This window comes from Oncorhynchus mykiss, chromosome Y, assembly GCF_013265735.2.
Source record: "Oncorhynchus mykiss isolate Arlee chromosome Y, USDA_OmykA_1.1, whole genome shotgun sequence".
Taxonomy (NCBI): domain Eukaryota; kingdom Metazoa; phylum Chordata; class Actinopteri; order Salmoniformes; family Salmonidae; genus Oncorhynchus; species Oncorhynchus mykiss.
In genome coordinates this window covers 9,886,111-10,030,289 of record NC_048593.1, presented here as the reverse complement: position 1 = coordinate 10,030,289, position 144,179 = coordinate 9,886,111, and positions in this window count along the sequence as shown.

Genomic DNA, 144,179 nt, shown 5'->3' with positions numbered 1-144,179 from the left:
TACTACACTACTCACTGTTTAGCACAGGACCTCACATGTGAATCCTTAAATAGGTGGGTGGGGCTGGCTTAAGAGGGTGTGAACAATGCTGAATGGGTGCAGGCAAAGGAGAGCTCTCCAGTAGGTACCAAAACATTAAAAGGCCCTTTTCTCAAAAGTGAGTTTCCAAGTTGATGAACTTTCAAAGTAGACTTACTTTCCATTGTTCCTCAATTGCAATGTATGATATACCATTTTGTAGCTCTGAGTCTACATTTTGTAGCTCTTTTAAAAAATTTGCTTCATAAGACTGATTTGAGCTGGTCAGTCATATTTTCTGATATCATTAAAAAGGTTATGAAGGAAATACTGTAACTTGAAAAGTATATACATGTATGAAGTCTCCATCCTTAACATTGTATTTAAAATATGAAAAATGATGTTTGCTAAATACGTATGTGACAAATACAATTTGATTTCAATTTGAAAGTATATGATTACTGTGAGAATAGTTTCTAAAGTGTATCAATGATAAGTGTCTCTTTCTCTCTCTCCATGTCATTGTGTAAAAACCACCATATTGTGTCAGTCCTTTGGGGACCTTATTCTAATGTATTAAGTGTATGTTAATTCTGAGTTATCATTTAGTTAGCTAGTAAATAAATAATTAAACAAATTTGTGTAGTACAAATATCATTAGAGTTTAGTTCGGGACATATTAACTCTTTAAACAACCACTCTCGTGGTGCCCCAAATTCCTAATGAGTTAAATGTTATATTATTAATTTAATTGGGTAACAATTAGAAATAGATAGTTGATTTGATAAATAACAGTCATCAGATTAATAAAGTAAAGTCACAAAATGAATTTTTTTACAAAAAGGCTAGGTAGCGCTATACTTGCAATGCGAGGGTGCCGGAGTATTGAAAACAGGGGTGCCAATCATTTTGACATATCTTTTTGAAAAAATAAATATTACTTGTTAACCAAAATATATTCCTCTGAGAAATTGAATTAGTATAAATTAATATAATTGTTCATTTTATTTGAGAATATGATATTGCTCAGTATTTGCATTATTTATTTTATACAGTCTTTTTGCTCATCTTTATCAAGGGCGCCAATAATTTTGGACCTGACTTTAGATGTATTACAGCAGCCACATATGAACGGTGTTTGGATTTTTGCCTGTCAAAACAGATACACGTCAAATAACACTATTTGATGCGTCAAATAAGACTGGATTACACTATCACTCGTATTTCATATGTGACAGGGATTCACCAATATGCACGCTATGGTGCCGGTAAAGTTTTCTCTCATGCAACTGCCGTTGCCGCACGTGTGTGGTGGTTCATTTCTTTACTATCAAATGAGAAGAGACAAACTTATCACGCAAGTCAGAGTTATACTTAAACTAAATCTTGAATCACTTACTAATAATAGAGCAGGTCAATACAACGCACACATATAAAGTGAATCGACTGAGTGCTCTACGATAATGATGGCTGGTCATGGCTGGTCGCCAATTCACGATCAAATGATTCGTTGAGAGCCCTGAGACAAAGTACAAAGGTATTTTATAGCCAAGATGCACCCCTTTCAAACTACATGACAAAAAACAGATATATAGAATGGGTCACAAGGTTAAGAGTTATATGAAAGACACCTATAATACATAGCAGACAGTATTTGCTGTGTCAACAGTTTTCATTGTATAGTGACCAGTGTCTGTCCCTCTGACTCCAAATTGGAACCATCTCTCCCTGGTATGGTATAGAACAGAAACATTAACTCATGCTCTGGAATGCTCTTTAGGTTTTATCATCCAAAAGACATCATACATCTCCTGTCAGTGTTATCTCCCAGAGACCCATCCTTTGTAGAACACACACACAATAGTTAACAGAGTACTCAATTCAGTTGCATAAAACAACCATTTGATAGTATTATAACATAATCTTACAATTTTATCTCACACGTGGCAGTCACACACTCTTCCCAAAGCTCTGGGAAAAGTTAGCTAGCTGATTGATGCAAACAATGTTCTCCCTCAAAAACGTAGCAAAATGCTCATGTGTTTCAGTATCTATAGTTAGCTAGTAAACTATCTAGCTAGATCTCATCATCTAAAATATCCATAATTTATAAGACAGTTTTTGGTTGACGATCAAGCCATCAAGCCACACTAGCCAGATGAAGCTAGCTAGCTGCTTACAAAGTTAGCTTGTGGCCACAGGGCAATGTATCTGGCTAGCTGGTTTAGTTTGTTAACTAGCTAGTTAGCTATATATGTTTATGAACTGAAGTTCTATTTCAATAGAACAACACAGTGGCTGCCTGGCTAATACTTAGACAGAAGGAGTACTAAATAATTGCTAAGAATATTGAAAATGATTGCAGTTTCTGGTCAGGTTGGTTATATTGGTTCTAGTTAGCTACCAAGCTAAAGCTATCTAGCTAGTTACCCCAGAATATACTAATCATTTCAAACATATTTGTGAGTGACTTTATCATACAGCAAACCGTAGTCAATGTAGTAGGGACACAGCCTACCTACAGTTTCCAAACTGACATCAATGTCTGACAAAATGCTTGACATTTATTCTGTATTTTGACTAGCTAGCTAGGATGAATCAGGTGCAAATGCTTGGGATGTGGCTGGCTGGCAAGCAGAAGCAGCAGGGACTCTCGAAGCAACAGGCTCACCATCCTTTGTCTCCTGTCTCTGGGATGGTTTCATGTCAGGGAAAATGTTGGATTACCTAGCTAACATTTTTCATCCTGATAGTTTGATCCTGACCTTATTAAAAATTCTCACACAAACCTTTTCCCATTATTCAGTCAAATAAATAATGGCATATTACTGTTGTAATGAGAGCCCACGAGCAGACAGAGTCCCACATTCCAGGCAAAGATCTACAGTTCTGCAATTGACAGTGCCCCCCTTTCAACCCATCACAAGACAAATAAACTGCTCTCCCCTTCTCCCTTTACAACCCTGAATGGCCCTGAGCAGGTCAGGAGCCATAAACCAGACCTTTCTACAAGTCAGCAGACTGCCTGCATGTCTATCCCAAGAGGAGAGTCAGGAATTGTTACTCTTTATAACACAGGGAAAATGGTGCCAAAAGCGCAAAGGACATTTACACGCGTTTTCTTCACTATTGAAACTGAAGGAATTATGACATGTTGATACTGTATCAAATGAAAACATTTTTTTCTGATTTGTCAGTCATTAAAAGAGGATATAAGAGTGTGTAAAGGAACCATGGTCATGTTTATACTTTACAGGCTACGTTTTCATCATGGGTAATGTGAAACTGTCTTCCGGACAAGAAAAACATGCTGTGAACACTAATAATTAAGTCTCAAGTTTATATCATATGAACATTGCTATGCGGAATCCTTACAATAAACGGGGCAGTCCTAATGACAATGTCCGGCCATTAGATCCTGCCTTCTGTGAGTCTCCCTATAAATTAGAGCGCTTACTAAACAGAAATCAGATCAAGTTAAACAAGGCGAGTCCATGCCCGTGTCATGAATGATCCCATCTCCTTGGAAATCCAAAACAGAGATCAAGGAAGCCTTATCCAACTCGACGGAAGAATCACCTGAGAGGAACTTTGCAGAACAACACACTCTGCTCACTCTTGACGAACCACTGAGTTGTATCTGTCCCAAAAGGGGAACCAAACATAATTATTGCACTATTGTGCTTTAACAAACTTTATCTCTTCGGACTGAACGGAATTGAGGACTGAGACAGAGAGAGAGCTGCCCCTGCTAACTCTTAACAACCTATGGGCCGATATCATCACGTCTTAGAAAGAACAACAGGCTCATATGTGTGTGGGCTCCGACTGGGGAAGAAGCTTCTTTGGTTGCAAGCTCCAACGCCAGGACCACTGACCATTTCCCTGTTTCATCTCCGTAAGAACGGAAATACAACTGATCCAGACGACACATAAATACATCATCATTGCGGGGACGGGGGCCTGGTATTTAAAACAAATACAATATAAATATAGGACAAAACACACATCACAACAAGAGAGCCAGAACACTACATAAAGAGAGACCTAAGACAACAACATAACAAGGCAGAAACACATGACAACACAGCACAGTGGCAACACAACATGACAACAACATGGTAGCAACACAACCAGGTAGCAGCACAAAAACATGCTACAAATGTTATTGGGCAAAGTCAACAGCACAAAGGTCAAGAAGGCAGAGACAACAATACATCATACATTCGGAAAAGGAAAATGCAAGAAATATATTTACTCTGTGCTGTGCTTCGATAGATTGGTCGAAGATGGAAGGCTGTGTTGCCCAGTAGAGATCTCCCTTGTCCTTTGAAGAATATGGTAGAACCGATACGTTGTAGTGCCCTGTTGTCTGGTGGTAGAATGGATACGATGTAGTACCCTGTTGTTCTGAAGAGATTTTCTGTCTTTTCCTAGGCCAAGCACGTTTACAGCTGCTGCTGACAACTCAACGTACTATAAGCTCATGCCATATTCTGGCTGATGTAGTCACACTCATCCTTCCAGCGGGACGATCCCCACACCACTTTGAAATTCGCCCTTCTAAATGTATGGACATCAGCATTAGTCCTCACTTCATCGTGAACACAATGTTAATTTTGTGGGGTTGTAGTAGTTCAACCATTCGCAACCAGAGCTCACGCTGATGTTGGCTTAGTTCTGTAGGTGATATTAGCCATTTTAAAAGTATGTACAGCAGTCCTCACGTCATCGGGAACATAAGAGGTTGACTTTCGTCAATGGACTTTTGTAGTGGGGGAGAGAAGGGCATGTTTCATAATTCTCAACCAATGCCTGTTCACTTGGGCGGGGACGCAGAGTGAGCATAGTTCCCCTATGAAAATAATTATCTCATTTAGAAGCTACAATTAAATTTAATCTTATTTAAACATTTAAACATTTAAAATGTAATCATGTTTAAACATTTCAATTGAAGAACAACTCCATGTTAATCTGATAACTAGAATGTGTAAACTTTCCAAGATACAGTTCATGTCATCCTATCATCAGTAATAATGTCTCAGATGACAACTGATCTGACATTATATTTTTTCAAGTACCAACGGATACTTTCAGCTGGTTGGATTATTTTAAGATTGTTCTTTTCCCCAACCCTTTGATGTTGCAATACTCCATATTTGTTATTAACAAAAGGGCTTTCCAAGAGTCAATTCTGTAGAGTGGAGAGCAAAAGGGGGGAAGTTATTTATGGGGGGGTCATAAACCTCCCCCAACAGGGCAACGTCATGACAGGGAAGTGAGGCCTAAGAGGGTTTTATAAATAAGCATCAACCAGTCGGTCTTGCGACTGGTGTACAGAGATGACCAGTTTACAGAGGAGCATAGAGTGCAGTGATGTGTCTTATAAGGAGCATTGGTGGAAAATCTGATGGCCAAATGGTAAAGAACATTCGAAAGCACCCTTACCTGCCGATCTATAAATTATATATCCGTAATCTAGCATGGGTAGGATGGTCATCTGAACCAGGGTTAGTTTGGCAGCTGGGTTGAAAGAGGAGTGATTACAATAGAGGAAACCAAGTCTAGATTTAACCTTAGCCTGCAGCTTTGATATGTGCTGAGATAAGGACAGTGCACCCTCAAGCCATACTCCCAAGTAATTGTATGCGGGGACTACCTCAAGCTCTAAACCCTCAGAGGTAGTAATAACACCTGTGAGAAGAGGGGCATTCTTCTTACCAAACCACATGACCTTCATTTTGGAGGTGTTCAGAACAAAGTCAAGGGTAGAGAAAGCTTGTTGGACACTAATAAAACTTTGTTGTAGAGCATTTAACACAAAATCCAAGGAGGGGCCAGCTGAGTATAAGACTGTATCATCTGCATATAAATGAATGAGAGAGCTTCCTACTGCCAGAGCTATGTTGTTGATGTAAATTGAGAAGCGTAGGGCCTAGGATTGAGCATTGGGGTACTCCCTTGGTGACAGGCAGTGGCAGAGACAGCAGATTTTCTGACTTTATACACTGCACTCTTTGAGAAAGGTAGTGTTTAAACCAGGTCAAAGACACCAATACTCCGGCCCACAAGAATGGAATGGTCTACCAAGGACAACGGTGACATCATTGAGGACCTTTAAGGTTGCAGTGACACATCCATATCCTGAGCGGAAACCAGATTGAATACCCGAGAGAATACTATAGACATCAAGAAAGCCAGTCAGTTGATTATTGACAAGTTTTTTCCAACACTTTTGATAAACAGGGCAAAATAGAAATAGGCCTATAACAGATAGAATCAACTTGATCTCCCCCTTAAATTAAGGACGAACTGTGGCTGCCTTACAAGCAATGGGAACCCCCACAGAAAGGAGAGACAGGTTTAAAAAGGTTGGACATAGGCTCTGCAATGATAGGGGCAGCAACCTTAAAGAAAAAAGGGTCTAAACCATCTGACCCAGATGGGTCAAATTTAAGGAGCTCCTTTAGCACCTCGGACTCAGTGACTGTCTGCAGGGTGGGTCAGGGGAAAAAGAGGGAGAAGCATTGGGGATAGTCGCATTAGAAGGGGTGGGAGATGAGGAAATGTTGGACGGGCAAGGAGGCATGGCTGAGTCAAATAGGAATCCTGGCTTAATGAAGTGGTGATTGAAGAGCTCAGCCATGTGCTTCTTGTCAGGAACAACCACATCATCAACATTAAGGGACATGGGAGGCTGTGAGGAGGAGGGTTTATTCTCCAGGTATTTAACCGTTTCCCAGAACTTCTTGGTGTTAGACCCACAGAGAGAGAACTGCTCCTTAAAGTAACTAACTTTGGCCTTCCGGATAGCCTGAGTGCACTTATTTCCCATTTGCCTGAACGATAGCCAGTCAGCCTGAGTATGCGTGTGCCGAGCCTTTCACCAAATGCAATTCTTGAGGTGGAGTAACTCTGCAAGATCAGGGGCTGAACCTGTTTTTAATTCTAATTTTCTTTATGTGGGCGTGTTTGTTAAAAATACCACTGAAAATATCAAAAAAGAAGGTCCAAGCATCTTCGACAGAGGGGATCAAACTGATTATTTTCCATTTTACAGAGGCCAGTACATGAAGGAAGGCTTGCTCATTCAAGTTTTTTAGCAAGCATTTATGACAATTCAGGACAGGTCGTTTCGCTGAGCAGCCATTACGAACACAAGCTGTAAAACATTGATCACTAAGGTCATTACAGAAAACACCAAACTGATATCAGGATTATTTGTGAAGATAACATCGAGGAAAGTAGCCTTTTCTGGGTGTTTGGAGTCATACCTTGTGGGATTGGTGATAATCTGATAAAGATTTAGGGAGTCCCATTGCTTTAGGACTTGGTCAGGTGGTTTAAGAATGTCCCAGTTTAGGTCACCTAGCAGGACATATTCAGACTTACTGTAAGGGGCCAGGAGAGAATTTAGGGCAGGTAGGGTACAGGCTGGTGCTGATGGAGGACAATAGCACCCAGCAACATTCAACAAAGAGCTATTTGAAAGTTTAATGCTTAATTACAACCAGCAAATCCAATTGTTTGGGGACAGACTTGGTAGAGACAACCGAGCACTGAAGGTGATCCTTAGTAAAGATTGCCACTCCCCCACCTTTGGAAGATCTGTCTTGCCGAAAAGGTTATAACCAGAAAGGTTAACATCAGTATTCAAAATTGTATAAAATTATATAAAAATCTAACTTTCATTAAATCACACGTGTAAGATACTAAATTAAAGCTACACTCATTGTGAAATAGCCTATTTGAGGCTGTGAGGGGAGGGCAGGCCCACAACAATGGCCAAAGTGAAATGGAGACAGTAGATACAGCTGGTCTGTTGTAATATAATAGAGACAGTAGATCTAGCTGAAATGTCATAATATAAACGAGACAGTAGATCTAGCAGGTCTATAATAATATATTCAACCTTATGTTCCCTGTACTCTATATATATCTGTTTATTATACCTGTTGATACAGGGCTCATATGTGAAACTATTCTAACTGAACATTTTCTTTCACAGTGACACTTACAGTACTCCGAATGGGAGCCCCCAGTGCCAAGGTGTCCATCCCCCACTGAAGCTGGTTCATCCAGCTCCTGCCACAAGTGGGGTTCATTTGCCCAAATGTATTTCTGCAGGCATGGATGTGCTATGGCACCTGGCATCAGCAACATAATATTGTGTAGAGGACTGAGGGTCTTCCAAATATTGAAAGTCGTATTTTGTAAATGTATATTTTTGTTTTCATGTTTTTTCTCAAATTTTTTTTTTTTGGGGGGGGGGTGTGTTAGAATACCATTTTGGTATTTTGTATATAGCTATTCCATTCAAAATGTATAACTTCATCAATTTGGTCACTTGGGTACATTTGGGCTACTTGTGTGGGACACCTGGTTGACTTCATGATAAATGTCATGTAGCACACTCATTTTATAAGTTATCATTCTGAAACTTTGCACAAGTACTGTTGCCCTCTTATGTTTTTCATTGAAATTAGCCCCATCATCCTATCTGAATGTTTGTTTCATCTTGTTCATTTTAAAGATGATGATCCAACAATAAAAAGAAAAAACGCATGTTTTTTTTCATTGTTTTATCTAAACCAGATCTATTGTTTTATATTCTCCTACATTCAATTCACATTTACACAAAGAATATGCATATCCTTGGTTCTGGGCCTGAATTACAGGCAGTTTGTGTCAGGTGCGTGAATGAGGACCCAAAAGCGAATTAACAAACAGAGTTTCTTTAATGATGAACACACGTGGGCTCAGATGGACAGGTAGATTCCGACAGGACAGGACAAGGTTGCAGCAAACACGATGATAGTCTGGTTCAGGCATGAGACACACAAACAAGAATCCGACAAAGACAGGAGCAGAAACAGAGAGAGATATAGGGACCTAATCAGAGGGAAAAAGGGAACAGGTGGGCAAAGGGGTGAATGAGGTAGTCAGAGAAGACAAGGAACAGCTGGGGGAAAGAGGGACAGAAACGGTAACCTAGTACGACCAGCAGAGGGAGACAGGGTGAAAGGAAAGGACAGAAACAAGACACAACATGACAATACATGACAGTACCCCCCCACTCACCGAGCGCCTCCTGGCGCACTCGAGGAGGAAACCTGGCGGCAACGGAGGAAATCCTCGATCAGCGCACGGTCCAGCACGTCCCGAGAGGGAACCCAACTCCTCTCCTCAGGACCGTACCCCTCCCAATCTACGAGGTACTGGTGACCACGGCCCCGAGGACGCATGTCCAAAATCCTACGGACCCTGTAGATGGGTGCGCCCTCGACAAGGATGGGGGGGGGGGGGGAAGACGAGCGGGGGCGCGAAGAACGGGCTTGATACAGGAGACATGGAAGACCGGGTGGACGCGGCGAAGGTATCGCGGAAGAAGAAGTCGAACTGCGACAGGATTAATGACCCGAGAAATACGGAACGGACCAATGAACCGCGGGGTCAACTTGCGAGAAGCCGTCTTAAGGGGAAGGTTCTGAGTGGAGAGCCAAACTCTCTGACCGCGACAATATCTAGGACTCTTAGTTCTACGCTTATTAGCAGCCCTCACAGTCTGCGTCCTATAACGGCAAAGTGCAGACCTGACCCTCTTCCAGGTGCGCTCGCAACGTTGGACAAAAGCCTGAGCGGAGGGGACGCTGGACTCGGCGAACTGAGATGAGAACAGCGGAGGCTGGTACCCGAGGCTACTCTGAAAAGGAGATAGCCCGGTCGCAGACGAAGGAAGCGAGTTGTGGGCGTATTCTGCCCAGGGGAGCTGTTCTGACCAAGACGCAGGGTTTCGAAAAGAAAGACTGCGTAAGATGCGACCAATAGTCTGATTGGCCCGTTCTGCTTGACCGTTAGACTGGGGGTGAAAGCCGGAAGAGAGACTGACGGAAGCCCCAATCAAACGGCAAAACTCCCTCCAAAATTGAGACGTGAATTGCGGACCTCTGTCCGAAACGACGTCTGACGGAAGGCCATGAATTCTGAAAACATTCTCGATGATGATTTGTGCCGTCTCTTTAGCAGAAGGAAGCTTAGCAAGGGGAATGAAATGAGCCGCCTTAGAGAACCTATCGACAACCGTAAGAATAACAGTCTTCCCCGCTGACGAAGGCAGTCCGGTGACAAAATCTAAGGCGATGTGAGACCACGGTCGAGAGGGAATGGGAAGCGGCCTGAGACGGCCGGCAGGAGGGGAGTTACCGGACTTAGTCTGCGCGCAGACCGAACAAGCAGCCACGAAACGACGCGTGTCATGCTCCCGGGTGGGCCACCAAAAACGCTGGCGAATGGAAGCAAGCGTACCCCGAACGCCAGGGTGGCCGGCTAACTTGGCAGGGTGAGCCCACTGAAGAACGGCCAGACGAGTAGGAACGGGAACGAAAAGAAGGTTCCTAGGACAAGCGCGCGGCGACGGAGTGTGAGTGAGCGCTTGCTTTACCTGCCTCTCAATTCCCCAGACAGTCAACCCGACAACACGCCCCTCAGGGAGAATCCCCTCGGGGTCAGTGGAGGCTACTGAAGAACTGAAGAGACGAGATAAAGCATCAGGCTTGGTGTTCTTAGAGCCCGGACGATAAGAAATCACGAACTCGAAACGAGCGAAAAACAGCGCCCAACGCGCCTGACGCGCATTAAGTCGTTTGGCAGAACGGATGTACTCAAGGTTCCTATGGTCAGTCCAAACGACAAAAGGAACGGTCGCCCCCTCCAACCACTGTCGCCATTCGCCTAGGGCTAACCGGATGGCAAGCAGTTCGCGGTTTCCCACATCATAGTTACGTTCCGACGGCGACAGGCGATGAGAAAAATACGCGCATGGGTGGACCTTGTCGTCAGAGAGGGAGCGCTGAGAAAGAATGGCTCCCACGCCCACCTCTGACGCGTCAACCTCGACAACGAACTGTCTAGAGACGTCAGGTGTAACAAGGATAGGAGCGGATGTAAAACGATTCTTGAGGAGATCAAAAGCTCCCTGGGCGGAAACGGACCACTTAAAGCACGTCTTGACAGAAGTAAGGGCTGTGAGAGGAGCTGCCACCTGACCGAAATTACGGATGAAACGACGATAGAAGTTCGCGAAGCCGAGAAAGCGCTGCAGCTCGACGCGTGACTTAGGGACGGGCCAATCAATGACAGCTTGGACCTTAGCGGGATCCATCTTAATGCCTTCAGCGGAAATAACAGAACCGAGAAATGTGATGGAGGAGGCATGAAAAGTGCACTTCTCAGCCTTCACAAAAAGACAATTCTCTAAAAGGCGCTGGAGGACACGTCGAACGTGCTGAACATGAATCTGGAGTGACGGTGAAAAAATCAGGATATCGTCAAGGTAAACGAAAACAAAGATGTTCAGCATGTCTCTCAGGACATCATTGACTAATGCCTGAAAGACAGCTGGAGCGTTAGCGAGGCCGAAAGGAAGAACCCGGTATTCAAAGTGCCCTAACGGAGTGTTAAACGCCGTCTTCCACTCGTCCCCCTCCCTGATGCGCACGAGATGGTAAGCGTTACGAAGGTCCAACTTAGTGAAAAACCTGGCTCCCTGCAGGATCTCGAAGGCTGAAGACATAAGAGGAAGCGGATAACGATTCTTCACTGTTATGTCATTCAGCCCTCGATAATCTATGCAGGGGCGCAGGGACCCGTCCTTCTTCTTAACAAAAAAAACCCCCGCTCCGGCGGGAGAGGAGGAGGGGACTATGGTACCGGCGGCAAGAGCTACAGACAAATAATCTTCGAGAGCCTTACGTTCGGGAGCCGACAGAGAGTATAGTCTACCCCGGGGGGGAGTGGTTCCCGGAAGGAGATCAATACTACAATCATACGACCGGTGTGGAGGAAGAGAGGTGGCCCTGGACCGACTGAACACCGTGCGCAGATCGTGATATTCCTCCGGCACCCCTGTCAAATCACCAGGCTCCTCCTGTGAAGAAGAGACAGAGGAAACAGGAGGGATAGCAGACATTAAACATTTCACATGACAAGAGACGTTCCAGGAGAGGATAGAATTACTAGACCAATTAATGGAAGGATTATGACAAACTAGCCAGGGATGGCCCAAAACAACAGGTGTAAAAGGTGAACGAAAAATTAAAAAAGAAATGGTTTCGCTATGATTACCAGAAACAGTGAGGGTTAAAGGTAGCGTCTCACGCTGAATCCTGGGGAGAGGACTACCATCCAGGGCGAACAAGGCCGTGGACTCCCTTAACTGTCTGAGAGGAATGTCATGTTCCCGAGCCCAGGTCTCGTCCATAAAACAGCCCTCCGCCCCAGAGTCTATTAAGGCACTGCAGGAAGCTGACGAACCGGTCCAGCGTAGATGGACCGACAAGGTAGTGCAGGATCTTGAAGGAGAGACAGGAGTAGTAGCGCTCACCAGTAGCCCTCCGCTTACTGATGAGCTCTGGCTTTTACTGGACATGAAGTGACAAAATGACCAGCAGAACCGCAATAGAGACAGAGGCGGTTGGTGATTCTCCGTTCCCTCTCCTTAGTCGAGATGCGGATACCTCCCAGCTGCATAGGCTCAGCACCCGAGCCGGCAGAGGAAGATGGTAGTGATGCGGAGAGGGGGGCAATGGAGAACGCGAGCTCCTTTCCACGAGCTCGGTGACGAAGATCAACCCGTCGCTCAATGCGAATAGCGAGTTCAATCAAGGAATCCACGCTGGAAGGAACCTCCCGGGAGAGAATCTCATCCTTTACCTCTGCGCGGAGACCCTCCAGAAAACGAGCGAGCAAAGCCGGCTCGTTCCAGCCACTGGAGGCAGCAAGAGTGCGAAACTCAATAGAGTAGTCTGTTATGGATCGATTACCTTGACATAGGGAAGACAGGGCCCTGGAAGCCTCCTCCCCAAAAACAGATCGATCAAAAACCCGTATCATCTCCTCCTTAAAGTCCTGATGCTGGTTAGTACACTCAGCCCTTGCCTCCCAGATTGCCGTGCCCCACTCACGAGCCCGTCCAGTAAGGAGAGATATGACGTAGGCGACACGAGCAGTGCTCCTGGAGTAAGTGTTGGGCTGGAGAGAAAACACAATATCACACTGGGTGAGGAACGAGCGGCATTCAGTGGGCTCCCCAGAGTAACACGGCGGGTTATTGATTCTGGGCTCCGGAGATTCGAAAGCCCTGGAAGTGGCCGGTGGATCGAGGCGAATGGCGAACCTGTTCTGTGAGGTTGGAGACTTGGGTGGCCAGGGTCTCAACGGCATGTCGAGCAGCAGACAATTCCTGCTCGTGTCTGCCTAGCATCGCTCCCTGGATCTCGACGGCTGAGTGGAGAGGATCCGAAGTCGCTGGGTCCATTCTTGGTCGGATTCTTCTGTCAGGTGCGTGAATGAGGACCCAAAAGCGAATTAACAAACAGAGTTTCTTTAATGATGAACACACGTGGGCTCAGATGGACAGGTAGATTCCGACAGGACAGGACAAGGTTGCAGCAAACACGATGATAGTCTGGTTCAGGCATGAGACACACAAACAAGAATCCGACAAAGACAGGAGCAGAAACAGAGAGAGATATAGGGACCTAATCAGAGGGAAAAAGGGAACAGGTGGGAAAAGGGGTGAATGAGGTAGTCAGAGAAGACAAGGAACAGCTGGGGGAAAGAGGGACAGAAACGGTAACCTAGTACGACCAGCAGAGGGAGACAGGGTGAAAGGAAAGGACAGAAACAAGACACAACATGACAATACATGACAGTTTGATTTGTTGTCTTCCTGTATTGAACACAGATAGACCCGTTTTCAATTTGATTGATTGTAAATGTTTTAAAAAATACCTAAAGTTGTAATACAAAAGTAGTTTGAAATGTTTTGGCAAAATTTACAGGCAACTTTTGAAATATTTTGTAGTGATGTGGTGCAAATTGGAAGCTGTTTTTTTCTGGATCAAACACGCCAAATAAATGGACATTTTGGATATATATGGACAGAATTAATCTAGCAAAAGGACCAATTGTGATGTTTAAGGGACATATTGGAGTGCCAACAAAAGAAGCTCGTCAAAGGTAAGGCATGTTTTATATTTTATTTCTGTGTTTTGTGTAGCGCCTGCAGGGTTGAAATATGCTACCCTCTTTGTTTACTGTTGTTCCATCATCAGATAATAGCTTCTTATGCTTTCGCCGAAAAGCCTTATAAAGAAGGACAGATAAGCCTCTTAAAGAAGAAGTTACAGGTCTGTGAGAGCCAGAAATCTTGCTTTTTTGTAGGTGACCATATACTTATTTTCCACCATAATTTGCAAATAAATTTATAAAAAATCCTACAATGTGATTTTCTGGATTTTTTTTCTCATTTTGTCTGTCATAGTTGAAGTGTACCTATGATGAAAATTACAGGCCTCTCTCATCTTTTAAGTGGGAGAACTTGCACAATTGGTGGCTGATTAAATACTTTTTTACCCCACTGTAATAACTTGAGGATAGCGATTGTAAGTTCAGAGTCCCTCGCCCCAACAGCGTGTGTGCTAGAGGCTAGCGAAAGCTCGGGAGAGAGAGAGGAGTGAGTGTAGTGGAGGTACCTTTACCAGACCGGAGATGACAGGCCAGGGCAGACCGTGAACAGATCGCCAGTGAATGGTCTTTGAACAGCAGGAGGGGTCTTCAGAGAACGCTTCAAAGACTCCTGACACTTGTTGGGCCAACAGCCCTTTTACTTCACACCTTAGTGCTTATTGAATTTGTATCTGGTCTGTTTTTTCAAGCCGGGGAGCTCAGTTCCAGGTTGGAATGGTGTCCTCAGGTCTCTACTGTTTGTTTGTTAGAGCACCCTCTGTATAGCTTGGAAAAAGAAAAACCTTGGAAGCAGTAATCCCTCCGGTTAATTTTGGTCAAAATTAGGTTGTAGGTTTGGAGTTTTGATCTAATGTGAAGGCCATGCTGTGGAGAGTAGAATCCTGCATATATACCAACCGAAAATCCAAGTTGATCTAACTCCAAATCTATCCTTTTGTAAAAAAAACATGTTGAAAGATGTGAGAGCTCCCATTTAGCTGTGTCTCTCTCTCTGAGGGGGGCATGCTGGGAAGTACTTTGAGATCACTGGTGAAGAATGGACAAATTAGATTTCTTTCCTAGGAGACAGGGCATGTTGTCCATCTTGTTCAGCTGGTGAATGGCTGTATGATGTTATTTTTCTGTAGTCCCTCTGACAGCCAACTGTTTCATTTTGAGTAAATATTTAGATTTTAGATTATTTTTTTTGCTGACTTTTTCTGCTGACATTTCCTCGGTGTGTCTGAGACTGAGGAGCCATGACAGGTTATCTAGCCAGAGTGGGGTCAGTGGTACAGATAACCTATTCAGAAATTGGATTGGGCATGAGGGTGTGTGACACAAACCAGCAGAGCACAGGATGAACTCCCATAAACACCTCTCTCACCGCTCTCTCTACTTGGGCCGGAAGGGTAATGGCACCTCCAATTTTTATATAAAGCAAAGTGGGATATCACCAGCCTGGATTCACACGATAAGGTTGATCAAAGCAGAATGAAGGCGGGATCTGCCATGGAGTGTGGGCATTCATATCCTGATTCCACTTTGTTTAAGTTTATTTGCTGCTAGTCTGCGAATCTGGTGTATGAAAGCCAGTAGACTGTTGAAGTTTGAGAGTTGGCAAATTGAGAAATCCTATTGTGTTTTCGACATAACAGCCATGACCAGAATTAGGCCTACCCTTCGATGAGTGTCTGTGTGTATGCTCTGCATCATCTGCATGTGTGCCAGTGTGAGTAGGCCATTGCCCGAGGATGCAGTGCGAAGTGTTGTGTGATGTGTGTTAGGCTTCATGTGGTGTGTGTTGTGTGTTCATTCATGTTGTTGCAACTGCACATGGCATATTTCTAAAGAGATGTTTCAATTATGCAAAAGGGTCTTGTGAGCACCGTTTGTATTTATAAAAGACTGAACTCATAACTGCAGTTAACTTATGTGTTTGTAGCTCAGAGGTACATCATCTGTTACTTTTAAGGTGCTCTCTCATTTTGGTTCACACTGTGTCGAGGCAAGTCACACATTGACATTTTTAGAATTAAATGCAGATGATTAATGCAGGGCCTGGGCCTTGATCATATCTGCAAACAATGAACATGTTTATTAATGTGGCTTGTGAAGCAAGAGTCCCCACTTTAAATCTTCAACATACTTAATATCATTTGGAACACTATTCCTTTTGCACCGTTTAAGATAGAAACGAGGTTCAAACTTTAAAAAGGGTAGACCAGTCTGAGTTGTACAGATGCCCTGAAGCCCAAGGCGGAAAAAAAACACAACTTAGCATCTAATTTGAATGACTTAGTATCTCATTCAAACCATTTAGTATCTATTTGTAGTTTGAACCATGTAATGGTTGCTGCAGTTACTTGACAGTTCTTTGATAGCCTTAAGCAGGGCTGCTTTTGAATGCCAGAACATGTATGTGGGCAAGTGTGGATAGTAGGAGCAGAGCGTAATTCGGGCATGCTCGAGGCTATCACTCCAATTTCCCTCTGGTACTACTCAGCCACAAGTTCTGGGCATGCTCTGCCTAGCATTTTTTATTTCCTTTATCACTCATATTTTTATTATTCTATTGAAATTATTTAGCCTACCCACCCACAGCCTATATGTAGCTTATATTCTACTTTCTAACATTAGGATATGTAGTTTGTATTTTGAAGGACTTCAAATGTATTAACAAATGTTTTAGGTAGGCAATGCCATAGGCTACTGTAAAATGTACTTACATTTTTCTTGGAATAGAAACACCTTAATATAAATCATAATATGCATCTGTGTGGTTTTGCCTCTTATAGAAGTCTGATCATTCAGTAGTCTGCGGAAGACTACCGAAGTGTCATTTAGTGGCTTGTTTTTCAGAGAGGGTATAGATTTTCCTACATAGGGAATAGAGAGCTCTAGCTTGGATTTGTCTTTATGCACAAGTCTGTCATATGTATCCAGAGTTGGGTCAATAGGCCCAGGTGGAATGAACTCAAATGGAGCCTTAAAACACACTTTTTTTGGGAGTCACAGGGGTTGCAATGTGTGTATGAATTAGCAGTCAAAACGTGTTGCAGTTATGCGTCCTGATATTCAGACGGATTTGTATTCTGTTGCATGTATTTTCTGTAAATAGTCCACAATGTTTATTGTACCTTACTGGCCACCTACTTGTTTCCTTTCTCCAAAGAAATGTTAATAAAAATGTGCACAATAACCACTGTAAAATACGATTTAATAAAAAATGAAATACCATTCACACACGGAGGCAGCATCATCTCAATACAGTTTTTATGTTAGGCTTTTCAAATATATCCCACTCTCCTTCCTCTTGTTTAGATTATGGCTATATTCCCACCAATGTTCCTTTATCTAATACAGTTTTTATATATGTATTCTTCTGCCTTTATAATGATAATTATAATATTTAATTTGCGGAGCGCATTTCCCTTAACTTAATGCACAGATGTGCGCAAATCATTTGACCGCTGCAGTTTGAGATACTTATTCCTTCTTTTCTTTTTTTAAAGACGCTGATACTGGCCTTTGTTATTTACGATATATTTCTGATATTGTACCTTAATTAAATTGATTGATATTATGGTATTTCTATTCGAAGAAAATGTACATTTTACAGTTGCCCACTTACACTTGCCCAATTACATGCTCTGGCATTCAGAAATAAGCCCTGCTTTAGGCTATCAAAGAATGGTCAATGAATAATCATATCAACAACGTACCTAGGTCTCTTTTCCAGATGAGCCCTATATTGCACCACAATACACATCAAAATACAATAAACACATTAAAATATAGATTCATATACACAATAAAAAACACATTATAAACAACAATACATGAAAAGCAAAACACAATCATAAAAACCGGACACATTCTTCAGTAAAAAAGGCCCCCTAACAACCATTTGAAATGCCCAAGAGGCACCAATTTTAAGGTGTATTGTAGATCATTCCACACGTAAAGTGTAAGGACGGTAAAGGCTGATTTACCTAACTCTCCAGACACCTAAGGAGTCTCCGGAGTTAACCAACCCTTTGAACAGTAACGTTAGGTAAGTCGGAAGTTTGTGGAAAACAAAAAGAGCATAATGTGATCTACGTGATGTCAAAGGGGTGGCAGTGTCACGACCTCAGCCGAAGTTGGTGCCCCTCCTTGTTTGGGCGGCGTTCTGCGCCTGACTCAGCATTACCCACGTCACTTAGACTCTGACAGGCAGGTAGCCTAGTGGTTAGAGCGTTGTGCCAGTAACTGAAAGGTTGCTAGCTCGAATCCCCGAGCTGACAAGGTACAAATCTGTTGTTCTACCCCTGAACAAGGCAGTTAACCCACTGTTCCTAGGCTGTCATTTAAAATAAGAATTTGTTCTTAACTGACTTGCCTAGTTGAATAAAGGACACATTAAAAAAAGGTGTCCAGCTGACCTTTTGGTAAAGAATACAGTGATGAGTAATAAAACTGTCTCCTAAGATAAAACGAAGGGCACTATAAAAAATGGAATCCACAGGTTTAAGATTAGAGGCAGATGCAGTTTGATAAATAGTATCATCGTAACCAAGAACAGGTAGAAAGGTTGAATGCACAATCTGCTTCCTGCTGACTAGTGAGCGACAAGATCTGTTTCTGTAAAAAAAAAAAGCCCACTTTAAATCTTAGTTTCTTAACAAGCTCAATCATATGTTTTTTAAACTGTAAGTAAGGGACTCATTCGACTATGGAACCATCTGATGAGTAAAGATGTAATCCATCTGAGACAATCTTACGAGAACTGGAAAGCAACATGTATTTAGTTTTGCCTGTATTAAGTGCTAGTTTTAATTCAGTAAGAGCTTCCTGCACAACTGCAAAATCGGACCATAGCCTTATCACTGCCAGTCTAAGGCAGTCTGTCTAAGGCACTGCATTTCAGTACTAGAGGTGTCACTACAGACCCTGGTTTGATTCAAGGGTGTATCACAACCGTCGGAGATTGGGAGTCCTATAGGGCGGTGCACAATTGGCCCAGCATTGTCCAGGTTAGGGTTCGGCCTGGGGTAGGCTGTCATTGTAAATAAGAATTTGTTCTCAACTGACTTGCCTAGTTAAATAAAAAATATATTTTTAAATGCTATGCCCAGGACTAAACCCTGATTGGTTTACATTCAAAATAGATTTCTCAGATAAGAAAAATCTAAGTTGTACATTTATCATGGATTCAAGAATCTTAGCTAAAAAAGAAAGCCTTGAAATGGGGTGGTAATTTCTAAGATCTCTACTACCTCTGCCCTTATGGAGTGACAGCACAAGAGCTGATTTCCAAACTTTTAAATATTTCCTAATAGCGATGTTAAATATAAAATGTGGGAAATTGAGCCAACAATGATGGGCGCTGCACACTTAAGCAGACCGGGATCCAATGTTTCAGCCCCCTGTGGATTTCTTGTCGTCTGGCAAAGCATCCAGTACTTATTTTTCTGTAAATATCCTTAAAGAAAAGCTTTGACTATCATTTCTCTGATCATTTTGCAAGTTTCCCCTATTAGCATCCACCCCAATATCATTGTGAATAGGCTTAGAAATTAGGCCTGTGTCTGAATTAATTTGTTGTGGCAGACGAGGAAGACAAGGAAGTAGAACCCTTCATGGATTAGAAAGTTTTCCAGAATTTAGCCAGTTTCCCATTACAATCCAAAAGAGTGGTAATATAATAATCAGATTTAGCCTTTCTGAATTGTGTTACACAATGATTCCTCAGTTGCTTAATAGCTTAAAAGCTTGCCAGTCCGAGCCTAAGCCTGCGTTCCTGGCCTTGACGCAAGCATCATCTCTTTTATGAATGACTTCTGATAATTCCAGAGTGTACCAGGCATTTGATATACCTTTAACCATTCATTTTTTCGAAGGGAGAATGAAGGGAGTATGATTATCCATCCTTTGAAGAATCTTTACGGTTGCTTAGTTTAGATCATTACATATGTCTTACAGATTGTCCGAAGCCTGCATTTCCAAATCATAAATAAAGGCAACCAGGATAATAACTTCTGATTTAGTTAAAGAAGACAATAACTCCTCGAGTGCACAAAGGTTAGCCGAGGGAGGACGGTAAAACCCCTAAGACAGTTATGGATAAATGTTTCCCCAAACACAAGCTTAAATGTAGTAGCTCACATTTTTTTTGTCAAGGGAAATGGATTTCAGTAAAGAGACAGAGGAAGTATATTTTTAATAAACATTTACTCTCCACCACATCCACCCTGTCTATCAGCTCTGAACACATTATAACCCTCAAAACTATTATCAGAGTCCACAAGTATTTCGCTACACTCGCATTAACATCTGCTAACCATGTGTATGTGACCAATACAATTTGATTTGATTTGATTTTAATGTCCCCAGAGATCAAGTTTCAGTCAATACCCGAATTTCCGGATTCGTCTGCATAGCCCAGCTCTTGATGTAATCCACTTAAGACAGTAAGCTCCGAAAGTTAAAGTCACATGGAGTCTCCAACTCAAACAAGCTATGTTCGATAGGCAGTTGCAGGCCCTGTCTGATGGTTGACATTGACATAGTTGGTATGGCTATTTCATAACCCTATTATTAATAGTGGAAAGAGTTGAAATTGGAATTACTTTTCCAAGGTTATATAAAGTGCTAAAAGCCTGCTGAACCTTTCACAGCCGTGACCCAAAGGCAGCACGGGGACAGAGATAATTGGCTGCTTTTCAGAGTGTTTCAGGGTGTTGATCAGCTCAATAACATCCTGTTTCATTACCTCTGAGTTACCCTTTTTGTTATCATTTGACCCCACATGCGCTACGACAGCAGCAGCCCTTGGCTGTTGATATAGGACAGACCGAAGATATCCAGTGATATCCTTCACTGTAGTTGCCGGGTAGCACAGGGTTTTGCTCCAGGAGCTGAGATGTGCCTCACCATGAAGCTACCAATGATGATGACTGGAGGATGGTGATTGGCCGTGGATATCCAGGCTTTTCTGTGCCTCCTTGAAGACCGATTGGAGCATGGCAGCAACACATGACAACACAGCATAGTAGCAGCTATAAAATACATAAACAGTAGGATCTGTATGTACTGACATGCATGCAGCCTATTATATGCTTTTGTTGAAATCGCTGACAGCAATTCAAAGACGTATGACCTTAGTTGTAAAACATAGTAATTTTCCTTGCAGAGAGAGCTGGCCTCTTTTGTTCCCCTTAGAATCATCAGGCCTTTCCTACGTGACCTTGGGATTTTCCGTGGGCGTGGCCAATTATCTTTGAATTTCTATTCTATGGTAGGACTTTAAATTGAAACTTTTTTCGTTAGTGTTCCATAAATATACATGCCATGCCATATGACAGCTTGACTCTGCTGGCTTGCCTTTAAACACTCAAAAAGTGTCTAATGTTCATTGACGCCAATGAATCCATTATTTACATTTGTGCAGTGTCATGACACAACCTCTGCATTTAGCATTTCCTTTTTTAGTCCCTTGTTTTTTCCTTCTTCGGCTTATTCTTTTATTCATCTCACTGTCAGTGGGTGACGAGCTGTCTGAGCTTGAAAAAAATTGGCGCTATTGTCCGACTCGCACACCCTGAAACATAAAGGGAGAGATATGTTACAGAAAAACACTTTTCCAGTTACACATAATCTAATCATTGCTGAGCCTGACTGTGAGGCGCATGCAGCCCGACGATGACTCGCCACAACCTGTTAAACAAGTCATTTTTCCCCATGATCTGTGTTAAGGTAATAAGGGTATCAAAGCATAGAATTGAATCCCTCCATTTCCCACTCACTGGCACTCACACACATGCTACTGTTTGGTATTGATAAGATTTAATCAATTCCTATACCTAACGATCCAATATCCTCAACGATTATGTTAATAGATCCTAATTATTTGTATTATTTTATTTATTTTAAAGACACTTAAAAGCTCTGGAAAGATTAATGGAGTCTCTTGCTTAAACAATGAGCATGTGCCGAATTAAAAGCATATCTCCCATAGAATTCCGTTCATTAGTAGTTGGGGTATTTAGAGTATTTGGGGCAGTCAGAGTATTTAGGGTAGTTAAAGAAAGAAAGAAAACAATTGGTATCAAAGTGGGAGTTAAGCGGCCCTTAAAGTACTCAGGAGCTGTTTTACTTTGAAATTAGAAGAGATAAAACTCCATGGGAGCTTTTGGGGTATATAAAGGTCTGTAGCATAAAAAGTAGTATCAGGAAGAAAAGTTATAGCTGGAAGTAGCATGTAACCCTGGACTGAATAATTGAACTTGTGATAATAGTTTAATCGGTTTTTAAAGTAGATAAGGAGCGCAGGAAGTGGGTGGAAGAGGAATACACATATTAAGTATGCAGAATAACAAGAGGGTTCTTGCTTTCAGCGATATATGGAGACAGATTACTGACATACAACTGGTTAAACGTTTTGTGGAGGAAGTCCCACTCTTCTTACAAAGCCTCCATCTTGATCTTCATCTTCAGCATCTCAATTTTCATCTTTTCAGTTGTATGACCAGAGGAACACTAAAAATCAAACAAAGGGCATCCGTCACAAAGTTATAAGGTAATCTACAGAACAATTGTTTAAAGATGTTATTAAACAATGCAAACACACTGACCAACATATGAGGCAGGACTTGGTTGTCCTAAGGAGAGAGTCTGACCCCCTTGTCCTAAAGGGAGAAACAAAGTGAACTATCAGGCTAATGTCAGCCAACAGATCATTGGTTACAGCAGTGATCCCCAACCACTAGGCCGTGAACCGGCCTGCCCTTTTTATAGTTTATGCACAAATCAGGTCGGATAACCATTCGTTCCTCCACAATATTCAAAACACAAACAATCAAGATGGATTTAGGGCCTGCCTAATAACACGTGTACAACATGGGTGAGCCGTTAGTCTGCATGGGTCGATTTGTGTTCACTGACCCGTAGTCAGTAATGTCCAAGTGCAACAGCACTACTTGTGTGAAGAACAGATATTTTCCATGAACGGCCATGCATGCTTATTACCTGTGTCATAGGTTTAGTATGAATGGGTCTGACACGGGTTAAACCAACTTCAAATATAAAGGGTAAAACCCTAGTTCTTGGTGTGAAATGGGTACAAGTATTTGCATGGGGCGAGGCTCCCACTATTCTGCCTTCTATTTTTTGGGCCAAATGCCTTTTGATTTGGCTGTTTGGTGTAGCCGCAGCTAACATGTACTATGCTGTGCTACTTCTTTGTTGGTGGTAAAAACAGGAAATAGAAAATGATGTAGTTCAAGCCTCATTGTTGTAAAATAGCGACGTAATACTGCGGTTTAACTTCTGCCATCCATCTTGTTAAGCCCCCGTAAAGCATTGCCTGTAAGTACAAATAGTTTCTATGACGTTCATCTTTTAGTATTTTCTGTCGGTTATGTTTTAATTCAGAGTTTTTAACCAACTCAATGACATGTATTCCCTCGCTTGCCTAGCCTGCCTGTTAAGAGCTGCTTTTCAGCTAGCTTCTCTCTACATGTGATTTCTCTTGAAACTTATTTTAGCTGACATGTTATATAGATAGTAATCCAGTTTAGAACATTATTTAAGCAGAATACATGCGTTCTCTATGTACAGTGTTGGTCAAGTACTGTATTGTTCACTATGTGTCACGTCCTGACCCTAGTTCCTTTTTTATGTCTCCATTTTGGTTTGGTCAGGGCGTGAGTTGGGGTGGGCTTCCTATGTTTTGTTCTATGTTTTCTATTTCTGTGTTTGGCCTGGTGTGGTTCCCAATCAGAGGCAGCAGACTATCGTTGTCTCTGATTGAGAAACAAACTTAGGTAGCCTGTTCCCACCAGTGTTTGTGGGTAGTTGTTTTCTGCTTTGTGTGAGTAACAGACAGAACTGTTGCGTTTTGTTCCACTTTTGTTTTTGTTTCAGTGTTCAGGTTATAATAAACATCATGAATACAGCCTCTTTCCATCAGGGGTAGCCCTTCTCTTGCAGATTCAAATCATGCTTAACCATATACACTTGTAAGACAACTTCATTATTCATTATTCTTGTCTAAATTAATATAATTATTGCTAATATTAAACTAATATTTCATGACTAGGGTGCCAATTGCATTTTTTTGCACGTCATTACTGCGAGCCAGCTGCAGTTCACTTGTGAGGCTAATGTTAGCGCAGCCCTAAATCCCTCTTCAAATTCAACGTGATGAGATATTACATAAACTCTTTATGTTTTATTTACATTTTAAAGTTGATTAGTTGGACTAATCAGGTGAAAAAACCTGTTTCTTCACACAACATATTTCCCCCTTTCAAGATCACTTCGTAGCCTTCGCTCCCCACCCGACATTTAAAAAAAGACCCGACGGAGCTCCTTGCCTTCTTGAATTATGCAGAGATGGGCATCATGAAGGTCTCGTCATTAATTTCGTTGGAAAGGGGAGAAATAGTGCTTTACATTGATATTGATATTACTGTTGATCTGGAAGTATTACGTTTTTTGGGCTCAAAAATAAGGTAAATTGTACGGACCAAGGCGATGTACAAAAGTGAGTGAGTTTGCGTTACTAGCTAGCACTTTGCAGTATGTGTATTGCAGACTCGTCACATAATCAATATCAAACAGCCAACAGAGTCTGGTGCTTTGGTCGGGTCAGATATTTAATTTTCTCCCCGAAATAATTGTTTTGTTGTTTCTACTGAAACCAAAAATGATGATGAATCAAGCAATACTTACTATCTATGGGGGGTATATCATCATCTATAGTAACCACAGTTGGTTCCTGTACCTCTTGCTTAGGGATCTCGACATCTACCACTTCGGTTATGGCATCATCCTCATCCTAATTAGCTAGCCATCAAGAAGTTAGCTGACAGTTGGGTAACCAATGTAAGCTGGCTAGCCTAACATTAACAACCACTGTCAGACAACTGGCTTATCCTGCTATGGAAACGATTAGCACGACTTTTGCGTCTGTTACATTGTTAGCTAAATAATAAATCAATTGAAAATAATAACTCGCAAAATACAACTAGCTAGCTACTGCTTGTGTAAACCAGCTAAATTCCAGCTGTGTCACTTAACTTAGTCCCTAGCTAACGTTAGCTAGCTATGTTGCTAAAGACAGGCTGGGACCAAGAAGGAGATGGTCCCACATGGCGCCTCATTTGCACTGAGTTGTCACATGAAATCCACCGATTATCAAAACAAATTAAATTCGAAAATATGGACTACATTAATATCTAACTATTTATTTACCTTGGTTGTCCTTGGTCAACGTTGGCTTTCACTGCGCTTCTGTTCTCGATGTCGTTTTGCTGAATAACGTTACTACAATTTCCTGCACGTGGGTATTTCACAACACTTTCTACAATTTCCAGCTGGATATACAATTTCACTCTGAAAGTGCACGCCCAAATCCAATACTGTTTATACCTGACCAAGGGATTTTTAATTGAACATGGATCATGTGCTAAGTGATATTGTCTGCAAAAAAAACAGCAGAAAAAGAAAAAAGAAGGTTACCACAAGGCTTCTTAACAACTTCTACCCCCAAACCTTGAGACTGCTATTAACATGCATTGAAGAAAATAATTGAAGCTTTCCAGTGGCCAATGTCCTTCATAATTGTGTATGTGCTGTTCTCTCCTCTGTGGCCAGGCTGCATTCAGACTCTGGACACTCTGGACTGCAAGCCCATGTAGAGCAAGTGAAGGGCTTAGGAGACGCACACCCTTCTGGTCTACCTTTGGCCTGCAGCCTCAACATATTTAATGTCTGTCTGGAAAGCTTTTGTTCTCCTATGTCCAACAATGTGGATGTATTCCTACTGCTACTGAAAAAGTTCATTACTAATCGTAGTAGAATGGAACGGAATGTAATAGTATTACTTAGACTATGTTTGCATTCCAATTATCACTTACTGTCGGTCTCTAAATCTGCATGTTTCCTTCTAGGATTTGTCAAAACAAGAGGAGGCGTCCTCAGACTCCCTCCTGCACCATTCGGAAGGTTTTCAATGTTTAGCCATTCTCGGGTTCCGCTTACAGTTCTTCATCGGTAGGTTAATGAATTTGACATACTTAGAAAGTTTGGGATGAAGACATTTTTAGAAAGTTGTTCACAATCAGGGGCTGCATCACCCAAAAGGGCTTCCAAAAATCACTTTTTTGTTGTTTTTACACTAGGATGGCATGCTTATATGATGATTTAATAGTTGGACTGGTGGTAGACCTGCCAAGGTTAAAGAAAAATACATACATTTGAATTCCTTTGTTAATAGCTGTCCCCCACAGAAAGTCCATGATCTTTCAAAAATTTGTGTGGGGCTCTCTGCTAAGTAGTTACATGGCATAGGTTGTTACAAAGTTGTAGCAAGGTATGGCGAGCAGGTCTTTCCAGGCTGAAGAGAATGTGGTTTAAGGGCAAGTTAATGTTTTGTTACCAAAATCTGGGTCTCAGTGGGTTGAGTCTGGGGCCTATCGTGGGTTTAATTTAATTTCTGAAAAAAAGATTTGGGTTTCTATTGTCATATTCTATTGATCTCATTTGTTAATTTCTTTGTTACAATATTGCAGACTTGCACAGGGGCTACACTTTATTATGATTGAGGATGGCATTGCACAGAGGTTAAGGACCTTGACAAGAATGATGAAAAGCTTGAGAATGGTGAGAGGTGCATTGTGATTGCTACAGTTGTTGATAAACACAGAATTCTGGGCAATTTTGTCACTGAAAAAGCCACCAGCTTTGTTTACCCATTCACTCTGAGGACATTTTTAGCTCTTTTTAGCTTTTTAGCTTTTTTAACTGTATTTAAAGGGGTGCTTTTAATAATCAAGCTTTTGGGATATTTAATACATTATTTACTAGATAGCTTAAAGGGGCTCTTCAACATTTAGTTTGCTTTGCAACCCATCCTGACCACTGTTTCCCACAGGGATTTAGGTTATGTTTCATTATGGAAGGGCATCATGGCGTGACTGGGGAGTCTTGCACCACTGTTTCAGTAACGTAATAAAAGCTGTTACAAATGTGTTTTGAGTACTGTTTTTAGACCTGCAACTATTTTGATAATCAATCTGTCAGTTCTTACTTTGATTACTAAATTTGTTGGAATTTTAAAAGCCTATTTTGCTGACTGAATATAGGCTGTGCTTTTTCAAATCTGAAAATGTTTACAGTGCAGATAGCAGCAACAGACAAACTCAAACTCAGTTATTTTGTGACAACTTCCATTAAAGTGTATTTCCACATGAGACTGGAGCAGTGTCCGCTCAAGACGATTTGGGACCCTAAGTGAGATTTGATTTCGGTGCCCCTCCTATTGAAGTTGATGGTCATACTTCCTGGGACACTGAAGTCTTCTCATAAAACTAACATTTGTCTCACTTCTCTTTATTGAAGGTCTGCAACAAAGCCCTGAGGAGGTTCAAGAGGAGGAAGGGTTTCCAAACTGGGTCAAGAGGTTGGTGGTGATGAATGAATCCAAGTTCTCGCACAACCAAAAGGAATAGCCAGTGGTGTCAAGTACTTAAATTAAAATACTTTAAAGAAGTACTTAATTCGTTTTTTGGAGTATCTTTACTTTACTTTACTATTTATATTTTTGCCAATTGGTACTTTTACTTCAATACATTCCTAAAGAAAAGAATGTACTTTTTACACCATACATTTTCCCTGACACCCAAAAGTACTCGTTTTGACAGGAAAAAGGTCCAATTCACACACCTATCAAGAGAACATCCCTGCTCATCCCTACTGCCTCTGATCTGGCGGACTCACTAAACACATATGCTTTGTTTGTAAATGATTGAAGTGTGCCCCTGGCTATCCATCAATAAAAATATCAAAACAATTGTGCCGTCTGGTTGACTTAATATAAGGAATTTGAAATGGTTTATACTTTTACTTGATACTTAAGTACATTTTAGCTCATCCTCCATGTATAACACCTGTTCTGACAGTCACATTATGTTAAAGGTCCCCAAAGCACACACATCCCTGGGTCGCTCGGCTTTCAGCTCGCTGCAGCTAGGGACTGGAACGAGCTGCAACAAACACTCAAACTGGACAGTTTTATCTCAATCTCTTCATTCAAAGAGTCAATCATGGACACTCTTACTGACAAATGTGGCTGCTTTGCGGGATGTGTTGTTGTCTCTACTTTCTTTGACCTTTGTGTTGTTGTCTTTGCCCAATAATATTTGTTGCCTGTTTTGTGCTGCTACCATGTTGTGCTGCTGATATGTTGTGTTGCTACCATGTTGTGCTGCTGATATGTTGTGTTGCTACCATGTTGTTGTCATGTTGTGTTGCTACTACGCTGTGTTGTCATGTGTTTCTGCCATGCTATGTTGTTGTCTTAGGTCTCTCTTTATGTTGTGTTGTGTTGTCTCTCTTGTCATGATGTGTGTTTGTCATATATTTATTTTTTCATCCCAGCCCCCCCCGCAAGTGGCCTTTTGCTTTTTGGTAGACCGTCATTGTAAATAAGAATTTGTTCTTAATTAACTGACTTGCCTAGTTAAATAAAGGTAAAAAATATATATATATTTTTTGTTCCATTTACTTTTGATACTTAAGTATATTTTTAACCAAATACGTTTAGACTTTTACTCAAGTAATATTTTACTGGGTGAATTTCACTTTTACTTTAGTCATTTTCTATTAAGGAATCTTTACTTTTACTCAAGTATGACAATTGAGTACTTTTTCCACCACTGGGTACAGCATTATCCATTTTGATAGTAACATTCATTATCTGGGCTTGGGAACTGATAGATCATTTGTTGATATATTTCACTTATGGTAATCAGTTGCCTTTTTAAAGTACTCCTCTTCTTTTTCTTAAAAAAAAAAACCTTTTTAAAGTACTCCTCAGTACTGATATGGATAAAATATAAAGGGTTTACCCATTTCATATAGTGAATTATTTGATAAATACACATCATCAGTGGTTTCCTAGGATCATGTTTCAACATTATACAACTTCACCCATCAGACCTGAGCTTGTGTCATGTGACATTACGCTAGTTCCCATGGATTTACTGATCCCCTGCCATTTCAAGGTGTGACTAACCACTGGCCAAGTCTCTGTCACAAAATAACAATATGGACTTGTTCCTATATTTCAGTACAATCCTGGAAGGATGGGGCCAACATGGAGAAGACAGGGTTGGGCGTTTGGGATGATGGAGGACAAACACAACAGACGGCACCCAGTTCTTAAAATAGTGGAAAACCGTTCACAGGAAACCTTAATCCCTATCATCAGACGAAGCGGTTCCTATACTCTGAATGACTGCTGGTGAGCATATTTCAGGTCTCTGAATAGGCTGGGTTAGAATCACCAGACAAGTCAACCACACAAAGAACTGTGTGGATCCCCACACAGGATGTCACACACGACACATTGAAAGAGATTGGCAAAAAATTAAAGACAGGTTCAAAAAGAGCCAACTGTGATGAACTATCCGAGTTATAACTGAAACCTTTCCATTTTCATTTAATGTGAGTAGAATACTTACAGATGAGTTGTTTGTTGCACAGAGCCTAAAAACGGACATTGAATTCTAAATATGTTTAGATTTTTATATAAAGTGTGGTTGCATTTATGAAAACTTGCCAAACACTTGCCAGCTACTTTGCTGAGTCAATTTAAATAGCGGTCAATACCGGCCGTTTAAATAAACGCAACCCCTGCAAGCTCTATTTTGCCAAAGACAACAGAATCTAAACTTGTCATTTATATCAACCAATATGATGTCTTTGGAACTATGATCCTACAGCAAATGAATGAAACACATTCTTTTGACAGGGTTATAAGCATGTTTTGTTGCTAACAGTGTTTTTTGGGTCACTCCACATAAAGTGGAAGTGTATTTTCCCATTTTTCTACATTGAAGTGTATTTTCCCATTTTCCTACTGTATTTCCTTTACTTGAAGCTGCTTGCTTATGAGTACATGAACATTGTACATTATAATTATTTTGAACAACATTTCACATACATTACACCTTTGAAGCCAGGGAAATAAACCCCAAATCCCCTTTCAAAGGCAGGTACATAGTATTTACAAAGGTTATGCCCTTATGTGTTTCGCTTTACATTAAGTTGCTTGCTCCTGGGTATGTACATTATAGTTACTTGCATTTCCAATGTAAGTACATTGCTCTTAAATTTTTTTCAGTACATTCTTTACGCCAAATAATATGGAAATAAGATAACTGAAGCTGTAGTCAATGATATGGTTTGCATTGTTACAAGAGCTGACGAAGTCCTAGACTAGCCCATTTTGGTGGTAGTGACTTATGTAGTTACATGTGACAAGGTTACATTATATAATGGTGCTACACAGGAGACTGCAAAAGTGGAATTAGAGAACATGTTAGTTACATTTGGAACAATACATCTTGAAATTACATATAGATAAATCATGAGTAATTACACACGTGGAATAACCTCAGACAAGCTGAATTGTAATTGTATCCTTATTCCACTTGTGTAACAACCTACATTGCTAAACCCTTAAAGCAGTGTAATTACATAGTATTTATATAGTAATTACATGTAACTACTATGATATAAATACATGTATTTCTATTTAGATACATATTAATAAATGTACACTTAATGCAAAGTGTTACCTTGTTTTCTTTACAGAGTCGTTCAAACGAGTTACTAAGTCGTTCAAACAAAATAAGTCCACGAGTCTAATTTGCTTGGGCTTCAGCACTTAGAGTTTCTGGTATAAAACTGTTTGAAATATTTTATAATTTTTTAACTAATACAATTTTATTTACTTATTTTTGTCCTCCATCCACTTTCGTGGGATTTCCTCTGCATTCTAAAGGTCAACTTGTGACATCATCAATGTAATGATAGCTAGCTAGCTAGCTTGACTTGCGGGTTTAGTTAGCTAACTAGCTAATGAAATTTGAGTAACGTTAGCTAGCTTGCTTGTTCATGCTGTCTGCAACTAGCTAGCTAAATTGATTTGAATTGTAGATTGAACAGACGTGGCTATCATTCTTTCTACTTTTTAATACATATTTAGATTAGTTAGATTATCTTGAGCAATATCATCATCACAGTCTTTCTGCATGTGTTTGTGAACATTGACAACAGATCAGAACACAAGCAGAACACACATCATTTATATGATGATGATTCTGTGATAATAACACATTTATATACAAAACCTCTCTTTTTTTCCTTAGCTGTTATCCATTCCAGACTGTTTCTTGGAGTAGTCAACGACTGTCAAGGACCTTATCTACCCTTGCAATTCTGCTCTAGGCCTATATCCTCAGTGAGTAATCACAACATATCACCTCACACTTCACACTGTAGTAATGAACAGTAATTTACCCCAATAATCAACAAACAACATAACTTCCCTTATAACAAAGCATACAGTAGCCTACACGCACATACACGAACACACACACAGCCAACCCTTAAATCTGAACATCTTTCGATGGCTATAAACATTTAGTGTCCCTTCCCTCAAACTATTATACTAATCAGAATATTCACAATAATTGTAGTATTATCATTGACTGCTCAACTGCTCTTAAACGCTAGTAAAACCAAATGCATGCTTTTCAACCGTTCGCTGCCTACACCCGCACGCCCGACTAGCATCACCACCCTGGATGGTTCCGACCTAGAATATGTGGACATCTATAAGTACCTAGGTGTCTGGCTAGACTGTAAACTCTCCTTCCAGACTCATATCAAACATCTCTAATCTAAAATCAAATCTAGAGTCGGCTTTCTATTCCGCAACAAAGCCTCCTTCACTCACGCCGCCAAACTTACCCTAGTAAAACTGACTATCCTACCGATCCTCGACTTCGGCGATGTCATCTACAAAATAGCTTCCAATACTCTACTCAGCAAACTGGATGCAGTTTATCACAGTGCCATCCGTTTTGTTACTAAAGCACCTAATACCACCCACCACTGCGACCTGTATGCTCTAGTCGGCTGGCCCTCGCTACATATTTGTCTCCAGGTCATCTACAAGTCCATGCTAGGTAAAGCTCCGCCTTATCTCAGTTCACTGGTCACGATGGCAAAACCCACCTGTAGCACGCGCTCCAGCAGGTGTATCTCACTGATCATCCCTAAATCCAACACCTCATTTGACCGCCTTTCGTTCCAGTTCTCTGCTGCCTGTGACTGGAACGAATTGCAAAAATCGCTGAAGTTGGAGACTTTTATCTCCCTCACCAACTTCAAACATCTGCTATCTGAGCAGCTAACCGATCGCTGCAGCTGTACATAGTCTATCAGTAAATAGCCCACCCAATTTACCTACCTCATCCCCATACTGTTTATATTTATTTACTTTTAAATTGTAATTATTTGCCTACCTCCTCATGCCTTTCTACTGTGTTATTGACTTGTTAATTGTTTACTCCATGTGTAACTTTATGTTGTCTGTTCACACTGCTATGCTTTATCTTGGCCAGGTCACAGTTGTAAATGAGAACTTGTTCTCAACTAGCCTACCTGGTTAAATAAAGGTGAAAAAAAAGAAAAAAAAAGACAACAGATAAGAGCACAGGCAGACCACACACATAATTGATTTTATTGTGGAATGACAACGTTTTCAAATACCATCTATAGTCAAGTTTACAGTGCATTCGGAAAGTATTCAGACCCTGAATATTTCCACATTTTGTAACGTTACAGCCTTATTCTAAAATGGATTAAATAACACAAATTCTTCATCAATCTACACACAATACCGCATAATGACAAAGCAAAACCAGATGTTTAGAAAATTTAGAAAATGTATTACAAACAAAAAATCTAAATAACTTATTTGCATGAGTATTCAGACCCTTCGATGTGAAACTCGAAATTGAGCTCACGTGCATCCTGTTCCCATTGGTCATCCTTGAGATGTTTCAACAAGTAGATCATGACAGTCATGATCGAGGGAAATACAAAGGGAGTAAGAGAGATCCTTGTTGAAAACCTGCTCCAGACTGGGGCGAAGGTTCTACTTCCAACAGGACAATGACCCTAAGCACACAGCCAAGACAATGCAGGAGTGGCATTAGGACAAGTCTCTGAATGTCCTTGAGTGGCCCAGACAGAGCCCAGACTTGAACCCGATCGAACACCTCTAGAGAGACCTGAAAATAGCTGTGCAGCAATGCTCCCCATCCAACCTGATAGATCTTCAGAGGACCTGTAGTGGAGAATGGGAAACTCCCTAAATACACGTATGCCAAGCTTGTAGCGTCATACCCAAGAAGACTCAAGGCTGTATTTGCTGCCAAAGGTGCTTCAAACAAAGTACTGAGCAAATGGTCTGAATACTTAGATAAATCTGAAATTTCAGTTATTATTATTTTTTAATTAGTAAAGATTTCTAAAAAACAGGTTTCACTTTGTCATTATGGGGTATTGTGTGTAAATTGATGATTATGGAAAAACAATTTAATCCATTTTAGAATAAGGCTGTAATGTAACAAAATGTGGAAAAAGTCAAGGGGACGGAATACTTTCCGAACACACCGTATTTACACTTCTCTCTCTCTCCACTACCACACACTTTTAAAGAGCTAAATAAAGCCCGCAACTTTACTTAATGTAAAACTACCATCTAGTTATGTTATAATAACACACAGCAAGAGGGAAGAGAATGTGTCATAATGCATGAACATATGACCAGATTGCATGACTCTAAACCACATAATTCTGCTAATGAAATGTGGTGGGGGAAAAAATCTGCCTTGTCTCCATTCCCTCCCCTTACTCTGCCACCCCCACCTCGACAGCCCACAACCCCTGCTGGCCATTTATTAACATAGTCTTCTGTGTTGGGCGTGAAAGAGCTCAGCAACACTTTGTCACAAATGTATATGTCAAGGGGTGTGTGTGTATGTGTGTTGTCAAGGGGCGTGTTTTTTTTGTGTTTGTGTTTGAGTGTGTGTGATAGGGGGGTGGGTGTCCTCACTATGTTCAGTCAATTACAGAACTAACTGTTCTCTCATATCATATTCATTCCAGGAGGATAAGCCAATTATCCCATCTAAAGGACGGGTGTGCCTCCTCCAACCCCAAATAAGCAATATTCTCTGAATGTCAAGAAAGAGAAGTAGCTTTTAACATGAGACAAATAATTGCTCCAGGGGCCAAACTCAAAAAATAGAATTGCCAAGTAGAGAAAAAAAACGCTTGAGAGAGAAAGCTGATTAACAAATTACTTTCACTGGATTGTTTTGAGAATGGGGTTTTGATGTAAATGGGAAGTAAATGAAAATTTGGGAAGCAAGAGAGGGAGCGAGAAAGAGTAAAAGAGTGTGTGTGCGCTCGTGCATGCATGCGTGTTTGTGCGTGTGCATTCGTGTGTGTGTTTTCACACTCTTGTCTGAGTGTTAGACTGAAATCGGTGTGTCCCCAAAAGTCATGTGTGTGAGACTATAGTTACATGTCTTTGATCTTCCCCAATTATACAGTTATTAGTGAGACTTCCACCAACCTTCACAGTCCACAACACTGTCTAGTTTCAGTCAGTCTCAGGAAACCACCAGACTACCGCCACGCAACTGTCGTCTCACAGACCATTTCTGCTGCTTAAGCCTCCTCCAATGCCCTGTATCGGGAAATCAAATCAAACCTAAATAAGACCAACAAGCAAACTAATATTCCAATAAATTAAGTAAGGCTGACATAGCACCAAAATGAGTGATCTGCAGCTGCTGGTCAGGGAACATCAATTAAGAGCAGTCCTGTGGTTGCTTGTGTTTTTGTGTGTATGTCTGCCTGTGCATGCATGCATGCATGTTTACGTGGGTTTTTGTGTGTGTGTGTGTGTGTGTGTGTGTGTGTGTGTGTGTGTGTGTGTGTGTGTGTGTGTGTGTGTGTGTGTGTGTGTGTGTGTGTGTGTGTGTGTGTGGCAGATCAGTGGGTGTTTTGGGGAATCGTCTGCTGTTCCCTTCTGATAAGAACATTTGTGCTGTTTTTATTCAGTTGTGGTAAGAGAAGATTATGGTTTGGCTGAGGCCAGCGATAGGGCCCAACTCATTAAGCGGTGGGTTGGTGCCAGTCCTTTGTGCCCTGTGCCAGAGTCTCAGTACATTCTAATAGAGGGCTGGTAATAACAGCAGCTTAACACTGTGACTGTGTGAAACCTGACCCTGTTTTAGTCACGGCAACAGAACAATTAACATTTGGCCTCCAGTGGACAAAAAGTGTGTTTGTTTCCTTGTTTGAACCTGTTGTGTTGTGGTGTTGTATTGTAGTGGGTGAATGTGTGTGATGTTACTGCTGTTGACAGTAGTGGGATGTTGGGGGAGTGATGGAAGGATGCATTTGCGGTTTTATTTTTACAAGAGGACATTGCATAGGTCATAGCATGGGTCCCATGTACGCTGCAGTTAAAGGAAAGATTCACCCATATTGAATGCTTTATTGTTTTTGGGCATCTATGGGTGATGCTTTATCGATTCCCGGGGAAATGTAATGGTTTCATGTGCATCTGAGATATTGCCTTTCAAGCAGGCAGACATTCTGTCGGTATGACATAGCATTGCGATAAAGCCGCTCTCACTACACTGGAAGGTAATAGGAATACAACTTTTTGACCACGTAAACATCTATCTTACTCTATACTACCGTTCAAAAGTTTGGGGTCAGTTAGAAATGTCCTTGTTTTTTGAAAGAAAAGCACATTTTTTTGTCCATTGAAACGGCAGATATTTTATGGAATATCTACAATGGCGTACAGAGGCCCATTACTAATGTGTTCCAATGTCATATTGTGTTAGCTAATCCAAGTTTATCATTTTAAAAGGATAATTGATCATTAGAAAACCCTTTTGCAGTTATGAAAACTGATTAACCCTTGTGTAGTCTGTCTTAACATTCTATATACTCCCCTTGTTCAAAGGGTCAAAAATGACCCGCCTTCACTAAACACCTCAAATGAAGCAGCTTAATTGAATTTTAAACCCAAAATATATTTTGCATGAAGAAGCAAATTGTCATTCATCACAAACTTTGTGAATATCTGGGTTTTCCATTTTCACAATGCAGAAAGACAGCATTTAATCAGTGGACACCACTCGTTTTTATTACAATACAATTGTTTTCTTTATTAAAGTAGAGGTTCATTATTATTATTATTTATTCATTATTATTATTATTATTATTGCTACAGGTACTGCATAGGTGTAAACATACATTTTTAGCGAAAGAAAGCACTTGAACTTTTTTGGCAACATAGTGACATATTCTTATATACAGTACAATGAGGAATTCAAATACAAAATTCTTGTCTTCTCCCATTTATTAAAAACTTTTCCCCCACCCACAAGGTGTATAAACATCAACAATAAATAAGAATAAAATAAGGTAATGGATACAAAACAAAAACGTGAAGAACATAAATCGATCAACTCTAATCAGCACATGTAGGACAGCATGCACGTGTGTGTGCATGGACTTTGCAGACATATTTCTCACATGTGCAGCAGAACAACAGTTTTCAGCTGTCCTATTATAATTGCAAAAAATAGTTTTATAATCATCATTTAGCCTTTTAAAATGATACATTTGCATTAGCTAAGACAACGTGAAATTGAAACACAGGAGTGATGGTTGCTGATAATGGGTCTCTGTAGGCCTATGTAGATATTCCATAAAAGATCTGCCGTTTCCAGCTACAATAGTCATTTACAACATTAACAATGACTACACCGTTTTTCTGATCAATTTGATGTAATTTTAATGGACAACAAATGTGCTTTTCTTTAAAAAAAAAAGGACATTTCTAAGTGACCCAGACTTTTGAACGGTAGTGTATATATATAATGTCTTACAGATTCATAAGTCCACTGCAGTTTCTTCAACTCTCTTCTGACTGTGATTAGAGTGATGGTGATGCCAGCAGATTCCAGATTACCTTTGCCGATCGATAATCTTCAACCATCAGTGAGTCGATGGCTTGAATGGTCTCGCTTGAAATGGAATACCACGGTAGATGCTGTGTTTTGCTTGAGGGCCAATATTAAAAACAATCAAATGCATTTGTGAATTCAATCGCTTTATTGTTTAATTATTTAAGGCTCCTTTCTCGTCTCTGTGTTGGAGTTATTTTAAGAATAAAGTGAGCTAATGAAGGCAACACATGGTCGCTTACTGGAACACCCAAGTCATCTAATTGTTATAATAGGATTTGAAGCAATGGTCCACCCATGTGTGGTCAACTATTTCATCACCATTTCATACTGAGACAAGCATGGGGACTGGTCTTGTTAAAATCAATGAGATTTTTATTTTCACGGAATCTCTGTTTGGGTATTGGTTAGTCTACATTTACGGTGTGGAAATGTTAGGATTATTTTTCCCTTCACTCGCAGTCACTTAGTAGCTGACTCCCGACCGGTCACGTTGTACAGCGCCAATTTTTTGAAATCCAGTCACTGCTCCCCTGTGACTAGGATGGGCATTCTATGTTCATTGTCTATGTTATGGATTTCTTTGTTGTTTGGCCGGGTGTGGTACTCAATCAGAGGCAACTGTCTATTGTTGTCTCTGATTGAGAACCATTCCTAAGTAGCTTTTTCCCACTGGGTTTTTGTGGGTAGTTGTTTTGTGTTGAGTGTTTGTATCACCTGTCAGAACTGTTTCGGTTATTCCTTTTGTTATTTTGTATTTAGTGTTCAGTTTCGAATGAATAATATGAACACATACCACGCTGCACCTTGGTCCTCACCTTCTTCCACCAACGGCCGTTACATCCCCCCCAACCCCCCATGTTAACAAAACTTTTTCTCTGTTTCTAATTCTCAAAAAAAAATTCTCGCTAAATAAAAGGTGCTGTAGTTACCCAGATACTTCCCACCTTTCCCTTACCTATACTCCCATGGCTCTTCCTATAACATCTGCCTCCATCTTATCCTTGTTTATTGTTACTGAATCAGGCTCTGTCTGTCAGATATATGATGTACCGTTTTCCTGGAAAAGAAACACCATGACATTAATCAAATTAATTAAGCAACATTCTTAAAATCAATCCCATGGACTATATTCTTACAAAAATAGGTGTTCTCTACTACAGACAATTTTAAATACAGTCAAATGCTTCTTAAAAATGCCCTCTGGTGGTGAAACTAGCACTAACTAGCATTAATGGCAGCAATGGCTGATACTTAAAAAACGTGCCATAGAATTCTGCGGCACCCCACAAGCTGTGCTGCAGTATGACACAACTTTTAAAGGAAGAACCACCTGAGTCGCATCAACCCGGTTACCTATCGCCTCCAACTTCCAAGGTCCATGAGGGTCAGTCCATCCATTCATGTCTCCCGTCTCAAGCTGGTATGGACCAGTCCATTCAATCCCCCCACACCTGCTCCTCCGCCCCCTCAACTTGTGGATGGCCGCCCAGCCTACATGGGCTCGTCGGGTTCGAGGGACCCTGCAGTACCTGGTGGACTGGGATGGCTATGGTCCCGAGGAGCGGGCGTGGGCGCCTGCCCAGGACATCCTGGTGCGGGTCTTGTTAGAGACTTCAAACAATTACGTGGTGGTCTTCGTGGCTCCGGGGCGAAGCCGCTCCTAGAGGGAGGCAGAGGGCGGCTGAATCCACCCTAGAGACTTTAACTGTACAGATGTGTTTTATTATTTCATGATTGTGTCCTTTTTAAGTACGTGTGTTTTCTGTGGTCCTTTGCAGAAGCTTGAATTGCTTAACCTCTCTAGGGTACGTGGGACACTAGCGTCCCATCTGGCCAACATCCAGTGAGGTTGCAGAGCACCAAATTAAATTACAGAAATGCTCATTATAAAAATTCAGAAAACAAAACATATTTTACATGGGTTTAAAGATTAACTTCTTGTTAAACCAACCACAGTGTCATATTTATAAAATGCTTTTTGGCGAAAGCATACCTAGCCCAGAACATACCTAGCCCAGAACATAGCCCAGTTGACAAATTATTACAAACAGTAACCAGCCAAGCAGAAGCGTTTCAGTACTCAGAAATAGAGATAAAATGAATCCCTTACCTTTGATGATCTTCATATGGTGTTAATCAGAAGACATTCATTTACTCAATAAATGTTCCTTTTGTTCAATGAAGTCTCTTTATATCCAAAAAAACTCAGTTTTCTTAGCGCCGTTTTCTTCAGTTATCCACAGGCTCAAACTCAGTCAAAACAATTAGACAAAAAAAAATCTAAATTGTAGCCGTAAAGTTCATAGAAACATGTCAAATGATGTTTATATTCAACCCTCAGGTTGTTTTTTAGTCTAAATGATCTATAATATTTCAACCGGACAATAACGTCGTCAATATAAAAGGTAAACAAGAAATGCAAATTCGCCTGAAAAACTCTGCTAGGGTCCTCTCGTTCAGACTGGTCTTACTCCCTCATTTATAAGAATACAAGCCTGGAACTATTTCTAAAGACTGTTGACATCTAGTGGAAGGCATAGAAACTGCAAATTGAGTCCTAAGTCAATGGATACTGTAATGGCATTGAATAGAAAACTACAAAACCCCCCAAAAAACTACTTCCTGAATGGATTTTTCTCATGTTTTCGCCTGATAAATCAGTTATGTTATACTCACAGACACTATTTTAACAGTTTTGGAAACTTTAGAGTGTTTTCTATCCAGATATGCATATCACATCTCCTGGGCCCTAATAGCAGGCCGTTAAATTTGGGCATGCTATTCAAAATTCTAATGCTGCCCCCTACCCTACAGAGGTTAACGAGTGTGTTCATTTCCTTAGTGGTTGTTGTTTTTCTCGTGTACTGTGATCCTTGACTACTAAGTATTTATACTCAGTGAAGTATTTATGTTTATCCCTAACCACTGTTTCCTCGCCTGGTCTCTTCTCTGCACCAGGGTCCAACCTCACCACGTCACAGGACTAGAGAGTTTTCAGGATGGAACAGAAACGGAAAGGAACAAAGGACAGGCAAAATTTGAGAGGAAAGTTCACCTTTCAGCAGGACAATAACCTAAGACACAAAGCCAAATATACACTGCAGTTACGTACTAAGGTGATAGTGAATGTTCCTGAGTGGCTGAGTTACTTTTTTGACTTAAATCTACTTGAAAATCTATGGCAAGACCTGAAAATGGTTGTCTAGTTATGACAATCAAGATGGCGCTGACAGACAGAGCAGCTCTGCATCTAATTCCTAAGCAACTTTGCAGTATTTTGTTTTTTTGTGTGTGTAATTTCTTACTTTACTAGCCCAGGAAATGTAAAGTGTAATTACATACAGCCGGAAACAACTTTTGAATATCAGAGCAGCGGTAATTCACCAGCATTACAACCAGGAATACGACTTTCCCGTATTGGATCCTTTGTTCGCACCCCCCAGGACAACTGAACTCTTTCCAGAGGCTGATCCAAAACACCGCCGACAGGGAAGAGGTATTCGGAGTGGACTTCTAGTCTGACTCAGGAGGCATGCACACCATCCACCGCTTCCGAGTATATTACCTGCTTCTGGACAATAAAGTCAACGAGCTCAGGGTGAGAATCTCCTTCCAGAGAGACATCAGGGAATGTAGCATACTCTGTTTCACAGAAACATGGCTCTCTTGGGATATACTGTCTTTGTCCATACAGCCAGCTGGGTTCTCAGTACATTGCGCAGACATGATTAAAATACTCTCTGGGAAGAAGAAATGTGGGGGTGTATGTTTCAAGATGAACTACTCATGGTGTGATTCTGATATCATACAGAAACTCAAGTCCTTTTGTTCACCCGACCTAGAATATCTCACAATCAAATACCGACCACGTTATCTCCCAAGAGAATTCTCTTCAGTTATAGTCACAGCCATGTATATTCCCCCTCAAGCCAATACCACGAAGGCCCTCAAAGAATTACAGTACACTGGACTTTATGCAAACTAGAAACCACATATGCTGAAGCCACATTTATTGTAGCTGGGTAATTTAACAAAGCAAATTTGAGGAAAACGCTACTGAAGATCTACCAACACATTGACTGCTCCTCCCTTCCTATAGGCAGGAACTCAAACAGGAAGTTCCCATGCTGAAGACTATTCAACGCTGGTCATACCAATCGGAATCCACGCTTCAAGATTATTTTATCACGCGGACTGGGATATGTTCCAGGTAGCCTCTGAGAATAACATTGCTGAATACACGGATACGGTGACTGAGTTCATCAGGAAGTGTGTAGGAGATGTTGTACCCACTGTGACTATTAAAACCTACCCTAACCAGAAACCATGGATAGATGGCAGCATTCGGTAAAAACTGAAAGCACGAACCACCGCATTTAACCATGGCACGGTAACTGGGAATATCGCTGAATACAAACAGTGTATTAGTTCCCTCCGTTAGGCAATCAAACAGGCAAAACATCAGTACAGAGATAAAGTGGAGTCACAATTCAACGGCTCAGACACGAGACGTATGTGGCAGGGTCCACAGACAATCACGGACCACAAAGGGAAAATCAGCCACGTCGCGGACACCAACGTCTTGTTTTCAGACGAACTAAACACCTTCTTCACCTGCTTTGAGGATAACACAGTGCCACTGGCGCGGCCCGCTACCAAGGACAGTGGGCTCTCCTTCTCCATGGCCGACGTGAGTAAGACATTTAAGCGTGTTAACCCTCGCAATGCTGCTGGCCTAGGCGGCATTCTCAGCCGCGTTCTCAGAGCATGTGCAGACCAGCTGGCTGGAGTTTTGACGGACATATTCAATCTCTCTCTATTCCAGTTTTCTGTCCCCTCATGCTTCAAGATGTCCACCATTGTTCCTGTACCCAAGAAAGCAAAGGTAACTGAACTAAATGACTACCGCCCCGCCCCGTAGCACTAACTTCTGTCATCATGAAGTGCTTTGAGATGCTAGTTAAGGATCCTATCACCTCTACCTTACCTGGCACCGTAGACCCACTTCAATTTGCTTACCGCCCCAATAGCTCCACAGACTATGCAATCGCCATCGCACTGCTCTATCCTGTATAAACAAGAGGAATACATATGTAAGAATGCTGTTCATCGACTATAGCTCAGTATTCAAAACAATAGTAACCTCCAAGCTCATCATTAAGCTGGGGCCCGGGGTCTGAACCCTGCCCTGTGCAACTGTGTTATGAAATTCCTGACGGATCACCATCAGGTAGTGAAGGTAGGAAACAAGACCTCTTGAAAAATAAAGGAGAGCCGCACACCCTAGAAGCTCAGATGCAAAAAATGTAATGTCCAACGTTTCGACAGACAAGCTGTCTTCATCAGGGTATAACGACAAACACTGCGGGGTGACTCGTTTATATAGTGTCAAAAGACACACACAGGTGTGGCCTGATATCATTGGTTAATTCTCATATATTAAAATAGCATACAAAATACATAAATGGATAGCTTACTATCATAGATACAATTTGGCTACATAAACCTACAAATATTTACAAAAGCAAAATCACAAGAATGTCTTCAGAAAAACAAGGAAACAAGACCTCCACTTTGCTGATCCTCAACACATGGGCCCCACAAGGGTGTGTGCTCAGCCCTGTCCTATACTCCCACGCACGCCAACTCAATCATTAAGTTTGCAGACGACACAACAGTAGTAGGCCTGATTACGAACAATGACGAGACAGCCTACAGGGAGAAGGAGATGGCACTGGGAGTGTTGTGTCAGGAAAATAACCACTCACTCAACGCATCACAGGGGGCAAACTACCTGCCCTCCAGGACACCTACAGCACCCAATGTCACAGGAAGGCCAAAAAGATCATCAAAGACAACAACCACCCAAACCACTGCCTGTTCACCCTGCTATCATCCAGAAGGCGATGTCAGTACAGGTGCATCAAAGCTGGGACCGAGAGACTGAAAAACAGCTTCTATCTCAAGGCCATCAGACTTGCCTAGTTAAATAAAGGTTAAATAAAAAAGAAATGAAGACTGTTTAATAGCTATCACTAGGCGGCTTCCACCAGGTTACATAAACCTGCACCTTAGAGTCTGCTGCTCAATATACTTAGACTTTAAATCACTGACCACTTTAATAATGGAACACTAGCCACTTCAATAATGTTTACATATTTTTTCTTTACTCATCTTATACAGTGCCTTGCAAAAGTATTCACGCCCCTTAGAATTTTTCCTATTTTGTTGCATTACAATCTGTAATTTAAATAGATTTTTATATGGATTTCATGTAATGGACATACACAAAATAGTCCAAATTGGTGAAGTGAAATTTAATGAAATTAAAACGGAAAAGTGGTGCTTGCATATGTATTCACTCCCTTTGCTACGAAGCACCTAAATAAGATATGGTGTAACCAATTACCTTCAGAAGTCACATAATTAGTTAAATAAAGTCCACCTGTGTGCAATCTAAGTTTTACATGATCTGTCACATGATCTCAGTATATATACACCTGTTCTGAAAGGCCCCTGAGTCTGCAACACCACTAAGCAAGGGGCACCACCAAGCAAGTGGCACTATGAAGACCAAGAAGCTCTCCAAACAAGTCAGGGACAAAGTTGTGGAGAAGTACAGATCAGGTTAGGGTTATAAAAGATATCCCAAACTTTGAAAATCCCATGGAGCTCCATTAAAATCATTATTAAAAATGGGAAGAATATGGCACCACAACAAACCTGTCAAGAGATGGCCGCCTACCAAAATTCACAGACCAGGCAAGGAGGGCATTAATCAGAGAGGCAACAAAGAGACCAAAGACAACCCCGAAGGAGGTACAAAGCTCCACAGCGGAGATTGGAGTATCTGTACATAGGACCACTTTAAGCTGTGCACTCCACAGAGCTGAGCTCAACGGAAGAGCCATTACTTGAAGAAAAAAATAAGCTAACATGTTTGGCGTTCACCAAAAGGCATGTGGGAGACTCCCAAATATATGAAAGAAGGTACTCTGGTTAAATTAGACTAAAATGTAGCTTTTTGGCCATCAAGGAAAATGCTATGTCTGGCGCAAACCCAAAACCTCGCATCACCCGAGAACACCAACCCACAGTGAAGCATGGTGGTGGCAGCATCATGCTGTGGGGATGTTTTTCATCTGCAGGGACTGGGAAACTGGTCCGAATTGAAGGAATGATAGATGACGCTAAATACAGGGAAATTCTTGAAGGGAAACCTGTTTCTGTCTTCCAGAGATTTGAGACTGGCAGGGAGGTTCACCTTCCAGCAGGACAATGACCATATGCATACTGCTAAAGCAACACTCAAGTGGTTGAAGGGGAAACATTTAAGGGTCTTGGAATGGCCTAGTCAAAGCCCAGACCTCGATACAATTAAGACTCTGTGGTATGACTTAAAGATTGCTGTACACCAGCGGAACCCATTTGAGATAGTGCAGTTTTGCCTCGAAGAAAGGGAGTGAGAGGGGGGGGGGGGGGGGGGGTGAATAGTTATGCACACTCAAGTTTTTAGTTAACACCATTAACACGTTTGTTTCACAATAAAACATATTTACATAGTGGTAGGCATGTTGTGTAAATCAAATGACACATCTCCCCCAAACATCAATTTTAATTCCAGGTTGTAAGGCAACAAAATAGGGAAAATGCCAAGGGGTTTGAATACTTTTGCAAGCCACTCTATCTCATCTCTGTACCCCACACATACAATTATCTGTAAGGTCCCTCAGTCGAGCAGTGGATTTCAAATACAGGTTCAACTACAAAGACCGGTGAGTTTTCCCAATGCCTCACAAAGTAGGGCACCTATTAGTAGATCGGTCAAAAATTTAAAAAGCAGACATTGAATATGCCTTTGAGCATGGTGAAGTTATTCATTACAATTTGGATGGTGTATCAATACACCCAGTCACTACAACGATACAGGCGTCCTTCCTAACTCAGTTGCCAGAGAGGAAGGAAACAGCTCAGGATTTTACCATAAGGTCAATGGGGATTTTAAAACAGTTACAGAGTTTATTTGCTGTGATAGGAGAAAACTGAGGATGGATCAACGACATTGTAGTTATTCCATAACACTAACCTAATTGATAGAGTGAAAAGAAGAGTGCATGTACAGAATAAAAACCCATTCCAAAATATTCATCCTGTTTATAACAAGGCACTAAAGTAATACTACAAAACATGTGGCAAAGCAATTAACTTTTTGTCCTGAGTACAAAGTGCTATGTTTGGGGTAAATCCAATACAATACAGCACAACACATACTGAGTACCACTCTGCATATTGTTAAGCATAGTGGTTGCTGCATCATGTTATAGGTATTCTTGTCATCTTTAAGGACTGGGGAGTTTTTCAGGATAAAAAATAAACGGAGTGGAGTTAAGCACAGGCAAGGTCCTGGAGGAAAATGTGGTTCTGCTTTCCAAAGTACTGACTTTGGGGGGGTGAATAGTTATGCACACTCAAGTTTTCAGGTTTTTTTTGTCTTATTTCTTGTTTGTTTCACAATAAAAAAAAAATATATTGCATCTTCAAAGTGGTAGGCATGTTATGTAAATCGATTGATACACCCCCCCCCCTCCCAATCTATTTTAATTCCAGGTTGTAAGGCAACAAAATTGGAAAAATGCCAAGGGGGTGAATACTTTCGCAAGCCACTGTATGTATATACTGTCGTCTATTCGACTGTGCTTGAGTCTATGCCACTCTGACATTGCTCGTCCTAATATTTATATATTCTTTAATGCCATTTCTTTTACTTTTAGGTTTGTGTGTACTCTGTGTATTGTTGTGAGTTCTTAAATGCTACTGCAATGTTGCAGTTAGAGAAACAAGCATTCCGTTACACCCGCAATAACATCTGCTAAACAGGTGTATGTGACCAATAACATTTGATTTGCTCAACAACCAACTTGACAGAGCTTGAAGAATTTTTTAAAGAATAATGGAAAAATGTTGCACAATCCAGTTGTGGAACGCTCTTAGATACCTATCCAGACAGACTCACAGCTGTAATCACTGCCAAAGGTGTTTCTTCAAAATGTGGAATAAGTCACTGAAACTAGCTACTTCAAATGCTGATACCCAGAGCTACACAATAATGCCCACAATGAAGTGCTCTTCCTATGGGATAGCTGGATAGCTATCTAGTTAGCCGGCCAGCCAGCCCACAGAGAGAGCAGTCAGCCCTGAATTGAATTGTGAGTTTTGTAGTTGACTTTAGCTGCAACAGATTGCAATAACAATTTTCACATGTTGCTACCAACCTTATTATAATACCAACTGAAACATTTGTTGACAAAAAAAATTGTTCTAACAAATGAGTGTAACATTACACTGTAACTTAAATCATTTACAGTGGTTTGGGGTGGATATTTCCATTAACACCTTTTTAAGAAGTGATAATGGACTGCCATCTTACTGTCTGGGTTTTCACTTAAAAAACAACTATTTTTGGAACTGTGAAGAAGGGACCTGAGAAGCTTTTAATCCCACAGTGCTGATGGACAAATATACTTTTAAGCGAAGTTCCAAGACTGCCTTTTACAGCTGAGAGGCTTCCGTCTGGCTACTACCATAAACGTCTGATTGGTGGAGTGCTGCAGAGATGATTGTCCTTCTGGAAGGTTCTCCCGTCACCACAGAGGAAGTATGGAGTTCTGTCAGAGTGATCTTGGTCACCTACTTGACAAAGGCCCTTCTCCCACGATTTCTCAGTTTGGCCGGGTATCCAAACATCTTCCAATTGAATCCATTTTATAATAAGGCTATAAAGGTCAAGGGGTCTGAATACTTTCAGAAGGCACTGTATATACAAAAGTAACTAGCTAGCTAGGGACACCATGTGCTAGCTAGTGATGGGTAACCGAGGCTTTCTGAAAGCTTCAGATCTTTAATTGATGTGAACGTGTAATTTCTTAAAGGTCTTGAGTAGTCATTCTGACAATAAATGTATTTCCCGTGGACAGGGTGAGTAGGTGGGGAGCTTATATTCATGAGCTTTCCTTGACTGACCCGGGCCGACTGTTGCGAATATGCAAAAACAAACCATATGTTACAAGTTTGCAAAACATATGATATGTTACAAATTATAGCTAGCTGGCTAACTTTAGTCAGCTAGCTAACGTTAGTTAGGCTAGGCATTAGGGTTAAGGTTGAGGTTCGGACTCGCATCCTTTGGGTTATACATGTTATACACCTTTGGGTTCATGTTACACACCTACCCATCCACCCAGACCAACCGCCCTACTTTCATTTTTGGCTTAACTTAAGTAACCATCTGTCTTATGTAACCATACCAAACGCAATATATCATACTAATTGTATTATGTTATGTCTAGTCTATGAGACCAGGCTATGCCACTAGACAGAGCGAGGGAGAGGGAAAGAAAGAAAGAATGAAAGAAAGAAAGAAAGAAAGAAATGGAAAAAAGAGAAATAACAGAGTGATGATGCACAAAGAGAATCATTACAAACAACATTTCCTCATGGAGAGGGAAAGGAGGAGGAGGAGGATAGGAGGAATAGGATAGTTAGAGTGCCTTGTGAAAGTATTCGGCCCCCTTGAACTTTGCGAACTTTTGCCACATTTCAGGCTTCAAACATAAAGATATAAAACTGTATTTTTTTGTGAAGAATCAACAACAAGTGGGACACAATCATGAAGTGGAACGACATTTGTTGGATATTTCAAACTTTTTTAACAAATCAAAAACTGAAAAATTGGGCGTGCAAAATTATTCAGCCCCTTTACTTTCAGTGCAGCAAACTCTCTCCAGAAGTTCAGTGAGGATCTCTGAATGATCCAATGTTGACCTAAATGACTAATGATGATATATACAATCCACCTGTGTGTAATCAAGTCTCCGTATAAATGCACCTGCACTGTGATAGTCTCAGAGGTCTGTTAAAAGCGCAGAGAGCATCATGAAGAACAAGGAACACACCAGGCAGGTCCGAGATACTGTTGTGAAGAAGTTTAAAGCCGGATTTGGATACAAAAAGATTTCCCAAGCTTTAAACATCCCAAGGAGCACTGTGCAAGCGATAATATTGAAATGGAAGGAGTATCAGACCACTGTAAATCTACCAAGACCTGGCCGTCCCTCTAAACTTTCAGCTCATACAAGGAGAAGACTGATCAGAGATGCAGCCAAGAGGCCCATGATCACTCTGGATGAACTGCAGAGATCTACAGCTGAGGTGGGAGACTCTGTCCATAGGACAACAATCAGTCGTATATTGCACAAATCTGGCCTTTATGGAAGAGTAGCAAGAAGAAAGCCATTTCTTAAAGATATCCATAAAAAGTGTTGTTTAAAGTTTGCCACAAGCCACCTGGGAGACACACCAAACATGTGGAAGAAGGTGCTCTGGTCAGATGAAACCAAAATTGAACTTTTTGGCAACAATGCAAAACGTTATGTTTGGCGTAAAAGCAACACAGCTCATCACCCTGAACACACTATCCCCACTGTCAAACATGGTGGTGGCAGCATCATGGTTTGGGCCTGCTTTTCTTCAGCAGGGACAGGGAAGATGGTTAAAATTGATGGGAAGATGGATGGAGCCAAATACAGGACCATTCTGGAAGAAAACCTGATGGAGTCTGCAAAAGACCTGAGACTGGGACGGAGATTTGTCTTCCAACAAGACAATGATCCAAAACATAAAGCAAAATCTACAATGGAATGGTTCAAAAATAAACATATCCAGGTGTTAGAATGGCCAAGTCAAAGTCCAGACCTGAATCCAATCGAGAATCTGTGGAAAGAACTGAAAACTGCTGTTCACAAATGCTCTCCATCCAACCTCACTGAGCTCGAGCTGTTTTGCAAGAAGGAATGGGAAAACATTTCAGTCTCTCGATGTGCAAAACTGATTGAGACATACCCCAAGCGACTTACAGCTGTAATCGCAGCAAAAGGTGGCGCTACAAAGTATTAACTTAAGGGGGCTGAATAATTTTGCACGCCCAATTTTTCAGTTTTTGATTTGTTAAAAAAGTTTGAAATATCCAATAAATGTCGTTCCACTTCATGATTGTGGCCCACTTGTTGTTGATTCTTCACAAAAAAATACAGTTTTATATCTTTATGTTTGAAGCCTGAAATGTGGCAAAAGGTCGCAAAGTTCAAGGGGGCCGAATACTTTCGCAAGGCACTGTATGTGTAAAATCAACCATGCCTGTCTTATGGACTATTGATGTAGCAGCCAGACATTGTGTACAGCAGGCATAAGTATTCACCCCCCCCCCCCCCCCCCCCCCTTGGATTTCTTCACATTTTATTGTGTTAGAAATTAGGATTAAAATGGATTTAATTGTCATTTTTTTATGTCAAGGTGAAAAAGAAAATCGTACATTTCTTGAAGATTTATGAGAAATGAAACACTAAATCACCTTGATTAGATTACGTATTCTACCCCCGAGTCAATACATGTTAGAAACACCTTTGTCAGCGATTACAGCTGTGAGTCTTCTAAGGTTAGTCTTTAAGAGTTTTGCACACCTGGATTGTCCTGTCAAGGTGTTGGGGATCATGACTAGACAGCAATTTTCAAGTCTTGTCATAGACTTTCAAGAAGAAGTCAAAACTGTATCTTGGCCATTCAGGAACATTCACTGTCTTCTTGGTAAGCAGCTCTGGTGTAGATTTGGCCTTGTATTGTAGGTTATTGTACTACAGAACGGTGAATTTCTCACCCAGTGTCTGGTGTAAAAAATAACGAAGCAGGTTTTCCTCTAGGATTTTGCCTGTGCTTAGCTCCATCCCATTTATTTGGGATATATATATATAGTTATAGATATATATATAGTTTTTTTTTAAATCTTTGCTGATGTCAAGAATACCCATACTATGATGGAGCCACCACCATGCTTAAAAATAAGGAGGCAGTTACTCAGTGATGTGCTGTGTTGGATTTGCCCCAAACATAAGGCTTTGCATTTAGGCCAAAAAGTGTATTACTTTACCATGTTTTCTTGAAGTATATCTTTAGTGTCTTGTTGCATGTTTTGGAATATTTTGATTCTAATATATTTGTATTCTTTTTTCACATTGTCATTTAGGTCATTATTGTGGAGTAACTACAATGTTGTTGATCCATTAGTCTTCTCCCATCATAACCATTAAACTCTGAAGCTGTTTCCTACCTGTCTTGCAGTTAATTTCAGATGGACGACTGTATCGTTATTGTATCTGGGAGGTCAATAATACATCATCCACAGCATACTTATTAATGTGACTATGTTCAGCTATTCAGTGTCTGATTTACCGGACAATCCAAATTATTTGTAAATGTAAAATGTTATTTCACAAGAAATGTGAGACCATGTCATTTTGGAACACTTCACATGTGATGATAATTCACATGAAGTTTCACTTGTGGATTTTTCATAAGGGTCGTTACCCATCTACCAATCCCTGCCCTTCTTCATGAGGCTTCATGGTCTTTGTAGTTGAATCTGTGCTTGAAATTCAACACTTGACTGAGGGACCTTGCAGATATTGTATGTATGGGGGATACATTTTTCTCGTGGACTAATTTAGGCTTGCCTAAACAAAGGGGTGAGAATACTTATAAAATTACCATATTTTAGTTATTAAACTTTAATTAATTTGTAAACATTTGTAGAATTTTCTTTTCACATTATGGAGTATTTTGTGTAGATCAATTACAACAACAAAACAAATCACAATTGAATGCATTTCCCATTTTGTAAACCAACCTTATTTGAAAAAAAAATCCAAGGTTGGTGAATGCTTATGATGCCCACTGTTGCTATGAGCAGTTGATAGTAGTGCCAGTCGTTTTTCTCTCTTCTGACTCCAGCCATATGAAAATGAATTGTTAGCCTGCGCTGCTGTGTTTGAGGATCTGTTTTCCGTCTTCTTGTTATTTAATAGTCTGGGATGTGGTGGAGCGTTTATTGTGCAATCAGTCTCCTCTCTAAATGAAATTGAGGGGAGGACGTGTATCTATGGATTGAGGTGGAGACAGGAAGAGAGAAAGTTAGTCATAAACAGTGTGAGACAGAGAAAATAACATAAGAGTGGGGGGGGGGTGTTAACAGTGAGATAAACGACAGAGTGCAAGAGAATGAAAGAGCGGGAGAGAAAATGAAAGCGAGCGAGATAGAAGAGAAAGAGACGGCTGTTCATTCAAGTGTAATTCCATTACAGCTAGAAGGTATTGTGAAGGGGAACCATTAGAAGTGCAATCAGGATGGATGTGTCAAGATGAGGACGAAGATGGAGGATGGAGAGAGAGTACGAGGGAGGCTGAGGAAAGATCTACAGCTGACTGGCCAAGATAGAGCCCCGAAATCTGACCCCCACCCCCTCATCAGCATCAGGAAGGGGAGGCAGGAGGCACTGATGGAAGAAGTGCAGACACCTGTCATCGATAAGATAATGGTGTCAACACATGAGCTCTTTGTCAGCACATGAGCCCCCGCCCTCTCGCTCTCTTTCGCTTTCTTTCTCTCTCAGTACAGGACCATCTCAGTCACATAATATAGCTCCAACAAGCCCCAACCCTGACGATCCTGCATTGTCTTTATTATTTTGTTCCTGTATCAACAAGTCCATTAACTAATCAGAAATATAATTGTCTAGTCTTGGATCGTCTTGTGCACTGTATCGTTGAGATCGTGATGTCTGCTACAACAGACCTACAAGCCCTCAGTCCAACCTCTCTCAGACTATTGCGGACAGTCTGAGCACTGATGAAGGGATTGTGCATTCCTGGTGTAACTCGTGCAGTTGTTGTTGCCATCCTGTACCTGTCCCGCAGGTGTGATGTTCGGATGTGCCGATCCTGTGCAGGTGTGGCTACATGTGGTCTGCCATTGCGAGGACGATCAGCTGTTCGTCCTGTCTCCCTGTAGCGCTGTCTTAGGGGTCTCACAGTATGGACATTGCAATTTATCAATCAAATGTATTTATTAAGCCCTTCTTACCTCAGCTGATGTCACAAAGTGTTAAACAGAAATCCAGCCTAAAACCCCAAACAGCAAGCAATGCAGGTGTAGAAGCACGGTGGCTAGGAAAAACTCCCTAGAAAGGCCAGAACCTACGAAGAAACCAAGAGAGGAACCAGGCTATGAGGGGTGGCCTGTCCTCTTCTGGCTGTGCTGGGTAGAGAGTATAACAGAACATGGCCAAGATGTTCAAATGTTAATAGATGACCAGCAGGGTCAAATAATAATAATCAAAGTGGTTGTCAAGGTTGCAACTGGTCAGCACCTCGGGAGTAAATGTCTGTTGGCTTTTCATAGCCGATCATTAATAGTCGACCACTCCTGCTGATTCTAGAGAGTTGAAAACAGCAGGTCTGGGACAGGTAGCACGTCCGGTGAACAGTTCAGGGTTCCATTGCCGCAGGCAGAACAGTTGAAACTAGAGCAGCAGCACGGCCAGGTGGACTGGGGACAGCAAGGAGTCATCAGGCCAAGTCGTTCTGAGGCATGGTCCTAAGACTCAGATCCTCCGAGAGAGAGAGAATTAGAGAGAGCATAATTAAATTCACACAGGACACCGGATAAGAAAGGAGAAATACTCCAGATATAACAGACTGACCCTCAGAGTCAGTAGGAAGGCCTCTGTAGTCTCCTAACCGTTCCACAGCTGCATGTTCATTCATTGTTTATGGTGCATTGAACAAGCATGGGAAACAGTGTTTAAACCCTTTACAATAAAGATCTGTGTAGTTATTTGAATTTTTACGAATTATCTTTGAAAGACAGGGTCCTGATAAAGGGACGTTTCTTTTTTTGCAGAGTTTATATTCTGTATTGACTGAGCTTTCTTGTATCTCCGGACAGACATTTCAAAACCTTATTCCTTATGATTTATTATTTTACTGTCTTTTTTGCCAATCACAATTGTGTAATTCAATGTGTTTCTATGGGCTATAGTAGTAAAGGCCAAATTCAATATATTATCAAATAGTTAAAAAAAATATCATACATAAAGGAGTCCTATTTGTGGCTGTGTGCAGCTGCTCGGCCATGGAAACCCATTTCATGAAGCTCCTGACGAACAGTTATTGTGCTGAAGTTGCTTTCAGAGGCAATTTGGAACTCGGTCGTGAGTGTTGCAACCGAGGACAGACGGTTTTTACGCGGTACTTGCTTCAGCACTCTGTGGTCCTGTTCTGGGAGCTTGTTTGGCCTACCACTTTGCAGCTATGTACAGCTGCAGCTGTTCAGATAGCTGTTGTTTAACTTTTTATGGCTGCAGGGGCAGTATTGAGTAGCTTGGATGAAAAGGTGCCCATTGTAAACGGCCAGCTCCTCAGTCTCAGTTGCTAATATATGCACATTATTATTAGTATTTCATAGAGAACACTCTAAAGTTTCCAAAACTGTCAAAATATTGTCTGTGAGTATAACAGAACTGATATTGCAGGCGAAACCCTGAGGAAAATCAAAAAAGGAAGTGGCTTCTATTTTGAAAACTCCATGTTCCATAGCCTCCCTTTGCTGGATTTAAAAGGATATGAACCAGATTCCTTTTCCTATTGCTTCCGCAAGGTGTCAACAGTCTTCAGACATAGTTTCAGGCTTTTCTTTTGAAAAATGAGCCAGAACGATAACATCACGTCAAGTGGTCACATGAGTTTTGCTCGCGCAACAGAGTTCGGATAGGTATTGCTTTTCCCTCTCCTACTGTGAAAGACATTTGCGGTTGATATATTATCGATTATATATTTTAAAAACAACCTGAGGATTAATTATAAAAAACATTTGACATGTTTCTGTGGACATTATGGAAACTATTTGGAATTTTTGTCTGCGTTGTCGTGACCGCTATTTCCTGTGGATTTCTGAACATAACGCGGCAAACAAACGGAGGTATTTTGGATATAAAAATCATGTTCATGGACCAAAAGGAACATTTGTTGTGTAACTGGGAGTCTCGTGAGTGTAAACATCTGAAGATCATCAAAGGTAAACAATTCATTTGATTGCTTTTCTGATTTTCGTGACCAAGCTTCCTGATGCTAAGTGTACTTAATGTTTTGTTGTGCGATCGATAAACTTACACAAACGCCAGGACTGCTTTTGCTGAAAAGCATCATTTCAAAATCTGACACAACCGATGGATTAACAAAAGGCTAAACTGTGTTTTCCTATACTGCTCTTGTGATTTCATGAATATAAATATTTGTATTAATATTTATTGAATGTAGCGCTATGCTATTCAGCGGTTGTTGATGACACTAGTCTCCAACTTCAGCCATTTTTGCAATTTGTTCCAGTCATTGGCAGTAGAGAACTGGAAGCAATGGCGGCCAAACGAGGTGTTGGCTTTGGGGATGGCCAGTGAGATATACCTTCTGGAGCGCATGCTACGGGTGGGTGTTGTTATCATGACCAGTGAGCTGAGATAAGGCGGACCATTACCTAGCAAAGACCTGGAGCCAGTGGGTCTGGCGACAAACATGTAGCGAGTGCAAGCCGACGAAAGCATACAGGTCACAGTGTTGGGTGGTATATGGGGCTTTGGTGACAAAACGGATGGCATTGTGATAGACTGCATCCAGTTTGGTGAGTAGAGTGTTGGAGGCTATTTTGTAAATGACATCGCTGAAGTCGAGGACGGTAGGATAGTCAGTTTTACGAGGGTATTTTTGGCGGCGTGAGTGAAGGATGCTTTGTTTTGCGAAATAGGAAGCCAATTCTAGATTTAATTTTGGATTGGAGATGCTTAATGTGAGTCTGGAAGGAGAGTTTACAGTCTAGCCAGACACCTAGGTATTTCTAGTTGTCCACATATTCTAAGTCAGAACCGTCCAGAGTAGTGATGCTGGACGGGAGGGCAGGTGCGGGCAGCGATCGGTTGAAGAGCAATCGGAGGCCATGGAAGGAAAGTTGCATGGCATTGAAGCTCGTCTGGAGGTTAGTTAACACAGTGTCCAAAGAAGTGAAATCAGTTGCTGACACGAACTTAGTCGCTTAAAAGAAATGTGAATGCTTTGATCCAGGAGGTTGTGAGTTCAAATTCCAGGTAAGGACGTGTTGACTAATATTTACTGTATAAATAAACTTACACCATGTAGTAAAATATGTAAATTGAAGACACTATGTATGGAAATTTCATGTTGAAATCACATGATTTTCCTCATGTCTAATCATGTGGCTTTCCCGTAAGGGAATTGTCTGTAGTGCTATATTGGCATCTAGGTATAGCTTGAGAGTTCATCATTATTTAAGCCAGACAGGCAAACAAACACCAAATTACACAAATGGGCAGAACCTAAAGGGGTCAAGCGAGGGTTACTCTCATTTGTCTTACATATTGATTAGAAGGGGCTTGTGGGTAACCGGAGGTCAGAAGGTGTTGGAGTAAATCAAAGTTAAATACTAATGCTGAGAAAAGGGTGGGGGAGATCCAGCTTCCTCTCTCTCTGGCTGTTTCCCAAGTGGAACCATTTCCTTATATAGTGGACTCCTTTTGGCCAGAGCCTTCTGGGTGCACTACATAGGGAAAAGGGTGCAATTTGGGACGCATACTCTGCCTCCCCTGCTGCCATGCTGACTGGCTGTTAGTTAGGTGGATTGAATTATAATAAGGAATGTGTCCCAAAAAGCACCCTATCCTCTATAGTGTGCACTAGTTTCCCACAGGACGGAAGGACCAATTAGGCCCACAGCCTCTGGGTACAAATGGGAGTGAATAAACACATCAACAAGACCCTCTCAGGAGCACACATCAGCATTGCAAATAAAAGCTACTTTTGAGCCCTTACATATGATTTGATTATACTGCTTCTAATGATGCTTATGATTAATTTAGCATGACTTGTAATGAGTTTGAGGTGAATCAATTATGAATATGTGTACGCTGGAGCCGAAATATGAGGAGGATTTTTTTAACACGTTTCCCATGGTCCACAGCTTCTGATATATATCATATTAAATGAATTTGCATGCATAGTAATCTTAAATCAGATGCACGGTTGACAATCCATCTGTAATTTTCAAACATTAAATTAATAATTTGCCTGTTCAGAACTATTTGTTTAAACATTCTATTTTCAACAGTTTTTCACTTAGGCTGTGTTATCTATGTTCGATGGGGCTCATGCAGTGTGTGAACGTGAGAGCCATGCCTGATATATCAATTCCAAATCTAAGCCTTGAGTTAGAATTTTGTCCGCTTGTGATTGTCATGCTGGTGTCACAGTAATTGAATGTTATTTAACATAAACACTTTTAGCATCTCCTGGCTTCTACACATAGCATACAAGCCACCTTTGGAACATCTACATTTTATAAGTCAAATAAATCCATTTAATATAACCTACACCTTCACAATACATCTATAATTTATTTAAGGCAGATTTGAAGAAACATGACATGAAGAAAATTTAGCTATTTCAGAAGCACAGAATAGCATATTGTGAGTCCTCCTTTACAGCCCTGATCTGGCTATGCCATAATGGCTGTGGGCTACACTCATTAATTTATCAGACAAGATTTGCTTATAATTCCCGTGGCATTCTTTTATATTATTTTGTAGTAAGAATAATACAATTGAACATAGCTGAATAGAATAGAAAAGGACCTATGCGGCTATTCTGTGTGAAGCAGCTATTAAAGAAACAGGTCATTCTATATGCTTCATTTAGAGTTGTTTACGCATCTTTAGCTGTGATACAGGCTTTATCTTTAGAATTGTTATACATTCTAAGGCTGCATGATGTGACTCTAAGGATGATTTGAAGAATGTTTATAAGGCAGGAAAGGCATTAGCTCTGTTGTTTCTTGTGCAGGCTGCACATACAGTATCATCCGTCTCTCACTCACAATTTGACAAGCATTTGATAATATTCTCACCCATCAGACTCTTCTCAATTTAATCTGGTCTTTACATACTGTATAGTCTACTAATATACACTACCGGTCAAAGGTTTTAGAACACCTACTCATTCAAGTGTTTTTCTTCATTTTTGACCCTTTTCTATATCGTAGAATAATAGTGAAGACATCAAAACAATGAAATAACACACGGAATCATGTAGTAACCAAAAAAGCCATCACTCTGTTTTCTCACGCATTTGCGTAGCCGTTAGAAATGTTGCGCAACATGGGCTTATGGGCTCTCATGAAGTGTTTGATTTGATTTCAATTGCATTTTGTGGTGGTAATGTGGTTACCGTAACAGCCCTAGAGGTGACAGGTTTGCATGTGGGCTAATGGGGAAGTAAAATATTGTGTCAGAGTGTTACACCCTGACCCGTTTCACCTGTCTTTATGATTGTCTCCACCTCACAACCAGGTGTCGCCCATCTTCCCCATTATCCCCTATGTATTTATACCTGTGTTCTCTGTTCGCCTATTGCCAGTTCCTCTTGTTTGTCAAGTCAACCAACATTTTTGCCTCAGCCCGTCTGGTTTTGACCCTTGCCTGTCCTGCCTGACCATTCTGCCTGCCCCTGAGCCTGCCTGCCGACCTGTACCTTCGCCCACCTCTGGATTATTGACCTCTGCCTACCCTGACCCTGAGCCTGTCTGCCGTCCGGTACCGTTGCCCTACCTCTGGTTTACTGACCCCTGCCTGCCTTGACCTGTCTATTGCCTGCCCCTGTTGGATTATTAAACCATTGTTAAATCGACGTTGTCTGCATCTGGGTCTTACCTTCGTACCTGCTACTGAGAGAGAGGGAGATAGGGATATCCTACAATGCAGGATCAAATAGTAATCATAGCAATGTGAGAGGTATTATGTGCATATGTACTCATTGGAAATGTACTTTAAAGATAATGGCAAAGATGATCGTCTATATCCCTGCAATATCATGTAGCAATGGCAATATAGGGCACCTAAGCACTCTAGTTGGAGCCAATTCATGTATTGCATCCACTTCAGAATAAAGTGAACACAAACCGTTTGTAGCAGCCAGATACTGAATATCAACTCCAGCAGCACGCTACGAAGGTCCTGGGTAACTGCCAAATTTGCAGCCTATTTCCTATGTAGTGCACTACTTTTGACCAGGGACCATAGAGCTCTCGTCAAAAGTAGGGTGCCATTTGGGATGCCCTGGTTGTGCTCATAAATCTTCATTATGGACTCCGCAGCACTATGACTAACAGATACTCAGAAGTAGTCTCCTCCATCAATTAGCCAGAAAACACGTTTTGGCCGGGGAGCTATTTGGATGAATTTGGGGCTAATTTCCTCTCTTGGCTTCGAGTCCAATGAGGGATATGCCATTAGAGAGAACCTCCTAACCAGAGTACATCCTAAATGGCACACTATTCCCTTTATAGTGCACTACTTTTGACCAGAGCCCTAGTCAAAAGTAGTGCCCTATATTGGAAACAGGGTGCCATTTGGGACACATCTGATGGAGAGAATGGCATTCAGCTAGTTTGGTTTGAGGAGAGACATTTTTTATATTATCCACAGATGAAGAGGTACATTAGCATATCATTAGGACTGTTGGTAAGCGACTGTGTTTGTTGGTTAAAGGGGTTCTTCTCACCATATTCAGAAACATGTAATGTAGCCACTATCAATCTCCATTAAAGATGAAGCCACTGAATAAGCTGCATGAATAGCTGGATGATAGGTTTGTGTGTGTGTGTGTGTCCTTTTGTGAGTTTTTAGCAAGTGAGATGTTAACTGCAGTATTAAGTAGCACTTATCTACACTCGTCAATCCTAAATAAATGGAAAATACTTCCACCTTGACAAACTTTGGTTTGAAGCAGATCAGTGTTTCTGAGCAGTGTGTGTCAGCCAGTAAGGTAAAATTTGCAATATGGATCTAGCTTTTCTCTCCAATGTGTTACCAATGGGAAATGCGTAATCCAGTTGCAGTACCCAAGTTGAAAACTTGTGGATATCTAAAATTGAAATAGCCACAGTAAAAACAGTCTAAATGAAATCCCAGTGTCGCCCTCGGTCTCTCTTTATCAACTGTTTGGTAATAATAACCAATAATGGTGTTTGCAACAAAAAGTTTCCACAATCTTCAATCGGAACAGTGTATGGTGATGTCTACCTCATTCATAGACGCTATCTATCTTAAGCGGCTATTGATAAAGGTATCTTCTTCTCGAGGAACTGTTGTTAAGAGCCCCGATGCTCGCTTGCGTTACGGTTTTGGAAACATACAGTAAGGCCGATTTTCATATCAGCGAGAAATAATTTGCAGAAAACAAAAGGTTAAATTACTACACACCTTTACACGGTTGGGTTAGTGTTCCCACATGGCCATATCTCCATGTTACTGTGCGTGTTTATAGAAGACAGATGGAAGACAGAGGTGACCACCTGTGCTAATTAGCTATCTAGCATGCTCCGGACACCTGTGTGTAAAGAAAGAAGGCCCCCAGAAACTTGTTGTTATTGAAAAATAATGACAACTGCAACTGTGTTAAAGATATTCTCTGGTACTTTTGTACACTTTTTAGCCAGTAGTTCTGAAAGTAGAACTCACAAGCCAAAATTGCGTACTACATCAAAAATGTGCCGATGCAGTGCCTTCAGAAACTATTCAGACCCCTTGACTTTTTCCACATTTTGTTACATTACAACCTTATTATAAAGTGGATTAAACACACAATACCACACAATGACAAAGCATTTGCAAATGTTTGTATTTTTTTTTTTTACAGAAATACCTTATTTACATAAGTTTGCTATGAGACTCAAAATTGATCTCAGGTGCATCCTGTTTCTATTGAAATCCTTGAGATATTTCTACAACTCGATTGGAGACCACCTGTGGTAAATGAAATTGATTGGACATGATTTTGAAAGGCACAGACCTGTCTATATAAGGTCACACAGTTTGTAGTGCACGTCAGAGCAAAAACCAAGCCATGGGTGGAAGGAATTGTCCGTAGAGCTCAGAGACAGGATTGTGTCAAGGCACAGATCTGGGGAAGGGCACCAACACATTTCCGCAGCATTGAAGGTCCCCAAGAACACAATGGCCTCCATCATGCTCAAATGGAAGAAGTTTGGAACAACAAAGACTCTTCCTAGAGCTGGCTGCCCAGCCAAACTGAGAAATCTGGGGAGAAGAGCTTTGGTCAGGGAGGTGCCCAAGAACCCGATTGTTACTCTGACAGAGCTCCAGACTGAAGCCACTCCTCAGTAAAAGGCACATGACAGCCCTCTTGAAGTTTGCCAAAAGGCACCTAAAGACTCTCAGACCATGAGAAACAAGATTCTCTGGTCTGATGAAACCAACATTGAACTCTTTGGCCTGAATGACAAGAGTCACGTCTGGAGAAAACATGGCACCATCCCTACGGTGACGCATTCTGGTGGCAGCATCATGTTGTGGGGATGTTTTTCATTGGCAGGGACTGGGAGACTAGTCAGGATCGAGGGAAAGATGAATGGAGTAAAGTACAGAGAGGTCCTTGATGAAAACCTGCTCAGACTTGGGCGAAGATTCCAACAGGACAACGACCCTAAGCACACAGCCAAGACAACGCAGGAGCTGCTTCAGGACAAGTCCTTGAGTGGCCCAGCCAGAGCCCGGACTTGAACCCAATCAAACATCTCTGGAGAGACTGAAAATGGCTGTGCAGCGACGCTCCCCATCTAACCTGACAGAGCTTGAGAGAGTCTGCAGAGAAGAATGGGAAAAACTCCCCAAATACAGGTGTGCCGAGCTTGTAGCGTCATACTCAAAGAAGACTCGAGGCGGTAATCACCGCCAAAGGTGCTTCAACAAAGTACTGAGTAAAGTGACTGAATACTTATGTAAATGAAATATTTCAGTTTTTCTAACATTTCTAAAAACCTGTTTTTGCTTTGTAATTATGGGGTATTGTGTGTAGATTAATGAGGGGAAAAAACAATTTCATCCATTTTAGAATGGATGAAAGTATTTTTTTTAAAGTCTTTAAAGTAACAAAACGTGGAAAACGTCTAAGGGTTTGATTTCTTTCCGAATGCACTGTATGTGCAGCACGTCATTGCTCTCTCTTTCACTCTACTGTGTGTGCGTCTTACTAGCTGTCACTCGAATGGTGAGGGGCTGAAGCTCACTGGCTGAAACTCAAATTGCTAGGGTGCTGGACCACATTGGTGTACATGTAGGGAAAATAGGGGCACACAGCTTCCAGAAATTAGCCGCTTTCAAACAGGAGATTTTCATGGATAATTGAGGTAAAACAGTAAATATGCTCAAAGATTATGCATGTATGAGCTACACATTGACACCTCCAGCCTAAAGTAGGATGTTTAAAAAACACTTGTCACCACATCGTTTTCACATTTAGATGGTGGCTTTTTTGGCTGTCAGAGCCAATCTACATCTGAAAATTAGAGGACATTCTTGGGCTAGGTGAAATCATGCACATTTCCACTTATCATGCACCTGCACTTTTTTTCACCGGTAATGGAAAAACAAAACAAGGAAAAAGGGAAAAAAAGAAAGGCCTGCATACACACTTAAACAGGAGGGTTCCTCAGGAGTTCTTTGGGAAGGGTGAAGGTTCTATGTGGAACCATGACTAAAATACCCCTTTGAGCCCTTCAATGTTTCTTTGCATTTCAGAAAAGGGTTCTTTCCTCTTTAAGTAACAGCTGCAAAATGTCAGTCTGATTATATCATTCCATTCGTTGGACAGAAGACGCAGAGGAATACTTTTTTTTATCACTTTCCTTCAAGTTCGATAGAAAAGGTGAGTTTTCATGAAATCTTTTGGCAAATTATTTTGTTAAAGGTAAAATATGCAGAAATTGCTCTGCCATTTCCTGGTTGCAAAAAAAATGTAGTAGTTTGCCTAATTTCAGTTTATGTGGCAAAACAAGCATTGTACTGTATAGTGTGGAAAATCAGTGTACAGTCTAAACCGCTATTAGATACATTTTCTATAATCAAAACTATAATATTTTCAGCTGTTTGAAGCTGGTGCACAAAACCAAAAGTAAAAGATGCAAAAACGGGAACAGGAAGCATAGATTTAGCGCACAGTTAAGAGATCTACTGCTTCTTAGACTTGCTTTCAATGAGAATGACAGATTTATAATTCACATTTCTACGTGAATTTGGCCTGTCACCCAAAAAGTTACATATTGCAGCTTTAAGCAATTGAAAAAGTAACTTACCAAGCTTAGTTTTGTTGCTTTGTCAATGACGTGTGCCGACACACCTGAGCAAATCATACACAATTATTGCCTGGTGATCTTCGGGTTTCTACGCAACACATACAGTATCTTTCAAATATGCTGTAATGTTTAACGTACAATTTCAATCTATCTAATCGAATAGAATCCAGATTGAGTGATGAAGATTAATACTTTTACTAAGAGTATTCGTTTATTAGTAATTGAATGACCCAGTCTCTCTAGATCTCCTAAAAGTACTATTTCTAGGGTCAATTTTAAATCAATGCCATGAATTTTCAGCCATTCCTGAAACTGAGACCAGAAACAGGCTACCTGAGGGCAATACCAAAACAAATGGTGTTTTGACTCTGTATCCCCACAGCAAAAATCTGCAGAGCTTTGATGATTTTATGCCCCAAATATTCAACATTTTGTTGGAGGCAAGAATTCTATATAATAATTTTTGCTGAAAAGCACAAAGTTTTGAATCTTACGTTGTTTTATATATCAACTCATGGAATCGGTACATCAAAAATCTCTTCCAAACTCTTTTGCGATCTGTATGGCACAGTTGTCAACATCCTGGTCCTCAAAGGAAACTGGTATACTTTTCTATTTATGATATTTGCATTCATCCTCAAGTTTTGATCCTTTATATTGGACAGACAGACCAGTTTCCTACCTCCTCCCGCTGCCACCTGCCTCCTCCATTTTGGGGGTAATGCTGTAATCAATTGATTGTACTCTTGGATTGAGCAGACCTTCCCGTACAATTCTGATAACACCATTAAGGACGCAACTCTAACATTCCAATTTACAATATAATTTAAGAACAAAATACCCTTTTCAAACATCTTCCCCATAAATCCAGGTATTTTATCAACCAGCACATTTGAGTTCAGCCGTAATATTTGTTCTATATTTTCAGGGAGATTACATTGAAATTGTAGCCAGCTCTGCAATGCTTGTTTGAAATAGAGAGATACTTTGAAAAAAAGTATCATTTTCAATTAATCAAAAATGAGACATGGCAATCTGCACAAAGGCAAAAAGGCCATTTTTAAACAATGGGTGCGCTTTTCTTAGTAATGTACTTGAGAACCATTTAGGGTTCAAGTAAAACTTTTGAATAAGTGAAGCTTTTAGAGATAGATTTAATGCTTTTATATTTCATAATCTCAACCCACCCAAATCATATTCATTATATAGAAAGGCACGCTTTATTTTGTCTGGTTTACCGCCACAGATAAAGCAAAAATATTTTTTGCTCAATATAATTTGAAAATGAATCATCAGGTGTAGGCAGCACCATAAGTAAGTGAGTAAACTGAGATATGACTAAAGAGTTAATCAGGGCAAATTTTCCATAAATAGACAGGTATTTACATCTCCATGGTTGCAGGATCTTGTCTATTTTTGTGGAGAGGTTATTTATATATTTTGTGATATGAATACCAAGTATGTCTACTTCACCATCAGACCATTTTATAGGTAAATTGCAGGGTAATGTAAAAGTTTTATTTTTTAAAGATCCAATACCTAATATTGCACAGTTATCATAATTAGGTTTTAGTCCAGAGAGTACAGAAAATGTATCTAGATCTTCAATGAGACATTGCAGGGATCTAGCTTTCGGACTTACTATAAAACTTGAGTCATAGGCATACATGGACACCTTTGTTTTTAGATCTTGGATTTCTAATCCTCTAATGTTGTTATTGGATCTGATTTTAATAGATAGAATTTCGATAGCCATAATGAATAGATATGGTGAAAGCTGACACCCTTGTTCAACTCCTCTTGACAATTCAAAACTCTGAGAAGTAGCCGTTATTTACTATTTTAAACCTGAGGTTGCTATACATAATTGTTTACTCATTTTATAAGAGAATCACCAAAATATAATTATTTATAAATAAAATCCAGTCTAACTTTATCAACTGCCTTTTCAAAGTCTGCTATAAATACCAGGTCTGGCTTCTTAAATGTTTCATGATGTTCTATTTTTTCTAGTAGTTGTCGTATATCGCCTCCAATGTATCGTCCATGTAAAAAACCTGTTTGAACAGGATAAAAAATATCTGGTTAAATCCTTTTAATTCTGAGTGCTATGCATTTTGCTAGTACTTTTGCATCACAACATTGAAGTGTAAGGGGGCAGCAGTTTTTTAGATTATATTTGACATCTGGGTTTTGTTTTAATAAAAGAGAAATCAGACCATCCTCCTGAGTACCTGACAGACTACCATTTCTATTAAAACAATCTGACAATGGAGTTTTTAAACTCAGCAAAAAAAACTTTTTCACGACCCTGTCTTTCCCCCCCAAAATCCTAAAAATCCAAATAACTTCACAGATCTCCATTGTAAAGGGTTTAAACACTGTTTCCCATGCTTGTTCAATTAACCTTTAAACAATTAATGAACATGCACCTGTGGAACGGTCGTTAAGACACTAACAGCTTACAGACGGTAGGCGATTAAGGTCACAGTTATGAAAACTTAGGACACTAAAGAGGCCTTTCTACTGACTCTGAAAAACACTAAAAGAAAGATGCCTGGGTCCCTGCTCATCTGCGTGACTGTGCCTTAGGCATACTGCAAGGAGGCATGAGGACTGCAGACATGGCCAGGGCAATAAATTGCAATGTTCATACTGTGAGACGCCTAAGACAGCGCTACAGGGAGACAGCTGATTGTCCTCGCAGTGGCAGACCACGTGTAACAACACCTGCACAGGATCAGTACATGCGAACATCACACCTGCGGGACAGGTACAGGATGGCAACAACAACTGCCGAGTTACACCAGGAACACACAATCCCTCCATCAGTGCTCAGACTGTCCGCAATAGGCCGAGAGAGGCTGGACTGAGGGCTTGTAGGCCTGTTGTAAGGCAGGTCCTCACCAGACATCACCGGCAACAACGTTGCCTATGGGCACAAACCCACCTTCGCTGGACAACATAGGACTGGCAAAAAGTGCTCTCCACTGACGAGTCACGGTTTTGTCTCACCAGGGGTAATGGTCGAATTTGCGTTTATCGTTGCGAGGCCTCTACTCTGGAGCGGGATCGATTTGGAGGTGGAGGGCCCATCATGGTCTGGGGCAGTGTGTCACAGCCTCATCGGACTGAGCTTGTTGTCGTTGCAGGCAATCTCAACGCTGTGCGTTACAGGGAAGACATCCTCCTCCCTCATGTGGTACCATACCTGCAGGCTCATCCTGACATGACCCTCCAGTATGCCAATGCCACCAGCCATTCTGCTCGTTCTGTGCATGATTTCCTGCAAGACAGGAATGTCAGTGTTCTGCCATGGCCATCAAAGAGCCCGGATCTCAATCCCATGGAGCACATCTGGGACCTGTTGGATCGGCGGGTAAGGGCTAGGGCCATTCCACCCAGAAATGTCCATGAACTTGCAAGTGCCTTGGTGGAAGTGTGGGGTAACATCTCACAGCAAGAACTGGCACAACTGGTACAGTCCACGAGGAGGAGATGCACTGATGTACTTAATGCATGTACTTAATGCAGCTAGTGTTCACACCAGACACTAACTGTTACTTTTGATTTTGCCACCTTTGGAACTTGTTCAGTTTATGTCTCAGTTGTTGAATCTTGTTATGTTCAAACAAATATTTAAAGTTTGTTGAAAATGTTATGTTTTTGAAAATAAACGCAGTTGACAGTGCGAGGAGTTTTGTATATCAAAAAAACATATACCTCTACCGGTATGCCATCAAGATCTGAGGTTTTTCCAGACTGAAATGATTTAATATCCTTAAAGTTCCTCCTCTGTAATTTGGCATTTGCGCTGATCTTACTGTACATGTGTTAATTTTCCTATTTTTTTTTATTATTTAGCAAAAATTCCTTACCATAATCTTCATTCAGTGGGAGAGGATGAGACGGAAAAGAGAACATCTGCCTAAAATAATTAGCTTCCTCTTTTAAAATATCATTCGGAGAATTATAGATGACTCTGTCGTCACTAACAAGTTTCTGCAAATTATTTTTGTTAACGTTCCTGTATTGGAGATTCAGGAAGAATTTTGTGTATTTTTCTCCACATTCCATCCAGTTTTTTTAAATGTTTGTAATAGATTACATTAGATTGTTCTTGAATAAGTTCCTCAAGTTCGTTTTGTTTTTCCTCACACTTATTTTGTATCTCTGTAGCATTGTTTTTATTGCTATCTACCTGTACTATTAGTTCATGGATTTGCCTTGTTAGTTTTATCTCTAGCCAGAAACTGCTTTTTTATTATTGATGAATATTGAATTGAATGACCTCTGAATGTACATTTAAAGGTATCCCAACAATAAGTGGATTTGCTGAACCTGTATTATACTGGAAAAATTCAGTTTTTTATTTTGTCTTATTTAAAAATAAGGTGTCCTCCAGTAAACTTTGATTAAATTTCCAATATCCCCGTCTATGTGGAAAATCTATGAGTGCCAATTAGATGATGAAATACATCAAAATAAATCTTCACTTCTTGTTAATCCAGCCACTGTGTCAGATTTCAAAAATGCTTTACGGCGAAAGCAAACCATGCGATATTTCAACCAGGCAGGTGCGACACAAAAGTCAGAAATAGCGATATAAAAAATGCCTTACCTTTGATGATCTTCTTCTATTGGCACTTCAAAAGGTCCCAGTTACATCACACATGGTCCTTTTGTTCGAAAAATAAGAAAGAACGCTCTTTCCTCCACGCGCTTGGAAACACTACAGCCAAAATGGGAGCCACCTAGAAAAATTACAATTTCTGGGTCATTTTTCCAAAAACCATCATGAAACTCTTTCTAAAGACTGGTGACATCTAGTGGAAGCCCTAGGAACTGCAATATAGGAGGACTTGGCCTTATTATTAAAATATTAGCCATTGAAAATAGTGGTAACCTGAATTTTCTGGGGGGGGATGGTTTGTCCTCGGGGTTTCGCCTGCCATATCAGTTCTGTTATACTCACATACATGATTTTAGCAGTTTTAGAAACTTTTGAGTTTTTTCTATCCAAATCCTATCTTCTGGGCCTGAGTAACAGGCAGTTTACTTTGGGCACACTTTTCAACCAGATGTCAAAATACTGCCCCCTATCCCAGAGATTAAGGGCACGGTGATGATAGTTTGTAGAGTGATTACCTTTACAGTCCATTGAGGTACTCAAAACTGTGTTATAGTCTCCTGCCATAATGATTTGATCATGTGTTGCCTGTCAGTTCAATAAATTAGTGTAAATGTTTTCGAAAAAGAATGTATCATCCTGATTTGGACCATATAGATTAATGAGCAAAATCTCATTTTCGGCCATTTGCATTTTCAAAAAGATCCACCTTCCTTGCGACTATATGCACATTCAGATCAAAATTTTTGTTCATTAAAATCAAATCATATCACATCAAATTTTATTTGTTAGATACACATGGTTAGCAGATGTTAATGCAAGTGTTGCGAAATGCTTGTGCTTCTAGTTCTGACAATGCTGTAATAACCAACAAGTAATCTAACCTAACAATTTCACAACATAATTAATATCATCACACCTTTTGAGTTCCTTTGTCCATGACAGAAAATTATTTCACCACGCCATTCCTTTTTCCACGTAACTTCATCTAAGGATGTGGAGTGAGTTTCCTGTAAACAGTATATGTTATATTCCTTTTCTTTTAGCCATGTAAAGACTGATCTTCTATTTATTATAATCTGCTAAACCATTACAATTATAACTGGCTATAATTATTTCACCCCTTACCATAACTAGATACTATTCTCAGTCTAAATTGACCATAATTAGTGCTTGTAAAGTTACTGCCATCAGAGGTATTATGAGGGTCAGAATTAGAGCTTTCAAATGTCTGTTATTTACAATCCAAGAAATAGGTTCTAGCAATATTTGTTTTATTCCCTTGCCTGTTTGCCTGTGAGCCAATGCCACAGATGTCAGAAAATTGAGACAAGATTTTATGTGTGTAGTAAATCTGAGTAGGTTGATGTGTATGGTATTGGAAGTGATTTATTGAGAGTGCGTACGATGTCTGTATAAGAGTAAGACTATAATGTGTGATGTTCAAATAAATAATAACTCCGCCAATTAGCATGGTTGGGTGTCTATGTGTGTAACATGTAGTGCATATAGCCTTAATATTCATGATGATATTTGTATCCTGTCACCGTCATAGTTGCATCATAATTGCCTTTAACATCATTGAAAAACACATCCTAGTTTTTCCTTAGCAACTGACGTTTCACGTGATCATTAAAGAGACCTTGCATTACTCTAGAGACGGCTTCACTACAGTACAAATGTATTCCGTACAATATGTTATTAATCCCCGATGCCCCTATTCTGATATCTTCAACTTGCTTGTTGTAAACATATGTAAACTTGTAGACAAAAACCTCAAAAAGATAGACAAACAATAACCATGTTAAATTATAAAATATTTCTCGACAAAGAGAGAGAGGGAGAGAAGATGAAAGAGAGAAGAGAGCGAGATCAGGTGTGTGTGTGTGTGTGTGTGTATGTAAAGGTCCGTATGTGTAAGCGCGCATGTAAAAGACTACGTGTGTGTTCATATCCACTTCATAGTGTTCAGATATTTTTTCACAGTTCCCATACTTTCTTTTTTTTGTAACTTGAAGTCCCTGTAGAATTTAGTACAGCCATTGTGTTATGGAGCTGTCTCGGAATAGCTGTCCATCTATAAAGAGTTTGTCCACAATGAGAAAGACATGCTTACCCTTCTCAATTTGTTGCATTTGTAGCGGATAGTCTCTTACGACATTCGTGTATCTCCCTTGGAAATTGGTAATTGAGACTTAACCTTTCTGATCTCCCCATCCCGGATCCGGGTTCGTGAATACAGACTCAAGCTCATTACCATAACGCAACGTTAACTATTCATGAAAATCGCAAATGAAATGAAATAAATATGCTAGCTCTCAAGCTTAGCCTTTTGTTAACAACACTGTCATCTCAGATTTTCAAAATATGCTTCTCAACCATTGCAAAACAAGCATTTGTGTAACAGTATTGATGGCTAACGTAGCATTTAGCATTAGCATTCAGCTGGCAACATTTACACAAAAAAACAGAAAAGCATTCAAAAAAATCATTTACCTTTGAAGAACTTCAGATGTTTTCAATGAGGAGACTCTCAGATAGCAAATGTTCAGTTTTTCCTGAAAGATTATTTGTTTAGGACAAATCGCTCCGTTTTCTGCGTCACGTTTAGCTATGAAAAAACCCCTGTATCCAGGATTGTGTAAATCTATCAGCAAGCTCATTAGCATAACACAACGTTAACTATTTATGAAAATCGCAAATGAAATGAAATAAATATGCCATCTCTCAAGCTTAGCCTTTTGTAAACAACACTGTCATCTCAGATTTTCAAAATATGCTTCTCAACCATAGGAAAACAATAATTTGTGTAAAAGTAGCTAGCTAGAGTTAGCATTTCGCATTAGCATTTAGCGTTAGCATTAGCGTTAGCATCCAGCACGCAACATTAACAAAAACATAAAAGCCTTCAAATAAAATCATTTACCTTTGAAGAACTTCTGATGTTTTCAATGAGGATACTCTCAGTTAGATAGCAGATGCTCAGTTTTTCCAAAAAGATTCCTTGTGTATTAGAAATAGCTCCGTTTTATACATCACATTTGGCTACCAAAAAAAATCCATAAATTCAGTCCTCAAAACGCAAACTTTTTTCCAAATTAACTCCATAATATCGACTGAAAACATGGCAAACGTTGTTTAGAATCAATCATCAAGGTGTTTTTCACATATCTCTTCATTGATACATCGTTCTTGGACACATGCTTTCTCCCCTGAATCAAATGGTAAAGTAGAAGCAGCTGGCAATTGCGCACCGAATTCGACGCAGGACACCAGGCGGACACTTGGAAAATGTAGTCTCTTATGGTCAATCTTCCAATGATATGCCTACAAATACGTCACAATGCTGCTAAGACCTTGGGCGAACGACAGAAAGTGTAGGCTCATTCGTTGCGCAATCACAGCCATATAAGGAGAGAATGGAAAACAGAGCTTCAGAAATTCTGCTAATTCCTGGGTGATGCATCATCTTGGTTTCGCCTGTAGAATGAGTTCTGGGGCACTTACAGACAAAATCTTTGCAGATTCTGAAACTTCAGAATGTTTTCTTTCCAAAACTGTCAAGAATATGCATAGTCGAGCATCTTTTCGTGACAAAATATCGCGCTTAAAACGGGAACGTTTTTTATCCAAAAATGAAATAGCGCCCCTAGAGCTCTAACTGGTTAATTGGGTCCCTTTAAGCTCCCTTCCCCTGCTTTGATCAGCTCCTTTTGCTGGTAGTGTTCAAATTTTGCGATGATCGGTCGGGGACACTTGGTCTTGTTGCTCCGAACTCCAAGTCTGTGTACTCGGTGGAAAGCCACCTTGTTTACAGTCTCTATAGGAAGTTTCAAGGAGGATTGCATGAATTCTCTAATCGTGCCCTCTGGATTATTGGATGCGCCCTCAGGAATCCCAGAAAAAAAAAATATTTTCACGCATACTATAACTTTGTATGTCTAGTAGCGACTCCTTCATCACCCTGTTTTCCCTGAGTAGAAAATCCATGTTGGAATTGTGGATGTTTACCTTGGCTGTGCGTGCCTTGTTTTCTCCTTTCACTTTGGCTAACTCCAAACTCTCCCTCAGCCCTGCTACCTCCTCACACAATTTTGCATGGATTCCAACTCTCCAGCCCTAGCCTCTACTTCAATGGTAAGTAAAGCATCTGTGTCTGTAGATTAATCTGTTTGTCTTTTTTTTAGGGTTTAAGTTATTTTGTGAGGTAGTCAGATCTTTCCATGATGGAGTATGTTGTTCCTCCATAGCGTAAAGCTGTTGGTACTCGTCAATTTCCCTCAGGATCTCCTTAGTATCCAGGTTGGCTATTCACTGCAACCAGTTGTAGACAGTTCAATGGTCTGTTGCGTGCTCTGATGACGAATCTGATAATATATTCACTCTGATGACACAAGTGCACAGCTGTGGGCTAGCACCATTGTATTGTACCACCAGACAAATTCCTGTAGCCAGACAGAGGAGAAGAGAAGAGGGTAGAGGAGGTGAGAGGGGAGCAGTAGAGAGGAGAGGCATCATCATCCTAGGTTACAGTAATGTCAAAGACATCGTCTGACCTTTGGATCAGAGACTTTATAGAAAGGAAATCTGAAGGATTTGAGGTCATAGTTAGATAGCGATTTAAAGGATAAAGGAGGGGAGAATAGAGAGAGAGAGGAAGAGATAAGACAAGAGAAAAAGAGAGAGGAAGAGGGAAAAGGAGCAACCACCTGCTGATGGAGCAGTAGGGAACTGGGCAACATATTTGCCTAGTGACCTTTTCACCAAATCACCTCAGCCTTCCATAACTTCTCTAGGGTATGGGGCAGCATTGGGAATTTTGGATGAAAAGCGTGCCCAAATTAAACTGCCTGCTACTCAGCCAGAATATGCATATAATTAAGCTAGAATATGCATATAATTAGTAGACAATCTGAAGTTTCTAAAACCGTTTGAATGATGTCTGTGAGTATAACAGAACTCATATGGCAGGCAAAAACCTGAGAAGAAAATCCAACCAGGAAGTGGGAAATCTTAGGTTTGTAGTTTTTCAACTCTTTGCCTATTGAATACACAGTGTCTATGGGGTAATATTGCACTTCCTAAGGCTTCCACTAGATGTCAACAGTCTTTAGAACCTTGTTTGATGCTTCTACTGTGAAATGGGGGCGAATGAGAGGGGATTGAGTCAGAGGTCTGCCAGAGAGTCACGAGCTGGTCACGCTCGTTCACGTGAGAGTGAGCTTGCGTTCCATTGCAATTTGGAAGACAAAGGAATTCTCCGGTTGGAACATTATTGAAGATGTATGTTAATTCTTGCGACTATCAAACCCGTATCCGGGAGCGTAATCATAGCCTCAAGCTCATTACCATAACGCAACGTTAACTATTCATGAAAATCGCAAATGAAATTAAAGAAATATATCCAAGCACAAGCTTAGCCTTTTGTTAACAACACTGTCATCTCAGATTTTCAAAATATGCTTTTCAACCAAAGCAACACAAGCATTTGTGTAAGAGTATTGATAGCCTAGCATAGCATTAAGCCTAGCATTCAGCAGGCAACATTTTCACAAAAACAAGAAAAGCATTCAAATAAAATCATTTACCTTTGAAGAACTTCGGATGTTTTCAATGACGAGACTCTCAGTTAGATAGCAAATGTTCATTTTTTCCAAAAATATTATTTGTGTAGGAGAAATCGCTCCGTTTTGTTCATCACGTTTGGCTAAGAAAAAAATCTGAAAAATCAGTCACTACAACGCCAAACTTTTTACCAAATTAACTCCATAATATCGACAGAAACATGGCAAACGTTGTTTAGAATGAATCCTTTCACATATCTATTCGATGATAAATCATTCGTGGCAGTTGGGTTTCTCCTCAGAAGCAAACAGAAAAATACAGCAGCTGGAGATTACGCAATAATTGCGACGGAGGACACCAAGCGACCACCTGGTAGATGTAGTCTAAAATAGTCAATCTTCCAATGATATGCCTCCAAATACGTCACAATGCTGTCGACACTATGGAGAAACGACAGAAAGTCTAAGCTCATTCGTGGCCCATTCACAGCCATATAAGGAGTCATTGGAACACAGCGCCTTCAAAATCTGGGGCACTTCCTGTTTGAAATTTCATCTTGGTTTCGCCTGTAGCATCAGTTCTGTGGCACTCACAGACAATATCTTTGCAGTTTTGGAAACGTTAGAGTGTTTTCTATCCAAAGCTGTCACTTATATGCATAGTCGAGCATCTTGTCGTGACAAAATATCGCGCTTAAAACGGGAACGTTTTTTATCCAATAATGAAATACCGAACCCAAAATATCCATCTATGGAACCTGTGTGATTCAGAAAAAAACACAGTTTCAAAACGCAGCGTCATTTTTTTTAATTAAAAAAGTAGACGATAAACTTTCACAAAACACTTCGAAATACTTTTGTAATCCAACTTTAGGTATTAGTAAACGTTAATAATCTATCAAATTTAACACGGGGCGATGTGTATTCAATAGCTCCACGTCTTGAAATCATGTTTGGGAAATCTCTCTTCCAAGACGTCCTGTCGGAGACCGGATGGAATGGAATCTCTCTCCTTTGTTTGACCAAGAAATAACTCAGGAAAATGACAAGACTGACGACATCGTGTGGAAGCTGTAGAAATTGCAATCTCGGCCCTATTTAATTTGGTGTCACTTAAACAATCCATGCAAGTGGCGCATGGATATTTTTTTCAGTTTTCAGTGACCAGTTTTTCTTGCGCTTTTCGATGAAACACACGCTCTGTTATAGTCACAGCCGTGATTTAACCAGTTGTTGAAACTTCAGAGTGTTTTCTATCCACACATACTAATCATATGCATATACTATATTCCTGGCATGAGTAGCAGGACGCTGAAATGTTGCGCGATTTTTAACAGAATGTTCGAAAAAGGAGGGGGTAGACGGAAGAGGTTTTAAATTACTGGCCAAGGCAAACCTGTTACATACAGACAGGCAAGCGGGCAGGTGGGTAGGCGGTCGGACAGACTGCAGTACCATGTCACAATCATTTATATTTGAAAAATTAAAGGAGATAATTAACATTATCTTCCGGATAACTGGCAAACGCGACCTGAACAAACAGACTGACTGTCATTGACAGACAGACATGCTACCATGCTACATCTTTTAACATGAACATTAGCATATTCTGAAAAAAAACTTCACACACAGCTGTCAAATTAAAGGCGTGAGGCTGATAGGAAGTGGGGGAGATGGAAATCCCCAGAGGCATTTTACTGATGTGTTATAAAGCCATCACCTAGCACTGTGTCACCACTCTAAGTAGACTATTTTATCCACTGAGACAGTCCGTACACCGTGCCTGTTAAACTTTAATGTATTGATCATTTGTCTCGTCTTCACCATCTGATCCGACCCTCTGCTTTGGACTAACTGACAACTGTCTGACAGGTGTGTAGATGGTTCTGGTGCATGGTTGGAAAGGGGAGGAGAGGACATGAGATGAGAGGAGAGGATATAGGACAGGAGATGAGAGAAAATTAGATGAGAGGTAATGTAGAGTCCTTAAATTCATGTAAAACTCTCTCTCTCTCTCTCTCTCTCTCTCTCTCTCTCTCTCTCTCTCTCTCTCTCTCTCTCTCTCTCCCCCCACCCCACCCACCCAACCTTCACAAAAGCTCAAAGCACAGCATTTTCTTGTTAATTACAGCATAGATCATCCTCGCCCCAAATCAAAAGCCCTTTGTCCTCCTGAACTCGCTCCACTTTTTCTTTTTCTGGAGAAATTGCACTCTCACGCGATCATACATCTTAGAGAGGATTCCCATTCATATTGATATATGATCCCGATCAGCTCTGGTTTCAATAATCAAGAGCCTGGCCATTACACTGTCTCTAATAAACACAAGAGACAGTACAAGAGAGACAGTACACTGAAAAGGCTTTTTCTAAATTAAATTACAATATGTTGGACAATCGAAGTATCACAGAGGCTCAATGTGTAGCAAGGGAAGTGAGAGTTCACTATGCAATGCAATATTAAATAAAATTACAGAATTTAAAGTTAGATACAACGAGCAACCAACAGGTAGACTTTTCTTTTATCTGAATAGGGGTTGGGGAGTAAGCACTTTGTGTGTCCTTAATTAATTAGCCTAGCCAGCTACTGCTAGCTAGGTATCTAGCTATATTCTCTAGGCTACTCCAGTCAAGACAGGCACTCTTATCTGGAACAATAAATAAAAATGTGGCTGCTACTAGTTAGCTGGTCTTGGCTGTAGCAGAGTTGCCTTGGTGTGTCTCTCTCTATCTGTTTGCTTCCATCTCACACACACCGTACCTCCGCAGCTGTAGCAATAGCTCGCCAGACTCTTAAAAATGTAGGTAAAAAAAAAAACATTTAGATTATCCAGATATCTGACAAAAATGCTAAACTCTGTTCGAATAGTGAAATTATTTCTAACGCCCATCCCTAAACAGCAGAGCAATTGACATAATAGGTGGGACTATATCTTCATACTGTGTAACGCGGTTCACATTTCTTAATGCCATTACAATACCATTCCCCTCTCCAGCCTGTGTATCCCTTTGTGTACAAGTTACACTTAGATTCCCCCATCCAGGCTGTCATCCAGCCGCTCAGCTAGCCTCTTATCCAGCCTCTAAGCCAACCTCTCCACCTATGGCTCTATTGACTACACCACAGGAAGCCACTCAGTTAGTCAGTCAGTCAGTCATCTCAATGCAGGGTCACCAGGGTTAACCTACCAATCAACACGTCCTCTCCTCCCCCTAGCTGACACTTAAAGGGGAGGCTTTTAAAAGCAACACACTCACCCGCATGTGCACACAAACACTCCTTGTCAGTGTGGCAGCTCCATTTGAAGCACATCCTTCCTTCCTGACTCTTCTCTTCCCTCTCCACTGTGAGTGAGTCAGTGTCACACCTGACTGACTGAACATCCCCTCGGAATAAAGAATAAGGCCCCTACGGGGAGTCACACTGAGCTATTAGGATATTACACATGTATGTGCAATACATAGACAGAACAAAAAAAGATCAAAGACAATATCCACGCATCATTTCACACATTAAGTACTACACACATACGCTCGTCACATGCAAATACACATGTAACACACTTTAGTACACACGCAAACAAATTAATTGCAATTATCTAATTTGCCTAATTGGCACACACACACACACACACAAATCTAAATTGTACCAGATAGGGGTTATTTGGCTTGTAACCATAGCAGAACCCTTTTTGGTGCAATAAAGAACAATACCATTTGGTTACATCTCTTTTTGGGGCTCTATAGAACCGTTATGGAGAGTCAGAAAGGTTCTGCATAGATAATTTTGAATAATCATACATTGTTTGTTATTATATGGTTAAAATTCCATAGGTGTTACTATTGTGTTAAACTTTAATTAACTAAGCTACCTCTGGAACAACTGGGAGTCCATGAAGAGATAATTGAGATCCACTGTCTGATTTAATCAGTGATTTACCTTTCACAAGACAGTATTAATGGCCAATATCACATGTGATGTACAATGGAATAACACAACACCTTAGATAAACTGGAAGGACACTCTCACTCACAGTTGCACAAAAAGAGCTGTGCGCAAACCACACCTTCAAATATTCTAATGAGCTGTCTACCCCACATTTAAATTATCACTAAAATAACAATGAACCCCTTTGTGAACTGTAAGAGCCAATTCATGCTTAATCTGTAAATGTGGTCGGAGACTCCGTATGGAGGTTGTGACGCAATTGCGGAGCCTCTGGAGACAAGCAGAGGCCAAATTGAGCTCCGCACAGCATTGCTGTGTGCCTCCCAAATTGTGTAACAATACGGAGGGCTCAGCATTGACATGATTGGTTGACAGTAGGTGAGGGCGGGAGGTCCAGTGTAAACACAAACTCATTTCCTTGACAATTTCCTTCACAAGTACTCCAGCGCAAGAAGTATGAATGCACTGACTTCTGCAGAAGCCATGTCACCACACATGCTGCAAGTACATGCTGCACGGAGCAGACTAGACGTTTTCACCCTTTTGTGCGTTTCTTTTCTCTGCACTTTCTTTCACAAACAGATCAGATGCTATGACACAATTACTACAAAAACATGTCATCTATATTGCCTTATACACTAGCTAAACACAAGCAGATCAGGAATAGAAGGCATAGGTATGTAGGGATGTAAGGAATAACATAGGATTGGCAGCAGGAAATTCAGAGGGGTGAAGGGAGAATGATAGAGAGTAAGAGAGAGAGATATATTTAAATAGAAAGAGAGTGGGATGGAGACAGGTACACTGTAAAAAACATCCTGTATATATATATATATATGTATATTGTTTGTTTTTGGAGGGAACTTTCATTGTTGGACATAAAAGACAAAAAAAAAAATTAAATAAGCTCCATGTAACAGGTTTCTTCCTGGGAAGGAGAGGAGGACCAAAATGCAGCGTGGTTATGGTTGAACATCTTTAATAAAGATGATAACGTGAACAATATACATATATATACAAACCAAGAAAACGTGGAAAAACCGAAACAGTCCTAACTGGTGCAAAACACAGAGACAGGAAACAATCACCCACGAAATACCCAAAGAATATGGCTGCCTAAATATGGTTCCCAATCAGAGACAACGATAAATACCTGCCTCTGATTGAGAACCACTCTTGGCAACCATAGACTCACCTAGAATACAACACTGAACACAACCCCGTCAATCTACAAAACCCCTAGACAAGACAAACACATAATCACCCATGTCACACCCTGGCCTAACCACAATAATAAAGAAAACACAGAATACTAAGGCCAGGGCGTTACACTCCAAGTGATTTTAATTGAACAAATCTGTTCCCAAGTATTCCCAAGCATAATAGAGACACACAACGTGATCGTATACAAAGGTAAGCAAATAGGTCCGCGGCTGAATCTAGTTGATGATCCCAGTTTTAATGCCCAGTGTTCCCCAAAATTCAGGTGGTTTTCCCAAAATTCCCTCCCATTTACAATATTCTTCCAACAAGGAATTGTGGACAAATTGGGAATTTTGGGGAAGTTTTCAGAATTTTTAAAGCCTGCTTGAAGGCCTGATGTGGACTGTAAACCAACATAATAATTTCAACCTTGCTTACATGTATACAGTCTGGCTTGTCGTTTCAAGTAAAATGTTATCCTTAATTATATGAACAAAAAAAATAACAAGTACCTAGGTGTAGGCAAAGCAAATAGGTAAACTGGGACATGACTAAAGAGTTAACTTTTTATTGAAATATATTGGAGTGAGAATTTCTTTTGGGATATGAATACGGAGTATGTCCACTTCACCGTCAGACCATTTTATAGGTAAACTACACGGTCATATAAAGTTGTATTTTTTTGTGTGATCCAATGCATAATATAGTAAGTACACTTATAATAATTTGGTTGTAATCTAGTGAGGTTAAAAAAGTATCTAGATCCTCAATGAGGCTGTGGAGGGATCAAAATTGTGGATCAAAACAATCAGAAACACTCTACATGCAGTAGAGCATACTCAACTGGCGGACCGTGGACAGGATCCGGACCGCAGGTCGCTATTTATTTATTTTTAAATCATTTTTATTTAAAAAAAATTACTAATGAGCTTTGGAACAGCGAAACAAATCTCTGCCCCATGCAAAATTTGCTTTAAAACTGCAATATTTTCTCTCTGCCAACAGGTGTGAACAGTTTGGGGTCGCATGGGTTGTGAGGTGAAGGTTTGTTACGACACCGATAAATTGAATTATCCATCCAGACCTTTGCCACCTAGGAAATTTGTGTGACAGGACCTTCTCAAATAGTAGTTGAGTACCCCTGCAATAGAGCATGCTGGGAAATATGGTTATAATAATGATTATTGTTGTTTTATAGTAACTCTCAGGTAACTGGTTGCCAGTAACTTAATGTCAACAAAACAGTTTTATGGTACACTGTAAAAAAAATAAAAATATCTGTTTGTTTTTACAGTACCTAACTGGCAGCCAGTTACCTGTAAGTTACTGTAAAAAAAAGGGAGGGTTTTTTACATTAAATTTAAAACAAGCTTTGGTTTAACAGTACATACAGGATTGTTTTACAGTGTACCAATGCCGTTACTGTAATCAATTGACGATACCATTACTGGTACTGTAATCTATTGTAAGGGATGGGGGAGGGGGGAGTTGTTTGTCGCCTAATTTCCGCAAGGGGCCTGCGTTTTATATGTAGCTCCTACTTTGTATGTGCTTGGGTTACTTTTCACTGTAATAAAAACAGCATGGCCACAAAAAAAAGTAATTAATATAAAACAACAAAACAGGTACCAATTAACTAAGAATAAAATATTACATTTATACAAATAATTAGCAAAAACGTTCTCTTGTTTCAGAGGATGTGCTTTGATTTTGTTGCTCGTGCGCTTTTAATGTGGCATTTGTTTTAGAATGTTAACAAATACAGTAAGTGAACTGCTACTGTGTTTTACTTAGCATTTTTTACGATAATGTCCAGAACACATTAAATATTTCCTGACCCTGTAATTTTTTCTCACAATGCAATGTCATTTATGGTAATCTACTGTATTCAGTTTATGGAATATGTTTACTGTTGATTATACAGTAATTTACTGGGACAATTACATCATGAATTTTTTTACAACGTAGATGAAAGACTATAAAGGAGATGGTGTGAGAGCGAGGGAGAAGTATTGAGAGGAAGGAAGGGAGGAAGTTAAGATGGTGAGTCACTGAGTGTGACTCAGAGCAAGGTGTGACATAAGATAGTAAGAGAGGGGTTGCAGATGCCACCACCAGAAAACTGATAATGTCATAACTTTTAACATGTTTTATTGTCTATGCAGAGAATACAAATACCCATACTTTTCCCTTGTGGATATAATTTGTTCTGGTGGAGACAGAGCACAGGGCATCACAGGGTATTTATTATTATATTTATTACTATGTGGTGCTTACCAGGTATCCAAGCTAGGTCCATGTGTGGAGCTTCTGTGAGCTGCAGACTGGCAGGGGTCAGTGGCTCTGTGGGCGGTGTGGCAGTCTGGGTTTAACATCTTAATTTTCCAGGAGTTCAGCGAACAATGAGAGGTGCTAAAATATATCAAACAGCCAATTAGCCTGCTGAATCAGGGGCCTGGATCACAAAACACAAAACACAGTTAGCTTCATTATTATCCCCAAGAGGACAAGTGACTTATTATGCTACGGTGCAGTTTGTCACTGGGCTCTGAGTCAGGTACTATTCTGTGTGGGTTTGGATCCATTTGAAAGGCCTGAAACGTTGCCTCACACTAGAGTGCTTACCACACATAATTAAAATGATGTGATTTAATTTCATACCTGTCTTGACAACACATGATTAAAGGTCATTGTATAAATAATTAATACTGTAATACTACTAAAAATAATGATAATAGATGGATTTTAGACAGCACTTTTTAAGCAGCCAAAGATATTTAGTATTTCTTAATCCTGGAATGGAATGACAATACGATTTAGTAGAAACAATGTTTTGGTTTTACTCCAATGTTTGTAAACAAAGTAAATGTAATGGGTCAAAATCAAAAGTAACAGTCAGCATCTGGTGTGGCCACCAGCTGTATTAAGTACTGCAGTGCATCTCCTCCTCATGGACTGCACCAGATGTGCCAGTTCTTGCTGTGAGATGTTACCCCACTCTTCCACCAAGGCACTTGCAAGTTCACGGACATTTCTGGGGGGAATGGCCCTAGCCCTCACCTTCCGATCCAACAGGTCCCAGATGTGCTCAATGGGATTGAGATCCGGGCTCTTCGCTGGCCATGGCAGAACACTGACATTCCTGTCTTGCAGATCACTCACAGAATGAGCAGTATTGCCGGTGGCATTGTCATGCTGGAGGGTCATGTCAGGATGAGCCTGCAGGAAGGGTAAAACATGAGGGAGGAGGATGTCTTCCCTGTAACGCACAGAGCTGAGATTGCTTGCAATGAGAACAAGCCCAGTCCGATGATGCTAAGTCACACCGCCTTACACAATGATGGACCCTCCACCTCCAAATCAATCCCACTCCGGAGTACAGGCCTTGGTGTAACGCTCATTCCTTCGACGATAAACGCAAATCTGACCATCACCCCTAGTGAGACAAAACCGCGATTAGTCAGTGAACAGCACTTTTTGCTAGGTCTGTCTGGTCCAGCTACGGTGAGTTTGTGCTCATAGGTGACATTGTTGCCGGTGATGTCTGGTGAGGACCTGCCTTACAACAGGCCTACAAGCCCTGAGTCCAGCCCCTGTGACAGTCAGAGCACTTATGGAGGGTTTGTGCGTTCCTGGTGTAACTCGGGCAGTTGTTGTTGCCATCCTGTACCTGTTCCGCAGGTGTGATGTTCGGATGTTCCGATCCTGTGCAAGTGTTCTTACACGTGGTCTGCCACTGCGAGGATGATCAGCTGTCCATCGTGTCTCCCTGTAGCGCTGTCTTAGGCATCTCACAGTACGGACATTGCAATTTATTGCCCTGGCCACGTCTGCAGTCCTCATGCCTCCTTGCAGCATGCCTAAGGCACATTCACACAGATGAGTTGGAACCCGGGCATCTTTCTTTTGGTGTTTTTCATAGTCAATAGAAAGACCTCTTTAGTGTCCAGTTTTCATAACTGTGAGCTTAATTGCCTACCATCTGTAAGCTGTTAGTGTTTTAACGACTGTTCCACAGGTGCATGTTTATTAATTGTTTATGGTTCATTGAAAAAGCATGGGAAACAGTGTTTAAACCATTTACAATGAAGATCTGTGGAATTATTTGGATTTTTACGAATTATCTTTGAAAGGCAGTGTCCTGAAAAAGGGACATTTATTTTTTTTGCTGAGTTTATATCCCTATGGGACCTGGTCAAAGTAGAGCACTTTTTAGGGAATAAGGTGCCATTTGGGACTGAGACAATGCCTTATATGCCCTCAGTGCGGTTTGATGGGATTTGGGGGTTTGGAGCTGTGCCTGTTCTGAATGTTCAACTAAGCAACACCTCCATACACTGTAAAACCAGATACGTTCTGTCTACTCAAACATTTTGAAGAAACCGATTATCTAAAAAAAAAAGTGAAGTTAAGAAACAAATAGCCGAAGTGAGCTGTACTACCTTCATATGAGTAATACAAATGCAGTTTTTTTGAGTAAGGTATTTAAGTGATGTGTAATTCCTATTGGACTCTAGCTAGCGTTACGCTATCCAACAGCTGAAATCTGTGTTCACCCGCAACCTGCATTCATAATGACTGCCAGGATTAAAAACAGTGGGGGGGAAATACCTAAGCCATTTAAACAGCAACAACCATTTCAGTAAAGAGTGCAAAAATGTAGTGATTTAGTTTAGAATGTCATTTTTTTCCTTCTTTGTGTGGCATAACATTTAATCAATCAATCACTCAATGTACATGCAAAAACACACATATAAAAAAAAATGTTGGTGTGATTTCACATTTAGATTTGAGTTAGTACTATATCAACATTTTAAGTAAATAATGACTTTTCATTGACTTTCAGTACATCTTAGTAGACGTATTTGAGTTAAGCATGCCTTGATGGTTTACAGTGTAGCATGTTTACAATGGAACTGCACTCGATCCCACAAGCCTCTCAGCATCATCCCAATCCCCGGAGTTGCCACTGGGACAGCTGTTCACATAAACTTAACAGGTGTTGCTGGTTCTTACCAAAGACTCTCTCTCTCCCCCCTCTTTTTCTCTCCCTGGCTTTCTCTGTTGCCCTCTCTATTGCTCTCTCTCTCTCTATCACTTTCTCTCGATCCCCGGTCTCACAGCCATGCCCCCCGTTCTCCCGGACATAGCCAACTCCGTGTGGGGCTCTACAGGATCGAAATGCCCCCTCCACCTCTGCTCCACCTCCCCTTTACCTCTTGACCACCTCTTCTCAACCTCCCCTCCATCTGTCTCTCCATCTCCTCTGGGGGTTAGTAGATCCTTGAACCAGATGGATGGTTGAAGTTATTGTGGTATCTAGCACTCAAATAACACAGTGTGTCATCAGAAATGGTTTCTATAGATCAACAAACCAACCAACGTAACATCAGCAAAGCATAATAATGTTGGTAGCAGGTCAAGGAAAATAAGGACATTAGAAAAATACACAGTACTATTCAAACTATGGATTTTACACCCGCACAATGTTTTGATTCCTCCTGGATTTCTGGATTTGCAATCAAGCAAATAAGTTATATTTTCTTTCCCCCCTCTGTCTTTGGAATTAAATGATAGTCATCCCTAGCAAATTACATTCATGGAACAATCTTTTAGTCTATACTAACCTAATTGAAGCGATATTGTTTTTCTGGTGACTCATAGAGTAGATAGTGTGTGCATAATCTCCCGGGGTTGAAGGGCTTGAGGAGATGGGGGGGGGGTGTGTATACGTAATCTCCTGGGTTTGAAGTGCTTGTGGAGATGGTGCGGGGGGGTTGGGGGGGTGTATATGTACACGACTACCATAAAGGTTATATCTCACTCCCTTTCATTATTTTGATCCAGAAATAGGTTTTGGTTGCAGTATGTGATGCAGAATTAAATGTCATATCAACAAACACTGCTTCATCCCTCATTGCTTTTCAAACCGACAGCCATTCTAGAATCAGAACCATCGCTCAATGCTCAATCACATAACCCCATTGTATTTGCTGCATGGAGGGAATCGACCGGCAACTCTGTCATTGTGCTTCCTCTATAGACTAGTATTTCTCAGAGGGATGATGGCACATGTGTTCAGTCGTCTGTGTGTCATTGTGTACCAGCTCTAGGAAAATAAATACTGTTAAAATACTGTTAATGACCTTTTCAGGGAATCTGTCAGAGCAATTCAATGGTTCAATGGTGGTGGGGAGGTTTCAGTTGCAAACATGAGTGAGGCAGAGATGATGATCAATGGTGGTGTGTGTGTGTGTGTGTGTGTGCCCAGCAAGAGCAGGAGCAGTGTTGATCCATAGACGGTGTGTGTGTGTGTGTATATTGCTCTGAGCTGATCAGTAAGACATGACAATGGCTTAATACACACCTTTCAACATGCTCACCATTTAGTCAGCTTTTTCACCCAATATCTTTGTCCTTGTACTTCAGGTATTGTGTTCAGTTAAAAGAGCTTGAGCAATGCTTCTTTAACAAGCTGTACTGTTCATTGTGTCATCGTGGCTTCATGACACCGCTGTAGTCTCTAATTCTCTACAAAGTGCAATGTGTTTTAAAGGAATACAGAGAAGAATGACAACACAAGGATGGAGGGGCACAGGGGAGAGGAGGGTGGAAGAGGAGAGAGAGATTCAAGGATTCAAGTGAAGGAATGAAGGAGGGAAAGAGGGGGAAGAAAAGGGTTTGAAGTGTTGACTGTAAGTTTCTCTCCTCTCTCTGAGTAAACTCAAGCGAGTCCCATAGATCAACTGTTCAGTTGGCTTCCCTCTTTCTATCGGAGAGAGATGATAGGAGGAAGAGGGGGGTGGGGTGTTATAAATAAATAGAGGGAGGGGTTGGGGAAAGGGAAGAAGGATGTTTTGGATTTCAGGGATTATGTTTTGTTGGATCAGCACTTTTCGGTGTCAGAGGCAAGGGGAGAGAGGGGCTGTGGGAGGATGCATTGCGATTCAGGAGCAAGTGTGCAGACTGCAAACACCTGTCTCTCTGTTCACCTTAGAAAGCATCCTCCATGTGTACCATGGTGAGTGAGGGAAGGAATCCTATATTCAACAATATATTCAATCATTTGTAGAATCTTGTTATGGCTATCAGATACCATTGTCAATGGTCAGTGTCATTGAAACAGTTTTGAAAGCTGGGTGTGCAGTAGAGCAAATAGGAGTCAGATCACTCCAAGCTCTAAACACCAGAAAGACCAATGTAAGAACTATGTGTGAGCTTCACAGTCACATAACTCAAGGTTAAATATTTCACTTGCCATAGCCTTGGTGCAGCATTCAGTTTGACTGTAGTTGTTTGTAAGCCTCCTTCTTTTGTTGGTTCAATATCAGCTCATACAAAGGTATGTCATCGCTGTAAATTGACCTGTTAGATGAAAGCAACACAGACACAGACAGACAGATAGACAGACGGACAGACAAACACACAAGCCCACAGCTGGTGGCACCTTAATTGGGGAGGACAGGAACAAAGTAATGGCATGGTTTCCATGTGTTTGATACCAAACCACTCACTCCATTCCAGCCATTATTATGAGTCATCCTCCCCTCACCAGCCTCCTGTGAAGCACACACACACTCTCTTTTCTCTCTCTCTCTTTACCTCAACACCCCTTTCTCTCGCTCCTTCCACCCCTCCTCTCTCTCTCCTCCATCTCTCTCTATGTGTTGGGCTGTGGGTCCAGGCTGGTGCTAACATTAGCCGTGTCTGTAGGTTCCTGTAATCCATCCAGAGTCAAGCCCTGCAAGCACCTGCTGCTGCAAACCCCCTGAGATGACGAGCACAGGGGACGGGACGGGAAGGAGTGGACGGAAGAAAGGATATAGGGATGAGGACAAACAGAAGAGAGGAACACAAGGAGGGAGAGATGTGAAACAAAAAGCTCAAAGCTAAAATAACAGGTTGGGAGGAGACAGCAGGATACAAAGGAGGGGAGGCAGAGAGAGGATATCTTTGGATAGCACAATTGTTTATACAAATCATGTTCCTCTGATGACACATTTCCGTATTACCGCAATCAAAACAAAATTGTACTTTGTAACCGAGAACCCAGATGAAACATCTGGTCATTAGCAAACACATACAGCAGTCCTATCCTCTATTATAAGATGGTAATGGGTGGAGGAGAGAGCAGAAAGGGAGAGAACAGAAGAGGAGGGTAGGAAAAGAGGAAGAGGAGAAGGAGAGTGAGGAGGGGAAGAGAGGGGAAAAAAGAGAGGAGAGAGGAGACATGAATGAGCAGAAAGGAGGAGGAGGAAAGTGATGTCCACTTCCTTGGAACCCCGAAGTGTTTCTGTTTGCTGCAGCAGCTGTCATGGTAATCAACGAAGGTGGCACAGACAGCCAATCATTTGGTCACCCAGGAGATGAGGCCTCTCCATCGCCTCCAGGAGCTACAGGAAAGGGAGTCTCATCCCAAATGGCACCCTCGTGCACTAAATGTTTTACCAGAGCCTATAGCGCACTACATAGGAAATACAGTGTCAATTGGAACACAGACAGGGCCTCTTCAATCTTAGGATGATCAAGTTTAGAAAACAGATGACCCTGACGGAAAATAACAATCAAAACAACAACAAAACATCACTAGACACAGGTATTAAAGCAGTGCTGAGGAACTTAGACTGAGTGTACAAAACATTAAGGACACATTACTAATATTGAGTTGCACACCCTCTTTTGCCCTCGGAACAGCCTCAATTCATTGAAGCATGGACACTACAAGGTGTCAAAAGCATTCCACAGGGATGCCTGCCCATGTTGATTCCAATGCTTCCCAAAGTTGTGTGTCAAGTTGGCTGGAGGACCTTTGGGTGGTGGGTCATTCTTCAAACAAAACTGTCGATCGTGAAAAACCCAGCAGCGTTGCAGTACTTGACATAAACCAGTGCGCCTGGCTAGGGCTGCAGCGGTCACGAAATTTCATTAGCCCCTGATTGTCAAGCAAATAACTGTCGGTCTCACGGTACATTTAAAAAAAGTCTAATACATCCATGTAATATAGCCTACACCTTCACAATAAATCCAGCATTTATTTTAGACAGTTCTAAAGAAGCAGGACATGAAAAAAATGTAGTCTATTTCAGAAGAACAATATTTGTTTATATTTAACTAGGTAAGTCAGGTAAGAACACATTTTGAATAACAATGTTCAGGGGCAGAATGACAGATTTTTACCTTGTCAGCTCAGGGATTCAATCTAGCAACCTTTCGGTTACTGTCCCAACACTCTAACCACTAGGCTACCTGCCGCCCACAAAAGCGCTAGAATAGCATGCTCTCAGTTGTCCTGATCTGACTATGCCAAATGGCTGTGTGCTACACTAGCTTATTTAGCAGACAGGATTTGCTTAGAATTCCACGGCTTTATTTTAAAGTATGAAGAATATAGAAAGGAGATTTTCTCCAAACGATTTGAGGGAGTTCGCACATGCACCTATTCTGTGTTGAGCGGTTAACAAAGAAATTGGTATTCCTACATGCTTAATTTAGAGTTATTCATTTAACTTTAATTGTTCTACAAACTTTGGGCTATATGTTTGGATTGTTAATACATTGTAAGGCTGCGTGATGCGAGGCAAATGAGGATTTGAAAAAAGTTGCCTGAAAGGCTTTGTTTTCTTGCTCAAGCTGTACACGCTACATCAGTCTCTCATTCACAATTTGACAAGCACTTGATAATGCCTAGAATTTCACAGCGGCATTCCCTTTATGTGGCCGTAATGAATCCTAAAAAAAATCCATGCCTCTGCGGCAGTGGACATAGTTCCCTTCTCAAATGAGTATTACGCGCTACATCAAGTGATCGGGTCTTTCTCTCAGGTTACAAGTGAAGACAGACACATAAGGGGACTCAACTGCCCGCGTCCTTATCCAATTCCAAGGTGCATATTGAGGATATTGGAAGAAGTGTCCACATTTACTTTTCGTCAGCCAACAAGATGAGTAATAATGCATAATGAACAGCAAAAGCGTACTATCCCGCATACTACAAAAGTCGACCTATTCGTTTCTGTGCGAGAAATAAATATTTCTAACATAGTCTCGAACAGTTGTAGGATGCAATAGATCCCAAATGAATACAACCACTATTATCAAAACACTTTTTTTTACGCAATGTGGCTGACACAACAGATCAGAACGTTTAGCTTAAAGTGTTGATAAACTTTTAGGCTATTTCTTCACATTATAAGCGCAGCAATGTGAACACAGTAGTAGGCTTTAAGCGCGAACGTAACATTAGCGGGAAAAAAAATACCATTATCAAATGTGACAGCAAAATAAATTATACATGTAATTATTTTATTATAAATGTGCATTATTGTGGTGAAAATGTATTTCCCCAAACTTGAAACTCACACGCTGCTAACAGTATGTACGCCAGTTAGGCTCTACACCCCTTTTAGAGCGGATTAATGTGCTTATTAATTTTAAGAAGTTATTTGGTCACAATACAAACATTGTTACAGATATAGATCTATGGGCTAGGCTACATAAGGTGAAGGACTATGGTTAGAAAAAGTTGCAAAAAAAACATTGTTTCTTATGCTGGGTATCATTCACTAGTGATAATAGATCATTCACAAGTGATAGGCTAATATCGTCACCAATCAGTCTATTCTTGATTTAATCTTGTCTTTACGTATACTAAATAATATACCGTACCTGTCAAAAGTTTGGACACACCTACTCGTCCAAGAGTTTTTCTTTATTTTTACTATTTTCTATATTGTAGAATAATAGTCAAGACATAAAAATGATCAAATAACACACATGGAATCATGTAGTAACCCAAAAAGTGTTAAACAATTCAAAATATATATTTAGATGTTAGATTCCTCAAAGTAGCCACCCTTTGCCTTGATTACAGCTTTGCACACGCTTTGCATTCTCTCAACCAGCTTCACCTGGAATGCTTTTCGAACAGTCTTGAAGGAGTTCTCACATACTTTATGCGGATCCCTTGTTGGCTGCTTTTCCATCACTCTGCCTTCCAACTCATCCCAAACCATCTCAATTGGGTTGAGGTCGGGTAAATGTGGAGGCCAGGTCATCTGATGCAGGACTCCATCACTCTCCTTCTTGGTCAAATAGCCCTTAAACAGTCTGGAGGTGTGTTGGGTCATTGTCTTGTTGAAAAACAAATGATAGTCCCACTAAGCGCAAACCAGATGGGATGGCATATCACTGCAGAATGCTGTGGTAGCCATGCTGGTTAAGTGTGCCTTGAATTCTAAGCAAATTACAGACAGTGTCACCAGCAAAGCACCCCCACACCATCACACCTCCTCTTCCATGCTTCACAGTGGGAACCACACATGCAGAGAGCATGCGTTCACCTACTCTGCGTCTCACAAAGACACAGCAGTTGGAAAAAAAAATCTAAAATTTGGACACATCAGACCAAATGTCCATTGCTCATGTTTCTTGGTCCAAGCAAGTCTCTTCGTATGGGTGTCCTTTAGTATTGGTTTCTTTGCAGCAATTCAACTATAAAGGCCTGATTCAAACAGTGTCCTCTGAACTGTTGCTGTTGAGATGTGTCTGTTACTTGAACTCAGTGGAGCATTTATTTGAGCTGCAATTTTTGAAGCTGGTAACTCTAATGAACTTTTCTTCTGCAGCAGCGATAGCTCTGGGTCTTCCTTTCCTGTGGCGGTTCTCATGAGAGCCAGTTTCATCATAGCTCTTTATTGCTTTTGCGACTGCACTTGAACAAACTTTCAATTTTCTTGAAATTTTCCAGATTGACTGATCGTCATGTCTTAAAGTAAGACTGTCGTTTCTCTCTGCTTATTTTAGCTGTTTTTGCCATAATATGGACATGGTCTTTTAATCAAAATGGGATATATTATGTATACCACCCCTACCTTGTCACAACACTTCTGATTTGCTCAAACGTATTAAGGAAAGAAATTCCACAAATGTACTTTTAATAAATCCCACCCTTTAATTGAAATGCATTCCAGGTGACTTCATCATGAAGCTGGTTGAGAGAATGCCAAGAATGTGCAAATCTGTCATCAAGGCAAAGGGTTTCTGCTTTGAAGAATCTGAAATCTAAAATATATTTTGATTTGTTTAACACTTTTTTCGTTACTACATGATTCCATATGTGTTATTTCATAGTTTTGATATCGTCACTATTATTCTACAGAGTAAAAAATAGTTTGAATAAAGAAAGACCCTTGAATGAGTTGGTGTTTTCAAATTTTGACTGGTACTCTATTTTTTGACTATCTGTTTTCCATGTATGAATCTGTTATTCGATGTGTTTCTATGGGCTAATAGCGGTGGGCCAAATAATAACATGTCACATGATGAAGAAAAGTATTTAAAAACCTATATGTCATGGTCAATCCAGAAAATGAGAGGACAGAAGCGATTATATGTGTGAACAAATATAATGGCGTTTGGCATAGAATCAAACATGTGCCAGAACCGTTCAGATGAGGACTTGGTGAAAGAAAACTCAATGAAAAGCCAATGCCACTTGGTCATTGTTTTGTTTTTCTTCAGAATTGCTACTCAGGACCCTTGTTGTGTTTCTTTATTTAAAGAAATCAATGATCGTCAGCAGTACCTCTAAAGATCCAATGTAGAAACACAATTCACACACACGTTGATGTGTGAGGTTAGCGGGCAGTCTATACTAAATCATGTGGTTATGAACATGGGGTATTTGAATGTCCTTTTGCAAAGATTCCACTGTCAAGTGGAAACAGTACAAACTCCTTTTCAATTGTGAAATCGTATTTGTCAAATGCGCCGAGTACAAAAGACGTAGACCTTACTGTGAAATGTTTAATTACGAGCCCTTTCTCAACAATGCAGAGTTAAAAAGTCTGAACATTTGAAAATAAAAATAGAAGATAGCAACGCAATAAATAACAATAACAAGGCTAAATACAAGGAGTACCGGTACCAAGACAATGTGCCAGGTGAGGGGGTAGTTGAAGTAAAATGTACATGTAGGTAGGGGTAGAAGTGACTAGGCAATCAGTTTTAAAACCTCTTAGATGTAAAGGTCCCTAATTAGGGGACTAGTAGTGGTTCTGGACCGGTTCTGACCGTCATTTTTGTGTACAGAACGCTCTGTGAAAGGCGCAAGGTCAAACGTTTTACACTCAGCTGAGTCTCTCTGTTCAGCTAGGGCTGCCCAGTGAGGAGCTGAGATGGAGAGTTTGAAATCTGGCACCTCATTTGCATAGGGCACACGAAACGGGGTTCCAAGAGAATGCAGCATGATATTTTCCGAGGGATTTGCGGCGCTCAACATGAAAAAATACAAAAATGACTTTGTCGAATTTAAACGAGACCCCTTTCTCTTGGTCACAGAGGGATGAAACCACTTTGTGTTCACAGCTGAAGTTGAAAGTAGTCGGCTCAGAGGACACAGGGCAGAACATTCTCTGTCGTCCGTAATATGAAATGGTGCCATGTAATCATATTTCTTTTACAGTTTAATAAAGTTGAAATCTTACAGTAAGTCATTTGTAATTTGATTGTTACTATACTTATAAAGCATTTCAATCATTTCAAGCCCTATTCCGCGACTTTTGTAGATTTTTTTCAAATTGTTATATTTTCATACTATTTGTACTAGGACTTGTCCTCAAAAGTGAGTATCTTCATGTTGAAATCTTCATCTTCAAGTGGTTGACTGCACTTCCCTTCTCAGCACACTAACACAATGCATGTATTCTACATTTCAAAGGAAAAGTAACATCCCATGGGTTATTTGAACCCACACCACAATCTGCTAATAGTGCAAGGAAATCAACTCTCTACACTGTGAGCTATTTAACTAGCACCACCACCTAAATACAGTACATCTAGCTTATTTGATCATCAGAAAACGCCATTGGACGCTTTTGTGGAAAAGTGTTGGATCACGTGCAACTACATTGCGGTTGTCCTATGAGAAAAGCTATCCGTTAGCCATTTTAGACCACAGGTCTTTATGTGAGGAAAATACAGGGAAAGTGATAGGCACAGATTTCCTCGTTATGGTCAATGTCAGTGTTATTGTTAAGTGTCAAATTGTGTGTGTTTGCGTGCATGTGTGTTTTATTTGCATTTGTGTGTGCGTGTGTGTACACCGTGTGTGTGTGTGTGTGTGTATATGTGTGCGTTCGTGTGTATTTATTTGTCTGACCTCATCGCGCTGATCAGATTTTATGCGTGGATATCCAAAGTATTCACCTCATGTCATCTACTCACTCACATAATGCCTGCATGATGTTTTATGTTTAATTTACAGTGTATTGGTGGAATGAAGAGATGTGATAAAGTATCAAACACATTTACTGCCTTCAGATGGCTGTTGTAAACTTTACTGCCCCTCATTCAGAGTTACTCTGGGTATAAAACCCACTCCCGATGAAATTCACACCAGACCACGCAAACCCCGGTGTAAGCTAAGGTTGCAAATCATTTAATTTCTAAGACCAAAATATGTCGGGTGTGTGAAGTGGTTTAAACTACAACTCTACCAAAGGACAAGACTATACCACGTGGAGCATTGACTGCACGGCATTGGCTGCACTCAGAATACGAGCAAATCTTAGAGGTAAAATTACTAGTCTGCAGCTAGAAATGACGTAAACCTAGAACGAGAATACTGACAACCGCTGAAGCATCTATCTGCCTATCTATCTGAACGGTACTCCAAAGTATCCATTCTAATCACCTACTACCACGAAGGACTTTGTGACTTCTTAGAAAGTTAACCAGAGACTCTGATGAACCCTACAAGACGATTGAGGATATATATATATATATATACATTGCAATTATTCTCAAATGAGCGACAGTTTATGTGCTAAGGATTAGCACTGTTTGTCTACCAAGCTGTCATATCGGCTTAGTCCACTACGGACTTGTCTGTCATTGTTAGTAACCAATATTTTCTGTTTGTTTGTTATGTATTTCTGTGATTATTTAGTTAGTTAGTAAATAAATAATTAAGCCAATTTGTATATCACTGATTCATAATTTGTTAGGGTTCGTGCAGATAACCAAGAATTTTATGACGTTTGGAATGAGACTAACATGGTGATAATAATACACTAATGAGAATTACCAATTGATCAGATATAAAAATATCTGAAGAGTTATATTTGGAAAAGCATAGCTCTGTAAATCAACACTTCCGTGGTGTCCCGACTTCCAAGTGAATTAAGTTTACATGATTAGTTGAATCACGTAGTAATAATAATTACACATAGAGAATTGATTTGATAAAATAACAGTCTTCACATTTAATGATAGTAAAGACACCACATGTTCTTGGTTGGTAGTCAACATGAGAGTTATTGTAACGATGTCAAAGGACCCAGTTTAGCTTTGTGAGATCCCTTTATTGTGTATCCTGGGGGAAAAGAGAAGAGGTAAAAAGAACAGTCAACCATTTACAGTAACTTGTTGCAGGAGACGAGAAGTAGACAAATATATGCCATTTAGCAGACACTATCCGAACAGTCCTTGAGACCCAACAACGGTCAAAAATAAAACATGCAGTATAGAGGGACAGAGCAAAAGGAGAGCATTAAGGGATCCATACTCAGAGAAAGAACGAGAGAGGTGAAAAAGAAAGGAAGATGGTTTTAACAAGGAAAGTAAGCTGTCAGAATCCGCTCTGTCTCTGCTCAGTATAAGCGCGTAATATGTAGCAGCCCAGAATGCTGCAGTGTCTTTGGAGACACATCTCCATCAATTACATGGTAGGGATCCATCAGCTAGACGCCTAGCCCAAGCCCAGCCTGGCCCCAGCCATGGGCACAAGCCCAGGGTCCCTTCCCCACCAGACAGCCATCCAGCCAGCCCAGACTACACCTGTCGCCTCTCCGCCTCACTGCCACCGCACCTCTCAGTTCTGATGACAACATCCAGTATCCATTCAGGCAGTATCTAGTAGCTAGCAACCAGGATCGAGACGGAGGCCAGACAGAGCTCAGCTCAGAGAGAGCTGACAGCATGTCACCATAATTTCTCTGAACCAGAGGAGAGGAGAAAGAGGTAAGGGACAGGAGGAGGGAGAGGCAGGTGGTAGGGGAAGGAGAGGAGTGGGTAGGAGAGGCAGGGTGAAGAATGGAAAGAGAAGGAAGATGGGAGGGGGAGGATGTCGAAAGGGTATGGAGGTGAGGTCAGGAGAGGCAATCACCAGAGCCGACGATCCAACATCTCAAATGACGAAAACGTTTGACCCTTTCTTTAAATGTGCTTTCACAAAATGAGATTATCCTTTTCATTTGCAACGACATCCATGACTGTGTTGTACACCAAGACAAGGATGAGTGGGTGGATACGTGTCTGACAGGCAATGAATATGGAGTTGATTTTTTTATTGGATCATTGATTGCATTTTTTCATTGGTTGAGTGTTTATTGGATTTTGGGGTGTCTTTGGATTGATTATTGCTGAAGGCTGTGTAATTTGTGCCTAATAAAAAAAACACTAATCTGATTGATGAAAAACTCATATGTGTCCATATAGAGTCTATCTGGTATATAAAGATTTATCCGGACAATGCCCAGATCAGCGATTTAATCTGCAACATTTACTTGCCCTGAATACAAATCCTACCCAGCTGTCTAATCACTGCCTTGGACACTGCTGTGGACAATAATTCCTGCTGTTTCACATATCAAAACAAAATCAAATACTAAATGTATACTAAAATGGCTTTTCTTCACAAAAACGGTCTGTTACCTGTGTTCATTTTTCTCTCTGATCACTAAAGTGTTGTTGTTAACGAGGAGTAAAATGACCTATTATTTTCTGCCGAGACTGAAGTGTCAAAAACTGTTATCAACAAACATCCAAAACAAACAACCAAAACAAAAAACAGAAACTATTTTACTATAAGTCCCATACTTTCTCCCTGTTGTTCCTCTAAACCAGCAGGGAGTTGATATTGTCAGGCAGTTTGTAGCCTTCCTCCCAGAGGATCATGGGTCCTAATCCGCCAGCTGCATGCCCAAGCATTACCTTATCGACTTTATCAATAACACATTTGAGGAACGGGCAGAGTTGCACACCCAGGGTTAGGGGTGACTGAAAGCCAATCGGCTGCTCGGCAGTTAGACAATAATTTCTCCACTTCGCACACAAAGAGCCTGGAGGAGAAGGGATGAGATAGAGGGGGGATGGAAATGGAGAATCATTCTACTATTTATCACAGACTTTTAGGAGCATCTAATGTCATCTGTACCAACAGAAAAAATATCCCTATACCCATGAGAGAGGGAGAGAGATGGAAAGGAGAACTCTGAGACCCAAGACGAAGTGGGCAAAGGAAGAAAGCATTATAGGGTAAAAACAAACAGTCATTTTGCTCTGTAAATAGGTACTAAACAGAGGGAAGTTGACGAATCAATCAGTTCAAACAACCCAGAGCCTCAAACACAACAACCCATGGAAACAATGAGCCTGGAAATCAAAACAATCATAACTAACTCCCCAGAAGGGCCAGATTTATCAGATATTGACAAATGAGAATTTATGTGTGTACTTTGTAGATTTTCATAATCATTTCAAATGGTAATGGATAGGCTGGAGAAATGGGTTTTTCCTTTGCTGTTTGATGCTGTCCATGGCCCTGAATGGGAACACTTTGGTTTCTGTCCATGGTGCTGAATGTGTTGGTGTAGTGCCCATTTCTGTCCTGTTTACTTTTGGGTACAGGATATGTTGCTGTCCATGATGTATAACTGAAAGGGAACGATTTGGTTACTGTACATGGTGCTGAACTAGTTGCTGTGTTACTTAAGTTTGAAGTACTGAATGTCTTTGTAGAAAGAGTACTGAATGAATACCGTGCCTTGTAAAAGTATTCATCCCCTTTGGGGTTTATTCCTATTTTGCTGCATTGCAACTTGAAATTTAAATGGACTTTTAATTTGATTTCAAGTGGTGCGTGCATATGTATTCACCCCATTTGCTATTAAGCCCCTAAATAATATCTGCTGAAACCAATTACCTTCAGAAGTCACATAATTAGCTAAGTAAAGTCCACATGTGTGCAATCTAAGTGTCACATGATCTGTCACATACAGTAATCTCAGTATATATACACCTGTCCTGAAAGGCCCCGGATTCTGCAACACCACTAAGAGGCACCACCAAGCAAGCGGCACCATGAAGACAAATGAGTTCTCCAAACAGGTCAGGGACAAAGTTGTGGAGAAGTACAGATCAGGGATGGGTTATAGAAAAATATCAGAAACTTTGAGCATCCCATGGAGCACCATTAAATCCATTATTAAAAAATTGAAAGAATATGGCACCACAGCAAACCTGCCAAGAGAGGGCCGCCCACCAAAACTCACAAACCAGGCAAGGAGTGCATCAATCAGAGAGGCAACAAAGAGACCAAAGATAACCCTGAAGGAGCTGCAAAGCTCCACAGAGGCGATTGGAGTATCTGTCCATAGAACCACTTTAAGCCGTACACTCCACAGAGCTGGGCTTTACAGAAGAGGGGCCAGAAACAGCCATTGCTTTTTGGGATTTTCACTTTTGGAAGAATAGCGTGCCCAGAATGAACTGCCTCCTACTCTGTCCCAGATGCTAATATATGCATAGTATTATTAGTATTGGGATAGAAAACACTCCGAAGTTTCTAAAACTGTTTGAATGATGTCTGTAAGTATAACAGAACTCATATGGCAGGCAAAAACCTGCGAAAGAATCCAAACAGGAAGTGAGAAATCGATTTTCAAAACAGTGCCTATTGAAATCCCAGTGAGATATGAATGAGGATGCACTTCCCAGGGCTTCCACTAGATGTCACTGTCTTCAGAAATTGGTTTGAGGATTCTACTATAAAGGAGGGGCTCATAATAGCTCTTTGAGTGAGTGGTCTGGCAGAGAGCCTGGGTCTCATGACGCGCTTTCCCGACGGAGTTTGCTCTCGTTTCAATGCTTTTCTTCAGACAATGAAATTCTCTGGTTGGAACCTTATTGATGATTTATGTTAAAATTGATTGCGTACATCAATTGATTTGTTTCTACGGACTGTAACGTAACTTTTCGAGTTTTTGTCTGAAGGAAGTGCTCGCGCCTCATGTAGATGGATTACTGGGCTGAACACGCTAACAACAAGAGGCTAAATGATGGGCTTTATGGAACTCTATGGAACAAATCAGTCATTTATTGTCGAACTGGGATTCCTGGGAGTGCCTTCTGATGAAGATCCTGTAAGGTAAGTAAATATTTATATAGTTTTTTCTAGCTTCTGTTGAAGCCAAAATGGCAGATATTCCTCTGGCTGTTTTGGGTTGTGAGCGCCGTTCTCAGATTATGCTTTTTCCGTAAAGTTAAAAAAAAATCTGACACAGCGGTTGAATAGAGGTTAAGTCTATCTTTAATTCTGTGAATAACACTTGCCTCTTTTATCAATGTTTATTGTGAGTATTTCTGCCAAATCACCGGATGTTTTGGAATCAAAACATTACTGCAAGTATTAATATGCAAATTATCTAACAAAACATGCATGTATTATGTAACATGATGTCCTATGAGTGTCATCTGATGAAGATCATCAAAGGTTAGTGATTCATTTAATCTATATTTCTGCTTTTTGTGACTCCTATCTTTGGCTGTAAAATGTCTGTGTGTGTTTTGGGGACTTGACTCTGACCTAACATGACCTAATATGTTGTGCTTTAGCTGTAAAGCATTTTTAAAATCAGACACGATGGGTAGATTAACAAGATGTTTATCTTTCATTTGTTGTATTGGACTTGTTAATGTGTGAAAGTTACATATATTTTTTTTAAATGAATTTCGCACGTTATCGAGGGGTTCCGCCCTAGAAAGGTTAAAGAAAGAAATAAGAAAACACGTTTGGTGTTTGCCAAAAGGGATGTGGGAGACTCCCCAAATATATGGAAGAAAGTACTCTGGTCAGATGAGACTTAAATCAAGCTTTTTGGCCATCAAGGAAAAAGCAATGTCTGGTGCAAATCTAACACCTCTCATTACCCCTAGAACACCATCCCCACAGTGAAGCATGCTGGTGGCAGCATCATGATTTGGGAATGTTTGTCATCGGCAGGGACTGGGAAACTGATCACAATTGAATGAATAATGGATGGTGCTAAATACAGGGAAATTCTTGAGGGAAACCTGTTTCAGTCTTCCAGAGATTTGAGACTGGGACGGAGGTTCACCTTCCAGCAGGACAATGACCCTAAGCATACTGCCAAAGTTACAGTCGAGTGGTTTAAGGGGAAGCATTTACATTTCTTGGAATGGCCTAGTCAAAGCCCTCACCTCAATCCAATTGAGAATCTGTGGTATGACTTAAAGATTGCTGGACACCAGTGGAACCCATCCAACTTGAAGGAGCTGGAGCAGTTTTGCCTTGAAGAATGGGCAAAAATCCCAGTGGCTAGATGTGCCAAGCTTATAGAGACAAACCCCATGAGACGTGCAGTTGTAGTTGCCGCAAAAGGTGTCTCTACAAAGTATTGACTTTGGGGAGGGGGGAAATAGTTACACACTCTCAAGTTTTCATTTTTTTTTATTTCTTGTCTTATTTCTTGTTTGTTTCACAATAAAAATATGTTGTGTCTTCAAAGTTGTAGGCATGTTGTTTAAATCAAATAATACAAACCCTACAAAAATGTATTTTAATTCCAGGTGGTAAGGCAATAAAATAGGAAAAATGCCAAGGGGGAGTGAGTCTTTCTGAATATGTTGACAAGTACAGTATGTCTTTCACAGCATGAACCACTTCCTCACACATCATGCTTTGAGTTGAATTGTTGAGCAGCAGGGGCTCTTGCTGGTATAGCTAATAAAAGGCAGTTCCTTAGTCGAGTTTCAAGTAGGCTGTCACATTAGTCTCACTTAATAGCTGTCCTCCATTTGATTGACAGACGTAATTGACACACCGATACAGTTTGAGTGATGGTAATTGCTGCCATAGCAAAGCAGCCAGTTGTCAAATTCGATATTCTGCCAAAACAACAACCGTTTCTTCCTGGGCCACAACTTTTTTTTAAACAACTTGTAAAAAAAATTATCTACTGACAGGCAGTTTGTCTGTTATATCAGAAACTCAAAGTCTCTTCCATGAAAAAGTTGTAGAAAAAGAAGGTTTACACTCACCTATTTAAATAAATGGCTGATACAGTAGGTACTGTACGTTGTGACTCAAATATAGTATCCCCAAGCAGCTACCGTGAAGCTTATCCACTTCTCCCTCTGTCTCTCTCTCTCTTTCTCTCAAATACAGTTAGCCGGTGACAAATCATGCAGATGAATAAATTAGGTGTTTCTATCAATGTAAGGAACAGTGCCATGAATTGATTTAACGCCTTTGTCACGTTCATGATCCATCGCCTTCAAAGTTCCGCTTGTAACATCAATGAAATTGGTCTTGAGGAAATTGGTATTTAATTTATGACTCAATAACAAGGGACCTCTATTCATATTGGCGCCATATGATCTATTGCCTGCTTATGGTAGGTTTTGCTACAATCATATGCATTAGGCCAGGTAAAGCATGAACGCTGTTCTGTACATTAGTATGACTGGAAAACATATACAGTGTGACAATGCTAATAGGATTCTCTCTCAGCTCATGATTTGGTGCACGTTTAAACCAAACTCGTTCTTCAGCAGACTGCTTCGATAATCAATTGACTTATTTTATGATGAATATTAATTGTGTACTTTCCGATTGGCTGGCACACTTAAATTCGGTTGATGATTGAACATAAGATCTGCTATCCCCAAGAGACAGTCAAGGACTAGTTTACTCCACTCCTGATAATGCAAAGGAACCAGTGTATTCAAACCTGCTCGTCTGAAGAACAAGACAATGGAATCAGCTGTCGGCAGTTTCAATTATACGTTTACGGCTGAAACCATTGGGAGGTCTGTATCAAGGGGAGTTTGTGGAAGGAGAGTGATGATGTGGATGGGATAAATGTATAAACTCCCCTGCTGAAAAAAATGCATGTAAACTAAAAGAAATCCAGCAGCAAGTCAGAATTCCTATTGGAATCCTGCCAGAGTGAATTTCCACAAGCTGCATTCAAAATGAGTGCCAGGGTTGGAAAGAAAGCAATGAGACTAAGTAAATAACCATAACTGGAACAAGCACTTCAGTAACGGGTATAATAAATCCACCCAACAGGTTAGATTGGTTTTCGAAAATGTACAGTATGTTATTCATCTTTGTGTGGAATACGATAAATGAATTGATTCATTAATTCATCAATGTACATGCAAAAACACAGAAATTGAAACAAGCAATTCAACAAAAAATCTAACTTCAACAGAGCATTCTGAGAAATATGATAATGATGGGTGTGGTTTTGCAAACCAGCAAAATTCACATGGGATTTCAAGTCATAATTTCTCTGTTGCCAGCGACAGGAATTTCCTGCTACACCACTGGATCTGTGGGTGAGGTAAATATTATTAGAAGATCAGAACCAATAGACATTATGTAATTTGTCCCTATGTGGAACCCTTTTGGTAGACACGGATAACCCTCTGATTTGTCCCTATAGGGGAACCCTTTTGATTTCCATTTAGGACACTCTCATGAATAACCCTCTGGTTCCAGGTAGAACCAATGACAAGTTCTACACTTATAGGCAAAATTCAGATGTGCTTATGGCATACACTGTTAAAAAATTACCTGTAATTTGACAATAAGTTGTTGGCTACTGACAAAGTAAAAATACAGTATTTTTCAGTGAATTAAGGTGTTATAGTTGTAAAATGACTTGTTGCTTACTTTACTTTCACTGTACTTTGAAATGTAGGGAGGGGCGATATGTAATTTGTAAAAATGTCTGAAAAACATAATTCCACTTTGGCATTATGGGCTATTGTGTGTAGGTCAGGGACCTATGCAGGCAAAATCCTAGAGGAAAACCTGGTTCAGTCTGCTTTCCAACAGACACTGGGAAACAAATGAACCTTTCAGCAGGACAATAACATTTAACACAAGGCCAAATATACACTGGAGTTGCTTACCAAGATGATGTTGAATGTTCTTGAGTGGCCTAGTTACAGTTTTGACTTAAATCAGCTTAAAAATATATGGCAAGACTTATAAAACGCTGTCTAGCAATGATCAACAACCAACTTGACAGAGCTTGAAGAATTTTTAAAAGAGTAATGTGCAAAGGTCTTAGAGACTTACCCAGCCAGACTCACAGCTGTAATCAATGCCAATGGTGATTTATTGACTTAGGGGTGTGAATACTGATGTAAATTAGATAATTCTGTATTTCATTTTTAATAAATTTGCCAAAAAAAAAAAGTTTTTACTTTGTTTTTGTGGGGTATTGTGTAAAAGGGTGAGAAAAATTATTTATGTAATCCATTTAGAATTCAGGCTGTAATACATCAAAATGTGAAATAATTCAAGCGGTATGAAAACTTTCTGAAGGCACTTTATATCAGATCACATGCCCAAATATGTTAATGATCCCCACAGGTACTTTTCCCCGACCTACATTTCAAAGCATAGTGAGGATTTGACCTAATGTTCAAGATATTGGGTAGAGAAAATGACCATTATACTAGATTATCTGCACATGTACCCAAAAAGAAACTGATCAGTAAAATACCTTATGTGTACCTTTGACCTTTTTGTACCCCAGGGAACAACGCTGTACTTTTTTGAAACATTTTATTTAACTAGGCAAGTCAGTTAATTAAGAACAAATTCTTATTTGTTCGGCCTACACCGGCCGAACCCGGACGTCCTTAACTACAGTATACATGTCACACCCTGGCCATAGTTTGTTTTGTATGTTTCTATGTTTTGTTTGGTCAGGGTGTGATCTGAGTGGGCATTCTATGTTGTGCGTCTAGTTTGTCTATTTCTATGTCTGGCCTGATATGGTTCTCAATCATTGTCTCTGATTGGGAACCATATTTAGGTAGCCTGTTTTGTGTTGGGTTTTGTGGGTGGTTGTTTCCTGTGTTAGTGTTTGTGCCACACGGGACTGTTTTCGGGTTTTCACTTTGTTGTTTTGGTTATGTGTTCATGTTCAGTTTTCTAATTAAAAAGCCATGGACAACTACCGCGCTGCTCCTCCTCTCCTTCCCAGGAAGAAATCTGTGACAATACCCTCATTTTGAGAGTGTGCGGTTGGTTATATGTTCTTGGTAGTATAGATGTAGTAAAACTGGTGGCACTGCTAAAAGCACCCAAAAGCTTGCAAATCCACTAGGCATTTATGCACACTTTACATAAAGTTTCCCTGAGCAGTGCAATTTTTTACATTGGTAATGTCAGATAATCTGACAATTATTGACTTGATTCTGGGCAACGTTTTGAAAAGTCCAGAAATGTATTCATGCCATTAAATCTGTGCCCAATCTCCTGTCATTGCCCATGCTGTATACCTGGTGGTGTAGCAAGAAATTCATGTCATTAGCAAACCATTAGCGGTTGTAAATTCAGAATCTCAAGGGAAGTATAGTCTCGAGTATCCAGCATTACAGCAATAACACCTTCATTCAGCTGTAAACATGTACTTGTTGTTCACCTTACTTTCACTGCAACCAGTAGCCTGTAATGTACTGTAAAATTACAACTTTTTTGCAGTGTAGCATTTCATGGCATAAAAGAAAAACATGGTGGAGTGGGGAAGGACATATTTGTTCTTCACAACCATCACAGCAGTAAAGAACCCTTCCTGATTTGCATTTTTATATCACCCTCACCTCTGACAAAGGATCCATCAATAACCTTTTTGATGCATATGCTGGTCCGGCATGGCCTGGACAAGATGGTCTGCAAAACCACGCCCATCATTGCATATTAGATTTTTTTAATTGTTCGTTTCAATATCCATGTTTTTGCATGTACATTGATTGTTTAAATAATCAATAAATTAATTGATCTAATGCTACACAAAGATAAATAACATCACTTTCTAAACCAATCTAATCTGTTAATTGGACTAAAATGGTGGTTCCAGTTTAGATTGTTTAGCTAGTCTCATTCTTTCTCCTTTCTAATCCTGGTAGTTTTTCTGAATGCAGATTGTGTGAATTCACTCTATCTGGATTCCAATAGGAATTAAGCATTACTTTGCAAGCCAGCATAATGTGACTTGATGCTAGTTTTGCTTTAGTTTATGCTAGTCACCAGCATCCAAAACACAGTGAAGATTGGTCACCAACAAAAACACAATGAAGGCTAGTCACCAGCAAAAAGACAAAGGTTGGTCACCAGCGAATATTAATGATGTTTGATATTGGAGCTCTGAAGCATTCATCGAAATCGCTAACAGTTTACTTCTGTTAGCATTTTTATGTTTTTATTCAATAACACAAACTCCAAAGCAAATCAGGGGGAGAAAAATAGGTTTATTCAGAGAGGACAAATCAAGATGTTATGCTGGGAGTTTTTCCCCACCGAACAAAGGAACAGGATGTTATTTATAACCCCCCACCCTAGCCTGGGGTTGACCAATCTGAAGTCCTTGCAGTACGACTGGGCCAACAAAACTGTATCCTGCTCCCAACTCATTGTATACACAACGTAGCACACGTCGCTCGGAGTTCAGGAGTGACATTCCACAGATTCTAAACAGCTGTTGAACTGAAAACCAACTCCTATTGATCGTTAATCCTAGTCCTCTTGTCCTCTGCGTTGTGCATTTATCTTCCAATATTCTGATACTTCAAAGCAGTGTGCCGATGCATATATCATTTTATCAGACGCACGTGATCAATGACGTCCGAAGCTTCATTTTGTCGAACAACCACCTGATTGCTTTGGTATTGGTTTGGTAGAAGACAAAAAGGCTACTCTGTGTACGCGCTACGGCATGTGCGATGTCATCTATAATCATTTGTTTGTTCTAAATTGTTTTGACCAGCAGGTGTCACTAGGGTACAATGGCTTGATCAAAGCGTTACGTAATGAACGTATTTTCGACACAATTGGCTGGAAAAGCTCAATGCTACAGGAAGATTTGTTTCCCCATCACAAGCGAACACACAATGAAGGCTGGTCCCCAGCGAAAACACAACGGAGGCTGGTCTGCCGGCATAACCAGAGATCATGCTGGTCTGCCTGCAAAACCGGTTAGACCATGCTGGTCACACAAGCTTGACCAGCATCTGACCACCGCTGACTAGCGTAGACCAGCATGGAACAGAATGGACCAGCTTGAAATGTATATTGGTCTATTCTGTTTTTATTCAGCAGGGGTGAGTCATACACACTTGATTTTCCTCTATGTATTCTTATTGCTTTGCATCAACAAACACTTCACAATAGTGAAATAACATTATCCTTCATTAGCAGATCTATTACTTTGAGTGCGTTCTATCCAAAGCGAGATGAGAAAACAATGACTTGGGGACAGAGATGGGGACAGAGAGCAGAGAAATGTTGATGAGTGTATCAGTGAAGAGACAAACAGAAAGATTCCCATGAGTCATTTTACAAGTAGAACGATATATGTTTTCTTTCATCAGAGTACTCAGCAGTGGTGAGGCATGGGTTGGCTTTAATTCTGTATTGTTCGAGCCTGCAAATAATAGATTTGACCCCTTTGTGGTCTCAATAAGAAAGATAATCCCAAAACAAAACAGCCAGATGCTAACTTTGGCATTCTGTTACATTCAGCCTTGCCCACTGAGAGAGACTGTGTGGTCAGTGTCAAGAAAACACACATTGAAACATTGTGCTCTGTTTACATTCTGTCTCCTACTGATGAAGTCATGCTTAAGCATAGGAAAATATGAGGATTTGTCTAGTGTGTTCTCTGGTGCATCCTACAGTGTCCAGGCAGGCAGGCGTGGGTGTACGTCGAACCGAAGGCCATCCGGTCAGACTGAGTATCTCTCTCTCTGTCTCTCTGTCTCTCTGTCTCTCTCTCTCTCTGTGTGTGTGTGTGTGTGTGTGTGTGTGTGTGTGTGTGTGTGTGTGTGTGTGTGTGTGTGTGTGTGTGTCAAGCTTCTTATCCGCCTCTCAGACAACCACATTACGCTGCTGTCATGGGGAAGAAAGCAAGGGAGAAAACATGGTTGATAGAAATAAAACACACAGTCAATATGTAACTATTGTGCAATCTTGGGCTGGGGTGTGACACTATTTGTTGAAAAACATTCTAGGAGGCAATTCAATTCTGTGAGGGTTTACAATTTAACCATATCGTTCCCATTTTTCTCCTTGACTGAAAATATCCCCAATATCCACCAGCCAGCAGGGAATTTGCATGGTCACTGTCTGGGGTACCTTATTGTCAGACTGAGTGGTAGGCATTGAATCTAACCCAATAACATCTTAATTTCAGCCGAACCCACCTAATTACTGCTTGCGCTAGCATTTCTCATCTTTATGATGACACTACAGAAAAGACAAATGACTTGTGGTACTGCACTGACCCCTGTTGGCACCCTATTCCCTATATAGTGCACTCATTTTGACTAGAGTCCTATACTGTAGATACTGCTCAAAGGTCTCTTTATTGTTCAGAGCAATTAATCTGAGAAACTTCAGAGAGTAGTGAACACGCTTTCAGCTCGAGGATGAGGACAACAGAGAGAGAGAGAGAGAGGATAAAGAGGGAGGGTGGGTAGGGAAAGACTATGGCGGAAGTGCTGACTCAGACTTTTGATCATACCACTGCTCTGAGAGAGAGAGAACACCTGAGAGACTGACACACTGGCAGAGAAACACAACGCTCAGATTCAGATGAGTGAGTCTCTGCATTTATTACTGGGATGCAAAGCACACACCTCCACTAGAGCAGCATCAAAATGGCTCTCACATCATTCAACAATTCATTGACGTACCCTCAAATATGGATGAATTTGAATTGACTTACACACTGTGTATGGCAATTCAATTACTTTTAATTAACATTAAATCGATGGGCATGTTGGTGGATGTCTTATATGTAATCTTTATACAATTCAGAGTCTCTTTAGTATTTCTTAAAGTCTCATCCCATTCACTTAAGAATCTAAAGTAACGAGTCACGTCCCACATGCTAATATTTACATACCCACTAATATACATCTAATATAATAATAATTGCCATTTAGCAGACGCTAAAGTCAGTGAGTTCATATATTTTTGTGTGGGATATTTTTCTCTGGGTGTTATTGCCACTGACATTGGGGGGTCATAGCTTAAAGAGCAGCACTAGGAAGGCATAGACAGGCATGGTATTGACAGAAAATCCATCTTTCGTCTGTTTATTTGGACACACAACCCATCACTTCCTTTCCTATCATATGGCTCACCCATTCAGAGGGTGAAGGGATAATAAAGAGAGCTTATGAAAGACTAACACACTTGCGTCTAACGCACGCATGCACACACAGGCAAGCACACAAAGATAAAGTAGATGCGTACTACAACTTCAGTTTAACTACGCAATTTCTTAGCTGGAAGGACAACAGGATTCCTACTAGGTAAGACAACAATCAACTGAAGGACAACATATTGTCGATGTGAAATGGCCCTAGCACCTAATGAGCAATCAGCCACAGTTCAACATCCCTGCTTAATTGCACTTTTCATTTGTTTGAGCAACAGGTTCAGAGATAAGTGCGTGTTTTGTGAGACCCAAATTGTATTAGTCTGATGGCACTAATGGGGTGACCACTGAGACATCTATCAAAGTAGCAAACATCTCTCTTGACGGATCTATGGCCTCTGAGTATGGTAATTTGTCAAGCTGGGGTTTCAGCTGCTGTTCTTGACCCACCTGCCAGTCTGTGTTAACTCATCTGTCTGTAGACTCTCTGCACTCACTCTCCACTACAACCAATCCATGTTCTAGTGGATCTCTTAGTGGAGCTTATAGTGGATCTATTATTGGATATATGAGTGGATTTCTGTGGGATAAAATTGTGAAATTCTGAGTGGATTTCTGTGGGATCTATGTGCGAATCTCTGAATTGAACTTTGACTGGATCTCTGGGTGGACCTGACTGGAGTGGAAGTATTTTGAGTGGATGTATGTATGGATCTCAAACTGAGTCACTTTGTGGATCTCTGGTATATTTGTTGGATCAATGTTGTGATCATTTGACGTTGAATTTTTGTCTATAATGTTTCCCTATCTCTATAACACCTCTCCATTGCATGTTTCCTCATCTACTCCATCATCCAGCTAATTGTATTTTGACTGATTTGAACGTTGTCGGATCCATGAGCGGTCAATTGGAGAAGTAGTTGTTTTAATTATGTTGACCAACTTACGAATAATCAGGGTAATGATCCTTATCGATTATACAGTGGTTGAGCACAGGTAATTACAACCTGATGTGCTTTGTGTTATAATTGACTTTGTACACAAACAATCTAGAGCTGCAGATAGATTTAAAACAATCATGATGATCATGATCATCTCATAGACTGTCGTGTCCTTACACCCAAACTTGTGTCCGTGAATTTAAGAGGGATTATATGGCACTTTTCCAGTCCCTTCTCCAATATTTAGTGTCAAAAACACAAATTTGACGGTGACATTACGTTAGTGTGACAAGTCGGTTAGGCGGGCGGTTAGGTTGGTAGGTAGGAGTGTCTTTCTGTGGCTTTGGACGCAGAGTGACAGTGAGCTGGATTAACTTAGTGGATTTACAGTACCTTCTGGCTGTCTCAAGTCTGGCTCATCTTTTGGTCTTAACCCTGGATAAGACATACTGGCGTGCACTGACCTGGTCTAAAGTAACCATAACCCCTAGTCATTCATCTACTGCCCTCCACTGACTGGGTCTACAGAGCCTTAACCCCCGATCACACAGCTACTGCCCTGTACTGATCTTCTCTAGCCTGTGGAAGCCAATCTACAAGTGACAACTTTGACCCTGATCATAGTGACTGCAGAGACCCACTCAGAGGTCTACTGGACATACGGGATTAAAGCCTTCAGAAACGACAGTATATCTCAACACACAGGACCAACAGGGCTTGTAAACACATATTCACAATCTATTAAAAAAAAAATACTCAAGCAAACAAGTAAAATTGTACGAGTGGGATTTCCTAATATAATGCTATGCTGTTTTGTGATGGGTGAACTAGTTCAGGGACAATCAACTATATTCAGCTGTGGAGGTGAATGATCTGGGGGGGGGGGGGGGGGGGGGACATAATATAGTTACTAATCATTTGTAGACTGCAAATTAGCCGCAAGAAGCCAAAACAGATATAAGGTTTGACTTAGGCGTAATCATTTCAAACTTTGCATACATTTGTATACCATCTACTATGTGTGGGAATACGTGGGACGGTATTTATTTAATTAAAATCACTTGGAGCTGTTTTCCTGTTGTTTTTACAGTCTTATGAATAACAATTAAAATAAAATAATATTTGCTCAGAAAACTTGGGGGGGGGGGGCAAATAAAACCATTTGCGGGCCAAATTTGGCACCAGTTGGGGAACCCTGAATTAGTTTAACAATGAACATGATGGTTAGATCTGTGAATGAACCCAGCCCACAATTTGTTAAAATAACCAGCTGTGATGTCAACTGATCCACAACATACAATCCCAAAATGAATCAGAATTATCAGAATTATTCAAGTGTACTACTTTTGACCAGGGAAGTAGTTATCAATAACATGATAAGTTTGTTTCATTTCAAACATTCCCAGCTGGAGGCAAACTCCGCCCGCTCCAATGCAATACAGCACAGCACAGCTGGATTACACCGCTTTCTCATAACATTGGCCACCATTAATTGGATATTTGAGTGATATACAATAGAAGTGTAATCCCAGCTAACAACCAGGGTTGGAGAGTAACTGATTAGATGTAATCAGTTACATGTAATCTGGTTACAAAAAACATATAACTGTAATCGGTTACGTTAGCAGCAATAAGAAATGTAATCAGATTACAGATGCTTTTGAAACGAGATGACTACTTTTTGGATTACTTTCAAATTCAGAAAATATGTTTGCTATAAAAAAAATACAGAATGACACATTTCTGTTTTGTCAATAATATTCAATTCAGCGTTGAATAAAGGCGCAAGTTTAGGTTTGTTCCACCTAAGCAAGTCTGACTGAGTTTGACCAGATACTGTACCACTATGATGGCACGCCAAATGCATTTGATGGATCCTTTTTTCCATTTCTTATTCTAATGCCACATAAGGGGAAAGTAATCTAAAAGTAGCTGAAAGTAATCAGATTACATTACTGAATTTGGGTAATCCCAAAATTACCTTGCTGATTTACAATTTTGGACTGGTAACTACTAAAACCTAACAACCCTGCTAACAACAAACGTTTCCATACCTTAAGAGAAAGTTCCCTTAAGAGTCTTATTAGGTTATTACCTAACGTTACGTGGAAATGTTTTGGTGATGTGCAAAGACTGTTTCCAAAAAACCATTCCCTTAATATCACACAGAATTTACTCAGAACTTGGTTGCCTTGTTTACAAAATAATGTTCAAGACACATTTCCTGTGTCCAGCTTTCCACGGTTTTGGAGAATATTCCATACAATTTCTAACAAACATACACAGAACATGTTAGCCAGAGTATTTCACAGAATATAAAATAGTCATGCTATAGACATGTGACATGGAAAAGTTGCAAGAACATTCCTGTGTATCAGTTGTCTTGAATTTGCCTGAGATGCTGACCAAACCGGGCGTGCGCAGTCGCATGCGCATGTTGATTCTGTACCCCCACACCAGACACGATCAGGACAGGCAGGTTGAAATATCAAAACAAACTCTGATCCAATTATATTAATTGTGGGACAGGTCAAAAATCAATCAAAATGTATGGCAATTTAGCTAGCTAGCTTGCTGTTGCTAGCTAATTTTGTCCTGGGGTTGTTATTTTACCTGAAATGCACAAGGCCTTCGACTTCGTAATTAATCCACAGCTAAAACGGTTAACGGAATTCCTTTCTCGTCATCTCTCCTCCTTCCTTAGGCTTCTTTTTTACTTCTTTGGACTTTATATGGCGGTTGGCAACCAACTTTATGGTGCATTACTACAACCAACTGGAGTGTGGACGTCAGTTCATCTTTCAATCACCCACATGGGTATATGCTCCAAATCTCCAATGGGGAGATTGCACGTGGGTATATGCTGTTGAACAAGTTGAGGAGACTAAAGTACTTGGCGTTACCTTAGATTGTAAACATATAGATTCAATTGTTGTAAAGATGGGGAAAGGTCTGGCCGTAATAAAGAGATGCTCTGCTTTTTTGATGCCACACTCCAAAAAGCAAGTACAGCAGGCTCTAGTTTTGTCTAATCTTGATTACTGTCCAGTCGTGTGATCCAGTGCTGAAAGGAAAGACCTAGTTATGCTACAGCTGGCTTAGAACAGAGAGGCACATTTTTTTCTTAATTGTAATCAGAGGGCTGGCATAAATACTATGCATGCCAGTCTCTCTTGGCTAAGAGTTGAGGAGAGACTGACTGCATCATTTCTTTTTTTATATGGATTTTCCTCAGGTTTTCGCTTGCAATATCAGTTATGTTGTACTCACAGACAATATTTTGACAGTTTTGGAAACGTTAGAGTGTTTTCTATCCTAATCTGACAATTATATGCACATTCTAGATTCTGGGCCTAAGAAATCGGCAGTTTCATTTGGGTACGTTTTTCATCCAAACATTGAAATACTGCCCACTACACTCAACAGGATAAAATATATTTTTGGGGGGTTTGTGTCATTTGATGTACAAATCATGCCTACCACTTTGAAGATGAAAAAAAATTTGTGAAACAAACAAGAAATAAGACAAAAAAAATCAGATAACTTGAGCGGGTATAACTATTCACCACCCCAAAGTCAATACTTTGTAGAGCCACCTTTTGCAGCAATTACAGCTGCAAGACTCTTGGGGTATGTCTCTATAAGATAGGCACATCTAGCCACTGGGATTTTTGCCCATTCTTCAAGGCAAAACTGCTCCAGCTCCTTGGATGAGTTCCACTGTTGTTCAGCAATCTTTAAGTCATACCACAGATTCTCAATCGGATTGAGGTCTGGGCTTTGAATTTGCCATATGCCACTTGCCATAAGGTATGGATGGACTGATGTCCATTTGATTGGTATTTGCAAATGTGTATATGTTTCCTCCAATGCCAATATGTTGCCATTAATTTTTGTCCATTTCATTTCCCATAAATGTTCCTGTTCACCCAGCTCACTTGCAGTACCTCCGATTTGCTTTCGAAGGGATGGCTTAAGAATTCATGATTCTTCCCTTCGGCCTCTCCTTGGCACTCCGCACTTTCGCAAAGTGCATGGATGCTGTCCTGGCACCTTTGACGTCCCGAGGATTGCTGATCCTCAATTACCTGGACGATTGGCTGACCTAGGTCTTGTCAGACAGAGTCATGCTCCAGACCCACATCGTCGGGCTGGGCATTATTGTAAATGACAAGAAGAGTCGTCTGATGCCCACCCAGAGGGTGGCTAAACTTGCCTCGACCTCTTTCGACAGGGGCTGGTGGTATCCGTCCTTACCTGCCAACGCCTGTTGGGCTTGCTGATGGCAGCCTCATCAGCAAGCCCTGATTCCCCTGGGCCTGTTCTATCTCCGGCCTCTTCGGCGTTGGTTCAACTCCCACTGGCTGCACCCGAAGCGCCCCGCCCCACCTGCAGGTGACCGCACAGTGCCACAGGGCATTGTTGTGGTGTCGCTGTTGATCCTTTCTCTGGTGGGGTGGAGATGCTGACATGCCACCGGGAGCTGGTCAGCACAGACGCCTCTCAAATCGTCAGTGGGGGTGTGACCAAGGACAGGCCGGCCAGCGGCTACCATAGGCTACCCCCTTGGAGCGGCAGGCACATCAATGCACGGGAGTTCTGAGCTGTACTGCTGCCTCTGCGGTCTTTCCTTCCACATGTGTAGCGAAGACATGTCCTGGTGAGAACGGACAACACCACATCAACCATCATGGTGGCCTAAGGGTGGCCCACCACCTTGGGACTGGAGCCTACATCCCCAGGTCATGCAGCCCATGTGGGACAAGTTTGGGAGGGTGCAGGTAGACCTGTTTGTCTCCCTGGTCAATGCACACTGCCCCCTGTGGTACTCCATGTCGGATCCACCAGGGCCTCTGGATGCTCTGGCTCAGAATTGGCCAGGGCTGGAGCTTTACACATTCACCCCACTTTTTCCCTTGATCCAGGTCGTGCTGGACAGGACCAGGATGGTGGAGCATCGTCTGCTGCTGGTGGCCCCATACTAGCCTAGATGACCCTGGTTCAGCCTTCTCCTGTCCCTGTTGTCTGGGACACCTTGGCAACTGCCCCTGAGACCCAACCTGCCAGGGAGAACTCTATGGCGTCCTAGACCGCACCACCTCAATCTATGGGCTTGGCTGCTGAACGACACCAATGGTCCATGTTAGGACTACAGGAGGACTTGATGAACACCAGGCAGAGCGCAAGGGCACCGGCTACAACCGCGGCATACCAGTTGCGCTGGTGGTTGTTCTGCTCTTGGTGCACTGGTATTGAGGTTGTGCCCGAGTCATGCAGGGTACAGTATGTCCTCCAGTCTCGCTTGGATGAGGACTTGGCAGCCTCTACACTGAGAGGGTATTTGGCTGCTATATCTGCTTGCCATGTGGGGTGGATGGACAGGCTGGTGGGGTGCTATCCCTTGTTCTCCATGTTTAGCCAGCTAGGACCCGCTCAATGGCAAGCTGGGATCTGGATGTGGTCTTGGCGGGTTTGGTAGAGCCGCCTGTCGAACAGTTAGAGTCCGCCTTCCTGTTGTACGCGGAACAAGGAAGAGCTCTGTTTTGTTTGGAAAGTTTGTTGTTTAAAAGTATATTAGAAAGTTATTGGTAGCTACCTCGATTCTTATGTTGGATCCCGTGACGCAGTTGGCAACAGTTGCTGGGACAGCTTGTATCTTTCCAGTGATCCTGCTGACCAAGGTTGTGTCTGAGGAGATAATTGGCATCGCTGCTAGCTTAGCTGCTAGCTAGCTGGACATCAAGCTAGCGAGGTGTTCTTGAATGAAGCCTGCGACGCAGTTAGCCATTGTGGCTGAGACAGCTGATTGTCCCCCGTTTGTGGCTGTCTAGATCCCTGCTGTTTGTTGTTTTCAATTTTCCCCATGACCTGTCTGGAACTGCAAGGAGTAACATCCTAACATACATTGCTAGCTACCATGAAAAAGACCAAAGCCAGCGGGAGTACCATTGAGGACAGTGCCAGTGGTGTCTCTCTATCACACATGAAGGGTCTTTTTAACAAACAAAAAGAGACCTATAAGCAGTCTTTACAGCAACAAGAAAATAGTGTTTTGTCCAAATACTCGTGGATTCTACTAATAAAAGAATGGACAACCTGACCAGAGAGGTCCAGGACCTGAAGAACAGTTAGAAGTTTTCCCAGGGTCAGCTCGACGAGTTGTAAGTCATTGAGAGTGGACATCAGTTCTATGTGTGAATCCATGACAGATAAATCAAACAATCTCGAGGGACAATCAAGGCAGAACAACATGGTTGTGGATGGAATTGCAGAATCTCCACATGAGACCTGGATGGAGTCTGAGGACAAAGTGAGGGAAATTATCTCTGAGAAATTGAAGATGGACCATAGGAAGATTGAGGTGGAGCGCGCCCACAGGATTGGAAAAGCCACCACCGGCCCAGGTGATAGGCCCAGGCCGATAGTGGTCAAGTTGCTGGGGTTGAATGACAAGGTAGCTGTTCTGGAAAGAGCCAAGAACGTATATCTTCCTCAACGAGGACTATCCTGAAGCTGTGCGCCAGAAGAGGAAAGAACTGATCCCAGCCATGAAAGCTGCCAGAGCGTGTGAGGACATTGTGTACATCCGCTACGACTGACTCATTGTCCACCCTCCCTCCCAGAAGCCTGGAAGGAATGAGAAAGCCAAGCTTATGGGTTCGTAGCCTCAACACCGCAGCACACAAACACACCAATTTATTAATTTACTGCTGAATGTATATTTTTTCTCTTGCTTTGTCTGCTCTTTTCAATATTATGTCTATCTCTGATAAGCTACCCAGGAAAGGGCTGAAAATATCCCATATTAATATATATAGCCTTAGAAGTAAGATTCATGTAATCAATAACTTGCGAACATCAGATAACATTCATATAGTAGCCATTTCTGAGACTCATTTAGATAATTCATTTGATGATACACCAGTAGCAATACAAGGATATAACATTTATAGAAGAGACAGAAATGCTTATGGGGGAGGAGTTGCTGTATATATTCAGAGCCATATCCCTGTAATGCTTAGAGAAGATCTTATGTCAAGTGTTATTGAAGTGTTGTGGTTGCAGGTTCACTTGGCACATCTAAAGCCTTTTCTTTTGGGGTGTTGCTATAAGCCACCAAGTGCTAACAATCAGTATCTAAATAATATATGTGAAATGCATAATGGTGTATGTGATTGAAACAGAGAGGTCTACTTTCGGAATATTGACTGGTTTTCATCAAGCTGTCCGCTCAAGAGGAAGCTTCTTACTGTAACCAGTTCATGTTATTGATCAACCTACCAGGGTGTTTACAAACACTACAGGAACAAGATCATCAACATGTATCAATCACATTTTTACTAATGCTGTAGAACTTTGTTCTAAAGCTATATCCGTACCCATTGGATGCAGTGATCACAATATAGCGGCTATATCCAGGAAAGCCAAAGTTCCAACAGCTTGGCCTAAAATAGTATATAAGATATCATACAAAATATTTTCCTGTGACTCTTTAATTTGATTATGTAAAAAATATTTGTTGGTCTGATCTGATTAACTTCTTGACACACCCATCCCGTTAGCGGGATCATTTTCATCAACATCCGCTGAATTGCAGAGCGCCAAATTCAAATTCAATTGCTACACATTTTTAATTTTCATGAAATCACAAGTGCAATATTCAAAACACAGCTTAGCTTGTTGTTTTCAATAATTTCAATAAAACTTTTTGGCGAAAGCATAACAAGCGTTTATGTAAGAACATCTCCCTCAGTAGACAAAATATTACAAACAGCTAGCAGCCAAGTAGATTGGTCATGAAAGTCAGAAAAGCAATAAAATGAATCGCTTACCTTTGATGATCTTCAGATGTTTGCACTCACAAGACTCCCAGTTACACAATAAATGTTCCTTTTGTTCCATAAAGATTATTTTTATATCCAAAATACCTCCATTTGGTTGGTGCGTTATGTTCAGAAATCCACAGGCTCGAGCGGTCATGACGGGGCAGACGAAAATTCCACATAGTATCCGTAAAGTTCATAGAAACATGTCAAACATTTATATAATCAATCCTCAGGTTGTTTTTACAATATATAATCGATAATATTTCAACCGGACCTTAGCTTTTTCAATAGGAATTTCTTTCTTTTCTAATGTTTTGTCTGCTGAGGGAGATGTCCTTACATAAACGCTTGGTATGCTTTCGCCGAAAAGCTTTTTTGATATCTGATATGCCAGGTGGATTAACAACAAGCTAAGCTGTGTTTTTCTATATTGCACTTGTGAATTCATGAAAATGTTTTTAGTAATTTAATTTGAAGCTCTGCAATTCAGCAGATGTTGACGAAAATTATTTTGCTAACGGGATGGATGTATCAAGAAGTTTGAGAATGGGAAGTTTCTCAAAGAAGTTTGAGAATGCCAGTAATAAACTGGTCCTGAACATCTCTGCTATGATGAGAGAGTCCTGGGGGCTGGGCTATCAAAGCAAAGGCTCTCTCACTGGATCGTGGACACGATTACGACAGCATACCGCCTTGCTGGGAGGCCAGTGCTGGGGTCTGTGGTGGCACATTCAACACGAGGTGTGGCTGCGTCCTGGGCACGACTGAGATAAGTGCCCCTCACTGATATCTGTGTTGTGGCCAGCTGGGCTTCCTCTTGCACCTTTACTAGGTACTATCGAGAAAATGTTGCACCTCCCTCTGCGGTTGGTTCAGCTGGGGACTGTGCCAGGACCTCCCATCCACATTGACAGCCCCTGCATCTCGGTCCCGCACTGGGACTTTGCCGCTGGCTGGCCAGGTCCTTCTAGCACTGACTTATCTGGTATACCGAAATATTGTGGTCATCCAATATAGTGAAACATAACACAGTATGTAACCATGGTTATGTGAGCTCCAATCATCTATGGCAGCCTTTTCCAAAGTGGATCACAGACCTGTTAATGGTGGGACGCGATGTGTCAGAATAAATGTATCGTTATTTAATGAATTGGTTTTGCCAAGTGCAACTGCGGTCTCTGATCAGTGCGCTCTCTGCTTAGCAGCAGTCTCTGCTCAGTTTGGCAGCTGAGCGAGTGGGAGAAGTAGATGCCCGTGTGCTTCACGGTTTACCAGATCTTTTTTCTTGAGTTTTCTTGCAGATCACTCTGCGACACAAGCTGCAGTGCTGTCGTTCAACAGCAGATGATGCGCTGTAAGCCATTGATTTGTCATTCCCACTCGCCAATTGGACTCATGCTTGCATCAAGTTCTGACTGAGCTCAATTGTCATGAAAAGCCAATACACAGATGAGTTTGTCTCTTTCATACAAACTTTGAAAATTAACGAGGAGTTCCCTCAATGTGTTTTGTGCGTGGAAGTGCTTAGTAATGAGTCAATCAAAATTAACAAAATCATATAACGACACGTCCTGACCAAACATTCACAGCATGATGATATACCGAGGGAATTATTTCAGAACCGGACAGAATGCTTCAGGAAACAATGCTTCAACAGTGGAAAAGTAAATCAGCTAGCAAGGCATTGATGTCATTTTATAAAAGCTGATGATAAGCAGAAATCAGAGAGTACTATTTCATAGTAGTGTACAGTTGAAGTCGGAGATTTTCATACACTTAGGTTGGAGTGAGCCTGGGCATGTAAGATGCCCAAAGGGTTTGTGATGTTTGTTGGAGAGAACCTAAATGCAATCTGTATGCATATCTATCAATATACAGTTGAAGTTGGAAATTTACATAGGTTGGTGTCATTAAAACTCGTTTTTCAACCACACCACAAATTTCTTATTACAAACTATAGCTTTGTGAAGTCGGTTATGACATCTACTTTGTGCATGGCACAAGTAATTTTTCCAACAATAGTTTACAAACAGATTATTTCACTTATAATTCACTTCATCACAATTCCAGTGGGTCAAAACTTTACATACACTAAGTTGACTGTGCCTTTAAACAGCTTGGAAAATTCCAGAACATTTTAGAAGCTTCTGGAGGAAACAGGTACAATGCTGTACCTGCTGGAGGAAACAGGTACAAAAGTATTTATATCCATAGTAAAACGAGTTCTATATCAACATAAGCTGAAAGGCTGCTCAGCAAGGAAAAAGCCACTGCTCCAAAACCTCTATAAAAAAGACAGACTATGGTTTGCAACTGCACATGGGAACAAAGATCGCACTTTTTGGAGAAATGTCCTCTGGTTTAATGAAAGAAAAATATAACTGTTTGGCCATAACGACCATTGTTATGTTTGGAGGAAAAAGGGGCGAGCTGTAGAACACCATTCCAGCCATGAAGCACGGGGGTAGCATAATGTTGTGGCGGTGCTCTGCCTCAGGAGGGACTGGTGCACTTCACAAAATAGATGAAATCATGAGGAAGAACAATTATGTGGATATATTGAAGCACTGAACATCTCAAGACATCAGTCAGGAAGTTAAAGCTTGGTTGCAAATGGATCTTCCAAATGGACAATGACCCCAAGCATACTTCCAAGGTTGTGGCAGGACAACAAAGTCAAGGTATTGGAGTGGCCATCACAAAGCCCTTCCCTCAAACCTATAGAAAATGTATAGTCAGATCTCAAAAAGTGTGTGAGAGCAAGGAGTCCTACAAACCTGACTCAGTTACACCAGCTCTGTCAGGAGGAATGGGCCAAAATTCACCCAAAGTATTGTGGGAATCTTGTGGAAGGCTACCCGAAACATTTGACCCAAGTTAAACAATTTAATGGCAATGCTACCAAATACTAATTGAGTGTATGTCAACGTCTGACCCACTGGGAATGTGATGAAAGAAATAAAAGCTGAATTAAATATTTCTCTCTACTATCATTTGGACATTTCACATTCTAAAATAAAGTTGTGATACTAACTGACCTAAAACAGGGATTTTTTATAGGATTAAATGTCAGGAATTGTGAAAAACTGAGTATAAATGTAAGGTATATGTAAACTTCCAAATCCACTGTATGTGAGTTTCTCTTTCAAACAATCCCCTGGCATTGTACACAGCTAATACCTAACGTTAGCCAAAGCAAGTTAGCTAGCTACTGATTGCAACCTGAGTGCAACCCTAAGTAACAGTACAGATGAAGATGAAAAATTATCGGTCCTACTGTACATCTTACTGTAGAAGTTCTTGTTGGAAATAAGTCTTGGAACCGTTGCTGTCAAAAGTCATATTTTTTTTCGGAACTGGAATATACTGATTGACGCAAGATTCTTTTTGAGGCAAACACACACACACATACAGTTCTGGGTTGCTCATCTACAGCAGGAAGCGGTCTCCTGCCTGACTGAGAAATAAGTAGATGTTCTGGTCCTGTTTGCCACCACCTACCTATGTCAGTCAGGGTTCTCAACTCTGGATTACTTAAAAAGAACAAGTACAAAAACAGTCTCGATGCTGAGCATGACATCAATGTTGCACTGTCAAAAAACTGAGCCCAGAATAGACATGCTTGTTGAAAACTTCAACCAGCCGCACACCTCTCATTAGGACTCTGTGTGTGTGTGTGTGTGTGTGTGTGTGTGTGTGTGTGTGTGTGTGTGTGTGTGTGTGTGTGTGTGTGTGTGTGTGTGTGTGTGTGTGTGTGTGTGTGTGTGTGTGTGTGTGTGTGTGTGTTTGTGTGTGTAATTTCTGCTACATCCTTGTGATTGTTTTCTGTTATGCATCTGTGTGATGTGATCAATCAGTTTGTTCCAGTTCAGAATTAAAATTAGACAGATATGGAAGAGTTTTTAATGGGGGAAATTAACATGACTAGCTATTTATATGGCTATTTCATTTCATTATTTGTTTTTTTTTACATTGCATTTGTTTGTTTTTGGCGTACGAGCAATGAAATGTACCAATATTTACGTATAGTTGCATATGTTCCTAAGCTTGGAGCCCAGGAAAACACAGAATTTCTAATTTGGGTCCTAGGCTGAAACAAGAACCACTGCTGTACAGTGCCTCAACGTGTGTCGAGGCCATAGGGGCGGACCCCAGCCGTGACAGGTGTACACGGGAGTAAATCTGTAAATCCTCACCTTGGATGTATCCCTCTGCCGCGGAGTGATAACAATATATTGGAGTAATCCATGTAGCGCACATAACCGTAGTTACATACGTAACCACCGGCCAGGCAGAGACAGCAAGGGCGGTTCGTTGCTCCAGAGCCTTTCCGTTCACCTTCCCACTCCTGGGCCAGACTATACTCAATCATATGACCCACTGAAGAGATGAGTCTTCAGTAAAGACTTAAAGGTTGAGACCGAGTTTGTGTCTCTGACATGGGTAGGCAGACTGTTCCATAAAAATGGAGCTCTATAGGAGAAAGCCCTGCCTCCAGCTTAGAAATTCTAGGGACAATTAGGAGGCCTGTGTCTTGTGACCGTAGTGTACATGTAGGTATGTACGGCAGGACCAAATCAGAAAGATAGGTAGGAGCAAGCCCATGTAATGCTTTGTAGGTTAGCAGTAAAACCTTGAAATCAGCCCTTGCTTTGACAGGAAGCCAGTGTAGGGAGGCTAGCACTGGAGTAATATGATCAAATTTTTGTGGTTCTAGTCAGGATTCTAGCAGCCGTATTTCGCACTAACTAAAGTTTATTTAGTGCTTTATCCGGGTAACCGGAAAGTAGAGCATTGCAGTAGTCTAACCTAGAAGTGACAAAAGCATGGATTAATTTTTCTGCATCATTTTTGGACAGAAAGTTTCTGATTTTTGCAATGTTACGTAGATGGAAAAAATCTGTCCTTGAAATGGTCTTGATATGTTCTTCAAAAGAGAGATCAGGGTCCAGAGTAACGCCGAGGTCCTTCACAGTTTTATTTGAGACGACTGTACAACCATTAAGATTAATTGTCAGAAGATCTCTTTGTTTCTTGGGACCTAGAACAAGCATATCTGTTTTGTCCGAGTTTAAAAGTAGAAAGTTTGCAGCCATCCACTTCCTTATGTCTGAAACACATGCTTCTAGCGAGGGCAATTTTGGGGCGTCACCATGTTACATTGAAATGTACAGCTGTGTGTCATCCGCATAGCAGTGAAAGTTAACATTATTTAATTCAGACCAATCACATCAAGATTATGATCAGTGATTATTTCATTGACTACAATTGCTTTTGAAGTAAGGGATCTAACATTAAGTAGCCCTATTTTGAGGTGTGAGGTATCATGATCTCTTTCAATAATGACAGGAATGGAGTAGGTCTTTATCCTAGTGAGATTGCTAAGGCGAACACCGCCATGTTTAGTTTTGCCCAACCTAGGTCGAGGCATAGACATGGTCTCAATGGGGATAGCTGAGCTGACAACACTGACTGTGCTAGTGGCAGACTCCGCTAAGCTGGCAGGCTGGCTAACAGCCTTCTGCCTGGCCTGCACCCTATTTTATTGTGGAGCTGGAGGAGTTAGAGCCCTGTCTACGTTGGTAGATGAGAGCACCCCTCCAGTTAGGAGGGAGTCCGTCACTCCTCAGCAGGTCAGGCTTGGTCCTGTTTGTATGTGAGTCCCAGAAAGAGGGCCAATTATCTACAAATTCTATCTTTTGGGAGGGGCAGAAAACAGTTTTCAACCAGCGATTGAGTTGTGAGACTCTGCTGTAGAGCTCATCAATCCCCCTAACTGGGAGGGGGCCAGAGACAATTACTCAATGTTCTTGCTGATTTACACGCAGAAGCTATGTTGCGCTTGATGATCTCTGACTGTTTCATCCTAACATCGTTGGTGCCAACGTGGATAACAATATCTCTATACTCTCTACACTCGCCAGTTTTAGGTTTAGCCAGCACCATCTTCAGATTAGCCTTAACGTCGGTAGCCCTGCCCCCTGGTAAACAGTGTATAATCGCTGGATGATTCGTTTTAAGTCTAATACTGCGGGTAATGGAGTCGCCAATGACTAGAGTTTTCAATTTGTCAGAGCTAATGGTGGGAAGCTTCGGCGTCTCAGACCCCGTAACGGGAGGAGTAGAGACCAGAGAAGGCTCGGCCTCAGACTCTGCTGCTTAATGGGGAAAACTGGTTGAAAGTTTCTGTCGCTGAATGAGCAACACCGGTTTAGCGTTCCTACATCATTTCCTTCCAGAAACCATGAGGAAGTTGTTCGGCTGTGGGGACTGTGCCAGGGGATTTATACTACTATCTGTACTTACTGGTGGCACAGACACTGTTTCATCCTTTCCTACACTGAAATTACCCTTGCCTAACAATTGCGTCTGAAGCTGGGCTTGTAGCATAGCTATCCTCGCCGTAAGGCGATCGTTCTCCTGTATATTATGAGTACAGCGACTGCAATTAGAAGGCATCATGTTAATGTTACTACTTAGCTTCGGCTGTTGGAGGTCCTGACGAACCGTGTCCAGATAAAGCGTCCGGAGTGAAAAAGTTGAGGGAAAAAACAAAAATATAAACGGTAATTAAAAAGTACAAACCGTAAAGTTGTCAGGTAGCAAAATAGGTTGGCAACAAAATGCACAGCAACACGTAAACAAGTCTGCAAGTTGTGACCGGAATGTTAAGGGAATGTTCTCCTAACTCTAATGCTAAAACATGCTAAATGGGAGGCTTTTGGTAACATACATTACGGGTAACATGACGCAAATGTTCTCTTTCACAATTGTTAGCTGGACTATATCCGACAAGTATGTGTGGGTTGCTCGTGTAATGTACTGTAGCTAACTAATAATGTTTGCAAGCTATGTTTGCAAGCTACCGGTAGCTAGAAACTTTGTAGGCTTACAGTTGCCAAAACATTTTAGTAAGTGATATCCTTTTTTTCTTCAACCAACGTACCTAAGCTAACTAACAGTATGCCCTTTACAACATTGTTTTTCAGACTGTTAAATAACGATTGCTGCTGACAGACATAATATGATAAATTGATTGATAGACAATGTCAAATTGGTTTGCTAGCTAGCTAATGACAGATCAAGTCTATTAGGCTATTTAATGAGATAACTTTCAGGGGAAACTAGATAGCAAGCAAAACAAACAATATTTATAGATATCTATCTATGATGGTGATGACAGTAGACAGTAGACAGTAGATCAGACTGACATCTTTACCGGGATGAGTTTAGACTCAAATACTTGCCGATGTCAGGCTCTTTCCAAAAGCCTAATCTCTGATGATGAAGCAAACTAAATGACACAAGTTATTTGCTTAGCTAGCTAGCTACATGCCAAATGGATGGGCTACCCTCACATGTCTGAAAATACATGATAAAATTATGTTTGCAAACATAAAAAATATTCTGGTACTTTCTGTATAACTCTGATGATGTTTGTCATGGAATAAATCAGAAATTAGTCGTTCTGACTGTGTTCTGCAGGAGTTGATTATTGTACAACTAAATAGTTGCAACATTTCTTTAAAAATCCCTTGAAAACCGCATGCAGTTGTCAATAGTTTTAGCAGAGTTTTAACAGGCAAATCGAATGTTCTGCATCTTAGTCTGACTTTTATTGACTATAGCCTACACTGAGTGTACAAAACATTAAGGACACCTGCTCTTTCCATGAAATAGACTGGCCGGGTGAAAGCTATGATCCCTTGTTAAAGTCACTTGTTAAATACACTTCAATCAGTGTAGATGAAGGGGAGGAGACAGGTTAAAAAAAGATGTTCAAGCCTTGAGACAATTGACACATGCATTATGTATGTGTTCCATTCAGAGGGTGAATGGGCAAGACTAAATATTTAAGGGCCTTTGAATGGTATGGTATTACCGGTTTATGTGTGTCAAGAACTGCAACACTGCTGGGTTCTTCAATCTCAACAGTTTACTTTGTGTATCAAGTATGGTCCACTACCACATTCAGCCAATTAGACACAACTGTGGCAAGCATTGGCATCAACATGGGCCAGCAACCCTGTGGAACGCTTTCGACACCTTGTAGAGTCCATGCCCTGACGAATTGAGGCTATTCTGAGGGCAAAAGAGGGGGGAGTGCAACTCAACAATATGTTCTTAAAGACTTTTACGTTCAGTGTATAAACCTAGTCAACCAGCCAGCTCTCTCTCATTCGAACAGTCTGGTTTCACGGCACCAGAGAATGGAACTTGAACAAAAGCCCATGGCAGGAGCGGGCAAAACAACCGGTGGTTTTAATTTGATGATCTTTCAGTCCATCACCATCTAGCATAACCCTTAGACCCTCCTCCCTTCATTGTGGACTTCAGCTCGTGAGCAGCACAAGGAAGTGAGTTCAGAAAATCTGAAACTACTCATCTTAGAAATAGTTTCACATATACATTTTATGGACCCTTATAAATCAGCTTGCCTTAATAATTTGTACCCCTTATTTCTGAAGCTGTCTGCGTTCATCACCTCAGCCCCTATTACTTGCCTCTTCAACCTTACCTTACAAACATCTGAAGTCCCATAAGATTGAAAAGCTGCTGCCGTCACACCACTCTTCAAAGAGGGAGATAAGCTAGACCCCAACTGCAATCTCCATCTTGCCTTTCCAAAGTTTTTGAACAGTTAACCTGCCATCTGGAGTCCCAAAGTTTTCTTTCTGCCATGCAGTCTGGCATTCAGAGCTGGGCATGAGAGTATCTCTTCAACACTGAAAGTTCTTAACAACATCATATCTGCTTTTGGCAACAAGCAGCATTGTGCAGCTGTTTTTATTGATCTGGCTAAAGCCTTTGATTCTGTTAGGCTAAAGCCTTTGATTCTGTTAACCACTGTATCCTGCTCAACAGTCTCATCGACTTAGGGTTCTCAGAGGATTGTCTAGCCTGGTTTGAAAACAATTTCTCTGATCTTGTACAATGTGTCAAATCCGAGGCCCTGCTATCCAAACTACTTGCTTTATCTATTTGGGTTACAAAAGTATTGATTGAACCAACCTTATTCTTTGTGTATATTAAAACCCCCTAATGTCAATGTCCACTGAAATTGAATTAGCTTAATAAACAAAACCTCAATAACAATCTGTCTGTTTAAGATAGATACATGTGTTTCAATCCACCACATCCATCTATGTTGCACTTCCGTATCTGCGGTGAAAGGTAACAGAGCTGGAAAATAGGTCTTCTCACAAAACCATCTGCAGCACCCGAACGGTATATATATTTGATACTTCAAGGGGTCTTAAAATTCTATATGAATTTCGATCCTTGGTAAATTCCATATGGCTTGGTACAACCTCCCCTCCCCTCCCCTCCCAGCTTAGACAGGGCTTAGACTCTGATGGGATAAGAATGTTGTGTATGCTGCTGGTGACTTCCACACCTGCCTTTACGCCGAGGACACTACTGGCCCCTCCCTGAACACTGTGCTGACCACCCAAAAGTATCGGGACAGTGACAATGTTGACAATGTTTTTGTTGTGGTTTTGACTCTGTACTCCAGTACTTTGGATTTGAAATGATACAATGACTATGGGGTTAAAGTACAGACTGTCAGCTTTCATTTTATGGTATTTTCATCCATATCGGGTGAACCGATGCTGAATTTTATGAAAAGTTACAGATGTAAATATCATAACCCCCCAAAAATGCTAACCTCTCTTGTTATTTTAATGCTGAGAGGTTAACATGTGTTGGGGGTATGATATTTGTACGTCTGTAACTTTCATTGTTCACAATTATCGGTAATCATGTTAGCATCCACATTAAGTGTTTATAAACCTATTCTATTCTTATTTACAATAAAAGTGATTACATAATTTCACAATACATTAATTACCATTCATTTCTATCGGGCACAACATTATCTGAATCACAATTAAAACATTAAAACAAACAGCAAATGCATCCCACAAATTAGTAGATTCACAAGCTTGACATAGTCATTGTGTGCTCTGAACATGGGACCAAATACCTAACCTTTTACAACTTTAATACACATAAGTGAATTTCTCCCAATTCTTTTGGTCCCCTAAAATGGGGGGACTATGTGCAAAAAGAGTTGTAATTTCCAAACGTTTCACCCAATAATGGATGAAAATATTAATTCAAAGTTTATTTCCTGCAATTCTACACATTCTACCATTGGGCATTGAGAAGATGTTGCCATTTTAAAGCACGTTTTCTGCAGTTCTACACATTTTGCTATGGGGCAGAGACATTTTTGCAATTGTAATGCTAATTTACTGGATTTCTACACATGTTGCCATGCCTTATGCCATGTTAATTATATCTGAGTGAGAGTGACTAACAAAATCAATGGGGGCACCCTGCAGGTCAGGGCCCTTGTGCACGGTATTCGGCCATGATTGCCACAGGTTTAGATAACTGGCTAGTCTAATTTACCAATCTAAGAATTGTTAGCTGACATGGCTAATTGAGTGACTGTCAATGACTAAGAAAACAAAGAGAAAAACTGCTGATGCACATCCAAATGTCAAACTTGCACCTTGTGTATTCTACTATTCTAACTCTCAACAATAAGTTGAGACCCCGACTGAGTTCAGGGGCCCTGGGCCTAAGGGTCCGCTTATGTCCGGAGCCGGCCCTGTACCTTAACCTGCCTGCCCTCCTAACTTTCTCGCCATGAATGGGTCAGAGCTAGAGTATGTCAACAGCTATAAATACCTTAGTGCATGGCTGGACTGCTCACTCTCATTCCATATCTACATCACTCACCTTCAGTCTAAAATTAAATCCAGAATTTGTTTCCTGTACTGCAACAAAGCATCTTTCACCCACTCACTAAATTCTGCAAACACTCCTTCAAAAACACATTAACTGAGCTGCTATCTGACCACTGTACCCGATCATTAAGTCTGCTGCTGTGTTCTGTGCTCTAACCCACTGAATATTTATTTGTTTTTCTATTTGATTTGTATCATTTTTCTGTATGTAGTATCATTTTGGTGGAATTTTCTGTTGTCCTGTTCACTGTTGCAATGTTATGCCTCTTGGCCAGGTCGTTATTGTAAATGAGAATTGTTGAAAGAAAGAAATAACATCAAATATGCCCGAACTCAGAATCAATTGAGCTTCCCAAAAATAACACGGTCAATGTGTTTTAATATTTACTTTTTAAATCATCTCTATGCATGCAGCACCATCTACACCTAAACCACTAGATGCTGTTTTCCATTGTGCCCTTAGGTTTATTACCGGTGATGGTTCTAGAACTCACCATTGTGTATTGTAATAAAACGTGGGTTGGGCCTCTTTGTACAGTTTGTGAGGAGAGAGAAGCATTTTCTTGTGTTCATCTCCGAAGAACTGATGCCAAAACTTCCTGTATATTTATCATCATGAATTCAAATTTAGACTTACAAATGGCCAATCCTGCTCTCAGGCTTGGATAACACTGGAGGCTCCTACGGTCTCCACAGATTTGGGTAATGCTGCTTTTGGTTGTTCTTGTTTTATCTTTATGTGGAACAACTTACCGAGTTCTCTGAAATGAGATGTGCTGGTCCCCCTTTGTCAGTCCAGAGTAAGGATCGGGATCTCTATGTGGATAAATGTGTCTGTTTTTTGTAATATTTTGTCGTAATGTTGCATATTGTATGGGTTTGATGTATTTATGCAGGGCTCATCTGTAAGGGCTCATCTGACTTCCCTGTCAAAATAAAGGTTCAAATATCTATCTATATATATATATATATATATATATTTATATTTATTTAACACACCCCTTTCAAGTTCCACTTTGAAGCACAGTGTTACCAGCCTCTATATGCGGTAGCAATTGAGACTAGGGACGAGGTTAGCACTGTCTTACAAACTCTAATTTGTTTCCTTAGGAACTACTACAGGCAATGAATAGTGCTCTAAAATTGATTTTCTTTAGTCTAAATGAGCTTTTAACTCATCTGAATTAGCTATTTTAGCAAGGGGCAACTTTAAGCGTCTAAATTACTTGGACTGCCGTATCAGGAATTAATACCATTTAGTGATAATTGTCTTTCCATTCTATTTATGTTTAATAGCCTGTAAATGTTAGCCAGAGAAGAATATGCAAGGACATAGCCTTGGTTAACGGTTTGGGATAGTGGCAAAACTTTCAGCCCAGGAAGGTTTTAGGGATATGTTCAGGTTCATTTAAGATACAGGTTGGGTCTTATGCTTGGTCTACTCCCACTCCCTCAGATTGGATTCCCTGTATAATCCTGCCCAGACAGAACACCTATAGAGATTGGATTACATCCCAACATGCAAACAAGACCAAGATAGCAAACTAGTTTCTCAAAGGGGAACAACTCAAAAGGGAGCATCTGATTGGCTGACATCGGTGCAACTAAGTAACTGGGGTGAAACACGGTGATACACAGTACTAATGTTAGAACATACTATTAAAGTAATCACTCTAATCAAGACCAGTATGTCTAACGATGTTAGTTAGGGTTGCGCAATGAGGGCTGTCCCTGTCACTTTGGCGCTGTCGGTGGTGCTGAATAGAATTACGCATTAGGTCTTGTCCATTGTGCTGAATTGAGTGCAGCCAAGCATGATCCATGGTGCTGTCTGTCTGTCTGTCTGTCTGTCTGTCTGTCTGTCTGTCTGTCTGTCTGTCTGTCTGTCTGTAAAGGGAAGGATTACAAACGGGATATTAAGAGACTGAACATGAGTGCAGATTCATGTTTTATAACATTGTCTTTAGCAGCTACAAGCGAGTGTTGAAGGGAGAGAGGAATGAGAGGAAGAAGTCACAGACACGCGCCCAGCCGGTGATGGCTGCGAGGACGGTGACAAGCTGCCTGACTGAATGTAACTACTGTGCTTAGCCAAGGGGAAAAGGATCTGGAGGTAAACCAATTGTGTGACGGCACAGACAGTTCAGACTGTGAGAATGTGCCTGATGAGGCGTGATGTGGCCTTAATTACAATCTCATCAGGCAGCGGGATGGACGGCCGTGTTTGGACGCGATGATTGGAAGGACCCACTTGTAGCGGGCAGATGTACTCAGGTGCATTCTGAGGAGGGCTGGACGTGCTGGCTTGGGGCCGATCATATTTTTTATTGTGAAACAAACAAGAAATAAGACAAAAAAACAGAAACCTTGACCGTCCATAACTATTCACCCCCCCACCCCCCTCCAAAGTCAATACTTTGTAGAGCCACCTTTTGCAGCAATTACAGCTGCAAGTCTCTTGGGGTATGTCTCTATAAGCTTGGCACATCTAGCCACTGGGATTTTTGCCCATTCTTCAAGGCAAAACTGCTCCAGCTCTTTCAAGTTGGAAGGCTTCCGCTGGTGTACAGCAGTCTTTAAGTCATACCACAGATTCTCAATTGGATTGAGGTCTGGGCTTCGACTAGGCCATTCCAAGACATTTATATATTTCCCCTTAAACCACTTGAGTGTTGCTTTAGCAGTATGCTTAGGGTCATTGTCCTGCTGGAAGGTGAGAATCCTGCAAGAATTTCCCTGTATTGAGCGCCATCCATCATTCCTTCCATTCTGACCAGTTACCCAGTCCCTGATGATGAAAAATGGATGGGATGGTGTTCTCGGGGTGATAAGAGATGTTGGGTTTGCGCTAGACATTGTGTTTTTCTTGATGGCCAAAAAGTACAACCCCCCACCCCCCTCCAAAGTCAATACTTTGTAGAGCCACCTTTTGCAGCAATTACAGCTGCAAGTCTCTTGGGGTATGTCTCTATAAGCTTGGCACATCTAGTGTTGCTTTAGCAGTATGCTTAGGGTCATTGTCCTGCTGGAAGGTGAGAATCCTGCAAGAATTTCCCTGTATTGAGCGCCATCCATCATTCCTTCCATTCTGACCAGTTACCCAGTCCCTGATGATGAAAAATGGATGGGATGGTGTTCTCGGGGTGATAAGAGGTGTTGGGTTTGCGCTAGACATTGTGTTTTCCTTGATGGCCAAAAAGTAAAATTTTGACAAGAGTACCTTCTTCCATATGTTTGAAGAGTCTCCCATATGCCTTTTGGCGAACAGCAAACTTCCTTGCTTATTTTCTTCTTTAAGTAATGGCTTTTCTGGCCACTCTTCCGTAAGGCCCAGCTCTGTGGAGTGTACAGCATCATAGCAAAGGGGGAAATACAAATGCACCTACCACTTTTACGTAATTTTTTTTGTTTCACTTCACCAGTTTGGACTATTTTGTGTATGTCCATTACATGAAATCCAAATAAAAATCCATGTAAATTGCAGGTTGTAATGCAACAAAATAGGACAAACGCCAAGGGCAGTGAATACCTTTGCAAGGCACTGTACACACTTAGAAACACATACCTACCCCATCTCTCCCTTTCTCTCCCTCTCTCTCTCTCTCTCTCGGCTGTTTTTCAGAAAGGAAATCAGCAAGCTGGGACTTGGGCTTTATAATCGAGTTCTACCGCCCTCTCACATCGACTGCTGAGCCTGGATAATGTAGCCCTGCATGTCTGCCTGTCTGCCCACCTGCCTGCCCGCCTTCCTGCCTATTTGTCTCTCAGCATGCCTGTCTTTCTGCCTGTCACTTTGTCATAGCTGGTTGTGTTTCACTTTGTACGATGTGATTATGTAACCCTTTCACCAGTGACTGTACCACAACATACACACCACCACGGGCCAGAGGGATAGAACTAATATTTCATCTAAGTTTAGGATTTTCGGAAAAATGTACAGGCAGGTGTATACCTAGGGTTTCTCAGAGAAAGATATTGGCGGGTGTAGCTAGATATAGGCTTTGTTTTTGAAGAATATTGGTCGGATATTGGCCACTGCTACATAGACCAATGGCGGAGAGCTTAACACCACTCCAGCCTATGCTTGGCATTGCGCATGGTGATCTAGGGCTTGTGTGCGGCTACTCAGTCATGGAAACCCATTTCATGACGCTCCCAATGAAGCTCGCAACTCAGTAGTGAGTGTTTCAACCGAGGACAGATGATTTTTTACACGCTACGCACTTCATTACTCACTGGTCCTATTCTGTGAGCTTGTGTGGCCTATCACTTTGCGGCTTAGACGTTATTGCTCCTATACGTTTCCGCTTCACAATGCCAGCATTTATAGTTGACCGAGGCAGCTCTAGAAGGCCAGAAATTTGATGAACTGACTTGTTGGAAAGGTGGCATCCTTTGACGATGCCACGTTGAAAGTCAATGTGCTCTTCAGTAAGGCCATTCTACTGCCCGTGTTTGTCTATGGAGATTGCATGGCTGTGTGCTCGATTTAATACACCTGTCAACAATGGGTGTAGCTGAAATATCCGAAACCACACATTTGAAGGGGTGTCCACATGCTTTTGTATATATATTGCATTTGGAAAATATTCAGACCCTTAGACTTTTTTCCACATTTGTGCCTTACTCCTCTAAAATTGATTACAATTATTTTTCTCCTCATCAATCTACCCCTCAATACGCCATAATGACAAAGTGAAAACAAGTTTGCCAAATGTATAAAACAGATAAAAATTGAAATACTTTATTTACATAAGTATTCAGACCCTTTGCTATGAGACTAAAAATTAAGCTCCTGTGCATACTGTTTCCATTGTTCATCCTGGAGACGTTTCTATATTCCAGTCCACCTGTGATAAATTCAATGGATTGGACATGATTTGGAAAGGCACACACCTGTCTATATAAGGTCCTACAGTTGACACTGCATGTCAGAATAAAAACAAGACTCTGGTCCTTTAGATTATCTGGTCTGATGAAACCAATATTGAACTCTTTGGCCTGAATGCCAAGTGTCATGTCTGGAGGAAACCTGGCGCCATCCCTATGGTGAAGCATGGTGGTGGCAGCATCATGCTGTGAGGATGTTTTTCAGAGGCAGGGACTGGGAGACTAGTCAGGATTGAGGGAAAGATGACTGGAGCAAAGTACAGAAAGATCCTTGATGAAGGACCACTCAGGACCTCAGATTGGGGTGAAGGTTCACCTTCCACCGGACAACGACCCTAAGCACACAGCCAAGACAATGCAGGAGTGGCTTTAGGACGCGTCTCTGAATGTCCTAGAGTGGCCCAGCCAGAGCCTGAACTTGAACCCGATCGAACATTTCTGGAAATACCTGAAAATAGCTGTGCAGCGACTCTCCCCATCCAACCTGACAGAGCTTGAGAGGAGCTGCAGAGAAGAATGGGAGAAAATCCACAAATACAGGTGTGCCGACCTTGTAGCTCGAGGCTGTAATCGCTGCCAAAGGTGCTTCAACAAATTTCTGAGAAAAGTGTCTGAATATTATTTTCTGCAGTTGTTTTTTTTTACAAGCTTGCACAAATGTCTAAAAAACTGTTTTTGCTTTGTCATCATGGGGTATTGTGTGTTGATGAGGGGGAAAAATAATTTAATCAATTTCATAATAAGGCTGTAATGTAACAAAGTGTGAAAAACGTCAAGTGGTCAGAATACTTTCCGAATGCACTGTATAGTGTACTTGTCTATAAAAACAATTCCAGCAGTTCACCATTTTCTGGTCCCATTTCACCCTGCATCCCTTCAGAAGTCTGGTGGCACTATGGGCTAAATTAACTAAATATCAATGGACTCTACATTAAAAATGAACAATTGCAATGCATGCTGAGTATTATTCTAATGAGCTCTGATCTGAAACAAGGCCAATAATAATAACGAGTTTGCTTTGCAGTTCATTTTGGTGTGTTCATTTACATTTTTGTCATGTAGCAGACACTCTTATCCAGAGTGACTTACGGTCAGTGCATTCAACTAAGGTAGCTAAACAAACAACATATCACAGTCATAAGTTAGGTTTCTATCCACTTGGTGGATGGAAACAAATTGAGTTGTTGAAGATCAGGCTGTGATGAGGTAGTGCACATATAAATACATTTTGCGGTTAGATTCCCATGTACCGAATAAAACAAAATTGAAGTTAAATGGGTTTCCATTGCATTCTCAACTCTACTGATGGTTTTCTCACAAAGTAAATGTGTTACATAGCAAGTGTGCCCCTTCTTTCAATGGCGCGCTCTAGCCAACAGTGCTATCTGCAGTTGGCTAGCGCGCACGTATAGCCTACATGATGAGATTATATGGACAAATGTGTGAGATTATTTGAATTTTTAAAGGGTAGCCAAGCATTGATTATCATGTCACCATGATGAGACCCTAGATATTTATTGGAAAGGTGTATCAAGCTCATCTCCTTGCACTTTCACAACCCTGTGAAGTTAATTATAACTTATTTCATTTGTAGTTTTTACATTTTTTAAACGCATGCTTTCCCGACCAGTCGTAGTTGGAGGACTACACATGTCATGTCATTGTGTGACTCCAAATGTATGTTGATATGATGGTTATTATATCAATATCTGCATAATACATTTTTACCATCCAACCTTTTTATGCGGGTAAAGTATATGTGGGATAAAAAAAAAGATCCTGACAGGCCTGATGGAAACAGAAAAGGTTGGATGGAGAACTGATTGATGCATGTAAAATGTTTCTGTAACCGTTGCTGAGAATGTTGTTTGCTGTTTGGTCCGCCTATCTGCAAAAGTATTTCTGTATTTTAGAATAGAAAATACATGCATTTTGATATGTTGATGGTATTTTGAAATTGTATTTTGTCGATTTTATCCAATGGATCGGATCAGAAGACTGGAGGCGGGGCTTTAGCGGGGGCTTTCAGAAGGTTATTTTTTGGCCACCGGTGAGTGTAAATGTAATTCCAGATCATCTGTTCTATTGTACCGTCAACACATATTGTATTGTTAAATGTCATGAGCAGTCAATATCATGTCTTTCATGAAATTGGATGATATTTAAAGGAAACCAGATCAAAGTATGATGAACAATGTATGAACAATTACTGTTGCTGCTACATTGAGAAAGTTTGTTCAGGTCCCCTTCCCCATGTCAAACATTTGGATTCAGGATATGGGATTATTAAGGGGATAGCTCTTATTTTAATACACCAATGATAACATGACATTCTCTTACTTAATTGAAATAAGTACTGCCTTGTAGCCAACATCGGAGAAGGCGTTTGCAGAAGGGTGTGGTGTACTGTATATAGCTAGATAACTACTCTACTGGTGCAAAAATCTGACTGTAGGGTGTCAGCAAATATAGTTAAAAGTTTACACTATTCATCTATGGCTAACATACTTATATGTTTCCCCTTTCATCTGTGTCTGGAGTTAGCTAGTTACTGGCTAGCCAGTTGTTCAGCCAGCATGGAACAAAAGGGAGGGAAGGGTAATTCAAACTCTGACACAATTGTCACATCACAACAATAACAATTTGTTGTTCGAGTTGCTTCCTTGGTGTATGACCAAATTTACCTAAGATGATTTTACTGCAGCACTGCAGCCATGTTCCTTAATTAACATAGGCCGATGAAATGTGAGTCGATCAGGGTGAGTTCATAATTAAACAGCTTACAGACCACTACACCTGCCCATTCACATTTCTGGATGAAACAATCATTTTATAATGGACATGAATGACATTTGCTTTTATGGGTGGCCAAAAATACCTAACTGAAAGCAAAGCCCACAATAGGCCACGCCTCCTGAAAATAACCTATGGATGACATAAAAAAAAGACCCAGTGAATAAAAATCCAACTGATGGTTGAATAAAAACCCAATTGATGGTTAAATAAACACACGTTGCTTTCAGGTAGTTCTTTTTGATACCCATTAGAGTAAATGTCATTCATGTTGATCATGTTCAGTTATTTCAATTCACTTTATATGTTTCCTTTATAAAATGTGCACATTACATATTATAAGGTACAATTCATGACCTTATTACTATATTATAACAAATGTATACTTTTCTGCAACCCTTAATGCTCCAGAACAGTTATTCTGATTACCATTTATAATAGCCTTTGAGTGACTGAAATATCACCTACAATATTCTTTGAGGATAGAAATGCAAAAAATTAAAATAAGCATTACATTTAGAAATACCAGGAAGTATGACGTTTGAAAGACCGTCTGAGTGGATGGGGAGCTTATATTCATGAGCTCGCCTTAACCTCTTAGATGTTATGGCAACACTTTGATTTTCACCGAATTAGACATACCTAAAAGTAACTGCTATCCATGTGTAATTACATGATTCTGATGCCAAAATTAGGTATATTTGGAAAAAATACTATGATTATGAGAAAATGATCCGTTTTTTTATTTTGAAAGTAATACATATCAGATATAAGTGAATTATTGATGCCCAGAGCTGTAAACACAGACGGTTTCCACAACGTGAACAATATCAGAAAATCCCTGAATGCTATTTATTCCGTTTAAAACCACAATTTAAACCATATCAACCTCACTCAAACATTGTGATGGAGTATCCAGGGTACATTCAAGTGTCATTTCAACCTCTCCAAAGTGTCCAAATGTGGTAATTGCATTGTTTTTGCACACTGGATGTGCCTAAAAGTTATTGTTCACTATAAAACCAAAATTTCTACAACAGCAACTTTTCTCAAACATTGTGGTGGTGTCGGGGGACATACAGGGGATATCCAAGGGTTTTCATCATTTTTTCAATGCGCAAAGAAATAGTCACTCAGTGGACATTCAATGTTGTCTTTAAGTCATACATCCTCAGATTACATTAGCAATAGGCTAGATTTGTTCCTACCAAGTTAAGGATGAATTTAACCCCCAATGTAGCTATAGGTCAAACACAGACCAAATAGAAGCTTAGCTTGTAAGATGTTTGCTGTTTGGTGACAAAGTTGTGTCAAACAAATATTTTGACTCTCAGGGCTGGTGATCAATAATTATGCTTCCTAACACGGAACCCAAACCGGCTGTTCGCGTACGCTATCGTGCATAAATGCATTTTGTCCCCCCCACACCAAACGTGATCATGACACGCAGGTTAAAATATCAAAACAAACACTGAGCCAATAATATTCATTTGGGGACAGGTCACAAAGCATTAAACATTTACGGCAATTTAGCTAGCTAGCTTGCACTTGCTAGCTAATTTTTCATATTTATCTAGCTTGCACTTGCTAGCTAATTTGTCCTATTTATCTAGCTTGCTGTTGCTAGCTAGCACGCGAGCAATGTGGGTGCAATAATTGAATAACATGTACAGTATGTCTAAATTTATTTTGCAACGCTCGTGCAAGCGACGCGAGCGGTGTAGTCAGCCTGTAATGCTAACTAAGTAGCAGCCATCTTGAAATGAGGTCATCGGTTTGGACTACGCTTATATATTCGTATTCACATATTTGGTAAGTCACACCAAAGATTTTAAGGCACAGATCAGTAGCCAAGATACTCAGCTTTCCACAAACCTTGCTTTTGCAGATAGGGGCTACCGTTCACATACCAGGCTGAATTGAATAAATCAGGTCTAATAGGCTCCCCAAATATGCTCTTTGAAACACCTATGTCAAGAAACTTGGATGCAGTGTTGCATTAAAATCCTCTCAAGCTTATTTAGTAATATACAAAGTAACTCAAATGTTGAAATTAATTCAAATATATTTTTTTTATACATCTCCCGTTTGGAATATCTGTTTTGATGCACTGACTGATGTGTTTACTTGACAACTCCGTCAGTTTTAAACAACCCTTCCCCCACTTTTGTTCCATGCTGGCTGATGACCTAGCTAGCCAGTAACTAGCTAATACCAGACACAGATGAAAGGGGAAACATAAGTATTTTTGCAATGGATGAATAGTATACACTTTTAATTATATTTGCTGAATCCTACAGTCAAAAACTTTTGTAAATGTTTTAAAAATAAACAACAACAAAGTCACATTTACATAAGTATTCAGACCCTTTACTCAGTACTTTGTTGAAGCACCTTTGGCAGTGATTATAGCCTCAAGTCTTCTTGGATATGATGCTACAAGCTTAATACTCCTGTATTTGGGGAGTTTTTCCCATTCTTCACTGCAGATCCTCTCAAGATCTGTCAGGTTGAATGGGGAGAGTTGCTGCACAGCTATTTTCAGGTCTCTCCAGATCCTGACTAGTCTCCCAGTCCTTGTTGCTGAAAAACATCCCCACAGCATGATGCTGCCACCATCATGCCTCACCGTAGGGAAGGTGCTAGGTTTCCTCCAGACGTAACGCTTGGCATTCAGGCCAAAGAGTTCAATCTTGGTTTCATTTGACCAGAGAATCTTATTTCTCATGGTCTAAGAGTCCTTTCGGTGCCTTTTGGCAAACTCCAAGTGGCTGTCATGTGCCTTTTACTGAGGAGTGGCTTCTGTCTGGCTACTCTACCGTAAAGGCCTGATTGGTGGAGTGATGCAGAGATGGTTGTCCTTCTGGAAGTTTCTCAGAGAAACTCTGGAGCTCTGTCAGAGTGACAATCGGGTTCTTGGTCACCTTCCTGACCAAGGCCCTTCAGTTTGGCTGGGCAGCCAGCTATAGGAAGACTCTCGGTGGTTCCAAACTTTTTCCATTTAAAGACTATCTGAAAGAATGTTGGTACTTATTTATTTTGATCCAAAGCCATGAATGAGTGAGTCACTCAGCTTTATGTAGGTGCTGAGGCTATATGACCGCGCCATCAACTTGATTATTTAGCAGACATCACTTGCTTATATTAAGACAACACATATACCTTAAGAATATCATGAAATATAATTGAACATTTTTGTTTATCTTAGAATAAAAACCTTAGTGTTACAACAGTTTTAGTAAGTAATATGCTACAGTCCAGTTACAGCTTCTTCTGACCAAGTAGAAACAAAAAAATAAGTATTTGTTCTGGTGTGACAGAGGAATAGCAATTCTTACACTGTTGTTCTAAATTCAATCCCCTTCTTCCTCCTCATCATTTCGTTCATTAAAATACAAATTTTAAATCTTTGCCAATTATCCATTTCTATTTGGTTTATATCACCCATTAGGCCTTGGGACCCAAAAGCACAATCAGTGCTCTAAAGCCCCCTTGCGGTGGTCTGGAGCATTGAAGCAGGTACGCAGGATAACGTACTCAACCACAAATTACTTCTAATGATCTCATAACTTTTAATTGAGGAACCAAGGTATTTAATCCCTTTTTTTTGTTGGCACAAAACTACCTTCATACCTCCATTCATTGTACATTTAGATGAGTCCCGTGATACTTGTTGAAGTCATCAAGCAAAACGGAGAAAACCATCATGTTTGTGAGAGTCTCGCCTTTCTACAGTGAGGTCACAGTGAGGATGCTGAAGACAAAAGTTGGCACATCAGCATTACCAACTTCAAAAAAGTCCTGTGGGGGTCGTAGAGCAAAATGTAGAACACCATCATTAGTTTGTAGGCTAAACCGTTCGGATGCTACAGTTTGCAAGAAGGTCTGACAAATAGCATTGCAGTGCTGCTGCTTTCCATCGCAGATGTGGAAGGGCAACATAGGCAGATGCAGTGGATTGAGACGCAGCCCATGCAAAAAAACATCTCTATCTTAAACGGACAGATTTCATGGGGATTTTTGTATTATTTAAAAAGTGTCTGTCCTACTGTATATCTGAAAGATATAAGAAAGATCAGGAGCATTTTTATATATATTTTTGTACATGTATTTAACTCCTTATTTTTTGGCACTACACAGTCTTCATATCTATTTCCATTCATTGTTTCAACTGGTACCGGGGGACCTTCAGACGGCTGAGGAAATAGACTAAAGACTTTGCATGCCAAACCGTTCAGACGCTACAGGAGATTTTGTGAGAAGACCGATTTCTTCGGGATGTGTCATGGTCTGACAGACATCGCTCTCGCTCTGTTACCTTTCACCACAGATGCGGAGGTGCAACACCGGCAGATGTGACGCATCTCTAGCATAAATTCACAGATCGTTATTGTCACGTCCTGAAAACCTGTATTTTCTATGATATTGTAGGTCAGGGCGTGACTAGGGGTTTTAGTTCTAGTTTATATTTTCTATGTTTCTATGTCTATATTTTCTATCTAGGTTTAATTTTCTATGTTGGTGATTTGTATGATTCCCAATCGGAGGCAGCTGGTTATCGTTGTTTCTAATTGGGGATCATAAGTAGCATTTTTTCCACCTGTGGGTTATGGGATATTGTTTATGTCTAGTTGCTTGTTAGCACTGCATTGTCGTCACGGTTAATTTATTCTTTATTGTTTTGCATTTGCTTAAGTTTCACTTTATTCATTAAAAGTATGTGGAACTCTACGTACACTGCGCCTTGGTCCGACCATCATTATTACGAACAACGTTACAGAATATCCCATCACAACAGGAGCCAAGCAGCGTGCTCGGGAGGAGATGGCATCCTGGACTTTGGAGGAGATCAGGGAGAGAATATCAGGGAGACAAAGAATGTCAGGAGACAAGAGAAGCAGGCGGAAGAGAAGCAGGCGGAAGCAGCGAAGGAGGAACAGCGACGAAGTCGGGAGCAAGGCCACAGAAACACCAATATTTTTTTGGGGAGGCACAAGGAGCAGTCGGCGGAGTTGAGGATTGAACCAGAGCCAGTATGGGAGAATTTGGAGGAGAGGGAAATGGGAGAGTTGAGTTAGTGGAGGATGCACAGATTTTGCCCAAAGGAACGTGTTGTCAGTTTGGTGCCACCTGAGTCAGCTCCACGTACTCGTCCTGAGAAGTGTGTGACAGTTCCGGAACAACTGATGCCAGCTATACGCGCCAGGTCTCCAGTACAGCTCAGTACGTCCTGTGCCTGCTCCTCGCACTCTCCCTCAAGTGCGCTTTTCCAGTCAGGTGCGTCCGTTGCCTGCTCCTCGCACTCTCCCTCAAGTGCGTCTTCCCAGTCAGGTACGTCCTGTGCCTTCTCCTCGCACTCTCCCTCAAGTGCGCTTTTCCAGTCAGGTGCGTCCTGTTCCTGCTCCTCGTACTCTCCCTCAAGTGCTTCTTTCCAGTCAGGTACGTCCTGTGCCTGCTCCTCGCACTCTCCCTCAAGTGCGTCTTCCCAGTCAGGTACGTCCTGTGCCTGTTCCTCGCACTCTCCCTCAAGTGCGCTTTTCCAGCCAGGTGGGTCCTGTTCCTGCTCCTCATACTCTCCCTCAAGTGCGTCTTCCCAGTCAGGTACGTCCTGTGCCTGCTCCTCGCACTATCCCTCAAGTGCGTCATCCCAATCAAGTACGTCCTCGCACTCGCCCTGAGGTGCGTGTCACCAGCCCGATACCACCAGTGCCGGTCCCACGCACCAGGCTTCCTGCGTCGATCCCCAGTCCAGAGCTTCCAGCGACGGTTCCCGGTCCGGAACCTCCGACGACGGTCCACGGTCCGGAACCACCTCCGACGGTCCACAACCTCTGATGACGATCCACGGTCCGGGAAACCTCCTGAGACGGTCCACTGTCCGGGAAACATCCTGAGACGGTCCACGGTCCGGAAGATCCTGTGAGGGTAAACGGTCCGGAACTTCAAGGTCTGGAGCCGCATGATGAGTGGGTACTTCGTCTCGCACCAGAGCCGACATTAAATGTACTTGGAACTCTACGTACTTGGTACGCCTTGGTCCGACCATCATTATTACGAACAACATGACAGTTATGGGGATTTTTTTTAATGATAACTAGATGTCTGCAGTATCTAATCTTGTTTTGGCCATCCGTTGTGTCATTCCTGTTCATCTGTTGTGTTTTATTGTCATCATATGTTGAAGATGAACACAGACAGATTAATTGCTTTAATTTGTTTATTTGATTTATTTAACCTTTGTTTAACTAGGCAAGTCAGTTAAGAACAAATTATCATTACAATGACAGCCTACACCGGCCAAACCCTAATGTCGCTGGGCCAATTGTGCGCTGCTCTATGGGACTCCCAATCACAGCTGGTTGTGATACAGCCTGGAATCAAACCAGGGTCTGTAGTGATGCCCCTAACACTGATATGCAGTGCCTTAGACTGCTGCGCCACTCGGGAGCCTATGGAAATCCCAAAGTTGGAATAGTTACCACTTTATTACTATATGTAATCAGCAATTGTAATATTATATTAGAGTACTTACTGTATGTCATATGCAGAAATATTCAAGGAAACCACTTTGACAATCAGTATCTGAACGGTAACGTTTTCACTTCCTGCTCACCCTCCTACAATTGGCCAGGCTAGGCTATGAACCATTCAGCAACTCCAATAAGAGCTGGGTAAGAGGAAGGAGTTTCAGGAAATAACCCCTTCCTTCCTTCTTATCAATAATGTATTAAATATTACTTTGGTAAAATGTTCTATCAGAAAGTTTAAGGCTTTCCCTCGCTCTCTAGAGGGTTGTGGCTCTTATAGGTCTGGGTCATGCTGCACCTCTCTCAGTTCAAAATAATGTATTATGGGAAACGGAAGGGTGAGGTATTGGTGAGATAACAACACATTCTAATTAAAATTCTATGACTCAGCATTAGTGTTAGATTTTTATCCCAGAATAGGATAAATAACAGGAAATACAGATTGTGTGACAGCAAAAAGGAAACATGGTGAATAGAACCAGGCAGTGGTTGATTCTAATGACTATTGAGTTGAAGAGGAGAATCAGTAGGGTGTCTACTGTAGCACTACACAGGCCTAATTAACATGTGACAGGCTCTACTGTTAACCAGGAAGAACACCCTGTACATGTGGTCTCAAATTAGAACTAAAACTCCAGACAATCTGTACATCCTGAAGGGTGGAGAGAGAGAGAGAGAAAGACGGAAAGACAGAAATGGAGAGAAAACACACAGGTAGAGAAAAAAATGAAGCAAAACCTGAAGTGAGATCTGTCACTCCAGAACTATGGGAGTGTGGCGAGATGGAGAGGAACACATATAGAGAAGAAGTAAAGTATAGACTGAGATATTGGAGGGAATGAGAAATTGATAGATCTCTGACAGAGGCCTGCTGTGCCCCTCTCTAACCCCTGTGCTCTTTTGATGGCATCTGTTCCTAAAGACCTTCCATTTCATCTCCTCACATCTAGTTACCACATTCAACCAGATGCTACACTCCTCTTCTCCTATATTATCACTCACTCTCTCAGGCTCTTTCCAAATTCTCATATTTATTTACAGAGATCACTCATGGTCCCTTTCGCTCACCCCTAAATGTATTCCATTCGTTGTTCTCTATTTTGGTGACACATCCTCTCTCCCTCCTCCCCCTCTCTCAAATAGACTGCAACAGTATGATTCATAATACCCATAAAACCTAGCGGTCAAACAGAGAAATGATTCCAATCATTTTTTCCATCATACATTTTTCCTAAGTGAAATCTCCGGTTTGGAATGATTTTGGAGTCATTGTGGATGTAACAGTACTCTTCAATCAGTCATCGACACGGAACTCCAACATGTAGCACCAGTCATGTAGCTTTATTCTGTTAGGAACGGCACAAAATTGCACTTCATGCAATGCACGTCTCACGATCCAACTCTGCACTCACGCACGCTGGTTTGGTGCTTGTTCACTGGGCTAGCTACCAAAATAATACAATTACAATATACAATATAATATCTTTAACAATGTACCTGTTAGGAATGGCACAAAATTGCACGTCATGCAATGCACGTCTCACCATCCAACTCTGCACTCACGCACTGTACAAAATATATGAACCCCCCCCCACCAGACACAGTAAGTTGCTAGCTAGTACTGGCGGGAATTCTTTACAACAAAATGCACAACAAATATTCTCCAAAAACCGCTGAATCTTATGTGTGATGTTCGAATAACATTTACAAACAATTTGATATAAATTGTACATTTAAATCATCACTTGAGAGTATAAAAATCACTTTTGATGTACAGTGCTTTGCAACCAACAACTTACCGCTGGTTTGGTGCTTGTTCACTGGGACGATTCTAACTGGAACATCCCCCCTCGTAAGCAAGCTACGCAAACCAGCCAATAAGATGCCATGTTGAGTAGGTGAAGGCAAGACAATCTCAAACCAAAAAACAATTGGCTTAACAATAAAGTGGCAAGGGGAATCACCAATATAACCCTGTTACATGGACGAGGACAATAACCCAGGAGATGGATACACAGCCATTGTTGATAGACAACATGTTTTCACCTCTTCCACACTCACTTGACAAAATTCAAAATTACAATGCTTGTTTTTCATAATTTGGTCAGATATACTTCGATGTGTAGTGTCAGTGCTTGTTGCTGGCATGTCATGCCTAAATTTGCTAATCTTGACAATAAATAAACATTAAAGTATTTGGCAGTATCATTGGGTTTTATGATGAATGGAGCATTTTTCCCAAAATGTAATTGAATGTGCTCGAAAGCTTTTAACTATCATTCTTTATGTAATTTGTCTTTGTTTCAAAGTGTAGCTTATTCTTCATTTTTTTTTCAGTTTAGTCACATGATTTCTCAATTTGCAGTATGTTTGCCAATCAGTTGTGCAGACAAACTTATTTGCCAATTATTTTGCCTCATCCCTCTCAAGCATACCATTTTTCAATTCCTCATCAATCCACGGCGATTTAACAGTATTTACTATAATTTTCTTAATGGGTGCATGCTTATTAGTAACTAGGATAAGCAATTTCATAAATGTGTTAAGTGCAGCGTCTGGTTGCTTCTCATTACACACAATGGACAAACAACATTCTTTACATCAACAACATGAATCATTACAAAAAGTATTATGTGATCTCTAATACACTATATTAGGACCAGCCTTCGGAACTTTGGTTTTCCTAGATATGGCTACTATATTGTGATCAGTACATTCATCTGGATACTGCTTTAAAGCACATTTTTGCAGCATCAGAAAATATTTAATGAATACATGTTGATGATTTCATTCCTGTGCTGTTTGTAACTATCCTGGTAGGTTGACTGATAACCTGAACCAGGATGCAGGCACTAGTTTCAGTTGGAAGCTTGAGTGGGCAGCCCAATGAAAGCAAGTCAATATTTAAATCACTCAGAAATATACCTCTCTGTTGATATCACATATATTATCAAGTATTTCACACATGTTGTCCAGATACTGACTGTTAGCACATGGTGGTCTATCGCAGCTTACCACCAGAATGGGCTTTAGGTGAGGCAGCTGAACCTGTAGCCATATTACTTCAACAGTATTTAACATGAGATCCTCTCTAACCTTTGCAGGAATGTGGTTCTGAATATAAATGGTGACACCTCCACCGTTGGAATTTCTGTAGATCTTATAATTATGTATTGCTACCACTGTACCATCAAAGGTATTTTCAGAGTTTCAGAGATGGTCAGAATATGAAAATCATCTGTTACTAGCAAATTATTGATTTCATTAACCTTGTTTCTTAAACTACTTACTGTTTGATAATGTGGGCTATTTGTAGCACTTTTCTGGGATGCTTGATTGTTTTCATTGCTTTACTGGGAAGCTTAGCAGAGGTAGACATGCTCAGGTTATTTATGTTGGTGCAGGGTGAGCTGCAAACAGTTGACTTCCTGCTAGGGCACACTGCATTAGTGCTAACAGTAAACTGGGATTGGGTCACTGATAAATCATTGTTACAACGCAGCCTTATAATTATGTGAAAGGATCCAGGAACCCAAGTGCCCATGTGATTTGGTTGGATCCCATCCTCCTTATAATACGAGCTTTGTTTCCAGAATGTATCAAAATTGTCAATACATTTTACATCCACAGAGCTGTAATAGTCTCGTAGCCTGTTATGGAAGGCTAAAAGTCACTCCCGTCCATTTCTCCGTCTACTTCATTACAGGATGGAGGAGGAGAAGCAGATGGAGACGACTTCCTTGACAGTCAAGTTTAAGGTAGCACAGGCCATTCGGATAGGGACAGAGGAGGGGAAACATAAATTAGGCTCAAGCGGTGTCCTGCCATAGGAGTTAAGAATGAGAAAGTTCCAATCTGCATTTTCCCCATAAATTAACAAAGGACTGAGATTTGTTTGCTAAGCATGGCCACCTCATTCCTGTAGTCACCCACGAGCAAACAATTGCCGCATTGGAACTCCGGATTGTCAATATTGTCCCAAACAAGAGCATATTAAACACAGCTTCTACAGCACTGGAATTTGCATTTGTTAGCTATTTCAAGCGAAGCGGGCTCCATCGCAATCTAGCTAGCTAGCTGGCTAGTTGGTAGCAGGTGTTGACAGGTATCCGAGTTCTTGAGTTCCAACATTTTTGTGTCTCCCTACAGTGCTGGTGGGGAAACACAAGAAGCACAATGAGGGGCTATGCTGATCACAATTTAAAAACTCACTCACACTCATAGACTGGAAATGAGCACCTTCCTTTACCTAGTTCTATTGAAAGCGTTGTACTAATTCCCTTTGGTAGACTGGCTTGGCTGTAGTCTGGCTCACTGTGTTTGGGTATAATGACAGTGAACATGCAGTCCCGACGTTTATGTTATGTTGTCCTGCGTTGTGCGGAGTTTGCCAGGACAAAAGACACATGGCAGACTGATTTCTTCCTCCTCCCCTCTTTTATTCTACCATTGAAAGGAAGGTCAAGGATTGGAGCTAGGCCCATCTAAGCATTTACTGTGTATATGACACTTTCTCTAAGAGAAGAGGATCAAAGAAGATCTACAACTCGTAACTTTTAGTTAGCTGGAAACAATTTTTGGGAGAGATTTTAGGAAACGCTGTAACTTTCTATCAGAGGACTTGACAGTGCATCCTTCTCTTTAACACAGGCCAAATCTGGTACAGAGCAACATCGAAAGTGTTAACTCGCTGAAGTGTTCTTTTTTCCACAGAGTGAATTTCACACTTTTGAAAGAGTTAATATTTACACCGTGTTTCTGTAGCCCTATACAGAGTAGAACATTAACATTGGTTGT